The sequence below is a fragment of the Pan paniscus genome, chromosome 10, assembly GCF_029289425.2.
Source record: "Pan paniscus chromosome 10, NHGRI_mPanPan1-v2.0_pri, whole genome shotgun sequence".
NCBI lineage: Eukaryota > Metazoa > Chordata > Mammalia > Primates > Hominidae > Pan > Pan paniscus.
The window spans coordinates 101,387,442-101,503,996 of record NC_073259.2 but is presented as its reverse complement, the minus strand read 5'-3'; the positions used below and the strand labels follow the sequence as shown (position 1 = coordinate 101,503,996).

Sequence of the window (116,555 nt, the reverse complement as noted above, 5' to 3'; positions counted from 1 at the left end):
TTAGCCAGGTGTGATGGCATATGCCTCTAGTCCCACCTACTCAGGAGGCTGACGTGGGAGGATCACTTGAGCCCAGAAGGTTGAGGCTGCAGTGAGTCATGGTTGCGCCACTGCACTCCAGCTTGGGTGACATAGCAAGACCCTGTCTCAAAAAAAAAAAAAGAGAAAAAAAAGAGAGAGAGAGAGAAATCCTTACAATATAGCTTTCATCTTTTTTTCTGAGATGGGATCTTGTTGTTTTGTCCAGCCTGGACTCAAACTCCTGGGCTCAAGCGATTCTCCTTCCTCAGCCTCTCAAGATGATATTTTTCATTTTAAAGTTAATTCATTATTAGGTGCTTTCCTGCAACTCCTAGATTTTTAATTTATTCTAATTCATTTACTTATCCAATAAATATTTATTGAGGACCTATTATATGTACCAGACACCAGAGCAGCAGTTTGTCTTCACAGATTATATCATCAGAGGGTGACAGATACTAAATATATACTGATGGGATTAATTACTGTATGACAGTTTCTCAGAGGAAAGGGATGTCATGGAGCACATACCAGGAACATCTGACTAGTGTGCTCAGGACAGGAAAGGCTTTCCTGAGGAAGCGAATTTAAGCAGAAACGTGAAGGAAGAGTAGAAGTTAGGTAGAGGAAGAGGGCCGGAGGGAACAGCCGGTGTGAAGGCGCTAAAATAGGAAGTAGTATGATTCTTTTAAGAAACAAAAGAGGCCGGGCGCGGTGGCTCACGCCTGTAATCCCAGCACTTTGGGAGGCCGAGGCGGGCGGATCACGAGGTCAGGAGATCGAGACCATCCTGGCTAACACGGTGAAACCCCGTCTCTACTAAAAATACAAAATTAGCTGGGCATGGTGGTGGGTGCCTGTAATCCCAGCTACTCGGGAGGCTGAGGCAGGAGAATGGCGTGAACCCGGGAGGCGGAGCTTGCAGTGAGCCGAGATCGCGCCACTGCACTCCAGCCTGGGCGACAGAGCGAGACTCTGTCTCAAAAAAAAAAAAAAAAAAAAAAAAAAAGAAACAAAAGAGACAGTGTAGTAGCTCAGCCTATAATCCCAGCAACTGGTGGTAGGGCTGGGGGCGTGGTGAGGCAGGAGGATCACTTGAGGCCAGGAGTTCGAGACCAGCCTGGGAAGCATAGCAAGACCCTGTCTCTAAATAAATAAATAAATGAGGCCTGTGTGACTAGAATATAGGGTGCTAGCAAAAGCAATGAGGCTGATGGAAAAGGCAGATTTATTTTAATGTTATTCCTGACAGCCAAAAACTGGCTGGTTCAAGTGCAGCAGTGTTTACAACTCATTGATCATAACCAGTTACAGATTTCTTTGTTCCTTCTCCACTCCCGCTGCTTCACTTGACTGGCCTAAAAAAAAAATTAACAAATAAAGCTTTCTAGGAGACCACATTATTTCAAACTTAACCAAAAATCAAGACCCTGTTTTTCTAGTAAGCACTAACTGTTCTCTTTAAGAAGTGTTTGCTTTGCCTTGTTAAGATAAATGTTATACCTTAAATCATAGGAATAAATGTCCCCACCAGAAACTGAGAAATCTATAGCAGAAACTGCAAGCTATCCCCTAACAGATGTTTCTTCTCTTTCTCTGTATTAACAGAACCCCTAATTCAGGGGTATATGGTTACTCACAATTATACAATTCACACTTTTTTTTTTTTTTTTTTTACAAAAAACTAGCCTGGCACGGTGGCATGTGCCTGTAATCCCAGCTACTCAGGAGGCTGAGGCACGAGAACCACCTGAACCTGCGAGGCAGACATTGCAGTGAGCCAAGATTGTGCCACTGCACTCCAGCCCAGATGACAGACCGAGAGCCTGTCTCAAAAAAAAAAAAAAAAAAAAATTTACATTTTTCAGCTTCCCTTGCAATCCTAGGTGTGGTCATGTGACTTCCTTAAAGCCAACTGGTATGCACCCTCTTTGCTCCCTACTTCATCCTTCCTCTTGGCATGTGGATTTAATGATCATTATTGTAGAATCCCAGGATGGCCTTGACCTTGGAATGATGGAGCAGTCAGCTGGAAAGAGTCTGGATTTTTGATGGCTTTGTAGACAAGGTTCCTGAGACTTCCTACTACAGATTTTTACAAAAGAGAGAAGTAGACTTTTATCTTGTTTAATCTGCTGTTATAGTAATTGCAGTTTTTGCCATTTACAGTAATGGCAAAAGTTAGTGCAAAAGTAATTGCACCAATTTTTGCCAGACACCAGAGCAGCAGTCTTCACAGATTATATAGTCAGAGCGTGACAGATATTAAATATATAATGATGGGATTAATTATTTTATGACAATTATGTTGAGTGTCTCAGAGGAAAGGGATGTCATGGAGCACATATCAGGAACATCTGACTAGTGTACTCAGGACAGGAGAGGCTTTCCTGAGGAAGTGAATTGAATTTGCCATATAATCTGTGAAGACAAACTGCTGCTCTGTTAGTAAAAGACAAAGTATTAGGCTGCTGTGCAACAACCTAATACTTTGTCTTTTACTAACAGTGGAAACTAATCCTATCTGAAATGACAAAATCAAAATAATTCAAATCAGAAATAATTCAAGAAAAATATCTATAAAGGATTAGTATTGATAAAAATATAAGGTCCTCTATTCTACTGAGTACAATACAGATCACGAGTTATAAACTGCTTTTCCTTCAAAAGTTTTCTTATGACCATTCAAAATGAATTTTACACTTAATATCTTCTCTATCCTTAACATCTTAAAGGGCTCCCCATGTGTAGGACCATCTTATTTCTTTTTTTAAATAGAAATTTATTTATTTATTTATTTATTTATTTATTTATTTATTTATTTATTTTCATTTTCGAGACAGGGTCCTGTGCTGTCACCCAGGCTGGAATGCATTGGTGTGATCTCAGCTTGCTGCAACCTCTGCTTCCCATGCCTAAGCAATCCTCCCGCCTCAGCCTCCCTAGTGACTGGGACTACAGGCACAAACCACTACCCCCGGCTAATTTTTTGTTATTTTTTGTAAAGACAGTTTCGTCATGTTGCCCAGGCTGGTCTCGAACTTCTGGCCTCAAGTGATCCACCCACCTCAGCCTCTCAAAGTGCTTGGATTACAGGCATGAGTCACTGTGCCTAGCCAGGACCATCTTAATTATTTCTTTATAGCTCCTGGAGGTCCAGCATAATGTTAGGTAGGCAGTAGAGTGTAGAGGTTAAGAAATGGAGTCTGAGAATCTAGCTGCCTAAATTTGAATCTCCCCTTGCTTCTTAACTATGTTATTTGGGGTAATTTAACTACTTAATATTTTTGAGTCTCAGTTTATCCTTTGTAAAAGTAAGATAATATGTTTTCTGGCTGGGTGCGGTGGCTCACACCTGTAATCTATAGAATTGTTGAGTGGAATAAATAACAGAAAGTGAGCAAAAAGCTTAGCAAAGTACCTCGCAGGTAGTAAGCACTCAATCAATGCTAACCATAATCATATCTTATAGATGCTTAACAAAATCTTGTCTAATAATTATTTGTGAAAATCTATACCAAGGAGATGACTTATTTCTTAGGCATTAAGAAAAGAAATAAAAGCCGTCCCTTTTGACTACCAGGAATAATCTAATAAATGTAACTAAAAATGAAAAAATAAATCTGGTCTAAAATGAACAATAATGGCCAGGCGCAGTGGCTCATGCCTGTAATTTCAGCACTTTGGGAGGCTGAGGTGGGTGGATCACCTGAGATCAGGAGTTCGAGACCAGCCTGGCCAACATGGCAAAATCCCATCTCTACTAAAAATACAAAAATTAGCTGGGTGTGGTGGCACGCACCTGTAGTCCCAGCTACTTGGGAGGCTGAAGCAGAAGAATCGCTTGAATCCAGGAAGTGGAGGTTGCAATGAGCCAAGATCATGCCACTGCACTCCAGCCTGGGCAATAGAGGGAGACTCTGTCTAAACAAAAATAAAAACAAAAAGGTTGGTATATCTGTTAGGGTCCCAGAAGAGAACAGATGACTTACTCAAATCGGGATGGTTTCAGGAGGGTTTGTTTACAGAAAGTATCTTCACAGAAGTGTGAGTTGTATGTAGGGAATCACAGAATCACAGGTAGTAGTAGTAATAGTAGTAGCAGTAGTAGTAGTAGAAGAAGAATTTGGGCTTAGTAAAACTGGCTGTTCCTTCATGCCCCTCCAGGCCTGAAGGTACAAAGAGAGGGAGCAGTTATCAGAGCCCAGAAAAAGAGAGTCCTGCAGCAGCTACCTTGAGAGGGGAAGTAACCTTCAACTGAAGGGCATAGCCAGCCTGAGGTGACCTTGAAGGAGTAACCCAGAGTAATAATTACCCTGACCTCTCCATTCTTCCCACCTCCCATGGGTTAAGGGCCCAGTCTCATAAGACACAAGACTGCCCTCTACCACTGCAGATGTCAATCTGTGATGTAGACATGCCTGTATGTGTGTGTGTGTGTGTGTGTGTGTGTGTATGGTGTGTGTGTATACTGGAAAATAGCACTGTAGGTGGATCTGGTTTATTTCATTACAGATATATATATGTGTGTATATTTGTCTGTGTGTGTATATGTGTGTACACATCATATATATGGTATGTACATATATACACATCATATATTACTATATATGTGATTTGTGTGCATGTATTCTATATGTAAGTCCTTAGAATGTATTATATTCACCTTGTGGCCTATTAGTTTATCTTTGTAATTCTAATTTTTTTCTTACATGGGGTCTCACTCTGTCACCCAGGCTGGAGGGCAGTAGTACTATCACGGCTCACTGCAGCCTTGACATCCTGGACTCAAGTGATCCCCCCACCTCAGCCTCCCAAGTAGCTGGAACTACAGGTGTGCCACCATGCCCAGCTATTTTTTTTTTAATGTGGAGATGGGGGGGTCTCACCATGTTGCTCAGGCTTGTCTCAAACTCCTGGGCTCAAGCCATCCTCCCACCTTATTCTCCTCAAATGCTGAAAGTACAGGTATGAGCCACCGTGCCTGACCTATGATTCTAATTTTTAAAGACTTCTTATTACAGAAAATTTCAAACATATAAAAAATTAGGAAGAATAGTACAATAAACCACTAGGTACCTCTCATTCAGCTTCAACAATGATAACTCATGGCCAATTTTATTTCATCTGTACTCCCACCTTGTACCTTCTCCTATATTATTTTGAAGCGAATCACACGTAGCCTGTAATTTCATCTATAACTATCTCAGTAAGAAACACTAATAGGTAAGAACTCCTTTCTTCTAACGTAACCATATGTCATTATACAATTTTTAAAAATTGACAAGGATTATTTAACATTCTCGAATATCCAGTGAATATACAGCTTTCCAGATGGTTCATAAATGTCATATTTTAAATTTGCTTTGCTTGTTTGAATCAGAATCCAAATTAGATGCATGCATTTTAACTGTTTGAGATCACTTTTAAGTTTCTTTAATTTACACGTTCCTCCTCAATTCCTCTCTCTCTCTCTTTTTTTTTTCCTTGCATTTATTTGTCAAATAAACCGGGTTGTTTGCCCTGAAAAGATTCTCACAGTCTGGACTTTGCTGAGTGCATCCTTGGGGCAAACTTTAACATGTTCCCAGGTCCTTTGTGTCTTCTGTAATTTGTGATCCCAATTTTTAAAAAAAATGATTTCCTTAGAAATCATTATATTAAAAAGGACAATTGCACTCATACGTTTATCACAGCACTAGTCACAATAGCAAAGTCATGAAACCAACCTAAGTGCCCATCAACAGTTGGCTGCATAAAGAAAATGTGAGATAGATAGATAGATAGATAGATAGATAGATAGATAGATAGACAGACAGACAGACAGATAGATATCTCATGGAACACTATGCAGCCATAAAAAAGAATGAAATCATGTCCTTTGCAGCAACGTGGATAGGGCTGGAGGCTATTATTCTAAGTGATCTAATTCAGAAACAGGAAATCAAATACCATGTGCTCTCACTTAGAAGTGGTAGCTTGACAATGGCATACATGGACATAAAGATGGAAATAATAGACACCCAAAGGGAGGAAGTTTGCAGGGGGACTAGGGTTGAAAAATTACCTATCAGGTACGATGTTCACTATTTGGATAAGGGATACACTAGAACCCCAATCCATCCCCACCAGTGTGAAATACAGTCATGTAGCAGGCATACACATGTACTCCTTGAATCTAAAACTAAATTAAATTTTAAATAAATTTTAAAAATTTATCTTTAGGTAGCCAATTTAGACTTATAAGTCTATGTTGGAGGGTGTAAAAAATTGTATTAGGTTTGGAAGCACTATTAGAGTATTTCACAGGTGAGTTGCCATATTTAGATTTTTTTAATTTATGAGAATTATTTTAGTACTTGAGAATATTTATCAGTCAGAAAATTGAAGGGCTGGAAAAGAAAATCATATACGCTAGATTTATGAATGCAATTTAAAATGTTTAAATGGCCAGGCATGGTGACTCATGCCTATAATCCCAGCACATTGGGAGGCTGACACAGGAGGATCACTTGATCCCAGGAGTTCATGACCAGCCTAGGCAACATGATGAGACCCTGTCTTAGAAAAAAGAAAAAAAATTAATATTTAAATGTATTTAACTTACTCAAGTATTATTTTAGCTGCTAGTCTACAAATAGAATAATAAGAACTATTGCAGTCATCAAAAAGAATGAGTTCATGTCCTTTGCAGGTACATAGATGAAGCTGGAAGCCATCATTCTCAGCAAACTAACACAGGAACAGAAAACCAAACACCTCATGTTCTCACTCATAAGTGGGAGCTGGACATTGAGAACACATGGACACAGAGAGGGGAACATCACACACCAGGGCCTGTCGGGGGTGGGGGGCAAGGGGAGGGAGAGCATTAGGAAAAATACCTAATGCATGTGGGGTTTAAAACCCAGATGACCAGTTGATAGGTGCCGCAAACCACCATGGCACATGTATTCCTATGTAACAAACCTGCGCGTTCTACACATATATACCAGAACTTAAATTAAAAAAAAAAAAAAGAATAATAAGAACTATAAATCAAACTTGAAGACTTGAGGAAAAACTATACTTTACTGTTACTTCAATCAATTTAATGTTAATTTTTTAAAAATCTGTAAATGACCAGGCATGGTGGCTCACGCCTGTAATCCCAGCACTTTGGGAGGCCGAGGCAGGCAGATCACCTGAGGTCAAAAGTTCAAGACCAACCTGGCCAACATGGTGAAACCCCATCTCTACTAAAAATATAAAAATTAGAGCAGGCACAGTGGCTCATGCCTATAATCCCAGCACTTTGGGAGGCCAAGGGAGGTGGATCATTTGAGGTTGGGAGTTCCAGACCAGCCTGGCCAATATGGTGAAACCCCATCTCTACTAAAAAATACAAAAATCAGCCTGGCATGGTGGCAGGTGCCTGTAATCCCAGCTACTCAGGAGGCTGAGGCAGGAGAATCGTTTCAAACTGGGAACCTGGGAGGCGGAGGTTGCAGTGAGCCGAGACTGTGCCACTGCACTCCAGCCTGGGTGACAGAGTGAGACCCCCATCTCAAAAAAAAAATTATGTGAATAATCTTGTGCCTCAAAGACAACAAAATACATCAACTCAAAGTTGTTTTTGCCCTCATCTCTCAAAAATCACATCCAAACAACAATGAGAACAAAAATGGAAGCCGACAGAAACTGGAATACCTGACTTGGTAGAGCAAAGTCAAGCATGCAAGTTGCACCAAGGCTCAGGAATTGGTGGCATCAAGTATTTAGGAAGGCAGGAGGGATGAGGGGGCTGAAAAGTGATGGAATATTTGAAAATCAGCATGAAGCACAATTAGACCTCAGACTCCCATATCTAACAGCCTACCCCAGTTGGAAATGGAAATACAAATCCCAAAGATTCTGGATTTAGGAAAGTTATACCTAGAAGAGGGCAGAGGAGAAGAGCCCAATGGAAAACTGGGGAGGTGGCTGGGATGGTGGTTCATGCCTGTAATACCAACACTTTGGAGGTCCAAGCGAGAGGATTGTTTGAGGCCAGGAGTTAGATACTAGCCTGGGTAGCATAGCGAGGTGCCATCTGTACAAAAAAGAAAAAGAAAAATTAGCCGGCTGTGGTGGTGCATCTGTAGTCCCAGCTACTCAGGAGGCTGAAGCTGAGGTTGCAGGATTGCTTAAGCCCAGGAGTTTGAGGGTTCAATGAGCTATGATCTTACCACTGCATTCCAGCCTGGGTGACAGAGCAAGACCCTGTCTCCAAACAAAGGAAAAAAAGAAAAAAGAAAACTTGGGAGGAGGAATGCCAGGTCTGTTTTTTGAGCCTGGTCTGCAGCCTTTCCTGTGATCGTGTGAACCACCCCATGTCCTCCCAGTGAATTCCTTTTCTGTTTAAGTCAGCCTGAGTCAGTTTCCATGCCTGTAACCAAGAACCCTGACTAACATAATATTTTGCACTTACTCGGTGACAATTCTATTATGTTTCCATTCCCCGTAAGCCCATAAGGGTAGTTTTTTTTCCTGCAACCTCTGCCTCCCGGGTTCAAGCGATTCTCGTGCCTCAGCCTCCTGAGTAGCTGGGATTACAGGGACGTGGCCAGCTCGTTTTTGTATTTTAAGTAGAGATGGGGTTTCACTGTGTTGGCCAGACTGGTCTTGAACTCCTGACTTAAAGTAATTCACCCGTCTCGGCCTCCCAAAGTGCTGGGATTACAGGCGTGAGCCACCGTGCCTGGCCCCATAAGAGTAGTTCTTCATCTGATTTTGCTCATAATTTTACTTGCAGAGTCTACTGTAGTGTCTGGCACTTAGTGGGCACTAACCAAATAAATGTTTTGGTTTTTGTTTTGTTTTTGTTTTGTTTTTTTGAGACAGAGTCTCGCTCTGTCACCTAAGCCAGAGTGCAATGGCGTGATCTCAGCTTACTGCAACCTCCCCCTCCTGGAGTCAAGCAATTCTCCTGTCAGCCTCCTGAGTGGCTGGGATTACAGGTGCCTGCCACCACACCTGACTAATTTTTGTATTTTTGGTAGAAATGGGGTTTCACTATGTTGGTCAGGCTGGTCTCGAACTCCTGAACTTAGGTGATCCACCTGCCTCGGCCTCCCAAAGTGCTGGGGTTACAGGTGTGAGCCACCGAGCCTGGGATAAATGTTGGATGGATGAAGAAGCCTTCTCTGTGTCTTCTATATACTCCTCATTGCATCTTCTATATCTCAGTTTAACAACTTGTCACATCAAATTGTATTAGTTTTTAATGTCTGTTTCCCCTATTAGAATGTAAGCTCAAGCCAGGTGCGGTGGCTCATGCCTGTAATCCCAGCACTTTGCGAGGCTGAGGCGGGTGGATCACCTGAGGTCAGGAGTTTCAGACCAGCCTGACCAACATGGTGCAACCCCATCTCTACTAAAAATACAAAATTAGCCAGGTGTGGTGGCGCATGCCTATAATCCCAGCTACTTGGGAGGCTAAGGCAGGAGAATTGCTTGAGCCTGGGAGGCGGAGGTTGCAGTGAGCCGCGATCGCACTATCGCACTCCAGCCTGGGCAACAAGGGCAAAACTCCATCTCAAAAAAAAAAAAAAAAATGCAAATTCAAGATCAGAGATCCTACCTTGTTCATTAAAAAAAAATTTACTTCCTAGACCAGGCATGGTGGCTTATGCCTGTGAACCCAGCACTTTGGGAGGCCAAGGCCAGAGGATCGCTTGAGCTTAGGAGTTCGAGACCAGCCTGGGCAACATAGTAAGACCCCATCTCCATCTTTAAAAAAAAAAAAATTAAAAAAAAATTTAGTTCCTAAACCAGGTGTGGTGGCTGGTGGCTCAAAAAAAAATACAAAAATTAGCCAGTCATGGTGGTATGTGCCTATGGTTTCAGCTATTCAGGAGGCTGAGATGGGAGGATAGCTTGAACCCAAGAAGTCAGGGTTGCACTGAACCATGATGACACCACTGCCCTCCAGCCTGGGCAGCAGAGTAAGACCCTGTCTCAAAAAAAAAAAAAAGTTCCTATAGATGGTCTAGTATAATACATCATAGGCAGAGAATGAGTGAAGGCAGGAAGGAGGGAATGTGTGCAGCCATTATGTTACTGCTGAACACATAACAAAGAAGAATATGGTGTTCCCTGCCTTAAAGGGGTGCACAATATGGTGAAGGAGACAGGTAAACAGATTATTACAAGTGACCGTTGTTAGAACATGATGAACAAGGTGTTTTGGAGAACATGGAGAAAACTTCACTGTAGAAAGTAAAAAGTTTCCTCTTCAAAGTTTCCCTTCTTGTTAAAGAATAAATCATAAGTGTTAGAAATAATAATTTCTTTTAAAGACTAACTTCCTTTAAGCCTCCTTGCTTTGTGCAAATAACTCTCTGTTAAGCCCTATCCTATGTAGCTGTTAGACATGCTCACAGGCACATAGTACTTTCTATGTCCTTGTACTTTAACCAAGATATTTGTGCTGGACGTGCTCACAGGCATGTCCCAGCTCGCAGCCTATGCCCCTTCCTTATTTGGGAATATTATTACTTTTCTAAGTCCTTTGGTAAGCAACTTCCTCTTTTCCTCTGTTCTCCATTGCTTTTACCTATTTTTAAAAGTTTTTAAGCTGTTACCAATCGGGTGCAGTTTAGACTGTGAGGTCTGCCTCCAGCCAATGGAGACAGGACACAGTAGCAAGGACAAGCTGCGTAAGGAATAAAAATTGCTTCCCTCCTTTGTTCAGATGTGCTATCACCATTGTTCCATCTGCGAGGAGCACCCTTTCTGCAGAAAGTAAAATTGCCTTGTTGAGAGAACTTTTTGTCTGAATACTAATTTTTCCTCGTGGTACCAAGGAACAAGCATTCTGTTTTTAAATAAACATTTTACATATAACATTCATGGAGGAGGGCAAGAAACCATCAGGCAGATGGGGTGGAGAACCACTTGTGAAAAGGCAACCAGATGTGAAAATTATGGTGTTAGAGGGAGTGCAAGTATGGCCCATTATAGGACATTCAAAACAATGAAGAGATTGCCAAGGATGTGATCTGGGGTTGCTTTCAGGGAGTTGTCATAGAAAGTAAGCAGTCGGGGCCTGGCGTGGTGGCTCATGCCTATAATTCCAGCACTTTGGGTGGCGGAGGCGGGAGGATCACTTAAGGCCAGGAGTTCAAGACCAGGTGAGGCAACATGTTCTCTATTAACAACATGTTGCCTAGCCTGGTCTTGAACACATAACATCTTTCTTATGCTTCTGCTTACTTTTTGTTGTTGTTGTTAATAGGGATGTTACAACAGCATCTCTATTAACAACAACAACAACAAGAAGTAAGCAGAAGCATAAGAAAAAGTTGGGGCCGGGCGCAGTGGCTCACGCCTGTAATCCCAGCATTTTGGGAGGCTGAGACGGGCGGATCACGAGGTTAGGAGGTCGAGACCATGCTGGCTAACATGGTGAAACCCCATCTCTACTAAAAATACAAAAAATTAGCCAGGCATGGTGGCGGGCGCCTACAGTCCCAGCTACTCGGGAGGCTGAGGCAGGAGAATGGCGTGACCCCGGGAGGCAGAGCTTGCAGTGAGCTGAGATTGCGCCACTGCACTCCAGCCTGGGAGACAGAGCGAGACTCCTTCTCAAAAAAAAAAAAAAAAAAAAAGAAAAAGTCAAGTGGTTTTGTGATTTTGTGATTACAAGAGGAATAAGTTTTCTGATTGGTGAATTTCATACTAATGAACTCAGTCTGCTCAGCCTTTTATCTTTCCCTCCTCCCATTTTTTCTCTCTCCTATTTTTTTTTTTTTTTTTGTCCCTGCCTCTGGCCTCATGCATTCCCATTTGCTGTCTTGGGTTAAGGAGCTTGCAGTTGTCTAGCTGTGCTAAGTGACTATGTAGCTATAATTGCAATTATGGGGCTAATGGGGGAACATTAGTAAGCCCAACTGACTGCTGATTTAGAGCTATATTCTCCAATCAGATTTATTGATAATGAAAGCAATATTTTAATTTCTGTCTGTTGTGTTTTTCAACTGGTCATAATTTCAGGAGTGGAACGCCAGGTATGGTGGCTCACGCCTGTAATCCCAGCACTTTGGGAGGCCAAGGTGGGCAGATCACGAGGTCAGGAAGTCAAGACCATCTTGGCCAACATGGTGAAACCCCGTCTCTACTGAAAATACAAAAATTAGCTGGGCGTGGTGGTGCACGCCTGTAGTCCCAGCTACTCGGGAGGCTGAGGCAGGAGAATTGCTTGAACTGGGGAGGCGGAGGGTGCAGTGAGCTGAGATCGCACCAAAGCACTCCAGCCTGGGCCACAGAGCAAGACTGTCTCAAAAGAAAAAAAAAAATTCAGGAGTGGAAAGAGGTGAACAATGCTGAACACCCAAAACCCAACAACCTGGAATACTGAACACCTGGGGCCAACTTAAACTTGAACAATCTGAAATATCTCACACTTGGACCAAAAGAATTTGAACAGGCAGCAGGAAAGATATAGGTATTGGGTCAGAAGAGTTTAGAAAAGCAGGAGTAAGTAAATTATAAGTCAAGGTTCCTGTTGCAACTGTTTTGCTTTTCTTGAAAAGATCACATTATATGACATTGACTCTCAAGCTTTAGACCCTTCAGTGGCCCCTAGGGAGCTTGTTAAAAACACAGAGACATGAGGACTATGACTTGAACTCAGAAGACCTTGGGCAGGGCCCCTTCACTGGTATGTTCAACTAGTCTCTGAGGTGAGCAAGCAGTCTAAAGTTTGAAAACATCTGTTCCAGGGTATATCGGATCCCAAATCAATGCACTCAGAAGAAAAATAACAATTTCAAAAACATTTCTAATCATACTAGAAGCAGATGAATTTTTTTTTTTTTTTTGTGCAGATAGCAAGTGACATAATAGAGAAACATGGGAGAAATCAATCAGACTTGAGACAGACAGGTGATGGTGAAGGAGGAAGAAAGGTGATGGGAGTGAATTAAAAAGAAACTTGGGTGGGGCACACCAGGTGGGAGGAAGTGGGAGAACAGTTTAGGCTGGGTAGGGGCTGAGTATGCAATCACTGGCAGAGTTACGAAGTGACTGAAGCCCAGGGACGTGGAAAGCAAATAGTTCTCCTGGGAACCTGAAAGGGTGGCACACAGGCGGAGAAGTGAGCCCTGCTTTGCAGAGTTCCTGTTCCAGCCAGGCTTCTGGCCAAACGTCTTGAGTCACCAACCTCTGGAATCCTGTTTCCACTGGGAACTGGCCCAGACAAAGGAGACGAATATACGTGTGGAACACCCTCCTCCATCCACTTTTATTTATTTATTTATTTATTTATTTGAGACAGAGTCTTGCTCTGTCACCTAGGCTGGAATGCAATGGCGCAATCTCGGCTCACTGCAACCTCCACCTCCTGGGTTCAAGCGATTCTCCTGCCTCAGCCTCCCAAGTAGCTGGGATTACAGGCACGTACTACTACGCCCAGCTAATTTTTTTTTTTTTTTGTATTTTTAGTAGAGATGGGGTTTCACCATGTTGACCAGGCTGGTCTCGAACTCCTGACCTCAAGTGATCCGCCCACCTCGGCCTCCAAAGTGCTGGGATTACAGGCATGAGCCACCCCACCCGGCTCCATTTACTTTTATAGGAACATTGCAGAATCAATGATGGATCCTACAAAATCACTCTAGTGGTGCATGCACTTAAAGGTACTTAAAGCTGTCGCTAGGTGAGATAACATTCACAAACACTTTGTAAAGCATAAAACACTAAACAAAGCAAAGCTGTATTACTCTGATTCTCCTGGGTCTCATGTTTCCCAGGGTCTTCCATGTGAGACAGCACTCCTTAGGGACTGCCTATGACCCTGGAAGATCCCACTCAGGTCCTTCTTACAGGCTGGTCTTGTGCTGGTTAAGAGTTTGTAAGTGCTCAATGTCTTATGATGAAGGCATGAATATAAGCCACCATGCAATTTTTCTTCCTTTTTTAAAATCAGTGAGCAGTCTTTTCTTCCCACACCCCTACCCCACCCACTGCCTGTTTGAGTCAGTGTTCATGAACCTTCCTCTCACAGATTCTTCTGTCTTGATCACCCACGAAACAGTTTCCCTACGCTGCAAGAAACAATAAGGGAACTTGCAAACAAATACTTCTGCCTGATGACAATTGTATATGAATTGAAATAGGACCTCTGTTAAAGGTGACTGATATACCATTTTCCAAACTGAACTACTCTATTCTTTTTCTGCAAAGCATTAGTTTGTAGAAAAACTCTGTTGCTCTCCAGAAGGTCAAGTTGAAAGGTTTAGAGATTGACGTAAACATCCTGTGCTTTCTGTAAGTGTTCACTTACGGATCATGAATCTATGGCAACCATTCTCAAACAGGTGTTTATATTCAGCCTGCACCGATTGATTTATTCCCTTGACAAGTATTTTTTGAGAGCATATATGTAGCAGTCCCTGCACTTGGGCCCAAGATACAGTGGTAACCAAGACAGAGAAGATCCCTGACTCTGAGAAGATCAGGCACATATGTCCTAAGTTATTGTCTATAGGGTAAATAGTACTTAGGTCTCTGCCATTACGAGACCAAAGTAGAAAACCTGGAATATTTGGGGGTGGGTAATGAGGAAGCAGCAAGGGGCAGTAAAATATTGTTTGGGGGAGTTGGGACTCCTCTAATGCCTCCAACATAGCATTCATTCTTATTTGCTTGTGCCCTGTAAGATAATGCAAAGGCACTTGCACTTTGAGTCCCAGAAGGAGCAGAGACTGGAAAAAAACAAGAAGAGTGCGGCCTGACAAAGAACCAAAAAAAGACTAATTAGCTAAGAGTTCTGGTCTGGGCGTGGTGGCTCATGTCTGTAATCTCAGCATTTTGGGAGGCTGAGGTGGGTGGATCACCTGAGGTCATGAGTTCGAGACCAGCCTGACCAACATGGCGAAATCCCGTCTATACTAAAAAATACAAAAATTAGCCGAGTGTGGTGATGTGTGCCTCTAGTCCCAGCTACTCAGAAGGCTGAGGCAGAAGAATTGCTTGAACCCGAGAGGCGGAGGTTGCAGTGAGCTGTGATCGCACCACTGCACTCCAGCCTGGGCAACAAAGCGAGAGACTCTGTCTCAAAAAAGAAAAAAACAGAAAAAAAGAAAGAAAAAAGAGTTCTGGGCCAGGCATGGTGGCTCACACCTGTAAGTCCAGCATTTTGGGAGGCAGAGGCAGGAGAATTTCTCGAGGCCAGGAGCTTGAGACCAGCCTGCACAACATAGCCAGACCCAGTCTCTACAAAAAAATTAAAAATTACCCAGGCATGGTGGAGGCTGAGTGGGGAGGAGTTGGAAACTACATTGAATTATGATTGCGCCACTGCACTTCAGTCTGGGGCAACAGAGCAAGACCCTGTCTCTTAAAAAAAAAAAAAGAGTTATGGCTAGCACTGCTCAGCTTAGTGAAGCTATCTGGCCACTGTCATCATTTATTCAGTACCATGGACCTGGACCAGCATCTTTTTGCTGAGTTTTGAGTGTATTATATAATTCCTGATCAGCACTGTTAGAGCTTTGAATACCTCTTGAGCAGTCTATTGAAATTAGTGAACTGAATACATATTTCACATTTTGAATAGGTAAAACATTCACGTGGTTCGTAATTCAAAAAGTATAAGAGTACACAGTAAAAAGCCTCCCTTTTACATTTGTTCTCTAGCTGCTCAATATCCCACCTCTGAAGGAATCCAGTTAGTTTGTTAAAAAAATGTTTTGTGGGTACATAGTAGGTATATATATTTATGAGGTACATGATCAGTTTTTTAGATATCCTATTTTATCCATATTTTATGGGTATAGTAAATAGGATTTTAAAAAATAAGTTTTGGCCAGGAATGGTGGCTCACACTTGTAATCCAGCACTTCAGGAGGCTGAGGTGGGAGGGGTCGCTTAAGCCCAGGAGTTCGAGACCATCCTAGGCAACATGGTGAAACCCTGTTTCTAAAAAATTTAAAAATTAGCCGGGCATGGTGGTGTGCATCTGTAGTCCCAGCTTCTCAGGAGGCTGAGGCCCACTTGAGCCCAGGAGGTTGAGGCTGAGGCTGCAGTAAGCCATGTTTGTACCACTGCACTCCAGACTGGGCAACAAGTGAGACCTTGCCTCAAAACATTTTATTTTATTTTATTTATTTTTTGAGACCTAGTTTAGCTCTTGTTGTCCAGGCTGGAGTGCAATGGTGCCATCTCGGCTAACTGCAAACTCTGCCTCCCGGGTTTAAGTGATTCTCCTGTCTCAGTCTCCCAAGTAGCTGAGATTACAGGCATGCACCACCACACCCAGCTAATTTTGTATTTTTAGTAGAGACAGGGTTTCACCGTGCTGGTCAGGCTGGTCTCGAACTCCTGACCTCGAGTGATCCACCTGCCTCAGCCTCCCAAAGTGCTGGAATTATAGGGGTGAGCTACTGTGCGTGGCCAAACAAAATTATTTTATTGTTTATATTGAAGGTATACAACATGATGTTATGGAATATGTCGTATCAATAGTAAATAGGTTACTATTGTGAAACAAATTAACATATCCATCGTCTCACATAGTTACCTATGTTTTTGTGACAACAGTAGCTAAAATCTACTTATTTAGCATGAATCTCATACATAGCGTAAACTTATTACCTATAGCTCTCATATACATTAGCACTCTAGGCTTGTTCTCATGTACATTAGCTCTCTAGACTTGTCCTAAATATCTGCTACTTTGTACCCTCTGATCTACATCTCTGATTCTCCATCACTCCACCCCACAACCTGCTCAGGGTAACCACTGTTTTGTTGTCTATCTCTGTATTAGATATACTAAATAGGATTCTTAACTAGCCCTCTAATTTGAGAACTGTATCTCAGCCCTGTGACAACCTGTTCTAGAGTATATCCTGTTCCACAGGATTTATATGAATCGGAAGTTCAGATTTTCGTTTCCAGATGAGTTTAGTGCGAGCTGTCCTCAAGAGGGGAAAAAAACAGAAAAAACAATTTGGAGAGACAGGAAAAATGTATATGTTAAAGTGTTAATACTCTCAGAGAATTTTATGCCATCAGACCAATCTCTACCAAACAAGGTTATACTATCAAGTTTTAAAAATCTGGTTTCCTAAAGAAAACTACATATGGTTCTATCAAATTACAAAAAATAAGTGATTGCTAAGTGCTGTGTACTGTTCTAAGTACCTTATACAAATTACATCATTTAAACTTCCCAACAACCACATGAAGGTAAGTATATTTAATAGGTGAAGAAAACAAAGGACAGAGAAATTAAGCAAAGTGTGTTTTCAAACCCAGACTGGGAGCTCCAGAGCTCTCACTCTTAACCTAAATGATACTTATTGTCTGTTCTGATAGAAAATAGACAAAAGGAGGCCAGGTGGAGTGGCTCACACCTGTAATCCCAGAATTTTGGAAGGCTGAGGCAGGCGGATCACTTGAGGCCAGGAATTGAAGACCAGCTTAGCCAACATGGTGAAACTCCATCTCTACTAAAAATACAAAAATTAGCAGGGGGCGGTGGCACACGCCTGTAATCTCAGCTACTCTGGAGGCTGAGGCAGAAGAACTGCTTGAATCTCAGAGGGAGAGGTTGCAGTGAGCTGAGATCATGTCACTGCACTCCAGCCTGGGTGACAGTGAGAGACTCTGTCTCAAAAACATAAAAAAAAAAAAAAGCACCTGGCACCTCTTTTTGTTTTGCTTATTGTTTTTTTTTGTTCTCGTTTGTTCAGAATTTTTTGTCTTCAAGTGTTAGTATCCATCAAAATTACCCCTGATGTTTAAATGCAGATTCCCAGGTCTCAGCACTGACCTAGAGAATTAGAATCCCTGGGGGAAGGGCTCGAGCTGCAGGAATGCTTTTTTAAAAACAAAAAACAAAAAACAGAAAACAGTGCCCTAGATGATTCCAAGGCGGGTGGCTGATAAGCATACTCTGACAAATATTGTACATGTGGCAGTTTCTTTCCGAAAATTGGCCACAACCATACTTTCCATTACATATATGCTGCTAGTTCCTAGAGTCTTGCAGCTCCCCTTTCAAGAGGTGGTGTCCATGTTCCCTGCCCTTGAGACAGTGTGGGTTTTGTGGCTGATTGACTGATGGATTATGGTTATTGTGATGCCATGTGACTTCCACGAGGCCATGTGATTTCCACGGCTGGGTCAAAAAAGGCGATTTAGTGTCCATTTCAGCTTGCTAGAACACTTACTCTTGGAGCCCAGCCACCATGCAATGGGGAAGCCCAAGATGCCCCAGGGAGAGGCCCACTTGGAGTGAAACTAACAGCCAGCACCAACTTGCCCGCCTTGTGAACCATCATGGAAGCCAATCTTCTGGTTGCACAGGCTGATGCAGCACAAGCAGAGTGTGCCTTCCTGCCAAGCCCTGCCCAGACTGCAGACCTACACACTCCCAACACAATACCACTCTGCCTTTCTGCCTACCAGCATGAATTATCCTGGGTCCTCTATAAAATATTCTGAAAAGTATCTTTGTCCAGTTTCATTTACTTTTGCAGATTCTTCTAGTCACAGAACCACCTATTGCAGACTTCTGGTTATTTGAAATTCTCATTATTACCTCTGAACCTTGGCTTCTCATCTAAAACGTTCTGTTAATAATAGAGACTACTTCATCTGTTTCATAATTGAATGATGTATTAAATTTATTAACCATTTAGCATCGTGCCAGCACAAAATATTTCTTATTGTTCTTAGTAGGTTTCTTGTATTCAGAGTTCTTTAGTGCACTATTTTTTCTCTCTCATAGCTCAATGCCATTTCACAGGCCATTTCCTATGCTTGGCATACTCTTCCCTACAAGGTCAGGTAGGTTCTTACTCATCATTTAGGACTTCACTTATTTAAGAAGGCTTCCCTGAGTTCTCAAGCAGTTAATGCCTCTCTGCTAAAATAGCACCTTGGAGGAACCTGTATTACAGACAGCCCTTAACACATTGGATTGTAACTAATTGTTTACTGGTCTCTCTTCTCCATTGGAATCTAAGTTCCTGGAAGGCATGGTCAGTCTTGTCTTCATTTATTCACCATCTACTGTCTGTTAGTGTGCTAGGAAACACTGTGGTTAAGTAGTTAAGGGCCAGGTCTTGGCGGATCTGCCTGGGGACAAAACAGCTCCTTGGAAAAGATTAACTATCTAAGCCTCATTTGTAAAATGGAAACAACACCTCCTCACGATTGCTGTGAAGATGAACTAAAGTGCTTGCAAACAGTCCATCACACAGCAAACCATCCGTCATCAGGATAAAATGCTTCCCCAAGAATTCAATTTTCGGGCACCCCCACTCTAATTCTCTCATAGGACCTCGCACTCTATAGGTAATCTCTGGTTTACGGATTACTCTGGGTTCTTTAAACCTCTCCTTGGTCATTCGTCCTGTTAACAATTCTGAGTCTCAACCTTTAGGTCTAGGCGTTCAGAACCATTCTTCCCGCCTCCAACTCGCTCCAAACCCTTTTCCTTCAGCCTACCCTGGGCCTAGGGGTGTGTCAGAGGTCCAATTTATACAATTTAAACATCAAAACTCCCCCAACAGCGTGTGAATAACTGGAGAGACCCCCAGTCAGAGCTTTGCCACCGAGTTTCGGTCTTGCCCTCCCTTTGAGGAAGGAGCAAGACGATGAGCCCCACCTCAGTAGTTCACTGCAGAGCCAGCAGGGAACGCGCGCAATGCAGGCTGAACTGAAAGAACGAACGCGTGAATGAATGAATGGGATACGTCGTAGGCCAGGCCTCTGTTACGTCGTCCACCGGCGCGGGCGTGGCCACGGTTAAGAGAGACGCGCGCGCGGTCGGGCGCGGGCCGTGCCGTACCACCGTCGCGGGCAGGCTCGGCCACGAGCGCCAGAGCCCCGCGCCTCCCCTCGCGGCCTCTCCCAAGTCCCTGCCCCGCCGCAGAGCGTCACTTCCGCCATCCCCGGCCGCGGTTGGGGCGGGGCGCACGGGGGAGGGGGCCAGGTCGGAGGGAAGCCCGCCCGTGCCCGAGCCCGCGCCTGAACAGGGACTACATTTCCCGAGGGGCCTCGGCGGCGGCTGCGGCGACGGGCGCGGCAACGTCCCCCGGAAGTGGAGCCCGGGACTTCCACTCGTGCGTGAGGCGAGAGGAGCCGGAGACGAGACCAGAGGCCGAACTCGGGTTCTGACAAGATGGCCGGGCTGCCCCGCAGGATCATCAAGGTAACCGCCCAGGCCGGCCTCCAGCTCTTCGCTCTGCTCTCGTCGGCTCAGCTGGGCAGGCAGCGCGGCCTCTCGCCTCCTTCGGCCCGCGGCCCGCTCTGGGAGGCCCGAGGCGGCGCGGAGAGGGGTTGGCCGCGGCGGCGAGGGAAGTCGGGTGCTGAGGAGGGGGCGCCGGGGAGACTTCCGGCCGCGGCGGGGCAGCCGGACAGCGGGGACCCGGGGCTTCCAGGCGGCTGCCCGGCGGGCTAGGGAGTGCTGTCCCACGCCCCGGCGGAGGGTGGGGCGGCAAGGCTGCGGGTCTCTGGGCTTGGGCGCGGGCCTCCATAGCTTCTGAGACCACCCCCCGCCGGAGGCCGCGGGCGCGCGGGAATCGCGGCGGGGCTCGGGCTCCTGGTGGGGATTGTGCCCGACAAGGTCCCTCGGCAGCCGAGCCCCTCTTCTCCGCCCCGACGGGGTCGCGGAGGTGCGGCAACCGCGGGTGCAGAATGAATGAACCGGGAGGGTCAGGCCGGGCGGGGCCCTGCGCCCCGGGAAGTGGCTGTGGGAGGCCCGCGCGTCCTGCCGCGGTCAGCACATGCTCGCCCCTGGTTGCCGCGGCTGCCTGGGTCCCGGGACGTGGGGGCCCCGCGCCCCGCTGCCCTTGCTTCCGCGATCTCTCTCTTCTGAATACGTTTCCGCTCGTTTATCTCTGCGAAGTGATTTTACTCTGGTTGGCAAACTCAGAGCTGTTCCGAGGAAATAGTTTTAACACAAGGCTGGGGGAGGGCCGCAGTTATGGGGGATTCTCTTTCTCTCTCCTCTTTTCTCTCTCTCCTCTCCTCTCTTTTTCGTAGATATGAGGCCTCGCTATAGTGCCCAGGCGGATTCCAAAACTCCTGGCTTCAGAGCTCTTCCTACCTTGGCCTCTGTGGGGGATCTCGTGAAATCTTTTGCCCCTCAATTTTGTGCGTTTTAATTATTAATTGGCTGTTTATGAATACTGTGTTTTGACAAGTATATATGGAACCATGACATTTTCGATTCTTTGATTTTGTAAAGTCTTAAGGAAATACCGACAAGTCTTCAGACGTGAGATATTCCTTGTCATCACAACAACTAAACCTTAAATTTTTGTGTCGGTTTTTATGAAGGAAATTAGTTGCACATTTATGTGACTAAATGCGCCAGTTAAAGTGACTCAATTGCAGCATCATTTTGCTTGATATAACCTGGTGAACGTGTATGTTAATCTTGTTCATTCTTGTGAAATCTATGGGGAGATGCATACTAAGTGGAAAACCTGTTAGGCTTCGAGGATGATGTACTGTATACTGCTTCATCCAATTGCATTTAAATATATCTGAGATGAGGGAGATGTCACTGACCTAAGGGTGCTGATGTAGAGAAATAAGACGTTTTTGTATGGTAGAAATTCTTAGAAATGAGAGAAGTAGAACAGATTGTCAGGGAGCACTGGAGTCTAACAATGTGAATCTTCATAGTACGAAATTTGTTGTGTGTGGATTTATCTAGGATTCCGTCCAAGGAGTTTTAATTGTCATATGTATTGGCAGGTCCTTACAACGTGGTTTTAGTTATAATGCAGTCACATGGTCCCCAAAGATCATGTTTATTGAGGCCCCAGTTGAAAAATGAATAGGGAGTGATAGAGCCATACATCAAATATCCTTGTTTTCGTTGTTACTTAGGTTATTGACCAAGTACATAATGCAAGTTGACATTCATGATGATTCTCTGAAATACATAGTGAACTAAACATTTAACACGCATTTTTCTATTTTTGATTATGAAGATATGCCCGGTAATATGAAAGTCTTGGATGAAAAAATAAATTCTGTGGAACCTTGTTTATAAATTTACAGAAATGGTTTAAGGCAATAAGTTGAAGTCCTCATGATTCAATTCATTTGGCACACAGTAATTTAATTTACACTGGGCATTTACATTTTGCTGTTCAAACTAAGACAGTAGTAACTCATACTGTGATATATAATCTTAATTTTACGGTATCTTGTTGACGACATCTATCTAATGAATGGCACCTTGATTTGGGTTTTATCTTATTAGTTTAATGTCATTTATAGCTTAAAAGGATGGTTTTCTCTAATCCTTAAACAGAAGACTAAAAGACTAGATTTTTAAAAGTGTCCATGCTTGTGTTATGTAGGTTGTTCCATAATCAGTGACAATGCTTTAAAAAAAAATCAGAATTTATTTTTAAAAGTTGCCTCTTTTCTGTCAATCACTATACAAACTTCTGTGTGGTGGATGGGGGTAACGGTATTGTCCTGAGGCAATAGGGACATGACTTTGTTGATTGGACTGTTAATTTGTTTTATTTCTGGGTGATCTTTGACTTTCTTCTTTTCTTTTTGTTTTCTTTTCTTGAGACTCGTCTCACTCCGCTTCCAGGCTGCAGTGCAGTGGCAGGATCATGGCTTACCACAGCCTTGATCTCCTGGTCTTAGATGATCCTCCCACTTAAGCCTCTTGAATAGCTGGGACTGCAAGGTGCATGCCACCACACCCAGCTAATTTTTGTAGGGACTGGGTTTCGCCATGTTGCCCAGGCTGGTCTCAAACTCTTGACCTCACACAGTCCACCCATTTCAGCCTCCCACAGTGCTGGGATCACAGGCATGAGCCACTGTGCCCCGCCTGACCTTTGACTTTGAAAGGATGAAATTTAGTGTTGATATAACATCAGTGTTAGCATTCTCATCTAATGAAAATGTTAAAATAAGGTGGCTTGATTTGCATGACTGTTAATATGATGCTTTCTAACTTACAATGATCACTATTTACATTTGTAGATTTCTTAACCATTTGATTCTTACAGACATTTTTGTGAACTAGACAATATATTTTGCAGTCTAGAAACTGACTTAAATGACTTTCCTAAGGTAAAGCTGGTAAGAGGCAGAATTTGGATCTTGATTAGTGTAACATTCCCCTGTCTCTTGTTACTGTAAAATGACTAACTACAAATACAAGATGATTTTCTGGACTACTATTCACCCAGTTGCTATCTCATTTAGATTCCTGTATCTAATCCAGTAGCAAATTCTGTAGGTTCTGCTTTCAATATATGTACTAAATCAGACACTTTCCCCCCTGTCTTTCAAACCTCTGTTCACTTCCATCATTTACTGCCTGGCCTCCTGTATTAGCCTACTTTGGAGCAGCAGCTAGTGTTATCTTCTTAAAATATAGACCATGTTACCCCCCTGCTAAAAACTGTAGAGGTTCTCCATCACACTTACGTTAGAATCTTGCCTTTTCCCCCCCTTAGCTATAAGGCCCTACATTCATCTGGGATGCCTACTTCTGAGCGCATCTGCACTTCTCTCTTTGGGTCACTCCACTGTAGCCACACTGTTGCTTTGCTGTACCCTGAACAATAAGTGGTTGAGCTTATTCCAGTCACAGGACTTTCCTCCAGTTTGTTGCATTGCTTGCTTTGTCCAGTTGTTCCGTTCTTAGCTCATATGTCATACCCTCTACCTAACCTGTCCCGTATAAACCAGTTTCCCTTTTTCCTCCCCCACAATTTTATCCTCCTATCTCCCTTTCTTCTGTATAAGTGCTTATTACTGTTCGAAGTTATGTTATTTACTGTTTATTTCTCTCTATTCCCCATTAAACCTTCATGAAGTTAGGGACTCTTGGATATCCCGGGCATTGCTCATTCGTGCCTAGACCAATCCTCGGCACATAGTAGGTACTGAAATATTAATAGACTAACTGAATAGATGAGCCTTAATCTCAATGAGCAATAATTTGACATTGTTACTCCTTGGTATATTCTGTCTGAACCAATGTCTGAGCTAAAAGTTAAAGCTAGTCTCGTTTTCCACCCATAAGCTCACTTAAAAAGGACATCAATCTTCTGCATTATTTCTTTTTTGTGTGCCTACTCTGCTTATGTATCTTTTTTTATTAACTAGGAAATGCACACATAGAGCACATTTGAAAGGCTCTGAAGGATACATAGAGAATCCCTCATCTGTCCTTCAGCATTCCAGTTCCCCTGCTTAGAAAACCACTGTTTTTGTTTGTTTGTTTGTTTGTTGAGACGGAGTCTCCCCCTGTTGCCCAGGCTGGAGTGCAGTGGTGCAATTTTGGCTCACTGCAAACTCCACCTCCCAGATTCAAGTGATTCTCCTGCCTCAGTCTCTTAAGTAGCTGAGACTGCAGGCACGTGCCACCACACCTGGCTAATTTTTAGTAGAGATGGGGTTTCACCATGTTGGCCATGCTGGTCTCAAACTCCTCTTCTCAAGTGATCCACCTGCCTCAGCCTCCCAAAGTGCTAGGATTACAGGTGTGAGCCACTGCACCCGACTTCAACCACTATTTTTATTGTGTATCCTTACAAGAAGACCAGAGCAACTTTCTGCTATAAGTTAGGCGTCTTCTCCTTCTCATGCAAATACCTTGATTCCCTTCTCTTCCCCTCTAACCACCTATGTATCTTCAAGTTGACTTTTTTTTTTTTTTTTTAAAGAGACAGACTGCTGCTTTGTTACCCAGGCTGGAGTGCAGTGGCTTTTCACAGGCGTGATCATAGTACACTATATACATACAGCCTCAGATTCCTAATATCAGGTGATCTCTACCTTCAGCCTCCAGTATCTGGGATTACAGGCATGCATCATAGTGTTCCGCTTTGGCTCTTTTTTTTTCTCAAAGGGCTGTTTAATGGAACCTTATGGTTAGACTTTATTTTATTTTTTCAAATATTGGAAATGTAATACTTTTTCAGTAGAGATGGGGTCTTGCCATGTTGCCTAGGCTGTTCTCGAGCTCCTAGGCTAGGCTCAAGTGATTCTTCCACCTCGGCCTCCCAAAGTGCTAGGGTTAACAGGCATGAACCACCGTGCCTGGCCTAGACTTTATTGTAACTAATTGCTTATTCATAACTTTCAGAATGTTTCCTAAATTGTGCTATATAAAAAATGCTGTAACGAAGTTTTGTATGTATGGCATTTTGCACAAGTGTGAGTGATATTGAGTCTTAGTAGTTCTGTTTTAAGCTAGAATCTTTAGTTTCGTTTTTCTGCCTTATCTTCTGGACCAAAGCTCTTTTAGCCAATAAAAGTGACTGAAGCTGGGCATGGTGGTTCACACCTGTAATAACAGCTCTTTGGGAGACTGAGGCCCAAGGATTGCTTGAAGCCAGGAGTTGAGACCAGCCTGAGGAACATAGTGAGATCTCCATCTCCACCAAAAAAAAAGTGAGCAGTTAAAGCTTAAAGTCATAAAGGTTAAGAGGTACCTAAAATGTCTCTCAAATGAGAGGTTCTGCATAATCCTGTCATAAAGAAGAATAACTTTCGGGAACCGATAAGTGAGATCTATAGTTATGGCCTTGGTCAAAACCAAATCTGTTTCAGCTTTACATGTTACATTGATACAGTGACTGACATTCCTTTAATGGTCTTTTCAGAATTAATCATGAGGGCTGAGCACTGTGGCTCATGCGTATAATCTCAGTACTTTGGGAGGCTGAGGCGGGAGGATCCCTTGAGCCCAAGGTTTCAAGACTGGGCTGTACAACATAATGAGACCTTGTCTCTACAAAAAAAATAAAATGAAAATTAGCCAGGTGTTGTGGCACACATCTGTAGTCCCAGCTACTCAGGAGACAGGTGGGAGGATTGGTTTGGCCCAGGAAGTTGAGGCTGCAGTGAGCCTAGATCGCGCCACTGCACTCCAGCCTGGGCGACAGAGTGAAACCCTGTCTCAAAATAGTAATAATGATAATAATGAAAATGATAAAATACAGTCTTGGGAAAAAGTAGTTAACTTACCCTAAGGGTTGACTTATTTGATTAAAACCTAGTGAGTCAACCTTCTGGAATTAGAATTTTACCAGTCTTTCGCAGAATTTACTTTATGTCTCCCTTCCCCACTGGTCCCTTGTCTATGGTGCTGAAAAATTTACTTAAAAAAATACATTTAATTAATTTTTTGAGACAGGGTCTCTGTCACCCAGGCTGAAGTGCAGTGGAAAAATTTACTCTTCTATTTGGTGTGATTTAGCCTCAAATTCTTAAAAATCAGATACAGTCTGATTTTACATTGAGACTTGAGTTTACTTTTTTAATAGGATTTTTTGAAGTACACACATTATTTTTTCCTATTACTGTTTAAAAGCCACTCATTTGATAGGTATTCTAGTGCATAAGGTATTTTTTTTTTGTAAGAAAAGTGATTTAGAAAACTCACCTTTTATTTATTTGAGACGGGAGTCTTGCTTTGTTGCCCAGCCTGGAGTGCAATGGCACAATCTCGGCTTACTGCAACCTCTGCCTCCCAGGTTCAAGCAGTTCTCCTGCCTCAGCCACTGGAGTAGCTTTACTCTCTGCCTTGGACATTTTTTTTTTTCTTTTTTTGAGATGAAGTTTTGCTTTTGTTGCCCAGGCTGGAGTGCAATGGCGTGATCTCGGCTCACTGCAACCTCTGCCCCCTGGGTTCAAGCGATTCTCCTGCCTCAGCCTCCCTGGTAGCTGGGACTACAGGTGTATGCCACCACGCCCAGCTGATTTTTGTATTTTTAGTAGAGGCAGGGTTTCACCATGTTGGTCAGGCTGGTCTCGAACTCCTGACCTTTGGTGATCTGCCCACCTCGGCCTCCCAAAGTGCTGGAACTACAGGTGTGAGTCACCGCGCCTGTCCTACCTGTTGTTTTAAGCTCTGAAAATACTTGTCTGATAATGTTTTTTTCCAACTAAAAAAAGGCATGGAAAAGTTACCATGATGTTTCAGAAATATATGTACCTCCAGGTGGGGGCAGGGAAACTTAGCCAGGTATGGTGGTTCATGCAGTAATCCTAACAGAAGACTGAGGCAGGAAGATCCCTTGAATCCAGGAGGCCGAGGCTGCAGTGAGCTATTAGTGGCACCACTGCACCCCAGCCTGGGTAATAGAGGCAAGACCCTGTCTCTTAAGTAAATAAATAAATAAATAAAAACTCATTATGATGAAGACAGATTTGTTATAAGTTGTAATTAAAATCACTTTTGGAATTTAAAAAAAAACTTGTAAAAAATTTGACCAGGAACAGTGGTTCTTTAGTTCTTTCAGTTGTCTCACTTAAGAATTTTCTGACCTCTTCCTAGGAAAAAAAGCTATTTTTTTTAACGTATGACTTCTGGGGATTCAGATTCTTGCCAAGTTTATTTGTGGATTCCCTAGGTCTCCATGTGCTCCATGTTAAGAATCCCTGGACTGCTTTTGATAGTGATTAAACTTTAAGGCTCTAAAGATACTGTTTTAATATACTATCTAATGTTTTGATTATGAAATGTGAGCATAACTGAAAGTTAAAAATAGCAGTCAGTTCAGTATTCTTTTTTAAGCTCCTCTGTGTCAAGCAGTTCCTTTAGTCCAGATTGATCAACTCCTGCACAAGTGAAATTAAGTTGTGTCAAATTATCAAGTACTTTAGTATTCACTGTGCTAAATGACTGTGACTGGAAATGTTATGCATTTGCTTTGCTGAAGTTTGGAATTTTTTCCACACGTGTTAATGACCACTCTTAAAACCAGAGTTTTTTTTGTTGAGACGGAGTCTCGCTCTGTCGCCAGGCTGGAGTGCAGTGGCACGAACTCGGCTTACTGCAATCTCCACCTCCCAGGTTTAGGCGATTCTCCTGCCTCAGCCTCCCGAGTAGCTGGAATTACAGGCACGCGCCACCACACCCAGCTATTTTTTTTTTTATTTTTAGTAGAGACGGGTTTCACCATGTTGGCCAGGATGGCTTCAATCTCCTGACCTCGTGATCCACCCACCTCGGCCTCCTAAAGTGCTGGGACTACGGGAGTGAGCCACCAGAGTTTTACACATTAGAGAACATCTGTTCTATCCTTTTCTTTCTCTGGTGAGGAATTTGTAGGCCAAAGAAGTTGGATGACCAGATTCCTGATGTACAATTCGGTTCTTCTTCTTTTTTCCCTATACCTTATAGGATAGTTTACCTGTGTAAATTGATTTAAGAAGAAAATATGCTACAGATTCAAGTTGTATGGATTCTGAACACACATTATATTTTCTGTTATAATGAACTATGGATGCATATGTGCTATAGAAATAAATACTAGAAACAAGGAAATGAGGACAGCAGCATCCAGCAGGGGCTTTTGACATCACAATTATAGTAATCATAGTTCTGATTTAGGTGCCAAATTCGTATCTTATACAGTGCTGCTTTCTAAAAACAAAATAAATCTGAGAGGCATAGTATATGTAATAATATTATATCAAGAAAAAGAATTCTTATGTGCGTATGCGAAAAACGAGTTGGACTGTTGTTTCATTATAGAGTTGAAATTTTCTTTGCAAATGTAATATATGAAGGAATCAATGTGGATATACCAATTAGGCAATGAAATAATAGGGAATCTTTTAACTTCAGCTAAAATCTTAGCAGCTTTTAAAATTTCTTCCCAAGTGAAGTGACTGATGGCCCTAGGGTCTTCTGTGGCAGAAACATGACTGTGTGGTTGGAAGAACTGGATAATTGGTTAAGAGCCCTCAGAATCAACAGAAATACTTCATTATTATTCGTTCTTTCAAGGGCTACATGACACCATTGGGGGCATGTTATATTTTTTAAAAATCCTAGCCGGGCGCGGTGGCTCACGCCTGTAATCCCAGCACTTTGGGAGGCCGAGGCAGGAGGATCACACGGTCAGGAGATCGAGACCATCCTGGCTAACACGGTGAAACCCCGTCTCTACTAAAAATACAAAAAAATTAGCTGGGCGTGGTGGTGGGCGCCTGTAGTCCCAGCTAGTCGGGAGGCTGAGGCAGGAGAATGGCGTGAACCCAGGAGCGGCAGAGCTTGCAGTGAGCGGAGATCACCCCACTGCACTCCAGCCTGGGCAACAGAGCAAGACTCCGTCTCAAAAAAAAAAAAAATCCTGGATGAAGCTATTCTAAAATTTCTTGAGTACTTAGGCACAGACATTTTTGGTTTTGAATTGGCCAGTAACTGAGATGCTTCTGAATAATTAGGATTCTACTGTAATTTAAAGTAATTTTAGATACTGGTTTCAGAATCTAAGGTTGACATATTTTGCATTAAAACAATTGGCTATGTTGTCTTTAGATTTTCAAATTTTTTTTTAGTTTTCAATACCTTCACATTATGTCTCTGTCAGTTTGGTTAATTTTGGGCAAATGAATTTATATTTTGAAAGTCTTTACAGTTCTAGGGATTGAAGGCATTGTAGTTAAGGAAACACTAGAAAGAACTAACAAATTTATATCATGAAACCGTTGGTGATTTTTTTATTGCTCTGTAACTTTCTTAAGATTACTTTATAGCTTATACTCAGAATGTTAGTAAGTAGCTGTTTTTTGTGTGTGTGTGTGTGTGACTCTTAAAGACAACTAGATTACCATCTTACTATGAGGCAGGGACAAAGTGGTTTTAGTAACATAGGCTGATCCCAAGGCCAAATTTCAGTTTTCTGTAACCTTGTGATTTGTATGTCTCTTTATTATCCATTCATGAGATTTTTTTTCAGTTCAATTAATTATACATTCATTGAATGCATAATATGCATTTACCAGTAAGCCAGGTGAACAGGAAAGGCATCCCTGTGTAATGGAAAACACAGTCATGAAACAAGAAATTTCTGTGGCCCAGGCTGGAATGCAGTGACGCGATCTTGGCTCACTGCAACCTCCGCCTCCCGGGTTCAAGCAATTCTCCTGCCTCAGCCTCCTGAGTAGCTGGGATTACAGGTGCACGCCACCACACCCGGCTAATTTTGGTATTTTTAGTAGAGACAGGGTTTCACCATGTTGGTCAGGCTGGTCTCAAACTCCTGACCTCGTGATCTGCCCACCTCAGCCTCCCAGAGTGCTGGGATTACAGGCAGGAGCCACCGCGCCCAGCCGAGGAAGTGTTTTTAAACTTGAAGAGTAAGAGTTTGCCGGGCCAAGAGAAGGAGGGAGTGTGAGTGAGTTTTTGGCACATGGGGCAGCAGATATGAAAGCTGGAAGGAGAGACAGAAAGCATGGCATCATCTAGAAATATAGTATGTGATGGATAATAGAATCAGGGTCTCATCAAAAATAATTATTACTGTTTAATGACTGTGTTCAAAGAGTTGGCATCAAGAATTGTTAGGCAAACAAAGTGTTTCTAATTATGAAATTCATATTTAGTCTGTGAACTATTCACCAGCATGCAGTGTGGCAGCTGTTCCTGAAGTGAGGTTGGTCATATAGTTTTTATTATGTAAAAATAGACATCTTTCATTGGCATTGTGTACCAGGCACTGTTCTAAGCATGTTACGTGCATTAATTTACTTAATTCTAATTGCAGTTTTATGATGTGTGGATATTAGTATCATTCCTATTTTATAGCTATGGGAACCTGCACAGAGGGATTTATTAGTTTGTAGAGCTATGATTTGAACCCAGGTGGTCTGATTCTGTAGACTGTGGGTACTGAAGAACATATCTATTCCTAGATAATAACTGGCAGTGCATGTATTTTTATACTGTATCATTTGGACATCTGAAGTGGAAACATGTTTAAGAACAGGATCTAAGTGCTTAGCTTACTTGTTTTGGGTTGTGTTTTGTTTGGTTGGTTGGCTTTTTTTGAGACGGAGTTTTGCTCTTGTTGCCCAGGCTGGGAGTGCAGTGGCACGATCTCGGCTCACTGCAATCTCCGCCTCCCAGGTTCAAGCAATTCTCCTGCCTCAGCCTTCCGAGTAGCTGGGATTACAGGTGCCCGCCACCACACCCGGCTAATTTTTGTATTTTTAGTAGAGACGGGGTTTCACCATGTTGGCCAGGCTGGTCTCGAACTCCTGACCTTGTGATTCGCCCGCCTTGGCCTCCCAAAGTGCTGGGATTACAGGCATGAGCCACTGCGCCTGGCCGTGTTGTTTTTTTAAGATAGGGTCTCACTGTGTTGCCCAGGCATGATCATGGCTCACTGCAGCCTCAGCGTCCCGAGTAGCTGGGATCACAGGCATGCACTACCATCCCCAACTAATTTAAAAAATTTTTTTATATATATATAAAATATATATTATGTACAATATAAAATATATATACATATATAATATATGTTACATAGAGACAGGGTCTCCCTATGTTGCTCAGGCTGGTTTTGAACTCCTGGGCTCAAGTGATCCTCCTGTCTCAGCCTCCCACAGTGTTGGGATTACAGGCATGAGCCACTGAGCCTGCCGCTTTTCTTGGTTTTTTTTTAATCAGAAGTCTGTTTATTGTAATTTAATTAGAGGCTTTCTTACAAACATGAGACCCTGTTTAGTAACATAGTTCACCTTAAGATGGAATGCCTCTGGTCTGGATAGCATATTCTTTTCCTCCCCCTCCCCACCCAGCCAGTCCTGGATTTGAGGAATTTTGTGGTTCTGGTGAGAAGGGACTCTTTGCTGCTCTTTCTTACCAGCAAAATATACAGTCTTGAATCACTTAACGATGGAGTTACTTTCTGAGAAATGCACCATAGGCAATTTCATCATTGTGTGAACATCATAGAGTATATTTATACAAACCTAGATAGTGTAGCATGCTACACACCTAGGCTATGTTGTATAGTCTGTTGATCCTAGGCTACAAACCTGTTTAGTATGTTACTGTACTTAATACTGTAGGCAGTTGTAATGCAGTGGTAAGTATGTGTGTATCAAAATAGGAAAGGTACAGTAAAAATCTAGTATAAAAGATAAAAAATGGCATACCTGTATAGGGCACTTACCATGAAGGAAGCTTGCAGGACTGGAAGTTGCCCTGGGTGAGTGGTGAGTGGATTTGAAGGGCTAGGACATTACTGTGCACTACGATAGACTTTATAAGCATTGTACACTTAGGCTACACCAAAAAATTATTTTTTAAAATGTTTCTTCAATAATAAGCCTTGGCTTACTGTAACTTTTATATTTTATAAGTTTATATTTTTAAACTTTTGATTTTTTTGTATTAACATTTAGCTTAAAACACACATCATACAGCTGTGCAAAAATATATTTTCTTTATATTCTATAAGCTTTTTTCTCTGTTACAATCTTTTTTAAAAAAACTTTTTTGTGAAAAACTAAGACATACACACACATATTAGGCCTATTCAGGATCATCAGTATCACTGTCTTCCAGCTCCTCTTGTCCTACTCGAAGGTCTTCAGGGGCAGTAACACACATGGAGCTGTCATCTCCTATGACAACAATGCCTTCTGGAATACCTCCTGAAGGACCTGCCTGAACCTGTTTTACAGTCAACTTTTTTTTTTTAACAAGCAGAAGGAATACACTCTAAAATAATCAATGAAAGTATAGTATAGTAAATACTAGGCAATAGGAATTTTTCAGTTCCATTATAATGTTGTGGGACCACTGTCTTTTGTGCAGTTGATCATTGACTGAAACTCATACAGCGCATGACTGTATTTAAAGTACCACTGAATCAGACTAATTTTAAACAAGAATTTTTTTTCTCAGTAAGCCTAAAAATATGTTAAGAGTTATCTTGCATTCATTTATATATCAAGTTGAGTTTTGTGTTTTCTTTTTCTTTTTTTCTTTTTTTTTTTCTTTTTTTTTTTTTTGAGACAGAGTCTCCCTCTGTCGCCCAGGCTGGAGTGCAATGGCATGATCTTGGCTCACTGCAACCTCCGCCTCCTGGGTTCAAGCAGCTCTACTTCCTCAGCCTCCTGAGTAGCTGGGACTACAGGCGTGCACCACCACGCCCAGCTAATTTTGGTATTTTTAGTAGAGACGGGGTTTCACCATGTTGGTCAGGCTGGTCTTGAACTCCTGACCTCGTGATCCGCCTGCCTCAGCCTCCGAAAGTGCTGGGATTACAGGCATGAGCCACCGCGCCTAGCCTACACTTTTTCAAATAAAGCACACTGTCCAGGACCCTGTCTTTATTGTTGTGGTTCAGGTAAGGGTTAAACTAAAAGTGCTGCAAGTTCTGTTCAGGGGCCAGCACTGACTGTGATTAGAGAAGTACTTGGCCAGACCTTGCCTATTTCTTCTCCTAGTTTAATTGGCAGGGCTGCTGATGTATTGGCAAGGATGCCAAGACAAGAATCTATGGGCTATTTTCTCTGAACACTTGTTTCTAGTCTGAGTACTTAGTTCATGGTTATACATTGGAATTATCTGGGGAAGTTTGTAAATTTAACATTGCCAGCACAACATATTTTTGTTGTTTTAAGAGCTGCTTATGATTTTAGTGTACACTTTGCAGAAACACTGGTCATATGTGTTCTTGGCTTCAATGCAAAGATGGGTAGAATGGGAGACAAAAGTAAAATCATACAGCTAGCACTGCTTTGTATATTGAATACAAAGGCATCAATGGGAACACCAAAGAAGTGACAGACTGGCCTGGAAAACCCTCAAGGTTGGTTTAGGGAAAGGTTTTTAGAGGATGATATTTGAGCTGAATTTTGAAGCATAAGTAGAAAAGGGGGAGTAGAATGTCGACATACCAGACCCAGGAGATATTTGAACTAAGACTGTGTAACTTGAATCAGCATGTCTATGCTTGGATCACAGATACTTAGCTTCAAAAGTAATCTTTTAACTTGAAGTTTCTTTTCTTCAGAAGTTGTAGTCCATGAATATATATTCATTACTAAAATTTCTGTTGGCTGGGTGCAGTGGCTCATGTCTGTGATCTCAGCACTTTGGGAGGCTGAAGCAAGTAGGTTGCTTGAGCCCAAGAATTCGAGAACAGCCTGGGCAACATGAAGAAGCCCCATGTCTACAAAAAAATACAAAAATTAGCCAGTTGTGGTGGCACATGTCTGTAGTCCCAGCTACTAGTTGGGAGGGTGAAATGGGAAGATCACTTGAGCCTGGGAGGTTGAGGCGGCAGTGAGCCAAGATTGTGTCACTATACTCTAGCCTGGGCGACAGAGCAAGATCCTATCTCAAAAAACTGAAAACTCTGTTAACATGCTGTGAATATGTTATATACTAAATAGTCAAGTAATAGATATTTGTTTTCCCTTCACTTACTTTTACTATTCCAATCTCTAATTCATCGGTAAGATTCCAAAATCTCACTGAATATTGAAGGAAAACTCAAATGCTTCATTTATTTTTTTGAGGGATAATTCTCATACCATAAAATTCACCCACTCAAAGTGTACAGTTTAGTGGTTTTTTCATATATTCACAAAGTAGTACAACATCATCACTTGTTAATTCCAGAAGATTTTTGTCACCCCAAAAAGAAAAACCCTGTGCTTATTAGCAGTCACTCTACCTTCAACCCCAGGCAACCATTTATCTGCTTTCCAATTCTATGGATTTTCCTATTGTACACACTTCATATAAATGGAATTATACAATATGTGGCCTTTTCTTTCTGGCTTCTTTCATTTAGCATGTTTTCAAGGTTCATGTATATTGTAGCATGTATTAGTACTTCATTCCTTTGTAAATATTTTAGCTGAAGTGTTTTCTAAATAAAACCTTTTAAAAAGTGATAGTGCTGAAGGGAAGCAAGGTAGAATTTTTAGGAGATAGGTAATCTGTATTGGCTCTCATAAAACTAGTCACATGTGAAGCCTGCATTGCTTTAGAACAGGGGTTTCCAACCTTTTGGCTTCCCTGGGCCACATTGGAATAAGAATTGTCTCGTGGCTGGGCACGGTGGCTCACGCCTGTAATCCCAGCCCTTTGGGAGGCCGAGGCAGGCCGATCCCTTGAGGTCAGGAGCTCGAGACCAGCCTGGCCAACATGGTGAAACCCTGTCTCTACTAAAAATACAAAAATTAGTTGGGTGTGGTGGCACACGCCTGTAATCCCAGCTACTTGGGAGGCTGAGGTGGGAGAATTGCTTCAACCTGGGAAGCAGAGACTGCAGTGAGCCGAGGTCGTGCCACTGCACTCCAGTCTGGGCGACAAAAGAAAAAAAAAAAAAGAATTGTCTTAGGCCACACATAAAATACACTAACACTAATGATAGCCGATGAGCTTAAAAAAAAAAATCTGCTGATGCACCCATGAGAGGGGAGACAGCACTGTCCTCTCTCGCAGTTTTCCCTTAACACCCCCTTATCTGCAGACTTAAACTAGGAGCCCCTGGCAGAGTCCTACCTCCAGAATCACAAAAGTGTAGAAGGAAAGTGAGAGACATTGATTGACTTTATATCTGACTTACTAGTTTCCTAAGGCAGAGATTTTTTTAGAAAACTGCCTGGCCTGGCCCAGCCCAGGATAGATAGGGATGGGTAAGAAGCCCTTGAGATGTGGCAGTATGTGGCTTGACTTCAGACTTGTCGGATTAGGGGTTTTATAGGGTTTTTTGCTCTTGTTTTGATTAAGCTTGTTTGACTTGCAGGGTGTCTCCTACCTGTGTTCCAGCCACCCGATTTCCTTCCTCAAGAAAACTGTTTACTTATACTATTCAAATTAGTTATTCTCAGGGCTATTTTTATGACTTTGTAGCTTTTTTTTTTTTTTTGGATGCAGTTTCACATAATACATTGCTGGCTCGTGTTGCTAGCAAGAACTGATTCCAGCATTTATGTTCTTTGAATGTATTGTCGCATTCTTTCGGAGACTCAAGCTGTCCACATGAATTAGATGAATTTGACCCAGTATTATTGTCCATCGTACTCTATTGTAATACATCAGCCCTAGTGTGTAAGTCTGTGCTTATTTCAGTTACATTAAAATCTGAGTTGTCTGGATCATTTCCTCCTCTGGCTTAGTAGTGCAGGACGAGATAATCTGAAATCACAGAAGAGTAAAAAATCTGCTGAGTTATTTACTCCAGCTGGATCTCTTAAGACTGTTCAAATTTCAGACCTAATTGATAATCTGTGAAATATTAAATTCTCTAACCAAGCTGTTTCATTTCAGATTCTTCCCAAAACCTTGAGGTAGGGGGAAGAATCATCTTTAATATGTCAACTTGTGATTATTGAGGCAATGATCACTTTTTTAAATTGAGGAAAATGCTTATTAGATTGTTGAAGCTGCCTAGAGGGGCAAAAGAAGTGATAAGGCTGGTATCTCTGGTGCTTCGTAATTGGTCCATTTAAGTGTATGACCTGTAGGAATAGTGTCAAAGCTAAGGCTTTTGGACAGACGTGTGAAATAGTTTGTAAAGATTCGGTTTGGAGTCTTGCAAGTCTTTTTTTCTGCATACTCCTGCTCTTTGCAGTCACTGCTTGGCTAGGCCTACTATTTTTGGAAGTTCTTGAATTTCCTTTTAACCCAGTCAGTGGTTTTCCTTACTCTGTGGGGTTGGTCTCAGGTAGTTCTGCAGTTGATCTGTTCGTTAACCAGTAAGAAATGCAAGACACACTGGTGTCCAGCATTGGGTCTGCAAATGTTAGACACAGGCCTTGATCTCTAGGAACTAGTTTAGTTGGAGAGACAGTAAGGTAGCAAAGTGTGTAAGGGATGGCTTACAGAAGGTTCATTCCTACTGTAGTCTTTTGCTGACCTCTTAATTGACAATTGACTTTCAAGATGGTAGAAATGCTGCTTTTCATGACTAAAATAATGTTTTATGGCTCAGAGAGCCTTACTTCCTAATTCTCTAGAGCAAAACACTGATTTAGGGAATATGAAATGTATGTTTATGTATGGCAGGAACAAAGAATCTGAGGCCAGACTCTTGAGTTTGATTTCTAGCTCTGCCAAATATTAGCTTGGGCAACCTCATTTGACCTCTCTGCTTCTTTATCTGCTTAATATACTAATCTAGCTCTATGGTAATTGGAAGGATTAGAGTGTAAAGAACAGACCCTAACATAATACTGAGCCTTATATAGTGTTGGTTATTACTGTTTTCTGACTTTGCAAAGATGCTGCTTCACCATAAACATAAAAAGATTGAATGTCTTCCTAGTGTGTGGGAAAATGGTTTGCTCATTTGTTTCATAAATGAAACAAAGTTCATTTATGTATTTGTTTCACAAAATAGATAACATTAAATATAACTCTGAAGTGAGGCATAGATTTTGTGAAAGCACAATGAATGTTCATTTACTGACAGTGGATAGCAAAATGGGATGTTTTGGGTAAATAACATTTTGATTTAATTAAAATTGTCATATGTGTAATCCATTTTCCATGGGTTAGGTAATAAAGTTGATCTTTGCAACTGCTAAATTGAAGTTTTATTTTTTAATCCAAAGTATTTCACTATATAACTTCAAGAGGCGCCATTTATGCAGACTGTCATATGAATGGTCCTCTCCTGAAGCTGTGCGGTATGGTTAGCCCTGAGAGAGGATGCTTACTGGGTGGGAGACAACCCTCCAATATCTGCATGCCTTCATGTTTCCTAATTTATCTCAGAGTTAGTATGCAGAGTGTGAAAGACTGTTTTAATTTTTCTTTCCTGATGGTTTGGATTTTATACAAAATTGTGTTACTGGTACAATTGGATTGAGAGTGCAAATCTGAGCGAAATGTAACTTGTTTTTTTGTTTGCTTCGCTGAAAAGTTCAACTGCTCTGCTTCCATCTGTTCTTGTCTTGCCTTACCTATTATGGAGTCCTCAGGCATTAAATTTTGTTGTGATTGCTGCATTTGAAACCAGAAAGAACCTGAAGAAAAAGGGTCGAGTAAGTAAATACATGGTAGCTATACTAGTATAGTCACTAGCTTGTAGGCCAGGAAAAGTACCTGTTTATGCCATATGGTTTTTAAAGAATATTGATTTGTCTGTAAATCAACCAGCCTTGAGGAAAGTGGCTGCAGTGACACAGGAGTGAAAAAATGTAAACATATTAAACTGTTTTTAAGGGCTTTTGTCTTTATCAGAACAACAACAAAAAAAAACATTCTAGAATGTTAATTGGATTTTGGTTATTAGGAGAATGGCTAATTTTATTTAGATTAATTTTATGTATTTCTTTAATGAGCAAGTGAAAAAAACTTGGGAAAAAAGCAGGTGCCCTTAGCAACAAATTTTCTCTTTATTTAGATATTGAACGTTGGCATAAATACCAGGATTACAGTTCATAATATCCTTCTCCTTCAGCAGGGAAGACTAAAACAGTAATTATAGGCCTAAAGAATGTTATTACAAAAGGGGACCTTCCAGTAGAAAGAAGCATATAGCAATAAGATTCAACTCATTCTAATAATAATAAAGTGTTCAGACAATTTTGGTGCTATAGAGAACCTTTTAAATGTTCAAGGGACATTTTAGAAGGCTGGAGAGGTAAATGATTTGTCTGTGGTCACATATCACATTGGTACAATTAAAATTGGAATTAAATTCAGATGTGCTAACTCTTGAGCCTCTTCCCCCTCCCCACGCTAGGTACACCAGGCTGCTTAGTTGAATTTAACTGTCTAATGTGAAATTAGCTCCTCCTTTAAAAGGTTTTAAGTAGAAGTTCTTTGATAAAGAGATTGGTTGACTTGTATGCTCTCCTCTTTTGACTTCATTTAATCCCAAAGAGATATTTAGCTTCTTAACGTATTTACCAGCCCCCAACCCCCTCCTGCCTTGGTCTGCTAACTCTTAACCTTTTCTTCACTTCCTTTCCTATTGAGTTTAGACTTTATTTTAGTAACCAACAGAAGCCAGCTTTGGCTAGTTTAAGCAGAAATGATATTAAGAGTTATTAGTTACCTCACACATTCTTCAGGAGGGCCAAAGAAAAGAGGGAGCCAGGAACAAACTTCAGAATCACATCACGATGATTTCAGTGCTCACACTGTGTGCAACACATTCTACAGTGTGTGCGGTGTGATTATTGATGTCAAGCGCAGAATGTTACCACTAGAACTCTGCTGCTATCTTAGTGGTAACTACTGCAGTTCTCTACAGAATGGGTTATTTCTTTGTTTGTGATGCGCAAGAAGTGCTGGATACATACTACCAACCTCATTTTGCCCTAAATGCTTCCAGGCAGTCCTTTTGTGTGACCACGGGTAAGTTTTTCTTTTTCTACAAGTTACTTAAAATTTTTACAATTTTCTTATCTCCCAGCTCCAACATTATACTAAAGAGTGGGAGCTAAAGGAACATATGAATGAGTGGGGGAATTTTTAACATTGTTTAATAGTTAACGTAGACAAATGACTAAAATTACACATAAGGGCCTGAAATGAATTACCAACTTGAAAAAAAAAGTAAAATTTTATGAAAGAACCCACAATCGACATCATTTTTTACATAAAAGCTGGATCAAAGAAAAAAACCAAGTTCACTGGTTTTTGCTAATAAATCTTATGATTTTAGTGTTCACCACATAAAACAGGCTTTTAAAAAGTTTCCCTAATTTTAATTCAAGATGAATACAGAAGAACATTTCCTACCTCACCTACTAAGTTATATACCCACTCCCAGAACCTAAAATATGCAATAGGTTTGTTAATAGTGCCTTGAGGACCATGGCACACAGCAGTCCCAATGAACTGTGTTACTAAGCTAGGTCCTTTCTTTTCATTCAGCATTCTGAGACATCTCTGTCAAATCATTCCTGAGATACAGAGTTCATTAAGATAGACAGCTACATTATTTAAATCACTAAAGTCTTATTTTTATTTTTTGAGCTGGTGCTAAAAGTTCAGGCAATGAAGTGTTATGTCATTCATCAAATCAGGAACCATAGAAAATGGAGATGCTTGACTGCCATGAGTCTACTAATTATAGTGCTGAATATTCAAAGGACATTTTTACCACCAAGAACTTCATGAGTTTTTAATGAAGGAATAGTTGACACCATCTTTAGCTGTGATGCCAATATTTGGAAATCTTTGAAAAAACAAAGAGGGAAAAAAGATGGAGACGAGGTTTTTAATCTTTCCAGAAAACTTTAAAAATGTCTTTAGAAATAAACAAGAACATAACAGCCCTGTAATCTGGTTCTGCTCTTCATATATTAATAGTATCCTAACTCACACCTCCTGTACCTTAAGACCTTGACTACTCACAATGAAATAAACTGCTGGATGCCAAGAAGTTTTACTCTTCCTTCCAGTTATTTAATACCACAATGCCATGAACAAAATAGCAATGAGTAAACATTTGTAAGTAAATTTGTATTTCAGAGTCACGAAACATTTTAGAGCATGTTGATTTCATGCACTATCAAAGATAGGCAAAATGGTTTACCATCTGATAATTCCAAGTCAAAATAGTATATACCAATTTTTCAATCAAATAAAGCAGTTTTTTCCCTATTTTTATCTTAATAAGACTATACTTTTCTGGTTACCAGTTCAAAAAGAAAAAAAAATTTATGACATTATGGCTTAAATTTACCTTTTTCATGAAGCACCACTTCACGATTATGAAGGGTTGAAAATAGCCCTTTTAACTACCGTGCTGTTTACTGTCCCTGCCAAACATTAGACATTTACTGCTTATGTAGTTAATTGTCTTTATTGTATACCATCAAGATTAGGAAACATGGGCCGGGCCCGGCAGATCACGAGGTCAGGAGATCGAGACCATCCTGGCTAACACGGTGAAACTCCGTCTCTACTAAAAATACAAAAAATTAGCTGGGCGAGGTGGTGGGTGCCTGTAGTCCCAGCTACTCTGGAGGCTGAGGCAGGAGAATGGTGTGAACCCGGGAGGTGGAGCTTGCAGTGAGCCGAGATTGTATCACTGCACTCCAGCCTGGGTGACAGAGTGAGAATTCGCACCCCCCCCCAAAAGAAAAAGATTAAGAAACACACCCTGAAACCAGACTGAATAGAGCCCAACAGCTTGGATTTGAATCTTCGCTCTGTCATTCACTAGCTTTGGTTGATTACTCTTTGTTTCTCAGTTGTAAAATGAGTATGAGGATTAAATGAGCTAATACATATGTAGCACTTAAGTCAGTATTTGGCATAGTTTGTTCTTAACTGTTACCCGAGATTTTCTTTTATTGATTCTCTGTATATCTGGGAGCAGTGCTTGATAATTGCATGTGGTCCCTGCTTTTATGGGGCTTACAGACTGGTGGGGAGGAAAATATACACAGACTATAATACAACCTGATGTGTTTAGTGGGCAGAAGAATTGGGGAGGCAAGATAGACAAGAAATAAAGGAATTCAGCTTAACAGTTTTTCTTCTTGGTGGGACAATTTGTTAGTAGGATTATTCTGATTTTTGTCCATTGTCATTGTCAGTGATTGGAATAATCTTAAATGCTGTTCCTGAGATGGAATTTACCAATGAACACAGCAGATACAGTATTCCTCATCAGCTCTGGGTGGTACCTAAGCATTGCAGATGTTCGTTCACCGAGCAAGCATTTATTTAGAATTTACCACCATTTACTAGCTGGGGTTCCTCTCTTCAAATAGTTTAGGGTCTGAGAAGTAAACCACCAGTTATTGTGCGTAGTTACAGTAAGTGGAGAGGTGGTAATGAACAGGAAACTGGAAGTACAAGGGAGAAACTTTTAGACCAATTCAGACCTGAGATACATTCTGATGTATCTCAGATTATATATACTTTGCCTTTCAGAAGTCCCTCCAGCTCCCAAGTCTCCATTCCTTTTCACTGAGCTTCACAGAAATATTGATCTGGTCTAGGTTTGAGGGAAAAAATTAGGATGTAGAGATTTCTAGCCCAAGTCATCTGGCCCCATCTGTTCATTATTACTTCAAGTGGAATAGAGAGTACTTACCTATTTGTTACCTATCAACCCATAAATAAAGCTTTTCCCAAAAAAGGAATGCTCTGGTCTAAAGTACTCTGAGATTTAGTCTTTGGTACGCAGAATCTTAGAAATAGATTTTTCTTCCGTTTTTCCTTCTCTGAATCTGCCACCTAAGAAATTGTGAGATTTAAATTTGTGGGAGTAGAAGGGAAAAGAAAGAACAAGGGAGGGGTGTGTCTTGAGAATCATTATTCTCCATTTGACTTTAGGATAGGCATTTTCAGGAAATTCTCATGGACCCAGTTAGCTTATCTGGGGGAGTCTAAGTGGTTAGGAGCAAGATAGGCACGAGAGGTGAAAGCAGAAAGGGAATACAAAATTGTCTTAGCTTTGCTTGGTTTGCTTTTATTAGTTTTCTTCAGCTATTTTCATTTTATTTACTGTTGGAATCTATAGGTCTTTTTCAAGGACGTGTTTAGGTGGGTGCTAACTTTGGTTTGGTTTTACCAAAGCAAGGAGTGATCATATAATGTAAGTTTAAAAAGCTTAGCAAACTTGGGTACAGTAACTTTTAAGAGCATCAGTTTTTTCATTTGCGAAGGAAAGGTGGTGAAATAAGTAGATGATGTCTTATGTCCACTAGGGGGTAGTGTGTACTGTAAAAATTAAAATAGTTCCTCAGTGAACTGTACTTCATCATGCAGTTAGCTTGTTTGAATTAATTTTTGTTTATTTAATGTGTTTTGAAATTGCCATAAATTTTTTTCAAACACAATCTTGTGACTGTAGCAAACAGCAACTCTTGTTACATGCATTCCTGTTATTAGTGATGTCAAATGTTCTGACATTACTTTTTTTTTTTTTGAGACGGAGTTTCACTCTTGTTGCCCAGGCTGAAGTGCAGTGGCACGATCTCGGCTCACTGCAACCTCCGTCTCCCAGGTCAAGTGATTCTCCTGCCTCAGCCTCCCGAGTAGCTGGGATTACAGGCATGCAGCACGAGGCCCGGCTAATTTTATATTTTTAGTAGAGACAGGGTTTCTCCATGTTGGTCTCGAACTCCTGACCTCAGGTGATCTGCCCGCCTCGGCCTCCCAAAGTGCTGGGATTATAGGCATGAGCCACCACGCCCGGCCTGACATTACTTTTTGTATAGAATTTTTTGAGGGGAAAATAGTGATGCTTTAAAGTTTCTGTACAAAATTTTACCTATTATATGAAATAAATTAAATTATTCATAATGACTAGGCAGTAACATTATAACATGATTGTCTTGTGTTTCACTCTCCAGACTAATTTGGGAGCCACTAATCATTCCATGTGGCTGTTAAGTAGTTGAAATATGAATAGTTTAAATTAACATGTGCTACAAGTGTAATTTGCACAGTGGGCATTGAAGGCTATGATAAAAGATAAAATACATCATTAATTTCATACTGATTTCATGTTGAAATAATATTTTGAATACATTTTTAGATAAAATATATTAAAATTAATTTTACTTGTTTCTTTTTACTTTTTTATTTGGCTACTAGAAAATTTTAAAATACTTATGTGGCTTGTATTATATTTCTGTTGGACAGCAGTGCTGTGGAGAAAAGTACTCATCAGCCATTTTTATCTTAGTGTATCTCTAGGTGGCCTTATGATTTGTAAGGAAGTAGTGTAGTGGGGAGCTTGAGCAAAACTTTGGTTCTATTTCTACTCCCAGCTAGAAAATAGGCAGTCAGTTTTACTATAATGAGACATTATATGTTCCTAAGAATGTTATGTTATACAAAATCATGTAGTAAAATTCACAGGGCTTACAGATAAAATGAAGCAAGGGGTATGCACTTGAAAATGTCCATTGATGATAATTAACTTTTTGTTTTGTTTTGTTTTGTTTTTAAGAGACAAGGTCTCACTATCGCCCAGGCTGGGGTGCAGTGGTATGATCACAGCTAACTGTAACCTTGAACTCCTGGGCTCAGGCAGTACTCCCACCTCAACCTCCCAAGTACGCTAGGACTATAGTCATATGCCAGCATGCCCAGCTAATTTTTTTAGTTTTTTGGTTTGGAGAGATGGGGTCTTGCTATGTTGCCCAGGCTGGTGGTAACATTTTTTAAATGCTCACTTATGGGGCCAAGTGTGGTGGCTCACGTCTGTCATCCCATTGCTTTGGGAGGCCAGGGCGGGAAGATTGCTTGAGGCAGGAGACCAGCCTGGGCAACATAGAGAAACCCATCTCTACAAAAATGTGATAAATAAAAATGCCCACTTATATATATAGAGGGTGAACTTGCAGATTCTCATAAGTAATTTACAGTTGTGTACATAATGAAGAATTGACTTGCTTTATTAGTGATCCCAAAAAAGGAGCCCGTTTGTTTTATCTTACAAATTTTTCATAATTTTTTTCTTTATTTAAATTTTTTTTCTATAACACACAACTTTGTCCAGAACCCTGTTTGTTAATATTTTAGAATCGCTTAAAGATGTAGTGACAGGTTGGAGTTTACAGAGTAGGTATCATTGAAGCATCACTCAGTTTTTTAACACTTATTTTTCAGTAATGAAATTGGCAGTTATTGAGTTATCAGACAGCTCTTGTTTGAGATGAGCTAAAAGATCTACAGTTAATATTACTGGTCATATATTGCAATTTTGTGTTTCAAAGAATATTCTAAAAAACCTAATCACTGTAGACAGGATGCACTGGGATATAGATAGTTACTAACTGGACCAACTTTTCTCACACACAAATTAGCACTCTTTCTAAGAATACTGTTTATTACCCCAAAATTTTACTGTACATACTTCAATCATTGCCTTGCAGAAGAGCATCTAAGACCTGGCATTGCTTCGTACTGAGCACAAATTATTTTTCAACTTAAAAATAAGAGTCCTGGTTAATAGAGATAGGTTGACAGAATGTCAGTTGTTATAATTTACTAACTACAGTATAGTTTACTGTAGTGTGAGTCTAGGGTTTGCTCTTCAAGTCCCAGTAGATCTATTGATAATTAGATCAATTTGATGTGATATTTGATTCCTTTTAAAAATATTTGTAGCATTAACTATTGTATGCGTTCTATAAGATGAGATTCCTTCCTTTAGACTTAATTTTGTCGACATTTAAATCCATACCCTATTCCTTTACCAACTTCCCTGTCTATTTTAGTAACTAATTTCCTGAACATAGTCTACAGTGCTTTCTATTATGCATGGCCCTAAACTCACTTCTGTTTGGGATTCAATCCTTGGACTGCTTTTAAACATAATAGAATCACAAAATGCATTTAAGGGTTATTCTGTTTTTCTGTAAACAACTATGGCCTTCCTATGTGATTTCATTTGTCAACCTTTTTTTTTTTTTTTGGTAGTGATGGGGTCTCACTATGCTTGCCCAGCTTGGTCTGGAACTCCTAGCCTCAAGTGATTCCCCTGCCTGCCTCAGCTTCCCAAAGTGCAGAGATTACAGGTGTGAACCATGGCATCCCACCTGCAATGTAAATTACTTGTGCCAAAAGATAGATAAGGCCGGGCGTGGTGCCTCACGCTAACAATCCTAGGACTTTGGGAGGCTGAGGCGGGCAGATCACTTTAAGTCAGGAGTTCGAGACCTGCCTGGCTAACATGGTGAAACCCTGTCTCTGCTAAAAGTACAAAAATTAGCCAGGTGCTCACTTGGACCCAGGAGGCAGAGGTTGCAGTGAGCCGAGATCGTGCCACTGCACTGCAGCCTGGGCAAGAGAGCGAGACTTGTCTCAAAAAAAAAAAAAAGATAAGTGAAACAGTAGGAATTTTAGCCCTTTACTTCTTCACTTAAAGAAATCATACTGTACTCTGTCTTTCCACCAAAGAATAGTGTAAAACCAGAAGGTATTTTAGTTAGTCATGTGTTGAATAGTGGCCGGAAAGATTTTATTTCCTAGCCAGTTTTTGCCTTTTTAGGAAAAAAGTTGACATCAGTTTCTGTGGTTGAGACTTTTTCAGATGCTGCCATTTCAGACTTGTTTCATTTAGTTTGGATTTTATTCCTTTTTTCCCCTCCCACAGTTTATGCTGTGGGTTTGTTAGGGACACCAACACAGTTTAGTGAAATAATTATGCATGTTTTTGTGTCAGTCCATTAGAACTTGAGAGCAGCATATATTATAAGGACTATTTCAAAATGTTTTCTACACACGAAAGCTTATTTTAGAATGTGTTCCAATTAAATCTAGGCTTGATCAGGTCACAGGATGTGCTTAATATGTACATTCTTTACAAAGAATATCTGATTTTGAGGGTGAACTGAAGATGAGAAAGTAAATGCCATAGCTATCTCTGCCACTGTGTATTGAGAGTGATTTTGAAGCTATTTTGGGATACGCTTTTGGAGGCCTTTCTGTAGCTTTTTATAGTAGATACAGAGCTGCTACTACTTTGTGTAACTGGTGAGTGGTGGATTGGGACTCTTGGGCCCTGGCTTTCTTTTTTTTCCAGTCACCCAATTTATGGCTTTCTAAAAACATGAAGACCTGGGGTAAAATTAAAGGATGGAGGTGAGGAGAGCCCAGAATTCAAGGAATTTTACCATCCAGTTATTTTCTCATTTTTCTACTCCTGCTATTCATCCCTAATATCTTAACTTTTTTCCTAAAAAATGAAGACCAGCCTCTTTTGTTCTGGTCACATGTTAAAGGACTTCCCAAGGTCAGAGGCTTCATTATTGCCTCTTGAGCTTTTTAATACTCTAAAAGTGTTTTAGTTTGAACCTAAAGAACATGTCAGTTTCTCACTTGCTCTTACATCGCCAGATCAAAACAAAAAACTAGTCTTAAAATACCAGAGACATTACCTAAAATGGCCATGGGTTTAATTAACACATTTTGGGGAAGCATTTGATTTGTATTTACATCTTATGACTATTTCAGTATATTACTGTGCTGAGAAAGAAGTTATTTGTTGTTGTTGTTGTTTTTAACGCATGCCCTATAGCTTGTGGAATGAAACAGTTTATGATGTATTTTTTTTTTAGGTGAAGGCAGTGTAAATAAAATGTTCTCATTTATTGTTTTTCATACCTAAAAGCTTATTTAAATATGAACATTTTTCTGGTTAAAAATAAATATGAGTAGAAGTTAGACTATTTTTCCCCATACCTGAGTGGCTCCTTTTGTTTTCCTTCCATAATGTGCACATCCTGCCTTGAAAATAACCCTGCCTTAATGATGTTAACGATGAAATTCTGATCGTTTATTTCCCTCTTTTCATAACATCAAATAGATTCAGAATTCAGTAAATATTAATTGAATATCTATTGTGCCAGGCAGTGTTCCAAATGCTGAGGATATAGCAGTCCATAAAATAGACTCAAATCCATCCTCTCATGGAGCTTAAATTCTGAACAAAATAAGTAGAAATGAGATTTGTTAGTAGTGCTGTGGAGATAAAGCCAGGGAGTGGGGATAGGGAGTGTGCAGGGTAGGGTTGAATGGGGTTTGCAATTTCAGTTATGATGGCTTCACTGAGAAAACATGAAGATCTTAGGAGCTGAGGGAGCAAGCCATATGGATATCTTGGGGAAGAAGAGGAAGTGCAAAGCCCTTGAGGTGAGCGGATGCCTGGCACGTTGAAGAACTACAAGGAAGCTAATTTTTGTCTGGAACAGAGAAGGTTAGGGGATGGAGAGAGAATAGCTGAAGATAAGTCAGAGAGGTAGGTGGAGTGAGGGCATCATATAGAGCGTCTTTTGGGGGCCCATTACAAGGACTATGACTTTTTTTTTTTTTTTTTTTTTGAGACAGAGTTTCGCTTTTTTGCCTAGGCTGGAGTGCAATGGCATGATCTGGGCTCACCGCAACCTCCACCTCCCGGGTTCAAGCGATTCTCCTGCCTCAGCCTCCCAAGTAGCTGGGATTACAGGCATGTGCCACCATGCCTGGCTAATTTTATATTTTTAGTAGAGGTGGGATTTCTCCATGTTGATCAGGCTGGTCTCGAACTCCTGACCTGAGCCGATCCACCCGCCTCGGCCTCCCAAATTGCTGGGATTATAGGTGTGAGCCACCATGCCCAGACTTTTTTTGAGATGGAGTCTCGCCCTGTCACCCAGGCTGGAGTGCAATGGCACGATCTCAGCTCACTGCAACCTCCGCCTCCTGGCTTCAAATGATTCTCCTGCCTCGGCCTCCCCAGTAGCTGGGATTACAGGCACGTGCCACCATGCCCGGCTGATTTTGTATTTTTAGTAGAGATGGGATTTCTCCATGTTGATCAGGCTGGTCTCGAACTCCTGACTTGAGGCGATCCACCCGCCTCAGCCTCCCAAAGTGCTGGGATTACAGGCATGAGCCACCGCACCCGGCTCAGGACTATGACTTTTAAAGGGTCTGTGGATAATAGACCTGTGAGGAAGGTAGTGAGGTCAGAGGCAGGAAGAACAGGTTAGGAGGCTGTTGTAGTATGCCAGGTCAGAGCTGATGGTTGCTTGGATCAGAGGTGTAGCAGTGGAATGGTGAGAAACAGTCCAATCATGAGTAGAATTTGAAGTATTAAAAAAACCAATTTGCCAATCAGGCTAGGTGTGTGTGGCATATGAAGGAAAAGGTGGATCATTTGGAAAGATGGGTTTGCCAGTAACTGACGTGGGGAAGACTTTATGAGAGGAGCAAAGGTTGGGGATAGGGAGGTCATGTTAAGTTTGGGATGCTTATTAGACATTCAAGAGCGTATATCAAGCAGGTAGTTATAGAGGCAAGAGGCACGATGAGGGGAGAGTTCTGGGCTAGATATGAATTAGGGGAGGCTTCAGCTTATAGAGTGTATTTAGTATTTAAATTCATTGCATTACATGAGATCACTGTGGAAATGTATAAACAGAGAGGAAGCCCTAGAATAGAGCCCCAGTGCACTTCAGTGTTGCGATGTTGGGAGATGGAAGAAACCAACAAGGAAACTAAAGGAAGCTGCTGCCAGACAAGGAGGAAGAGAGCCATGAGAATGTTTATAGGAAGTTAGATAAAGCTTTGCAAAGAGGGAGGAGACCAGCTGGATAAGATGTCGCATTTAGGTAAGATAAAGATTAAGCACTGGACATTTGATTTAACCTTGTGGAAATCATTGGTGACCTTAACAAACAAGTTAGCGATAACTACAGCTTGATTGGAGGGTATGTTCAAGACAGAAGAGGAGGAGAGAAATTGGAGACAAGCAAAGTAGAGGTTCCTCTTCAAAGACTTTCCTCCCCATCTAATTAGGAATAAATAGTAACTTCTCTTAGAAGCAAAATTTATTCGAAGACCTGTGCAAACATTCTTAAATATTTGCTAGCCATAATAAAGAAATCAATATACTTTATATTCTTAGCTCCCACAATTTAGCCTAAGTATTTGCCCTGGCATGCTTATACTGGTCCAAGCAAGCATTAGGTCATAGCCTGTTCCTCTTCCTTATTTAAAAGTGTTTTTACCTTTCTCAGCATTCCACAAGTTACTTCCTCCTTCCTTTGTTCCCCTCTACCTTTACCTCTTTTAAAAAGTTCTAAGTTGCTAGCCAATCAGGACAAATACAGAATGTGAGGTCCCGTTCCAGCCAGTGGAAACCGGACACAGCAGTAGGGTGGACGCGTCAGGTTATAAATGACCCTGTCTCCTTTGTTCAGTATACTCTTGTGGCAAAACTCCTGGCGAGTGTACCCTTTCTGCAGGGAGTAAAAATGGCTTTACTAAATAAATTAAATTTATGTTCAAGAGCTATTTCTTTATGGCACCAAAGAACAAACATTTCAAACAGAGATCTAGTGCTCAAGACCAATTGGCCCCAGCCAAGAGTACGTGACATTTCATCTATACAGGAGAAAAGCCAGAGTGTATGGGCGCAGATGCAGGGAAATGTCCAAATGCTACAGTGGGAACTGATGGAAGTATCTAACTTGTCATGATATAGGAAGCAGGACATCAGCCACAAGTGAGGATGGGGATGGAGATGCTGGAGGTTTGAAGAGAGAAGAGAAAGAATAATAATACAATTATTTAGGGGAGAGGGAGAATGATGAAAAAGAGAACTAATGGTATGATTGTTGGGAGTATTAAGGGTTCCTCTGAAGTTAATTGTCAGTTTTAGAGTAATCAGCATTGTTAAATATATTTCTTTAGTCCTGTTCAGGTACCTGGGCCTCTTCTTATCTCCTTTCTTTAGTCCATTACATTTTTCAGAGGGGAGGTTTTCAGTGGGTTTAAAAACTAATTTTTGGCCGAGTGTGTTGGCCCATACCTGTAATCTCAGCACTTTGGGAAGCCAAGGCAAGCAAATCACTTGAGGCCAGGAGTTCAAGACCAGCCTGGCCAACAGGGTGATACCGTCTCTACTAAAAATACAAAAATTAGCTAGGTGTGGTGGTGCACACCTGTAATCCCAGCTACTCAGGAGGCCGAGTTGGGAGGATCACCTGGGCCCAGGGAGGTCGAGGCTGCAGTGAGCCAAGATCTTGCCACTGCACTCCAGCGTGAGTGACAGAGTGAGACCTTGTCTCAAAAACAAACAAACCAAAAAAAAAAACCACCAAAAAAGCTAATTTTACTTTTTAAATAGCTTGGTTTTGGTTGAGTTTAGAGCAAGTTGCCTTACTTATGTAATCCTAGTGTTACTTTATTTCACTTGAGTAAAAAATCAGTTTTATTAAGCTAATTTTATTAACATATTTGTAGACATTTGTAGCCAAAATGTATGATAACATCATTGGTATTCGCTTGCAGTTTCATTCAGCTGGTTGTAATTATTTAAATGGTATTTTTTTGAATTTTGCATTTTATAAGCTAAATAAATCCTGTTGGGAGATTGGAGATGTTCTATTATGCGTAGTTCTAAGAGATGAACTTTCTAATTTTACTTTTGGTGTCTACCAAAATGACATTTGTTTCACAAATGTGTTTGTTTTTCTGTCATAGGAAACCCAGCGTTTGCTGGCAGAACCAGTTCCTGGCATCAAAGCCGAACCAGATGAGAGCAACGCCCGTTATTTTCATGTGGTCATTGCTGGCCCTCAGGATTCCCCCTTTGAGGGAGGGACTTTTAAACTTGAACTATTCCTTCCAGAAGAATACCCAATGGCAGCCCCTAAAGTACGTTTCATGACCAAAATTTATCATCCTAATGTAGACAAGTTGGGAAGAATATGTTTAGATATTTTGAAAGGTAAGTGTTATCTTTATCAGCGTATGCTATTATTAAGCTTTCTCCTTTTTCTCTTAAGCATTCCATGTTTAGAATGTAAACATTATACAAAGATCAGAGAGGTCTGTGGGAGGGAAGTGAAGCAGTTCTGGGCCTGTTTTTTTCATGCTTTATCATACTGGGCCTGTTGCCTTCATAGATAAGTGGTCCCCAGCACTGCAGATCCGCACAGTTCTGCTATCGATCCAGGCCTTGTTAAGTGCTCCCAATCCAGATGATCCATTAGCAAATGATGTAGCGGAGCAGTGGAAGACCAACGAAGCCCAAGCCATAGAAACAGGTATCTAATATTCATTCTCCTTCACACCACTTCCACTTTTACAAATTTGTATTACCACTTAAACTTTTCTAAAGCTCTTGGCAAGGAAAAGAAATAGAAAAAAGTATAATAAGTGAGATCCTGCTTATAGTATGTAAATACCTCTTAACAAAATGGCCTGTTATGGGACCCCCCCAAATTTAAAGACAACCTGTAATTGAAAGATCTTGGAGTCTCTTGTAACTACACCTGGTTTAACAAATACTGAGTGCGTACCATTTATCTAGTTATATGTAAAGAATACTGGAAAACTTGAACTGTTTTTGTAACCCATTTGATTAAAGTATTCAGCTGTTTATGGCTACGGAATTTGGAGTCAAGAAGCTTCTGCTACAAATTTTAAGAAAATTAGTGGGGAGAATTGTGTATCTAGAAATGGACAACTTGATTCATCCTCTTGAATTTTCTAGAACTTCTTAATTTTATTGTAGTGTTTTGGTAATTGGACATTTACAAAATCTTTCAGCCGTGATCCAATTTATAGAAAAAGGCGTGAATTTAAGAGATTACAGCATGACATTTCCATAATTAATAGTGGTTGTTTGCCATTTATAGTTTGGAAAGTAACATATTGAACTAAGTAAAATAATAATCGTATGTTTGTTTCTGTCTACAGCTAGAGCATGGACTAGGCTATATGCCATGAATAATATTTAAATTGATCCGATCATCAAGTGTGCATCACTTCTCCTGTTCTGCCAAGACTTCTTCCTTTTTGTTTGCATTTAATGGACACAGTCTTAGAAACATTACAGAATAAAAAAGCCCAGACATCTTCAGTCCTTTGGTGATTAAATGCACATTAGCAAATCTATGTCTTGTCCTGATTCACTGTCATAAAGCATGAGCAGAGGCTAGAAGTATCATCTGGATTGTTGTGAAACGTTTAAAAGCAGTGGCCCCTCCCTGCTTTTATTCATTTCCCCCATCCTGGTTTAAGTATAAAGCACTGTGAATGAAGGTAGTTGTCAGGTTAGCTGCAGGGGTGTGGGTGTTTTTATTTTATTTTATTTTATTTTTGAGGGGGGGAGGTAGTTTAATTTTATGGGCTCCTTTCCCCCTTTTTTGGTGATCTAATTGCATTGGTTAAAAGCAGCTAACCAGGTCTTTAGAATATGCTCTAGCCAAGTCTAACTTTATTTAGACGCTGTAGATGGACAAGCTTGATTGTTGGAACCAAAATGGGAACATTAAACAAACATCACAGCCCTCACTAATATTGCTGTCAAGTGTAGATTCCCCCCTTCAAAAAAAGCTTGTGACCATTTTGTATGGCTTGTCTGGAAACTTCTGTAAATCTTATGTTTTAGTAAAATATTTTTTGTTATTCTACTTTGCCTTTGTACAGTTTATTTTACTGTGTTTATTTCATTTTCCCAATTTGACAATCGTATTTTAAAATTGAAACTGATGGAACATTCTTTCTTGGTCTTCACCATCTGACAAATTGAATGGCAAGAGGTGGATTTTGCCAGTTTCTTTTCACTGATGCAGATTTGTGTTAAGATAGTACTGAATGGAGTATTTATAAACTGGCCCTGAGCATGCATAAAGCATCAGTATCTGACCTTTTTTTAACCTTCTAGGAATTTGAAATAAATGTGTTTGTGTTGTCTGATTAGATGATCATTGGTGTCTTGCCACAATGTTTAAAAATTACTGTACAGGAAAGTCACAGCAAAGATAGCAGTTGTGACTGACATGTAGGACTTTCACAGTTGTGCCACATTTTTGCCTAAAATTTGGGTTATGACATTTTTCTTGGTTCTTGTCTGAAAATTTCATCTGTAACCTTTCATGTGTGTTAAGAAACACTGATCTGATAATCATTTGGGATTTGCTGAGGCATTTGTGAGTCTTCCTTATAAACCTGATGAGCAGATCTCAAGTATCCAGCTTGCGTGTCATCAGAAAGGTTTATCCCTTTGAGAGTATCAAGTCCTCAATTAATGATTCTTGCTTTCATCCCTCCAGTATTTGCTGTGGGAGCTCGTTTTATTCTTTAATTTGGAATTCAGTAATTTTTCTTCTTTATTGACAGAATTCCTCCCCTCACAAAACTGTTCTTTCCCACCTCTCTCCATATCTAATTCCTGATTCTTGTTATTTTTAAGTCATAAATGTCGCCAGTCATAAATACATAAATGTTAACCTTCGGGTTGCAACCTTGTCTCTTGCAGTTTAAGGTAATGGATATTGTAGCCCATTTGAATTTTCTTCACTCTTATTCTCGTAATTCTGGAGTTTCTTCAGATTGTGGTGTATTTTATTGTGCTCCTATGTAAGATGAAGAATTAACTATTAAAATTACATTTTCAACATACAAAGGCTTTTGATGACTGGTAACTGGTATCCTTCCAAATAAATGCATTGCTTGGTAACAAATGTTAGCTTAATTCAGAATAAAATAGTTAACAACCCTAATATTGTAAAATTTGAAAACTGATAACAGCAGCTGTCATTTATAACAATTCTTGGGCTGTTTAAAGGGTACATTTGACTATAGCTAAGGAAATCGAATCTCACTTTAAAAATGAACCACACAAAACTTCAAGAAACGAAATAGAGATCAACATTTACTGCCCGTAATATTGCTCATGGTTATAGCTAGTATCACATAGTGATTTACAAACCATGAAATTCCAGATTTAAATCTGTTGCACTACAAAAATATGCCTAAATGATATCTGCTAAATTTGTGAGTTATAGAAGTACAGAAATAAGTCATTTTCATTTCAAATGCAGTGAATTTCTAATTTCATGGTATCATATTTTTTTCCTTTGCAGTTTTGGTAAGACTCCCCCATTACTTTGCTAAGACTTGCCTTCTCAACCAGTGGGATGAAACGAGTACCAGTGTGTTGACTGAGCCTTCTTAGGACTTAAGGGGCTCTGGGAGAGGCCAAGGCAGCAGTTGAAAACTGCAGCTTCACCTGGCCTTTGGGCCTGTTTTCCCTGGCCCACACAGTGTGGCTGGTTAAAACATTCTGAATTTGATGCCAACATTTTTAAAAATTGAGAGATTTGCATGAAAATCCAGAATTCTGGTAACTTTTGAATGATCTGAAGATCTGGCAACAGTAGACCTGACCCACCTTTGTGCACGGGACTTACTGAGAGGATCTGAGTAGCAAACACCCTAAGAGTATGTCATTGTCTTCTCACCAGTTACTCTCCAGTTGGCTAGAGTCCCCTCCGAGCACACCTGCTAGTCCTTCCCCCTTGTAAGCCTTTGACTTTGTAATCCCTGGGCTAAGGGAAACAAATTATTCAACAAAAGTGTTTCATGTTTGCCCACTAGTTGTTGGGGATGATTAGGTGGTGAGTGAATGGCATGGAGCTTTCCTTTGGGGGCCATATACTCTAATGGGGAAGGGGGACAGACAAATAGTTGTAACTCTGTCATGGAAAAGAGAAGTAACTTGGACAGACTTTTGGATTCAGGCCAGATGAACATCTCCAGGCAGAGGGAACAGCAGCATCTGCAAAGTCCTGGGAGAGAAGAAAAGAATCTGAACATTAAGTGGCTTCCTGAAAATCGACTGCCCAGTCCGGGCACAGTGGCTCATGCCTGTAATCCCAGCACTTTAGGAGGCCAAGGCAGGAGGATCACTTGAGTCCAGGAGTTTGTGACCAGCCTGGCTAACATAGTGGGACCCAGTCTCTATTTAAAAGAAAATTGCCCGTTAAGAGGCTTTTCTAAAATCTTGAGGTGTTGATAGGAGCTTTATGTTTTTTGACTTGATTGTTGTAGTCTACTTCGCTGCGATTTGCTTCTGCTCTAGTTATCCTTCGTCCTCTCAAAGGCTGTCTAGCAAGATCTTAGGTCTAAAGTAAAGTCATCTCTTGGTATTTGTCGGGAACTGGTTCTAGGACTTCCTTTGGATATCCAAATTCGCAGATGCTCAAGTCTCTGGAATAAAATGATGTTGTATATGCATACAATCTACACAAATCCTCCCGCTTATGTTAATATTTAGATTACTTATAATACCTATTATAATGTAAGTGCTATGTAAATAGTTACACTATTGTTTAAGGAATAATGACAAAAATATACATGTTGACTACAGACACAATGTTTTTTGGAATATTTTGTCTGGTTGTTTGAATCCATGGAAGTGGAACCCATGGATATGGAGGGCCAACTATATAGAACCTTACTCTAGACCAAGAATGTACTTGTAAAACAATTTCAAAGAAGCACTTAAAAATAAGATTAAATACAAACCAACAGATAAAAGTCACAGGTGCTATGGTTGTTTTATGGAGAATGGGGAAGGAAATCTGTCCTAAAAGACATTATAAACACAGTGACCTAAGTGGAACTAAATTGGATCGTGGAAATGATAGGAATAGCCCTCATTTTTCTGTTGAATGGTTCAGGAACCTTTTTTTTTTTTTTTTTTTTTTTTGGCTGCTCTAGCCACTTTTTTTTTTTTCCGAGGCAGTCTAGCTCTGTAGTTTAGGCTGGAGTGCTGTGGCATGATCTCGGCTCACTGCAGGTTCTGCCTCCCGCGTTCAAGTGATTCTCCTGCCTCAGCCTCCTGAGTAGCTGGGACTACAGACACCTGCCACCACGCCTGGCTAATTTTTTGTATATTTAGTAGAGACGGGGTTTCACCATGTTGGGCCAGGATGGTCTCCATCTCCTGACCTCGTGATCTGCCCGCCTCGGCCTCCCAGAGTGCTGGGATTACAGGCGTGAGCCACCGCGCCCGGCCCTGCCACATCTTTTTTGTTAGTTGCAGTAGCAATACAACCTTATCTAGAAAAGCTGGCCAAAAAAGAAAATACCATGATAATAGGGTACCTAATTTATTGCTTTATTTAAGAAAAATGTAATATTTCATTTGAATAAGTACTTTTGGGCTGGGATGATATTTCATTTAGCTACTTGGCATGCCACCCATCTTAGGGAATTATATGAGGGTTTATACTTTAAATAACATAAAAAGCAAAACATGCTGAATGTAATAATTTGAGAGAAGTGTAAATAATAAAAATCTGTAATCTACCACCTGGACTAGTAATATATTGTTTGTTTTCTTAACTATACACTCACCCCTGCACTCATCTCCATTTTATCATGGAAATCAGGTATATTCCAAGAGTTGGCTTTATGGTACTGAGTAACTTGCCATTAGCTGCCATGCTGGGAGCTGGACTGAAATTTTTCCTGTTGTGTGGAATCCAATATTAAGAGTTCGGGTCTCCCCGGCCCTCTCCCAGTTTCATCTTGTCAACCCTTGAGCTGATCTCGTTTCATGTGTCTTGTATGGCCCTGCTGGGTGGCACTGGTAAGTGTATGAACATAGACTTGATACCAAGCTCTGTCTCTACTACTGAATTGATCACATGATTTTTCTTTCTCAGTTTTATTTTTAAAGACTCCTGATCCATCTTACCATATGACTGCTTTTGAAATAGTTCCATGATGTAGATTAGTAAATATCGATAGTTCTTAAGTTTTATTATAACCTAGTAAAAGTTTACAAAGTCTCCTGGCTTAAGGTCAGGAGTAGATATCAGATCTGGCAAAAGCAGCTTAGATGTGATAGGTTGATTGCACTAGATTGAACTTGGTGCTGTTTCTCTTAGGTTTTAACAGGACACATTAGGACTGAGCAACCAAGTAGGTCCAAGTTATTACAATTCATGTTGTTTTTTTCTCCTAAAACAGTAAATATTTCGGCCTTTGTGGACCATAGGTCTGTCTCAACTACTGAATTCTGCCATTGTAGTGAGAAAGCACCCACAGACGATTTGTAAACAAATGGGCATAGTATTTAAAAAAAAAAAAAAACCCTAAAACATTAAAAAAAATTTAAACTTGTTGGTCGTACAAACAGGCAGTGGGGTGGGGTTTGGCCTGTAGGTTGTAGTTCTCTGCCCTGCTCATGTCTATTTCCCAAAACATTTTTTAAACCATACAGGCGTTTAAAAACAAAATCTACAATCTGTACAACCTCATTTTAAGTGACTAAGCTTTTTCAGTGTATGCCAATACGTGCATAAAACAGGTAGTTCTGTCTAGTAGTGTTCTTGCCTTTTTCAATCACTATTGAAAGGACTCCCTGTGGCAGCACATAGCTCTTTGGTAACCACAAAGTATCCAGTAAATAGATTGCCATGACTTAATCACATTTGAATATTAAATTGGTACCAGTTTCATAAATCCTACAACACACATATTTGACCATAGCTTGGTTGTGCAACTTGTCCATTTGTTGACTAGACTCCCAGAAGTGGAAGTGTTGGGTGAAAGGGTATGTATGCAGCTGTGATAAATACTACTCAGTAGCTCTCCGACAGGCTGTATCAGTTTCCACACTCAGATCCTTACGCAAATGTCATTTCTAATGACTGTAATATTACACTATATGGATATATTGCAAGTTAACCATTACAAATCCTTTGCTGCTGAGCATTTTATTTTAATGGCTTTCCACTCTAGTGCCTTGTCTTGGTATATAAGTCTTTGTCCACATTCCCGTAGATAAGTTGAAATCCTAGTATATTTACTTCGTCAATAGGCATGTTTCTTAAGGTTGATAAATAATGATGGCCAAGTGAAAGTACTTCACTAACTTAAGGAATGAATTTGAGGAAAAGTTGAGAAAAGCAGGAAAATTTACTTCCATTGTCTGATACTGATTAGCATCAGGAGAGTGGCAGTCTACATATTGGGAGATGTTTGTCAAATGTTACAAAAATGCATTAAGAGTAATACCGGGTTATCAGAATTTGCTGAAATCGTATCAAGGTGAAAGAATTAGAGAATAGTTCCCTGGCTAGAAGACGTGGAACCTTTGAGTGTTTAGGTCTTTGCTATAATGTCTTGCTTGCTAAGATAGGCCTTAATGGCCCTCTCATCGTACTGCTAGAATTTAGCCAGTGGCACCAGTCAGGAAGGTATTAAAGTAGCACCAGCGATAGATTGCTTTTCATCCTGACTTTTGTCCTAGAGCTCCATAAAATGTGCATTTGGTGGGGGAAATCACATCTACAAATAAAATTGTATTGCTTTTGAAGATGGTATAAGTCTATAGATAAAAAAGCTGTAAAACCTTGAAAAATACTGAAGGATGTAAAAACACCAAGATAGGCCAGGTGCGGTGGTTCACGCCCATAATCCCAGCACTTAGGGAGGCCGAGGCAGGCGGATCACGAGGTCAGGAGTTTGAGACCAGCCTGGCCAATATGGTGAAACCCCGTCTCTACTAAAAATACAAAAAAATTAGCCGGGCCTGGTGGCAGGCGCCTGTGATCCCAGCTACTCGGGAGGATGAGGCAGGAGAATCGCTTGAACCTGGGAGGCGGAGGTTACAGTAAGCTGAGATTGCACCACTGCACTCCAGCCTGGGCGACAGTGTGAGACGCTGTCTCAAAAAAACAAACAAAAAAGCCAAAACTACACCAAGATAAATCACTTATCTCTACCCCACTACAATATAAGCTCTTTGAGATTAGAAAATTGTTTTGTGCTCTTATCACAAATACTAGGCATAAAGAAGATGCTTGTTATTGAACAGCAAATGCTTAAAAAGACCTGCAGGCCAGACGAGGTGGCTCATGCCAATCATCCTAGCACTTTGAGAAAGCTGAGGCTGGAGGATTGCTTAAACCTAGGAGTTTGAGACCAGCCTGGGCAACACAGCAAGACCCCATCTCTACCAAAAAAAAAAACTAAAGAGTCCTGTAGAGAATTCTTATACTCCAATGTGAAGACAACATTGGAAAGGGCCAAGTTTCTCATCCCCTCCAACTAATAAATCCCTAATAAAAAATGAAATGACACTTGAACAGGACTTAAGGATTCTACAGTTGGTCTTCGGCAGCAGTATGTTTTAGGAAATATAATGGCGGTGGGGGGGGGGAGGTGCCTTAGCCAGTTATGCTTTTAAATGGAATTGCAATAAAAAAAGTGATACTAGTGCAGAAAGTATCTGTATTAGAATTCTAGAGTAAGTCAAGAGCTCACATTCATTAAAATAATGACACAACTCCATGGGGGTGGGGAGAACAGCAGTAAAGCAACCACATACTATACTATTAGACTGGCAACATGGAGACTGAAAATATCCATGAGGAGAATACTGACATCTTAGTGGTAAGCATTTCCTTTTAACCCAGTAATTCCAGTAGTAAGGATCATACAAATGTACCGCTAGGAAGAGGTAACGTATATGATCATCAATGGGAGAACAGTAAAGGTGTTACTGTGGAATTCCCGACAGGCTTTCACTTGGAGGGGGAATATTTGAACACAGTTTAAACAACCCATGGTGAGCACACAATGCACTATGCACTGAAAGGTATACGTTTCCGCTGGGTGTTTATACATTTCAAAGTTAAAAGCATACACCTTACCCAAAGTTTCAGAAATCTGGTTTGCAAATCTGAGTTCATGTGTGTGTGTGTTTTTTTTTAAAGCCATGATCATTTTTTCCATTTTTATTTGATGTTTCCAAATATAAAAAAGTCAGGATTCTTACATCAATTATCTCAAATGAGACCATGCAAAGCAATTCAGTGTATACAACAATCATTTTTCCCCTTCAGTTCTGCTGCTTTATACAACAGTGTGATTGACAGAAAATTGGATGGCATGTGCCTGGTTGGAAAATGTCATCTGTTTATAAAATAACATCATGCAGCACAGTTTCTACTTCGTCTGCAAGTCAATTCACAAAAACTACTTATTTTCTGTTTTTTATTTGGGAGGCACATGGAACTGAAAAATTTAGCTGCCCAATTTTATTCAACTACCCCACCAAAAAAAAAAAAAAAAAAAATCACAAATGACAGTCCCAACACTCTGCAAATTTTGGAGGGTTGAGATAGTAGACACTATTTGTTATACTCAGTAGAGTTAACTATTTAACAGAAATAAATCTCCCTAGGGCCTTTCCTCTCATTCTGCTAGACTGGGTTCCAGGAGAATCGTGAAGAACCCCTCATGTAAAATTTGAAGTGTGAAAACTGTATTGTTGCATTATGCAGATTTTTGCTAGTTGCATAGACTAAAGACGTTTTGCTAAATGGCACTGAAAATCCTTACCGAGTGTCACTATTCAGTCCAAGTGTTTCTGACCAAAGAAAATTATACAACAATATTTATAGGCTAACTTTAAAGAGATGGTTGACATTAATACTGTACATATTTTACATGTCAAATACATAGTCCAAGAGTTTATAAAATAAATTCATGCATCATTACCTTATTACCTCTAAGAATATCATGTACAAGATAGGCACTCCCCCACCCCCCAGTACTTATGACAGCATTTCAGGTGGAAGCAGTCTTATATACAAAAACAATCCAGTTTCTCTGCTATGTTAAGTATATAATTTAAGGAAATTTCAGAGATTACTGACCAAAAAAATCTTAGTCCATTGAAGATAGAAAGTGTCAATTTGTGGGATTTAAAATGTTTCCTTTATAAAAGAACACCCAGAATATGTAACCTCTGTACAAAGAAAAAAATATAAAAATTCTGGATGATCATGTTTGATCACACTACGTACTTGAAATGTTGCTGGTTAAAAGTTTTTCTGCTTTACTCATTCCTTTGACAGCATTAATTTGTGAACATTTATATTCAGTTCAGCTGTATTTATGGCACAAGATCTCATTTTCAAAATGGCACTAATTTTCCTTAAGTGTAACAGCACTCTATTTTTAGCAGTAATTATATTTTTAAAGGTTAATTTGTAGAACAAATGTTTTAACTATACTTTTTTCTACTCTATACTCCCCAGTTACAATATTTACAAAGGGCTGAAGTCTATATAAAAAAATGATCTTTGGCTGGGCATGGTGGCTCATGCCTGTAATCCCAGCACTTTGCGAGGTCGAGGCGGGCGGATCACGAGGTTAGGAGTTTGAGACCAGCCTGACCAACATGAAGAAACCCTGTCTCTACTAAAAATACAAAATTAGCCAGGCATGGAGGCAGGCGCCTGTAATCCCAACTACTCGGGAGGCTGAGGCAGGAGAATCGCTTGAACCCGGGAGGCGGAGGTTGCGGTGAGTTGAGATTGTGCCATTGCACTCCAGCCTGGGTGACAAAGCGAGTCTCAAAAAAAAAAAAAAAAAAATCTTTTACTTTCCCCCATCCCTCATTTTAGTCAAACTTCTCCCACCTCATTTCTGCCCTGGTTGGGGAAGTGCAAGAGTTTCAGATAAGGTACCTATGTGTTTTAGATGGGATTCTTGATTTTAAGTGAGTATAAAGTAAAAGATTTAATTCTTAGTTCAGGTATGTTCCAGTGCCTCGAAAGTTAGTTATGTGACAAATAGTACCTGTTGACAACCTAGAAAAGATGAGACATTCTAAGGTGCCCTAACAATCTTCAGTCTCTAACAGCTGAACAGGAAGGCCATTTCACTCAACTGTGATGCGATCATCACTGACTGGCATTTAGAATTAGATTTCAAGACTCCACTCCTGTGGGGGCCACTAAATAACTGAATACATTTTAAGAGCAATCTACACTGAGGGAAATAACGGTTCTAAGGTATTCTGCATAGAAAGAGTATCGATAATGGGAACTGGCAACTGAGCATGCTAAATCAAATTCCATGAATACAGTTTTGATAAGATGTCTTTACTACATGCATTTTGCTAATATTTCCCTAAAATATTCACCAACTCTACAGAGTTATACTTTGTGTTAAGGTACTATTGAGTTATAAGGGAAATAGCCATATCAGGTAGCTAGTGACATAATACCAGTTGTGAAAATTCAGACAAATGAGTCGACAAATCCCCAAAAATGGCAAATTAAGCCCTGTGACAAAATAAGTTATTGGATCATACAGAAATAGCCCAAATCTGGAAATTTTGAATTAAAATTGTAATTCTGTAAAACAAGTTTTGGGGTGAACGGATTTCTTTAATACCAATAATTTTTTAATTCCCACCACAGATGGATTTGCTGAATATACTAATGCTGTGAATGAGAAAACAATTTTGGGGGAGGTATACCCACAAGTAATCTGATGACAAAATAAACCACAGACTGATGTCAAATGGACAAAAAACTGAAAATATGCTGTGAGAAATAGACAACCAAAATAATATAGGGGGTTGTGGGGTGTGGCACAGTTAAGGCATCTAAACAAAAATTCCACATGGCTTTGGCTTATTAAAATATTTTACACTATTTTTTTAAAAAAAGATTTGAAAGCATCTGAAAAACATGCAAATTGTTTGAAAACCTTGCATGGCAAATTCAGACAGTTTGCAAGCGTCAATCAGATGTTTGACGAGGAAACGAAAGAAGCCTCTCCCCATGAGACTGCACATGGTGGGAGAGGCCTACCCAGTTCTCTCTATCTTACACTAGATGGCAACCCAGAGGTCTGTGCAGCGGTTACAAACAAGGCATTATTATCTGGAAGGGAAGGGACTGTAGAATTTCCATTGGCTGGGGAACAACCCAGCTTTAGCTTTTCCAGATACTCTGCATGTACAGGTTTATGACACTGGAGAACTTTGATAGCATCTTCTACTTTGAACCACTCTCTCTTCCTTCCTAGAGAAAAGAATGACATTGGTTACAAGACAGTCCATTTTAAAAAGTAAGCCATATAAGTAATGTCCCCTTACTCCCCAATAAATGACTTAGACAACAATATGTTGGGGAAGAATTAAGATGAATATGCATCTCTACATTTGAATTATCTTCCCTGCTCTAAATGAAAAGTGACCAAAAAAAAAAAAAAAAAAACTAAGATGGAAACTGGACACAGGAATATAAGCATATATTTAAGAGTATTCAGATAACAAAAGGGAACTTACCAATATTAACAGAATCTTCCCAATCTTCTAATATTTCAGTGACTGTTAGAACATAAACATATGTTCTGTGCTTTCGGTCTTGGTTCTGCTTGAATATAAAAAGAAATGCATTTTAATCTACAGGAGCTAGCCATGGACACATTTTCCAAGGGAAAAAAATTAGTCTGGCATACTGCTGATTAGCATAGCATATTTCCCAGCACAGGCAAGTATATTCAGTTGTACAGTCCAACACAAAAGTGACTTTATATAAGACAAAACATTTAGAAGTTAAACAGAAGACTAGAACTAGAGCTTCATCATTACTGGTGGTGAAATTGGCTCTCAATACTACTTTTTTTGTAGAAGTCTGGAGATGTTGCCCAGGCTGGTCCACTCCTGCCCTCAAGGGAACCTCCTGCTTTGGCCTTCCCAAAAACTGAGCTTACAAGTATGAGGACCCAGCCTCCAGTACTAAACTTTTAACACCTATTTCTATATATCTGATGTTATTTTCTTTTTTTTTTTTTTTTTTTTTCAGACAGGGAGTCTCGCTTTGTCGCCCAGGAGTACAGTGGCGTGATCTCAGCTCCCCACAATCTCTGCCTCCCAGGTTCAAGTGATTCTCCTGCCTCAGCCTCCCGGGTAGCTGGAATTACAGGTGTGCGCCACCACGCCTGGCTAATTTTTGTATTTTTAGTACAGATGGGGTTTCACCATGTTGGTCAGGATGGTCTTAAACCCTGACCTCATGATCCACCCGCCTTGGCCTCCCAAAGTGCTGGGATTACAGGTGTGAGCCACCTTACCTGGCCTATCTGATGTTATTTTCATAAAGAAAATCTTAAGAGTTGAATGGAATCTTATTAAAATAATAGACTTGCATTCCCATAGTTTTTATCCTATCCCCTCTTCCCTGGGGCTAATCCTGACAACCTTTCAATGACATGGAAAACTGCTTCCTTTAGGACCTTTGTAAGAGCAAACAGCACCAGTTCCTTTAAGCACTCCTCTTGCAGGCCTATCAAGGTGCACATAAAGAATAGCCCATGGCCTGGAGCAGAAGCTCACGTCTGTAATCCCAGTACTTTGGGAGGCCAAGGTGGGCAGATCACTTGAGGTCAGGAGTTCGAGCCCAGCCTGTCCAACATGGTGAAACCCCGTCTCTACTAAAAATACGAAAATATTAGCCGGGCGTGGTTGTATGCCTGTAATTCAGCTACTTGGGAGGCTGAAGTGAAGGATCGCTTGAGCCCAGGAGGCGGACGTGGCAATGAGCCCAGATCATGCCACTGCACTAAAGCCTGGATGACAGAATGATACCCCATCTAAAAAAAAAAACCATAAATTAAATAAAACAGGCAACTGAGCTTGTTTCTGGGTTAAAATTTAAACAAGTTGGCCTTCCTTCATCCTGATTAAAGTTAGCCTTCTTTGCCATAGTCCACGACTTTAGATAACTGTCCTGATTTTGGCCACAACCAACCTGAATAATCTACTCAAAACAGTGGGTTTTTACAGCTGAGAAGGATTATCTTTTTACACCTGAGAAGGAATAAAAACAACAATAAATTAGAGGCAACTGTCACTTAACACATCATTCATTATTTTTAAGAATCAGTTGTTTTATTTCTATGTCTCACAAATCAATACATTTATTATGCTATATTCACAAATTCATAAAAATCACTGGGATGAATGGGCAGGGCAATCCAATTTTCCCTTATATTTTCTAAGGGGAAAGGTATTTTTTGATTGACATGTGCTGTTAAACAGTATTTGTAAAGCACTTAATACTGTTACCTTCCCATATTATTTAAGCTTTATTTATAATGTGAGACATTTTCTTCAAACACCTTGTCAGCATATTGACAAATGTGTTATTTGTAAAAACCTCAGTATGTTTTTCAGTTTAACCAGGAGATGGTGCTATTGAACTGGGTGAAGCAACTGCTGAATTCTGGAAAAGACTGAATTCTACTTGAACGACTTTTCTCTTTTTTTTTTTTTTTGAGATGGAGTGTCGCTCTGCAACCTCCACCTCCCGGGTTCAAGCCATTCTGCCTCAGCCTCCCAAGTAGCTGGGACTACAGGCGTGCGTCACCACGCCCGGTTAATTTTTATATTTTTAGTAGAGACAGGGTTTCACCATATTGGCCAAGCTGGTCTTGAATTCCTGACCTCGTGATCCTCCTGCCTTGGCCAACCCAAAGTTCTGGGATTACAGGCATGAGCCACCACGCCCGGCCAACTTTACTCTTAATTACTGTATTCCGGTAAAAGTCATCATCAATTCTACCAAGTGCTACAAAATCAGGATTTTTTCTGAATTCCTAAGGCTTAAAAATAAAATTTATATGGTTCTACTATAAAAGGCTGTACTAACCTATAAACAGCACCCTGAAAAAAGGAAAGTGACCATGTTTCTGGTATACTGTGTATCTAGGTCTGAATCTTGGATGAAGATACATCTGGACCTCCTTTCTCCCTGGCTTCCAGAGAGTGCCTATCACATTCAAATTCCCTCCCTGAAAATTCTATTCTGCCTTCAGTAATAAGAGAATATATGAAAGAGAATTCTATTCTTTTAGCATCTGTTCTATGTACCTGAGATTTATATCTTCGTACAATCCTTTAAGTCACTAGGTATATCATCTAATATTATTTGCTAAGGGCAATGGGGACATTTCCAGATAAAATACATGAGACCTAAGCTCTTAGGTCATACTAAAAATATTGTACCTCCTAAAAGATCTATACCCTAAACAGTCTACAGTGGATTAAGATAAACATTTCAGTATCAGCTCCACTGTATTGTCAAACAGAAGTAATCACTACCATAATAATGCTGTATAAAAGTGATGGCAGCCGGGCACGGTGGCTCACGCTTGTAATCCCAGCACTTTGGGAGGCCGAGGTGGGCAGATCACTAGGTCAAGAGATGGAGACCATCCTGGCCAACATGGTGAAACCCCATCTCTATTAAAAATACAAAACTTCGCTGGGCGTGGTGGCGCGTGCCTGTAGTCCCAGCTACTTGGGAGGATGAGGCAGGAGAATTGCTTGAATCCGGGAGGCAGAGGTTGTAGTGAGCCAAGATTGCACCACTGCACTCCAGCCTGGCGACAGAGCGAGACTCTGTCTTAAAAAAAATTAATTAAAAATAAATAAAATAAATAAAAGTGGTGGCATATGAAAAAGTGGCTTTTACTTCCCTCCCTACCTAATCCTGGACTGACTGCCTACTGCTAGTCTGAGAGAAATGTCTGGTTCAGGCTGCTGCCACATTATTTGGTTGGTTAGGAAGAAATCATTAATTCTATTATCAGCAAAGTGAAGATTACTTTTTAACTCACCTCAAATATGCCCAGAAGTCTGCCTAGTTTTCCTTTGACTCCAGCCTATTAAAAAAAAGATGAAATATAAAATGTTTACCTTTTTATAACAAAATGTATATAAATACAAGTTACACTCTGGCTATTTACTTAAATCTAATTAAATACAATACCCCTCCCCATACCAACTCACTATCTTCCTGCTTCTGTGAAGTTTTTATTGTCATTTACTTCATAAGCGGCAAGGACTGATCAAAAATTAGTATTTCTGGCTGGGCGCTGTGGCTCACGCCTGTATTCCCAGCACTTTGGGAGGCCGAGGCAGAAGGATCACTTGAGGTCAGGAGTTCGAGACCAGCCTGGCCAACATGGTGAAACCCTGTCCCTACTAAAAATACAAAAATTAAGGCCAGGTGTAGTGGCTCACGCCTGTAATCCCAGCACTTTGGGAGGCTGAGGCTGGCAGATCACCTGAGGTCAGGGGTTCGAGACCAGTCTGGCCAACATGGTGAAACCCTGTCTCTACTAAAAATACAAAAACTAGCCAGACGCGGTGGCACGTGCCTGTAATCCCAGCTACTCGGGAGGCTGAAGCTGGAGAATCACTTGAACCTGGGAGGCGGAGGTGGCAGTGAGCCAAGATCGCTCCACTGTACTCCAGGCCTGGCAACAGAGCGAGACTCCATCTCAAAAAAAAAAAAAAAATTAAAATTAAAAATAAAGTTGCATCAGGCAAAAAGCACTCCTGGACCCGTCTCGCTGTCTTAGTGTTATGTAGCAAAGGGCCTTGTTTTTACTCCGAAACAGAATTTGTGTGAAAGAACATCTCACCTCCTCATAAACTTCCCTCACGGCAGCACCGCCAGGTTCCTCCTCGGGTTCCATTCCTCCTCCTGGGACAATCCACTGGTCTGGGTACCGGCTGCTACTCACCAGCAGCACCTGTAAGGTGAACCGTAACTGTATACTTCCAGCCTGAGAAGCACTTCGTATATAAACAACATTCTCAAACCTCTGCAAGGTTGTAACTCTATTCTAGATTAATCTATTTTAAAATTTAATTAAAATTAGGGGGTACGCATTACACCACAAAAATGCAATTGACAACCTTTGCTAAACACCATCTTTCTGAAATCAGAATTAACATTAACATGGTCACACTACCAAATCACCTGTATCTAATAAAATAATTTAAATTACCAGATTCAACTGGTAAAACTCTCAAATTATTGGATAATAACAAAGGATAAAAACAGAAACTTGGCCGGGCGCGGTGGCTCATGCCTGTAATCCCAGCACTCTGGGAGGCCGAGGCGGGTGGATCAAAAGGTCAGGAGATCGAGATCATCCTGGCTAACACGGTGAAACCCCCAAACCCCGTCTCTACTAAAAAAATTAGCCAGGCGTGGTGGCGGGCGCCTATAGTCCCAGCTACTTGGGAGGCTGAAGCAGAAGAATCGCTTGAACCCAGGAGGTGGAGGTTGCAGTGAACCAAGATCGTGCCACCGTACTCCAGCATGGGTGACAGAGACTCCATCTCAAAAAAACAAAAAACAGAAACTTGGCTTATTAGCCAGAGTTGTATGCACTGAGGTCTATGGTCACATAAGTTTATTTAGTTATGGAATATTCCAAATTTAAGGAAATGACCATAGGTAGGTTACCTTGTTTCCTCACCTAAAAAATAAGAATACTAAGAAGATAACAGATGTGTGAGAAAGAAATAGGGAAATGCACATAAAGCCGATTCTTGATACAGAGTGCTTGTTATTGTTATGATTAGGTGGCAAGAAGCATCCTTCATATTTTAAACCTGCATACATGGGCAAAAGTCACTTCATTCTTCTAACAGGCAGCTATCATTTATGATCTAGAACAGGACTGGCAGTCTGCAGTTCACCACCTGTACAGTCTGTGAGCCAGAAGTATTTTTACATTTTAAAATTATGTGAAATTCAAATTTCAGTGTCCACAGATGGAATTATTAGAATCGAGTCACTTACTCATTTTTACATATTGTCTATGGTTGTTTTAATGATGCAACAGCAGAGTCAAAGCAGCTGTGACAGAGACTGTGTGGCCCTCAAAACTTAAAATGTTTGTCTGGCCCTTAATTTGGAAAAGTCTATGGACCCCTTACCAAGAATAGCATTAAGATTGAAATGTGGCCGGGCATGGTGGCTCACATCTATAATCCCAGCACTTCAGGAGGCCGAGGTGGGCGATCACCTGAGGTCAGGAGTTCCAGACCAGCCTGGACAAAACATGGTGAAACCCCATCTTTACTAAAAATACAAAAATTAGCCAAGCGTGGTGGTGCATGCCTGTAATCCCAGCTAATCGGGAGACTGAGGCATGAGAATCACTTGAACCTGGGAGGCGGAGGTTGCAGTGAGCAGTGAGCAGAGATTGCACCACTGCACTCCAGCCTGGGCAACAGAGCAAGACTCCATCTCGGAAAAAAAAAAAAAAGACTGAAATCTACAAATTGTTACAAAAATACCCTATATTACCTTAGACAAGTATCCTAGATTTTATTTAACAGGTAACAGGTATTACATACCCATCTTTTAAATGAATATCTGGCCGGGTGCAGTGGCTCATGCCTGTAATCCTAGCACTTTGGGAGGCTGAGGTGGGCAGATCACCTGAGGTCAGGAGTTCAAGACCAGCCTGGCCAACATGGTGAAACCCCATCTCTACTAAAATTACAAAAAATTAGCCGGGCGTGGTGGAAGGCACCTGTAATCCCAGCTACTTAGGAGGCTGTGGCAGGAGAATCACTTGAACCTGGGAGGCGGAGGTTGCAGTGAGCCGAGATCATGCCACTACACTCCAGCCTGGGCAACAGAGCTAGATTCTGTCTCAAAAAAAGGAAAAAAAAAAAAGGAATATTTGTGGGCTAGCTTAGGTTGAACTTCACTTAAGTTAAAATCAACTCGAGGTGAGCGTGGTGGCTGACGCCTATAATCCCAGCACTTTGGGAGGCTGAAGTGGGTGGACATCTGAGGTCAGGGGTTCAAGACCAGCCTGGCCAACATGGTGAAACCTCATCTCTACTAAAAATACAAAAATTAGCTGGGTGTGGTAGCACATTCCTGTAGTCCCAGCTACTCAGGAGGCTGAGGCACAAGAATTGTTTGAATTCAGGAAGCGAAGGTTGCAGTGAGCCGAGACTGCACCACTGCACTTCAGCCTGGGCAACAGAGTGAGACTCTGTCTCAAAAAAATAAAAAATAAAAATAAATAAGTCAATTTGAACAAAAGTGTCCACAAAATTATCTTAGTATACTACCTTCAAGTAAATTTAAACAGTTCTCCCTCGAAAACACATAGGGTTTATCACGAAGTTTAATCCCCAGTGTGGATAGAGATGATGATGATAACTAAGACAGGGTCTCACTTGGACATCCACGTTGGAGTGCAGTGACACAACCTCTGCTGACTGCAGCCTTCACTTCCCGGGCTCAAGTGATCCTCTCACTCCAGCTTCCCGAGCAGTTGGGAGTACAGGCACCCACCACCAGGCCTGGCTAATTTTTGTACTTTTTTTTTTTTTGAAATGGAGTCTCGTCCTATCATCCAGGCTGGAGGGCAGTGGCATGGTCTTGGCTCACAGCAACCTCTGCCTCCTGGGTTCAAGTGATTCTCCCACCTCAGCCTCCAAAGTAGCTGGGATCACAGGCACCTGCCACCACGACCAGCTAATTTTTGTATTTTGAGTAGAGACGGGGTTTCGCCATGTTGGCCAGACTGATCTCAAACTCCTGACTTCAAGTGATCTGCCTGCCTTGGCCTCCCAAAGTGCTGGGATTACAGGAGTAAGCCACCATGCCCAGTCTGATTTTTGTATTATTTTGTAGAGCTGGGGTCTTGCCATGTTGCCTAGACAGGTCTCAAAACCATGGGCTCAAGTGATCTTCTCACCTTGGCCTCCCAACTGGGATTACAGGCAAGAGCCATGACTGATTTCTTTTTCTTTTAAATGCATGCCAGCACTTCTATCTGCCCTGCTCCCTCCCTGCTGCCAGGAGCTGCTGGCCTTTAAGAGGTCACAGCCAGCACAGGAGTCCTCTCTCATTTGACTAAGTTACCAGGAACTTTTCCAAACTGGAAAGTTTCAAGCTGACAATTCAGCAACTCCCACCTTTCTCTCAAGCCCCCAAAATGCTGAGTTAAAAGAGAATATCTATTTAGGCATAGAACCCCCTCTTAGAAAAGCAGCATTCCAGGCCAGGCATGGTGGCTCACACCTGTAATCCCATCCCAGCACTTTGGGAGGCCAAGGCGGGCAGGTTTGAGAACAGCCTGGGCAACACGGCAAAACTCCCTCTACAAAAAAATACAGAAATCAGCCATGCATGGTGACATGTGCCCTAATACCAGCTACTCAGGAGGCTGTGGTGGAAAGGATCACCTGAGCCCAGGAGGTCGAGGCTACAGTGAGCTGTGATCATGCCACTGCACTCCAGCCTGGGCGACGGAATGAGACTGTCTCAAAAAAAAGGGGGGGGGGGGGTTATTACATTATCAAATTATACCCAGATGAGACTTTATAGAAAATTAGAAAAAGAAAATTAAAAATCCAAAAGTGCATGCAAGGGTCTCTAAGTTCAAATTCTACTTTAAACAGAGAAACTACAAATCAGATTTCAAAACCTTTGTATTTTATTCAAAATTGGAGGCTTACAGAGGATCTATGGCAACCAAAGGCACTGGCCCTCTATCAAGACTGGCAAGTGAATGTTAGTTTTTAAGTTAAATAAAAATGTTAAGAGTTTGTCTCGCATCACTGGAAAAGTAAACAGCAACTACTGGTCCGGACTGCAGAGTTACAGGCCTCTTTTTCTGGTCACTAGGTATGGGTTAGGAATAAACTGGTTTCTATTGCCTAGATGAAATTCTTGTTACACAATTCTATGCTCTCTAAGCAACTTCCTGGATTACGTTAATAATGGGACATAACGCAGGTGGCTAGCCGCCTGAAAAGTACATCATCACTTAGTAAATAGTAAATAGGGAATTCAAAATCATCCATATTCAAAATGTTGCAGTCCTGAATAAATGAAATGCAAAGTCTCATGTATCTAGGTCATTGACTATGATGTTTCCATAGAACTGTTTCCAGTTCTCCAAGACAGAGCTAAATTACAGGAGATTAATAATGTTGAAAAACCATTAGTATAAGATGTGTCTGCTTTTCTGAAGAAACATTTTATGCTTCAGATTTTTTTTTTTTTGAGACAGAATCTCGCTCTGTCATTCAGACTTGAGTCTAGTGGTGCCATCTCGGCTCACTGCAACCTCCGCCTCCTTGGTTCAAGCAATTCCCTCCCTCAGCCTCCCGAGTAGCTGGGATTACAGGCTCCCACCACCACGCCCAGCTCATTTTGGTACTTTTAGTAGAGATGGGGTTTCACCATCTTGGCCAGGCTGGTCTTGAACTCCTGACCTCGTGATCCACCTGCCTCAGCCTCCCAAAGTGCTGGGGTTACAGGTGTCAGCCACCGTGCCCGGTCTATGCTTCAGATTTAAAACCAATCCTGCATCTACAAGACATCAGCATGACTAAACTTTTCTTCCAAAAATGAGTAATATGGAACCCTTGTGTCTCAACATCTCTCTTTCATAAATTACTTTTTAGAAAGCCTCATGAAAATAGTATATAAATTTGATAAGTGATTTGGCACAATCCAGTAATTTATGATATAAGAATCTCGGCTCACTGCAACCTCCGCCTCCCCGGTTCAAGCGATTCTCCTGCCTCAGCCTCCCAAGTAGCTGGGATTACAGACATGCGCCACCACGCCCAGCTAATTTTGTATTTTTAGTAGAGACGGGGTTTCTCCATGCTGGTCAGGCTGTCTTGAACTCCAGACCTCAGGTGATCTGCCCGCCTCAGCCTCTCAAACTGCTGGGATTACAGGCATGAGCCACCACACCCAGCCAAATGTATCTTTCAAAAAAAAAGCCGATAAATTTAAATGAGTAATTATCTATGGTCCAGAAATGATTCACATCTAAACTACTAGCTTAAGGCAGATTTGCTAATATCCAGCTTTTGGTGATGGTAGTTTTGAAATCCAGCATGTTTCATTAAGCACTTGTCTACTCATCTAAATTGACAAACCTGCAGATAGAATTGGGCTCCTCTGGGCCCTTGATCTGCCAATTAATTCCAGTCTGTCCTAAACTCTGCTACTTTTGAAGCTTTCATGCTTTTGAGGGTCTACAGCTAACACAGTCACCACTAGCATCATATGGCTAAATTTAAGATTAAATAAAATTTAAAATGCAATTCCTTAGTCCAGTCATATTTCAAGTGCTCATCTCAAGGGTCACATATTGGACAGCTACAGCCAATTAATGGTATATCCTTTACAGAACAGGTAAAATATGTAACTGTTAGTTATTTATCCACTTAAATTTTCATGCAAAACCTTACCACTTTAAAACGCTTTTCGAAAGAAAATCAGCATCATGAAAATGGGCTAGCAGGAAAGAAGCATCATGCACATGGTATCCAAACTAAATCCATTCACTTTTGTCTTTACAATCTTCAGCCTCTAGAAGGATAGAGAACAGACTGACTCCTGTCAAAAAGTGACAATTCAGCACAAGTTCTCCACCTTAAAGAGAAGCACTGTGGAGAAAGAAGTTGCTGATTTTGTTCCTTATCTACTAATTGTGTGATACTCAACAAGAATTGTATGTGATGAAAAGATACTGAATATACATCTTTCCCTCAAAGAGCTTATATTCTTGGAGGTGGGGCTGGAATAAAGTCACATAGAATGCTCAATATTTTGTGTCTAAAAACTGCAAGAACACATACATCTATATAAATCTATATCATTATAAATTGTGGACAAACGATTTAGCCTAATCCAGTAACTTATCATCCAAGAGTCCCTTGACATCTCAGGAAGAATAAATTTGGTCAGACCAATAACTTCAAATTATCTTTCCATAAAATGATCGCTTTAAATGAGTACTTAATATCTGTGATATAGAAATGACTGGCCATCTAAACAACTAGCTTATGAAAAGAGGTCTCACACAGATGTCATGGTGACAGATTTGAAAGTCTGTCTGTTTCATTAAGTACTTGTCTACTCATCTTGAATAGTTCATTTGGGTGTTCAAATGAGGGCAAGGCCACATCTGGGGGGGGGGGTGGTGGCGAGAAGGCAGTGACTAAGAGTGAGCAAGAACTGAGGGATACACTCCAGATAAGAGAATAGACTGGATGATGGCGTATGTCTGCCAGGGTGGAGAAATATGAACAGCATTAGCAGAGAGAAGGACAATTAAAACAGTCCCCTGCCTGCCCCCAACCCCACTAACAGTGAAAAGTTTTTTAACTTAAGGCCAACTAGTGTGATAGCTAGGCCATCCTGTGATCACCTGGGGTCTGTCATGCACTTGGAAGCGGTCCCCAGCACTAGATCTAGACCAGTACAGATGAAAAAAAGTTGGTATCACATTGGAGCATGTTTATATTTTAATTAGGCAGACAACAGAGGACACTCACAACTTTTTAGGCAAGGGGTTGAGATTAAGATGAAAACATAACTCAGTGTTTCCTAAGAACCGCCACACCTGCTCTATTGTTCAGTGCTATATGACCATTTCTGTTTCCAGAAAAACATTTCACCAAGTTAAAAAGCCTGAGATTATAAAAGAGAAACTGGGGATGGTGGTGAGGAGTTGCACCGTAGTGGAGTATTGTCACTCCAGAACTATCAGGAACTCAAGAATTACAGCTTTTCTGTTGAATTCACTTGGAATCTGTTGAAGATGAAAATCATCAATGTAGATTTTTCTGGACTACATTTTTATGGAACTACTAAAGCAATTCAGCTTGAAAAAACATGTTTTGTAAAGAGCATGCAAATAAAACAGTCTAGCCGGGTGCAGTGGCTCATACCTGTAATCCCAGCACTTTGGGAGGCCGAGGCAAGAGGATCACTTGAGGTCAGGAGTTCGAGACCAGCCTGGCCAACATGGTGAAACCTCATCTCTACCAAAAACATAAAAAGTAGCTGGGCATGGTGGTGCACGCCTGTAATCCCAGCTACTCGGGAGGCTGAGGCAGGAGAATCACTTGAATCCAGGAGGCAGTTTGCAGTGAGCTGAGATAGCGCAACTGCATTCCAGCCTGGGCAACACAGTGAGACTGTCTCAAAAATAATAATAAAAAAAATCAGAGTTCATTCAGTATTGTTTTCCAGAGGCCAAAATTAATAAGAAGGTGTACTTTCATTATCAAAGATTTAGCTATGTTCTTCCAGTTAAGAGTTTTCCAACCTAGACAAAAGATTTGACATATCTGCTAATACAAATTTTAAGTGTTCCACAAAAATTTGAGAATGATGAAAATATCTAGTATAGTCAATAATGGAAATTTTGTTTCTTACATAAATTTTGGAGATACTAGTTCTGAACAGTCCATGTTTTTACTAGTTATATACTCACATTTTTCAGCTTCATTATATCTTTTCTACTAAAACTCTGTGGGAAAACTCAACTATTAATAGCTTTTTTTTTTTTTTTTGAAACAGGGTCTCACTCTGTCACCCAGGTTGGAGTGCAATGGCGTGATCTCGGCTCACTGCAACCTTTGCCTCCTGGGTTCAAGCAATTCTCGTGCGTAAGCCTCCTGAGTAGCTGGGATTACAGGTACACACCACCATGCTCGGCTCATTTTTTTTTGTATTTTTAGTGGAGACTGAGTTTCACCATGTTGGCCAGGCTGGTTTTGAACTCCTGACCTCAAATGATCCACCCACCTCGGCCTCCCAAAGTGCTGAGATTACAGGTGTGAGCCACTGTGCCCAGCCTGAACTATTAATATCTTCTATAGGCCAGGCACAATGGCTCACACCTGTAATCCCGGTGCTTTGGGAAGCCAAGGCAGGCGGACTGAGTCTAGGAGCTCAAGACCAGCCTAGGCAACATAGGAAGACCCTGTCTCTACAAAAAACTCAATAAATTAGCCAGGCATGGTGGCATGTACCTGTAGTCCAAGCTACTCGGGGGGCTGAGGTGGGAGAATCATCTGAGCCTGGGAAGTCAAGGCTGCAGTGAGCCATGATTGTGCCGCTGCACTCCAGCCTGGGTAACAGAAGGGAGATTCTGTCTCAAAAAGAAAAAAAAAATTATGTATATATATATATATATTTTTTAAAAGATTTACTATATATATATAAAATCTATACATGCAGAAATCTAAAATCAAATTTCAGCACAATTTATTGTAAGGTTTTTTTTTTTTTTGGCTTGTTTTGGGGGCGCCATTTGCTGAATCACAGCAACATAACCATAATGGTTGCTTTTCTTGCAATAATATTGATTTCAAATAATAGGCAGCTGCTCCTAAGCCCCTCCTACAAAAGTGGAAGAATCTCAATCTCTAGAACCCTATTACAATGCATTATTCTTCAACACTCACTCTAAACGCACACAACAGCCATCTACACATTTCTATCACACCCCCAAATCTACTAGTATAGTTAGCATGCTAATTAATGCTCTAAAGATGGGTTATAAAAGCTCATTCTACAAAGACACACCAACAGTTGACAGAGCCACACATGGTCATTCATAGGTCTGAAATTCCCTTCTCTTGAGTAGACTAGATTTTCTGTATCCATCAAGATGCTGGTCTGTTACATTAGCGATGACAGAGATGAAGGAAGATGCATTCAACCTTCCAGATAAATCAGAGCTGTGACCATATGAAAGATTTACGAAAAGGAGGCTACTCATTCTACCAGGTTGCAGAGCCAGAACTGGAGCACACTCAGACCCCAAAGCCAACGCTATTAGTGTGGTGAAAAGTGAAGACATCTCTTCCTACTCTATTCAACCTATCTTCGCATAAGCATTCTTCCTACTACACTACTAAATCTTACTCCCTCTTCCCATGTATTAGATAATTACCAGAAAAAAACACCACTCACCTGGCACTGTTGAAGAGTTATTTTGTCTTTTCCTAGATACCTAAGGTTTTAAGCATTTGGAGAGAAGCATTTATCACTACTTTAAGAATAGTGTATTGGCCGGCCATGGTGGCTCACGCCTGTAATCCCAGCACTTTGGGAGGCCGAGGTCAGGAGTAAGAGACCAGCTTGGCCAACATGGTGACTAAAAATACAAAACTTAACTAAAATTTAAATACAAAATTCAACTAAAAATACAAAAATTAGCCAGGCGTGATGGCATGCGCCTGTAATCCCAGCTACTTGGAAGGCTGAGGCAGGAGAATGGCTTGAACCTGGGAGGCTGAGGTTGCAGTGAGCTGAGGTCACGCCACTGCACTCCAGCCTGGGTGACACAGTGAGACTCTTAAAAAAAAAAAAAGAATAGTGTATTGACAGTAGTCAACAGGAAACCAACCCTAAATCTTATTGGATAAAAGTCTGTGAATTAGAATGATCTATTGCAAGCCTGCTCAATCTGTGGCCCGTGGACTGCATGCAGCCCAAGATGGTTTTGAATGCAGACAAACACAAATTTGTAAACTTTCTTAAAATATTATAAAATATTTTTGCAATTATTACTTTTTTAGCTTACCAGCTATCATTAATGTTAGTGTATTTTATGTGTGGCCCAAGACAATTCTTCCAATGAGGCCCAGTGAAGCTATAAGATAGGACACCCCAGGCCAGGCACGGTGGCTCACGCCTGTAATCCCAGCACTTTGGGAGGCTGAGGTGGGCAGATCACGAGGTCCGGAGATCAAGACCATCCTGGCCAACATAGTGAAACACCGTCTCTACTAAAAATACAAAAAATTAGCTGGGCGTGGTAGCACATGCCTGTAGTCTCAGCTACTCGGCAGGCTGAGGCAGGAGAATCGCTTGAATCCAGGAGGCAGAGTTTGCAGTGAGCTGAGATTGCACCACTGCACTCCAGCCTGGTGACAGAGCGAGAAAAAAAAAAAAGCTTGGGCACCCCTGATCTATTTTATAGAATCTATACCCTTTATCACCTGACAGGTCCTCCTCGCTGGTGATGTATAAGAGGGTGCTGTTCAAGGGCTATGTAATGCATTTATGCCTTCAGAGGCTGTAGGTCCCTGGGCCTCGAATTCCCATTTGTGTTTCAGCTTTTACCCTTAAAGATGCAATTGTCATGGCTTGGCTCTAGGAACTCCAACCACTATAGATACCACTTCTGTTCCCAGGAAGGGGAGCGGAGGAGCCATCCAGAGAACCTCAAGTGACCCCTAAGAATGAAGAGGTTTATTATGAAAATTGTAGCTATTCAGAAACTGTTTGTTGTTGTTGCTGTTTCTGAGATGCTGTCTCGCTCTGTCGCCCAGGCTGGAGTGCAGTGGCGCAATCTCAGCTCACTGAAAGCCCCGCCTCCTGGGTTCAAGGGATTCTCCTACCTCAGCCTCCGGAGTAGCCAGCACTACAGGCACACACCACCACGCCTGGCTAATTATTGTATTTTTAGTAGAGACGAGGTTTTGCCATGTTGCCCAGGCTGGTCTTGAACCCCTGACCTCAGGTGATCCACCCACCTTGGCCTCCCAAAGGGCTGGGATTACAGGCGTGAGCCACTGCACCTGGCCTACTCAGAAACTGTTTCGAGGTTGCTGTTCTTTCTTTCCAAATTATCATAAATCAGGGTATCATGAATGGTTGAAACTACATGTTAACCTAATTCTACTACACTTAACCAAAATTTAGCCAAAATTAGGCCAGCCGTGTTATTAGAAACACCCACTATGCACATAGACATTTTAAAAGAACATAGGTTATGAAAATGGTTTGATACATGCTAAACAGCTACCTACTATTAAGAAAATTAGTACTTCTTTTTGGACCACAGAGGCAGAGTAGACCAGAAATAACAGTTCTTTCTTCTAAACTATGTTTAGCTCTAACTTATATGGGATTGGTAGATAAGTATTATCAATAATGTGGTAAGTCAGGTTGACCATGGATTTTTTACCTAGCAGGTCAATGTTTTAAAGTGACGGGGTATAAGCTTTTTTTCAATTAGAGAAAGGCTTGAGCTATACCAAGACCCTAAGAAAAAAAAAAAAGAAAACAATCCAATGCAAATTCTACGTTAATGCCTGGTTTAATGACGGGAAACCTTCTGGGAGAGCTGGAGGCACAGATGAAGAAGTTGGTGACACTTCCCTGTGTTTAAAAAAGGCTTCCAAGCCGGGCGCGGTGGCTCATGCCTGTAATCCCAGCACTTTGGGAGGCTGAGGCGGGTAAATCACGAGGTCAGGAGATCAAGACCATCCTGGCTAACACAGTGAAACCCCTTCTCTACTAAAAATACAAAAAATTAGCCAGGTATGGTGGCGGCCGCCAGTAGTCCCAGCTACTTGAGAATGGCGTGAACCTGGAAGGCGGAGCTTGCAGTGAGCTGACATCGCGCCACTGCACTCCAGCCTGGAGGACAGAGCGAGACTCTGTCTCCAAAAAAAAAAAAAAAAAAAGGCTACCTTTGGATAGTACTTATTTTTGATGAAAGTGGTCTCCATTTGAAAGAAATACCTTCAAGGACTTAACTCTGAAGAACTATGAGCCCCAGAGTATGTGTGAAAAGGGTGGACTGACTGTTGATTCTAAGTATAAAAATGCTAGTTGAGATTTAACTCTAGTAATATTTTGAATTAGTATTGTTGCTCATCGGAGCTCTGGTTTTAGGTTTTCAGACTCGACCTTTCCCACCGAAGCTTTACTGCATGATTTTGTGCAGCTCAAGATTTTTCAGGAATACATATTCAGCATTATAGCAGACCATCTGTAGAAGACAGCCCCTGGCTCATAGAGCTTAAAAGCTAATTAGGGCAGCAAGTCCTATGGAAGAGTAGTGGTTTTTTTTGTTGTTGTTGTTGTTTTTGCAGGCAGGGTCTTGCTCTGTTGCCCAGGCTGGAGTGCAATGGCATGATCTCGGCTCACTGCAGCCTCTGCCTCCCAGATTCAAGGGATTCTCATGCCTCAGCCTCCTGAGTAGCTGGGATTACAGGCACATGCCACCACGCCCGGCTGCTTTTTGTATTTTGTATTTTTAGTAGAGACAGGGTTTCACCATGTTGGCCAGGCTGGTCTCAAACACTTGACTTCAGGTGATCCACCCACCTCCGCCTCCCAAAGTGCTGGGATGACAGGTGTGAGCCACCCGCCTGGCCTGTAGTGGTTAGTCCTTCAGACTGATTTGTTAATGCCTCTCTTGCAACTATGTCTGGATTTCACCCAGGATCAAGTCATTCTACTTCTCCCCTTAGCAGTCTAAACCTATTTTGCTGCCAGATCACTCTCAAGCTTGAACACATCTAATATCTAAATGTTCTTTGTTCAAAACTAAGTTCAAAACAAAACTTTGTTCTTGCGCAGCAACTTCTCAACCTTACATTTGAAGTGTTGCAAATTTTTCAACTATTACTGATTCTATGCTATCCCTAAGCTGCAGCCAAATCTATCACAGCCCCAAGTCTTGCTCTATTTGGGACGCCTGGTCCCTCCTCTCCCAGTCACCCACATCCAACTCCAAATGACTCACATTGGATCTGAACCTCAGAATACCCGACCGCACTTTTCCCTTACTTTATTTCCCTTTCCATTGATCCCTTGTCCAACCTTTCCCTACAGAATGTTTCTTAGGAGCTAAGACCTCATCTCTTCATCCCCTTTTAAACTATCATATATGCAAATACATTTAACAGAATCCATTTCTGATTACCTATTTGTAAAAGCATTGTCATCTTTCACTGTACAAGCACAGTACCCAGCTACTCTACAGGGCAATTAGCTGTGGGCCTGTCTAGAAGCCCAGCTGCCAAAACTGAGGGTGCTTCCCCACAGAAATAACTAGCTGGGGAGGTAGGTCAAATAAACAAAACATTTAGAAACAAAGGACCAGAGCTCAAAAGGATCTGCCAGCTTCTGTGACCTTGGGATAGGTTACTTCTGCTACCTAATTTCTTCCTAAACAAATACTAATACTTATTTACCCTACAGAACAGAAAAAGGTAAAATGGAAAATATTTAATATATAAAGCCACCTTAAAAGAATAACTCTGCTCTTAGAACAACCTTCTTTCCTAGAACAATCTGTTTTAAAGTAGAAACTTACTGAGAACTTCAGTACAGGAACAGCCAGATGGGAGCGCCACGTGGCTTTTTTGGGGTCAAATTGCAATTACTCTTTTACTTCCATTTGTACTCTATATAAACATTTCATCCTCAAACAAAACATACATTTAAATCTTCTAACCAGGATCTAGGTGTTTTTCATCCAGTAGAGGGAAACATTTCTCACCTATTAACTAGAGAGGTGGGCTCAAGCTGGTTTTCTAGACTGTCCTGGGAAGTCTGGCAATGCAATTTCAACAGAGTGAAGGCAAATTCATAGAGAAACAATAGAATCTCCAGGAAAGCTAACAGTTTATTCTGTAATCATCATGTAATAGATAGAGCCTCAACTACACACAATCACAGAAATGAAAATTCTGAAGAGCTAAACCAGATGTTAAAATTGGCTGTGCATTTCACTTAAGGAGAATTCTAGAGTCTTCCCTCAGATCATATCCTCTAACAATATGACTCACTCTCTTCGATTCTCAACCTACAGGTTATCAGATTTACAAAGTTTTATACAATGGATTTTTCTAATACATTCTCCAAAACTTGCTCCCTACTTCACCTTACCTAATGACACTGGTCTCTTGACTCAACTAGAGGCTATGAATTTAGTATTTATTTCAGTAGAAATAATATCCAAGCATAAAAATAATCATTTATTTTTATTGCTAAAGTAATTCCTAAAGCTTCTATCAGTCTTTGCTTTACCATAAGCACAATATAGATCATCATTTCAATTTCCATCACTCATATTTTCCCCTAGAGTCTAGCATTTTTACAAAGCCTGAATTCCAAGTTCACATTATGGCAACACTTCAGTCACCACTTTCAGAAAGGCTTCCAAACTTAGCCTCACAAAAATCTCACTCATTCAACAAGCAGAGCCCAACATCAGGAGTAAGGACTGGACCCTGAATCCTGAGTCTACCACTTCCTAATTGTGTCATTTGGGAAGGTACTTATGCTCTGCAACTGTCTCCTCACCTATAAAATGGGAGTAACTTCACTACCTCCCAGTGTTAAAAGGATTAAATGTATAACAAGTTTTCTTCTGGCAGCGCCTGGCACATTGTAAGCACTCAATTAAGAATATCATTACACAATATTGAGGAAACCAGACAAGATCCTTGATCTATCTTGATCCCTTTTGGCTATCATTTCTTTTATATTTAAAGTTTACTACTTTGCCTCAACATGGCCCCTTTCCGCTAAGGCTTTATCTTTTTTACAGAACACACTTAATGCTTGTTGACTTGTTCATTTTGTAAAAGTTAATAACCTTTCCCTCTGCAGTTTCTAGCTCTCCTAAGCAGACCCATCTCAAAGGCTGGGGCCGTATTTCTCTGCACACTCGTTTGGGATTCAAGTCTGATACGTAAAGGTTATGAGTGAGCACAGAACAACCCATTTAAAGGGCTTGGTTTCTTTTCAAAAAAAATGAAGGCAAAACAAGGGTCTGAAGGGCAAATTTCGAGAACTTTTCGTTAACATAACAAGAACTAAGCCGCTGAGTGTATTCTGTGTCATACTCATCACAACTACAGGGACTAGCAGTAAGGAAGCCATTAAATTCCCATCTCCAGCCTTAGCCTAGTATTTTATACACGGTTGGTTATGAAAGCAGAACTCAGAATGTTAATTTTTTTCACCTATGTAATTTATCTTAAGAGTGGCAATACCAAAAGGCTACTATTGCCCTAAGCAAACTTCAACAGTTAGCCATTTTAAATAAATACGACTGAATTAAGTAAAAATCGCTCTCCAGGGAAACCCCAAGGGTCTCATTCTCAGCCCAATGCAGATGGGTAAATTATCCAAGAACGACTGCTCTTAGAACGAGAAAGGCTACTCCTTTCCAGATGTCAAGCCAGACAGCAAAGAACCCTTTACACATAAGCTGAGAGCTGGAGATTACTGTCTGAAAATGGCAGCTTTGCCCATCTCTAGTCCATCGTCTCCCTTTTGGCATTATTCCACATTTTTCACTAACCATTTTTCTGCAGTCAGAAAACTTTAAGAAGGGAAGGCCGTTTTAAAAATGAGGCATAATTATGCCAACAGCTTGCGGGTTCATGGACCCACAAGAATTACCAAGACTACACTCAATTCCAAGCACGAGGACTGTCTGTTACTCCACAAACATGCTTAGATCGAATCCGAGACCGCAAACGGCTGTAACATGGAAGGAAAATATGTAAAAGAGGCACAAGGGCTCTGCTGCAACACTCACGCCATTTCCACCCTCCTCTCGCTGAGCACTCGAGGTTTATCCGGCTTTCAACTCAATTCGCACGTTAAGATGGTGACTCCCGCTAGGCGAGACTTACACGGCCCGGGACCTTCCCGGGGACCAGGAGCCTTCTCGAGTGCCCAGATGGAGAAACTGGGGCTGGGCGAGCCCCCTTTGTCTCATCTATCAGCCCAGAGAAAGGAAGGAAGAAGTGAGGGAGGAAAGGAGTGAGGGAGGAAAGGAGGGAGGGAGGAAGGGGGCTAATCCCTCCCAGCCCCGCAGCCTGCGCAGGGGCGGGGAGCGAGGGGAAGCACCCGGGCCCTAGACCCCGGCGCCCCGGAGGGCAGCGTGCGGCGCCGGGCGCCCTACCTCGTCCTCCTGCTCGCTCCGGAAGCACAGGCACGCCGCCCGCTTCTTGAAGCCCTCGCGGTCGTAGGTCCGCGTCTGGTTGGGCTTGAACTTCATCATAGAGGCGGGCTCCTGCTGCTGCTGCTGCTCCGGCCGCCGCCGTGGGGGCCCGGCCGCCGCCACCCCGCCGGGGAGTAGGGGCGAGGGCGAGTCGGGCGCAGGGGCGCCCGGGAGCGCTAGTCGGTGCGGGAGGTGCGGCGAGGCCGGTCAGTCCCGGGGCCGGCGGCCGCTCCGACGCGGGCGGGACGGGACGCTAGCGCGGGTCACTGGAACCAGGGTGCCGAGATGAAAGCTCCGCCTCTGCCCAGTTGTCCGCCGCTCTCCATGGAGCCCGACTCCCGCTCGCCTCCGCTCCCTCCGGCCGTAGCCGCCAGGGGAAGGGCGGCTAGAGGCGCGCGCCACGCGGAGACAGTTGCGAAGACCCGCTCCCACTGAGCAGCAGCACCGCGGCGACCGCGCGCCGCCCCCTCTGCTCTGTTTAAGTGAAGCCCACACGCGCCCCGCCTCCCCCGCGCGCCACTGCGCCTGCGTGCAGAGACCGTTGCAATGGGGTGGGTGGGTAGGTGCGGCGGGGGAGGTAGGGGCGGGACCTCGGCCGCCTGGTGGGCGGGGCCGCGCGCACTCCCGGGCTGGAGTTCGGCGAGGCCTTGGGACTGGCGCTGGAGCCCAGCGTGGGATGACCGTGCCCCGAAAACGTGCCAGTGAATGGAAAGAAGCCAAGGTCCCCTCCCTCCCTGCTTATACCCTCAACTTTGCCAATGAGGACCCTAAATACCAGCTGCACTACAGGGGATGTAACTACATACACCGTCACCAAAGTTGCAGCCTGGCCAAGAAATGCCAGGGGACGTCGCGGCGATTGCAGACTCCGCGGTGACTGTGTAGATACGTCCAGAGTTCGCCCGTGTAGCGCGGGGAGAGGCGAGAGTGAAGGCCTAGAAAAGTTAAGACGTTAAGTGTTTTTTTTTTTTTTCTTTGTTTTCACAAATGGGGGGTAGGCAAATTTCCTTTTTTTTTTTTTTGTATTTAAATTTTTAATCTTTGGTTGGGGATGGCTTGTATTTTTTAAAGAGTCAACTCTAGCTTAAACATTTCTTTGAAGCTGTCTATAACATCCCCCACTTTGTGCCACCTTCCGGAAAGTATTAATACTGGCAATGGCTAATAGTTGCGAAATGGTTTTCATGTGGATCTCATGCTAAGTAACAGCACAGCTGGATGCTGGGGGCCCAGCACTAAAATATAATGGGATTTCTGCTATCTGGGAGCTTACAGTACCTTGGGGACTTGGAACAAACAACCTCTACACTTCAGAGTGTTAGAAGGGCTAAGATAGGAGCCAGGAGGCCTGATCTTGAGGTAGCTCGAGAAACCCAAACTCAGGCCATTCTGCCCTTCCACAGAGGCCCAGGTTGCTTGGGTCCTGACTTGGTTGGTTGGTTTTTCACCCCTTGAGGGCCTATTGTGTGTCAGGCACTGGCATCTAACAAAACCAGTCAGCCCCTGCCTCTCCAGGAGCGTAGGCACCTGAGAGCAAACCGTGAAATATTAAATGATCACACGTGTACACGTAAAACTACAAATGTAATGGGCTCTAAGGTTTCAGACAAAGATTTGACCAGATCTGCAGTCAGAAAAAGGTTATTGGGGCAGCAAGGCAGGAGCTGAGGGCTGAAGGAGGAGGAGCTAAATTGACCAAGAGCTTTCAAGGCAAAGGGAACTGGGATTTCTGCAGAGCCCAAAGTGGGAGGGAGTGAGGAGAGTTCTCAGAAATGAAAGAAAAGGCCAGTGTGGCTGCAGAGCGGAGGGAAGCTGGTTCCGCCTCTGGCAGAGGGGCCTGTGAGGCCTGACTGAGAGGCTGGGGACGACTGGAGAGCTCAGAGCAGGCACTGGTCTTACTAGTCTCCAACCTCCTTTAGATTTGGGACTGCTGCATCTAACTCATCTTGTTACTTCCAGAGCCCAGAAGATGTAAGTTTGTGGAATGGGTTAGTGTTGAATAAATAATTTAAGGAATGAGGCTTCACCACAATTAGAAATCTTATCAAGACTGCGCAGAGATGTTTTCCAAGCCATTGATTTCTTATTGAAGGCACTTGAAATTTAACTATGTCCAGGATTTACAAACACAGGCAGAAAACATCTAGCTGGGGAGTCTGCTATGGCTAGTATGTGATTATTATTTTTGGATAATTGGTTCACATCAATAAAGTTATTAATCCTAGCTTGGTTGCACAGGCTAGAGTGCAATGGCGCTGTTTCAGCTCACTGCAGCCTCCATCTCCCAGGCTCAAGGGATTCTCCTGCCTCAGCCTCCTGAGTACCTGTAACCACCACAGTTGCATGCTACCATGTCTGGTTAATTTGTGGATTTTTTAGTAGAGATGGAGTTTCACCATGTTGCCCAGGCTGGTCTCGAACTCCTGAGCTCAGGCGATCTGCCCACCTCAGCCGCCCAACGTGCTGGGATTACAGGCGTGAGCCACTGCACCGTCCTCACTGTGGTCTTTTTTATTTTTATTTGTTTTATTGTGGTCTTTTTAAATGACAAAGAGATTCCATTTCCTTTGTTTAAAACCCTTCAAAGTTCTGGTTTCTAGTTGTTGCTCAATAAATACTAGTTGGCTGAATATTTGTTCACTCAAGTCTTTCCCATTTATTAATTACATGAGGGAAGTCATGAATCAGAATTAACTGAGAAAAAAAAAGGGAAGATGCTTAGAACCAAATCACGGAAGGGAGGAAAAACAGCAGCACCAAGGCAGTGAGTGTGAGCTACTTACTTCAGCTTCTTGGCCACTGGACTTAGTTTAAAAATCTTGGCTTCAGGTCTCACATGTACCAATTGCACCCTTTCTCTCTCTCTCTCTCTCTATATATATATGTATGTTATATATATTAGTTATATATATATATATATATATAACTAATTACTACTATTTATATTTGCTTCACCTCTGAGCCTTGTCTTTTCTCACCTCTTGAGTATAATATGATTTATGGTATCTTGCACAAGGCTTAACTAACATACCAGAGTGAGTCTGAAAGTGCTTTGAAACTGTAAAACATTTAGAGACACGTAAGATGTTATTAACAAGGAAATTTCCATTGGAGATCTCTCCTCCCTCTCTTCCTTTTCCTCAAAGCGTGGAAGAGTAATTGGGAGGGCTATGGATTTTAACACTGTGGGGGAAAGGATCTTAGATTCTGCAATGAATTAAACTGAAGAATGCTTTCATAATATAAATAACCACCTCTCTCCCATACTTATTTATTTGGTTGGTTTTTACAATTATTGGGGAGAGATCTAACAGAAAAAGAAAACTTGTCTGACTAAAATGAGAGAATAGGCTGGGCATGGTGGCTCATGCCTGTAATCTCAGCAATTTGGGAGGCCGAGGCAGGTGGATCACCCCAGGTCAGGAGTTCGAGACCAGCCTGGCCAACATGGTGAAACCCCATCTCTACTAAAAATACAAAAATCAGCTGGGCGTGGGGGCGTGTGCCTGTAATCCCAGGTACTGAGGAGGCTGAAGCAGGAGAATCGCTTGAACCAGGAGCCGGAGGTTGCAGTGAGCTGAGATTGCACCACTGCACTCTAACCTGGGCCACAGAGAGAGACTCCATCTCTAAATAAATAAATAAATAAATAAATAAAAGAATAGCAAAAGGCCAAATTACAATGCTAGGTGTTCATTTTCCTATGTCAGTTCCTCAGTATCAGGGTGCACTGCCCCAGCTCAGAGCTCCCTGCTTAGTATTTAACACATAATATGCATCTGAAACACGCTTAGGCACTTTTCAAAGTTTAGATCATATCTAGCCAGATCACGCTTGAGATAGACACAGGCTTGTTTTTCCTCCTCAGGTCCAGTAAAGACTGGGCTACACCGGCTGGTTCACTTGGGGATCAGAGTCCAATTTCAGATTAATCTTTGTTTAGTTCACTTACCACAATATTGTCTTACCCAGAACTTACTATATATGGAGTTATTTCTTATGCTATTTTCATCTATTTCTAACTTTCAGAAAAGGAAACAGTTTAACATTGGCTGAATAGGATACTTTTCTCCCCCAAGGTGTTTTAACAATGTAGCAGGGTAGCTTGGAGGGGGCAGGATCCTCAGCAATGCAGGTTACTTGTTGCTTTCTCTTGTAACTGACTCAGAATGCTACCATACAGTAAGTTCCTTTTCAAGATTAAACTGTGACAATGACAAAAGTCTCTTCCTATATCTTCCTAATGATCATAATGGCTATTCTTTATTGAGTGTTAGCCAGTGCTGGGTGCTTTGCATGATCTCATTTGACTGATCCCAGCATCAGCCTTATGAGGCAGCTATTTATTGTCCCCATTTACAGACTAAGAAACGGAGCCTTCTTTCTATGTTGCCCAAGTTTTTACCTCCTGCATTGTAATATTACTGTGAGCTTGTCCTGTTGCTTCTATTACATGGTAATTATTAGTTTGTTTGTGTTAGGTACTAACCCAGGAGTTTCTTTAATTTTTAAATGAAAAGGGAACTTTGTTTTTTAAGTGGGGGATCCAGAAGATAAGCTCGTAAGGTCAGAAATGGAAGTAGAAGCCTTAATTACAATTTCATTTAATCTAAAGTGATTTTTTTCTTTTACAAAAGAATGGAGTAAGCAAACTGAAAATTAAAAAGCCTTAAATTAAAAAGCTTTAGGATTAAAAATTCAAAAAAGGACTAATCAATCTGACCAGCATTTGCAAAACTTTAAAAGCAGACCTTTTGGTCCGACTGTTTATAAACTTATCTTACATTGAAATAAAGAAATGATTTTCAGATTTGCAACTTATTACCTATTTTCTCAATTCCCATTTACTGCAGAGCATTTGTTTTACAAGCATCATGTTTATATGCAGCTCTCTGTGGCTAATGAATATGTTTACTGGAAGTACATTTTTTCTTTCCTTCTTTATCATTCAGGGAAAGGTATATGCCAAGTAGTTATCTCCTCGCAAAGGCATGACTTGACATTTTCATAGACTTCTTCAGGCCAGCATTTTGAACTCTTGCATCATCTGGAAATGGTTGTTTTTGCTACATAACAATTTTTTTATTTGAGGGCAAAGGCTAAAAAAGGACAATGTTGCCCATAAGAGACATGTTAATTATCACAATAAATTGACATTGGTTTTTTGGAGGTTTGTTTGTTTGTTTGTTTGTTTGAGACGGAGTTTCACTCTTGTTGCCCAGGCTGGAGTGCAATGGTACGATCTCAGCTCTCTGCAACCTCCAGCTCCTGGGTTCAAGCGATTCTCCTGCCTCAGCCTCCTGAGTAGCTGGGATTACAGGTGCCCACCACCATGCCTGGCTAATTTATTTTTTATTTTTTTTAGTAGAGATGGGGGTTTCACCATGTTGGCCAGGCTGGTCTCGAACTCCTGACCTCAGGTGGTCCACCCACCTCGGCCTCCCAAAGTGTTGAGATTACAAGCGTGAGCCACTACACCCTGCCCTTGTGTGTTTGTTTTTGAGACAGGGTCTCACTCTGTTGCCCAGGCTGGATGGAGCAATAGTCTTGATCATGCCTCACTGCAACCTTTGCCTCCCAGGCTCAAGCAATCCTTCCATCTCAGCCTCCAGGTAGCTGGGACTACAGGCATGCACCAGCCTGCCTGGCTAATTTTTGTATTTTTGGTAGAGATGGGGTTTCGCCATGTTGCCCAAGCTGGTCTCAAACTCCTGGGCTCTAGTGGTCCTCCTGCCTCAGGCTCCCAAAGTTCTGGGATTACAGGTGTGAGCCACTATGCCCACCTGGGACCTTGTTTTGATGCAGATTCAAACACACCTTTTTTTTTTGAGACAGAGTCTCACTGTGTTACCCAGGCTGGAGTGCAATGGCATGATCTCAGCTCACCGCAACCTCTGCCTCCCAGGTTCAAGCGATTCTCCTGCCTCAGCCTCCCAAAGTGCTGGGATTACAGGTGTGAGCCACCACACCCAGCCCCAAACAACAAACTTTCAAACAATTTTTTAATATGACTAATTTTTCCCAATAGGCAAGCAAAGATTTTTAAGAGGACATTTATAAGGACAATTAGGGAATGTGAACACTGAATATGTGATGATATTAAGCATCTATTGTTGCTTTTGGGGCAGTGTGATGATGTTCAAAAAAGGAGTCCTTATCTTTTAAGCATATGTACAAAAATATTTGCAGCTGCAGTACTATGATGGAGAAAAATCTAGGTTGTTGGGGGCAAGGAAAATGAGTATAGGAGTGTGAAGGAAGCTAGATTGGCAATTAGTTGATTATTGTCATAGTTGAGATATGGTTGCATTCTTTTTTTTTTTTTTTTTGCATTTTTTGAAATTTTCTATAAGTGTTTAAAATATTAAGTTGTAAGCCATTAGGAAAATTGGGGAGAGGAAGAATGTTTTGTAGACATGGACATGAATCCCCACACTGCTAGAATACAAGTTGTGTTACACTTGTTATAGTAGAGCCTGGAATGGCTGTTTAGAAACGTATTTGATCAGAAATAGAAAAGAACAATATAACTTCATTAGTTTGGTTCTGGATATCTGAGTTGACCTCTTTCTCCTTTCTATCTAAAAGATGAAAGGACAGCCAGGCGCAGTGGTTCACGCCTGTAATCCCAGCACTCTGGGAGGCAGAGGCGGATGGATCACCTGAGGTCAGGAGTTCCAGATCAACCTGGCCAACACGGTGAAACCCATCTCTACTAAAAATACAAAAATTAGCTGGGCCTGGTGGCGGGCGCCTGTAATCCCAGCTACTCGGGAGGCTGAGGCAGGGGAATTGCCTGAACCCAGGAGGTGGAGGTTGCAGTGAGCTGAGATCGTGCCACTGCACTCCAGCCTGGGTGACAGAGGGAGACTCCGTCTCAAAAAAACAAACAAACAACAACAACAAGAACAACAACAAAAACCCCCCAAAACTGAAAGGAACATCTTCACTGGCAGGTATAAAAAAAAAAATCCTAGATTATGTTACAGTCATTTTGTTGCTATGTTGGGCCTGGCCAACCTCAGGAAACAGAAACTCTTTGACCTTCTCCCTCCTTTCACCTGCTCCAAGGTAGGACTGTAATCTTTCTCCACCTTTCCGATTGTGATTCCTAAGACCCTCATTCCAGAGAGGGTTCCGCCCCATACCCTGGGGGAAGGAATGCTAACACTATGAAGATTCCGTAAACACACTGGGTTCAGAGAGCTTCCAGATAGCTGAACACAGGGAGGTTCTTAGAGGGTGGTGTACCCAGAGAGGGCACGGAAGCTCTGTGCTCCTTCCCTGGGCACTGCTCCCGGCATCTCTTTGTCTGTATCCTTTCTAATATCCTTCATAATAAACCAGTAAATGTAAGTGTTTCCCTGAATTCTGTGATCTGCCCCCAGCAAATTAATCGAACCCAAAGAGAGGGTCATGGAAACCCCAACTTGAAGCTGGTCAGTCAGAAGTTCCAGAGTCCTGACCTTGTGACTGGTGGGGGATGGGGTCCAGCCTTAGGGGCTGAGCCCTCAACTGTGGGATCTCACAGTATCTCTAGGTAGATAACCCCAGAATTGAATTCGAGGACACCCAGCTGGTATCTACTGCAGAATTGGTGGTGAGGAGAAGCCCCAATATTTGGTCACAGAAGTCTTCTGTATTTATGACTGTTGTGTCAGAGCAGAAGAAAAACACAATTTGAGGATTTTCTGAAACATATGTGCATTTTTTTTTTGTAGTTTTAAAAAATACTATCACCAGGCACAGTGGCTCACGCCTGTAATTCCAGCACTTTGGGAAGCCGAGGTGGGCGGATCACTTGAGGTCAGGAATTCGAGACCAGTCTGACCAACATGGTGAAACACCTTCTCTATTAAAAATACAAAAATTAGTCAGGGTGGTGGCAGACAACTATAGTCCCAGCTGCTCGGGAGGCTGAGGAATGAGAATTGCTTGAACCCGAGAAGTGGAGGTTGCAGTAAGCCAAGATCCAAGATCATACCACTGCACCCCAGCCTGGGTGACAGAGCAAGACTTGGTCTCAAAAAATAAAATAAAAAAAAAATAAAAAATGCTGTAGGTTACTACCAGCAGGAATCCCTCAAAAGGGGTCTCTGAGGGCTGGGCACAGTGGCTCACCCCTGTAACTCCAGCACTTGGGAGGCTAGGCAGGTGGAGTGTATTGTTTGAGCCCAGGAATTCAAGACCAGGTGGGACAACATGGTGAAACCCCATCCCTACAAAAAAATACAAAAAATTAGCTTGACATGGTGTCATGTGCCTATAGTCTCAGCTAATTGGGAGGCTGAGGCAGGAGGATCTCGAGCCTGGGAAGTCGAGGCTGCAGTGAGCTGTAATTGTGCCACTGCACTCCAGCCTGGGTGACAGAGTGTGACCCTGTCTCGAAAATAAATTAATTAATAAATGATGTTAAAAAACAGTTTTAGTCTGGGCACAGTGGCTCACACCTGTAATGCCAGCACTTTGGGAAGCTGATGGGGGAGGATCACTTGAACCCAGAAGTTTGAGACCAGCCTGGGCAACATGGCAAGATGCTTTTTCAGTAAAAATAAAATAAATAAATAAATAAGGGGCCTCTGAAAGATCATGAACCTCTTGAAATTGTCAGTGAAAAGATTCAAACACTGTAACATATTTGAAGAGGTTTATTCTGAGCCAAATATGAGTGACTAGGGCTTAAGACAGCCTCAAGAGGTCCTGAGAACAGGTGCCCAAGGTAGTTGGTTGCAGCTTGATGTTATACATTTTAGGGGGACAGATAATCTCTCCTGGATGAAGAAAAGATTTGGAAAGGAAAGGAGATTTTCTACAGAAGGTAGATTTTCCTCACAAGAGACAGCTTTGCAGGGCCATTCCAAAATATGTCAAAGAAATGTATTTTGGGGTAAAATACTTGGATTTCTTTAAGGCCTTGCTATTTGTCATGTGATGCTATACTACAGTCAGTATATACAGCCAGGTTGAGATTTGGTATCTTCTATCAGAAGAGTCTGTTTTGTCAGTCTCAAGATCTCTGTTTTAATGTTAATGCTGGTCAGTTGAATTCTAATGGGAGAAATTAAGAGAAACCTAGAAACCTAAGAGGTTTCCTCATACCTTAAAAACAATCTACAAGAGATTCAGGGAGTGATGGGCTCTTGCTTTTCTATTATTTACTTACTCTTATTCACTACTTTTTTTATTTTTCATTTTATGGCAGAAGGAGAAGGAGAAAGGGACAGAAGGAGAGAGGGAGAGAGGAAGGAGAGGGAGAGGGAAAGACAGGGAGAGAAGGAGAGAGGGAGAAAGGAAGAGAGGTAAGAGAGAGGGAGAGGCAAGGGAGAGAGGTAAGAAAAGGGAGGGAGGGTGAGGGAAGGCAAGAGAAGGTGGGAGTGAGCCAGAGAGAGAGAGAGAGCGCGCGCACACAGACTTACTCACTATATTGATAAAATTATATCCAAAGCTTCAAAATTTTTAGGGAATAAGCACAAAAAAACTATTCTTTTTCACATGATAGTAATGCTTGCAACCATATCATACAAATGTAGATTATTGTAGAGTCAAGATATTCCAAAAAATAGTAATATTAACATTCAATTTTACAGTTCAGAGAATAAGAGCAATTTATTTCAAAGATTGGATAAATTAGTGGGACTGGGTCTCCTGGAACATCAGATGAATGTTCATTTCAACACAAATATGATGGGAAACACTATGAAGGACATAACAGAAATAAAAGACAGTTATTAACCTCAAGACACTTGCTATCTTTTGGGGAAACAGGAAATAATATAAGGGAGTACGGCAGTATCAGGTGTAGTCTTGAACTGAGTATTGTCAAGTGTCAACTTGCAGCCACGTTCACAGGCTAGTTGAGGGTTCTTGGAAACTGCTCTTCGACAACAATAACACATGTGTGCACACACACATCCCAAGTGAAAGTAGCTTTTTTTTTTTTTTTTTTTTTTTGAGACCGGGTCTCGCTTTGTCACCAGGCTGAAGTGCAATGGCGCAATCTTGGCTCACTGCAACCTCTGTCTCCTGGGTTCAAGCGATTCTCCCGCCTCAGCCTCCCGAGTAGCAGGTGTGCGCCACCACGCCCAGCTAATTGTTGTGTTTTTAGTAGAGACGACGTTTCACCATATTGGCCAGGATGGTCTCAATCTCTTGACCTCATGATCCACCCGCCTCGGCCTCCCAAAGTGTTGGGATTATAGGCGTGAGCCACAGTGCCCAGCCAAAAGTAGCTTTTAATATGACTTTTCCTTTCTATCTTAAAAAGAAAATCAATAATACTTTCAAGTATGATATAGAGTGGACATGTCCTTTTTCTGTTGTATGTTCTCCAAGAGTCTTTTATATTATAGGTTTATAGAAAAGTCATATTATTTACAAAGGGAGACCTACATACAGAAATGCATTTTATATAAGGCTCAGCTTGAAAAAATTATCTATATAATTTTTTAAAATTTTTATTTATTTATTCATTTATTTATATTTTTTGAGATAGGGTCTCACTCTGTTGCCCAAGCTGGAGTACAGTAGTGTGATCACAGCTCACTGCAGTCTCAACCTCATGGGCTCTATCCATCCTCCCACCTAAGCCTCCCAAGTAACTGGGATTACAGACCCACACACCATCATGCCTGGCTAATTTTTGTATTTTTTGTAGAAACAGGGTTTTGTCATGTTGCCCAGGCTGGTATCAAACTCCTGGGCTCAAGCAGTCCTCCTGTCTTGGCCTCCCAAAGTGCTGGGATTACAGGTATGAGCCACCACATCCAGCCCTTTGTATTTTTAGTCATTTTTAAAGAAGCATTGTTCTGGTTGGGCGCGGTGGCTCACGCCTGTAATCCCAGCACTTTGGGAGGCCGAGGAGGGTGGATCACGAGGTCAGGAGATTGAGACCATCCTGGCTAACACGGTGAAACACGGTCTCTACTAAAAATACAAAAAATTAGTCGGGCGTGGTGGCGCATGCCTGTAGTCCCAGCTATTTGGGGCACTGAGGCAGGAGAATTTCTTGAACCCAGGAGGCTGCAGTGAGCCAACATCATGCCACTGGGTGACAGAGCAAGATTCTGTCTCAAAAAAAAAAAAAAAAGGCCAAGCGTGGTGGGTGACGCCTCTAATCCCAGCACTTTGGGAGGCTGAGGCGGGTGGATCACCTGAGGTCAGGATTTTGAGACCAGCCTGGCCAACGTGGCGAAACCCCGTATCTACTAAAAAAAATACAAAAATTACGTGGGTGTGGTGGCACGCGCCTGTAGTCCCAGCTACTTGGGAGGCTGAGGCAGAAGAATTGCTTGAACCCAGGAGGCGAAGTTTGCAGTGAGCCGAGATGGCGCCACTGCACTCCAGCCTGGGTGACAGAGTGAAACCCCATCTCAAAAAATAAAAATAAATAAAAAATAAAAAAGAGATACTGGCTTTTCCTAATTTTGTCATTTAAATCTCAACAGATTTTCAAATATGTTACTTTATGTAAATATTCATCTTAATTTTGCTTATATATACTTGGAAAATGAATGCTAAAGTCATCTTTTATTCCTACTTCTATGTAGGTTTTTTTTTTTTCCTTTTAAGAGACATGGTCTTGCCCTATCACCCAGGCTGGAGTGCGGTGGCTTGATCTCTGCTCACTGCAGCCTCAACCTCTCAGGCTCAAGCAATCCTCCTGCCTCAGCACCCTCCACCCCTAACCTCCAAAAGTCCAGCTAATTTTTGTGTTTTTTGTAAAGACGGGATTTTGCCGTGTTGCTCAGGCTGGTCTCAAACTCCTGAGCTCAGGCAATCTGCCTACCTTGGCCTCCCAAAGTGCTGGCATTACAGGTGTGAACCACCTCGCTTGGCCTATGTAGGTTAATTAGATAAGAAATTTTTTTAAATCACCTGGGCCTGGTGGTGGCGTGTACCTGTAATCCCAGCTACTCAGAAGGCTGAGGCACAAGAATTTCTTGAACCCAGGAGGCAGAGGTCACAGTGAGCTGAGATCACGCCACTGCACTCCAGCCTGGGTGACAGAGTGAGACTCTGTCTCAGATAAGATAAAATGAAATAAATTAAAAAATTAAAAAATCCAAATCTGGAAAAAACTTGGAGATACTTTAAGATAGACTACTTTGATATGTGCTTAAAGAAATACTCAGGGTTTATGGCAGGTTTGAAAAACTGAAGTATAAAACTTCCCTGAGATATCCAATAGCAGAGACACAACCCATGTCTCTACGGACTCTCTGCCAATGCCATCTGTCAAAGCCACGGTGACAGTTTAATGTGTCAGAGGAACACACCCTGGGCCAAAAAGATGAGACACCTGGGTTCTGGTGGCAATGCCTTCAGTCTCTTCATCGGTTTTCTTCTCTTTGAAGAAAATGGAAGTAGCAACATCTGGCCTACCCATCTCTCAGGGTGTTGTGAAGACACACTGTGATAAATAATGGGAAACATATTGGGCAAAACGTAGAATGAATCAAAATTTTTAGATAACTTTCTAAGAAAAGAATTGATTTAAATGAAAATCAAATGTAATATAATAATGCAGCATTCTATCTTCCCCAGATTGCTACAAAAGCTCAGAGACATGGGGCTTTAGGAAGACTATAAGTTCTACATCCCTTTAAAAGAATTCTCACAGCAGCGATTCCAGCCGTGTGAATTCTGTGAAATAACATCTGGCTGCCCACTCTATTGCTGGCAAAGTCTAAATAGCGTAGAAAAAGAGGAACGATTTGGTGAAAAGACACTTAGAGTAGGCAGGAGATTACCATTAGCAAATGGTTGTTTAAATTCTTTGTTTAAGCAAGTGTTCTACCTAGAATTTAAGGATTTGTGGTAAGCTTACCAGAATCCAGTCACCACCAAAGGCAATGATGGCAGAGGAACTCTGCCAGGCACCACGTTAAGAGCCTGAGTTCTTCACCTCACGACATTTGCCATGTTTTTTCTCTTACCCCCAACTTCATGTCTTTATACCACCTCTTGTATATTTATTCTCCTATTCAAGACTCCTTTCTTTCCTAAAGCCTTCCTAGAACAAGTCCAACCTTCACATCAGCATGTGTTTAAGAAATATATTATTCTTGGGAAAATTTCAGGGTATTTCCTGCTTTTGTCCATAATTCAGTGATATTGTACCTGTTTTTCTTGGCTGAAGGAAACCAATGACTAAAATACTTTTAAACTACTGCTGCCTATACCTTCTTTAAAGAGGTCTTATTTTCTCATTGCTGGTAGTGAGAGCTTTTAAAAGGTCGAAATCCATATTATTATTCCAAAATATGTTTAGTTAAAAACTAAATGCCTAGTAGTAGAAAAATGGTCATATAAGTAGGCCAGGCATGTTGGCTTACGCCTGTAATCCCAGCACTTTGGGAGGCCGAGGCAGGCGGATCACAAGGTCAGGAGATTGAGACCATCCTGGCTAACATGGTGAAACCCCGTCTCTACTAAAAATATAAAAAATTAGCCGGGCATGGTGGCGGGCGCCTGTGGTCCCAGCTACTCAGGAGGCTGAGGCAGGAGAATGGCATGAACCCGGGAGGTGGAGCTTGCAGTGAGCCAAGGTCATGCCACTGCACTCCAGCCTGGGCGACAGAGCAAGACTCTGTCTCAAAAAAAAAAAAAAAGAAAAAAAGAAAAAAGAAAAATGGTTATATAAATTACAATATATACACTTCAAGGAGTTCTATGTAGCTATAAATAACAATGCTTACATAGTTTCTAAAAGCAAGGCAAGAGCTTGTTACAAAGTTAGATTTCTAAGTATTAAAGGTTGTATCACCTGGAGCAACATGGCCAAACCCAAAACCCATCTCTAAAAAAACATACAAAAATTATGTGGGCATGGTGGCATATGCCTGTAGTCCCAGCTACTCTGGAGGCTGACGTGGGAGGATCCCTTGAACCCAGGAGGCAGTGAGCCTGATTGTGCCACTGCACTCCAGCCTGAGTGACAGAGTGAATGAGATTCTGTCTCAAAAAAAAAAAAAAAAAAAAAAGTTGTGAATACAATACAGTCCCAACTATATAAAGATCTTAATAGCAGAATTGACAAAATAGTTAATAATTTTTATTTTTGGGTTAACTATAGTTTTTTTTCCTTATGCTTTCCTGTATTTCTCAAAATCATGTCATGTGCATGTTCATTTGTATTAGAATATCGTCTGTGTGTGTGTGTGTGTTCAGCCAGACATTAAGTAAATTGCTTTCAGATTGGTTAATAAGAATAAAAACAGTCAGGTGTGGTGGCTCGCGCCAGTAATCCCAGCACTTTGGGAGGCCAAGGCAGGCAGATTATTTGAACTCAGGAGTTCGAAACCAGCCTGGGTAACATGGCAAAACCCCATCTCTTCAAAAAAAAGAAAAAAAATTAGCTGGGTGTTGTGGTGTGCACCTATAGTCCCAACTGCTTGGGAGGCTGAGGCTGGAGGACTGCTTGACCCTGGGAGGTCAGGGCTACAGTGTGCCATGATAACGCCACTACACTCTAGTCCGGGCAACTGAGCAAGACCCTGTCTCAAAAAAAAAAAAAAAAAAAAAGGAAAGAATAAAAACATGTAAAATCTCAATAATAATGATAAAAAATATATAATATTCTGTGAGGAACTGGTGTAGAACCAATGAGTTCACTCCAGACCACTCAAGTTTAAGTTAAACCAGAGCTCAGCCTATTAGTCTACAAAGTAGGAAGTGGTGAGGTGACTCTAGCTTTGTGGTTAACTTCATTTAACCTCAGCCACTATAGACATAGATCCCTTGAAAGCCCCCCACGATTGGCCCACCCCTTCATCCTTCACTATCTCTTCCCTTTCCCACTTCCTATTCTACTTCTACAGTTCCTTGATGGCCTAAATCAATGGACAGAAAGGGAGGGAAAAAAAATGAGGCAGGTCAAACTTAAAGGCGTAGGAAAGATTCTCTTTTCCTTACTTCTATCTCTGCAGGCAGGAGAGGTCTTTTGGACAAGTTCTGAGAAATAGAACTATTTCATGTGGCTGGGAACTCAACTACCTTAGCCAATGGAGCTTGTGACCCAGTTGTGGGAGTGGAGTTGAGTTCTCTTTTATTTCTTTAAGTGATTTTTAAAAATGCACTGGAGCATGTAACCATTTCTTTTTTCTTTCTTTTTTTTTTTGAACAACTAAAATTTTATGATAATGATTAATATCACCTCTAATATTTTGGGAACCTGATCAAGGCCTGAAGCAGTTTTTCTGGCCTAGGATTGTTGTACTATCACATTCAATACAGGTTTATTGGTGAAGGCTAGCTAGGGACACAGGGCACATTTGGAGGTCCTCATAAAATCTCTATTAGCTCCTAAAGGACACTCTGAATTTTTTTTTAAATGACATTTTGTGATGTAAACAATAATTTCTCAATCTTATTTAAAATGTTGGGGAGGAAAACTGTCTCTAGCCTTTGCCGTTTATTTTGTAACATACAATTTGTGCCATTATAAGACAGGCCCCCTAAGTACTACTTGCAGAGAAGGAAAATAAATATTTGCAAGCTTGGAAAGAACAACAATAACAGATGCATGTCCAGGGTATAACTCTTCCCGGGGCTCCACAAAGGCTGGCAGATGAGGTCTTGACATAAGTTTCTAGGCAAGATGGGGAAAGAAGGAGACAGACCCAAGCAGAAAAGATCACGTTCAAAGGCATCACTGTGTGAAAGAGAACCGTCAGGAAAATGCAGGCTGCTTAATTGAAAATAGGTGAAGACAAGGCTAGAGAAGCAGGCTTCAGCTACATCACAGGCTAAGGAATTTGACTCTATTGTAGACCAAGAGTATCAAAGTGACCTCAGAAAGTTTTCCCAGGCCAGTGCAGCTGTTTTAAAATAATTTTTGATTTGAATAACTTTAGGTAGGACAGATCTTCTCCAGGTCCATACAACTTCCTTCTTGGCCACATTAAACCCCATGGCTTCACACATTTGAGTGCCTGGTAGTGAAGGCATTTGAGATCTTCTCAAGAATATGCTGGGTAGATAATGGAGAACTGTGGAAAGACTGGCATAGGCCAGAGGCATGATCAGATTTGCAGTGTAGACAGATCATTCAGGCAGTGAGGTGGAAATTAGATTTTGTGACAGTTGGCAGCACAACAAGAAGGAAGGGCTAGTCAGAAAGATATTAGGATGATAGTGTCCTAACTAGGAACTGGAACTAATCATATGTGGAAGATGAAGAAGGAGGAGGTCTAAAGGGCTTGTAAGTTCTCGCTCTTGTAAAGGGGTCACTGGTTATTACACACCCAGCAGCCTGTGTTATACACTGGTTGTTATATGTCTTTGCAAAAGACATAGCAGGTTGGAGGCAAGGAAGGGATGTTGAGTTCAGTTCAGGGATGTTAGACCAGGTAATTGTGATGGCCCTGTGGGACGTTTTTGTCTAGCTATCCAGTAGACTAGAGATACAGATCCATGGACATATGTCTTCCTCTCTGCACCAGATCCAGGCCAGGTTGTTGGAGGTGAGTTTCTTTTGGCACTGTTCGTCCATTAGTTTCTTTGGCTATATCCCAAGAAAAAACTAGATTTCAGTTCTCACTTATTCCCACCTACTTCAGTTCTCAATTTGTATCCATCCTGCAGGAGTTTATTATTATTATTATTATTATTATTATTTTGAGATGGAGTCTCGCTCTGTCACCTAGGCTGGAGTGCAGTGGCACGATCTTGGCTCACTGCAACCTCTGCCTCCCGGGTTCAAACTATTCTTCCGCCTCAGCCTCCCGAGTAGCTGGGATTACAGGCCCACGCCACCATGACTGGCTAATTTTTGTATTTTTAGTAGAGATGGGGTTTTGCCATGTTGCCCAGGCTGGTCTCAAACTTCTGACCTCAAGTGATCCGCCCACCTTGGCCCCCCAAAGTGCTGGTATTACAGATGTGAGCCACCATGCTGGGCTGCATCCTGCAGGAGTTTAGAGAAGTGTAATGACGTTTCATCTGCTTTTTACTATTCCTCCTCTCTCCCATCCTTCAACCAACTGCCCATAGTTGTTTGCACTATTATTGTTAGGAGGTAATTGTGCCTGCATCGTTAACCACCCAGCAGCCTGTGCTGAGATCTGTGGGCTGCATGTGAACATGAGCTGCCATCAGCATGAGGTGGCAGACACCCAGTCTTGGCTGTGAGCACACCTGGCACAGAAGGCTTCTCTGTCACATGAAGACCAGCTGACTTATCTGTAATAAGCCTGCTGGAGGTGGTGGAGCTCAGACCAGGCTGCTTGTGGGTTTGGAACTAATGGCAAAACCATTCTTAGAAGCTTGGCAGGACACATGCAAAGAAACAGCTACTTCTCAGCCCATAAAGTATTTGCATTACCTTCAGGAATTTGAAGCTTTTTACTCTGGACCTGAGAGGGGTTTGGGCACCAGAAATAAAATCTACTTCAAGCATGCCTCTAAATGATAAAATTCTTGATTTAATTTTGGCATTTTGAGCTGTTTGAAAGAGTAAAACAAATGGCCGAAGTGCCTATGGTGAAAGACCTCCACAAGGGGTGGGACGCCATTGGTATCCTTCCAAGGAATTTCAAGCAAGTCGGTGATGCACTGGGTAATCTGCACAGTACCCTTTAATGCGGTGTTAGGAAATATTCAGATTAAGAGCAAGAGAGGCTCACTGAAACACATTTGGATACATTTGCATTTTGTGTTTAATTGTTATGATTAAATTATTACAACATTTGTTGAGACAAGTGGGGAAAAAAAAGAGTTTAAAAATGCCCATAATCCCACTACCTCTAAATCCTTTCTGCTATAGTTTAAATGTGTTCCCCAAAGTCCACGGGTTAGAAACTTGATGGTGATGGGGCCTAATGGAGGAATTTAGTCATGGGGGTGGATCCATCACAAACAGATTAAAGCCATTATTACATTATTGCATGAGTGGGTCCCTTATAAAAGGATGAGTTTGGTCTCCTCTTGCTGTCTTGCTCATTCTCCCTCTCTCTCCCCACACCCCTTCTCTCTCTATCACTTTTCTGCCATGTGATGCCTTTTGCTGTGTTATGATGCAGCAAGAAGGTCTTTGCCAGATACTGGCAGAACTGTGAGCCAATACATTTCTGTTTATTGTAAATTACCCATTCTGTGATATTCTGTTATAGTAGCACAGAATGGACTAAGACAGTCTCCAAATCCTTTTCTGTCTGTACAAATAGAAACTGTTGTTTTTATTATAAACTTAAGATCATGTTGTACATTTGAGGATTTTGTTTCTTATTAAAATTGAGGTATCACTCACATGAAATGAAATGTATAGATGCTAACTGACCATTTTGATGAATTCTGACAAATGTCCACCTACTCCGTACTTCCCACCCCTCCACAAGCCATATGGCAAGAATATCATCTTAGAGCATTTCCGTCACTCCAGAAAGTTCCTTTACTTCTTTCCAAATCAGCCTCTGCTCTACCCAGTTTCCCTGCACCATTGTTTAGATTTCTATCACTGCAGATTGGCTTTGCCTGATCTTGACCTTCATATAAATAGAAACATACAGTTACATAGAGTTTTGTAATCTGTTTTTTAAATCTAGTAACCTATGTGAACAATTCCCATTTCAATAATATTTATCCACAGCATCACTTTCAATGGAAAAATAATACTGCTTTTGATGCATGCACTGTACCACATTTGTTTATTTAACCAGTTCCTATTGATGGAAATTCTGATTTCCTTTATTCTCTCCCTCCCCCTCTAACCTTCCTTCCTTCCATCTTATTACAAATAACCCTGTTATTAATATCATTATAGGTAAGCCTTTGCACATAAAGCTTAATTGCTTTTGTAGTTTACATTCGTAGAAGTGAAATTGCTATGTCCAAAAAATGCACTTTTTTTTTTTCTTTGAGATGGAATTTCACTCTGTCACCCAGGCTGGAGTGCAGTGATCTCGGCTCATTGCAACCTCCATTTCCTGGGTTCAAGCGATTCTCCTGCCTCAGCCTCCAGAGTAGCTGAGATTACAGGCACGTGCCACCACACCTGGCTAAGGCTAATTTTTGTATTTTCAGTAGAGACAGGGTTTCACCTTGTTGGCCAGGCTGGTCTCGAACTCCTGACCTCAGGTGATCTATCCACCTCAGCCTCCCAAAGTGCTGGGATTACAGGTGTGAGCCACTGCACCCAGCCAAAAATGCACTTTTTAAGGGATTTTGCCAAATGGCCTCTAGAAAGACTGCCTTAGTTTATTTCTTAATATTATCAAAACACCATATAAGCTTGTTTTCTCACACCATGACCAACATTGCGAATTGGGGTGGGGTAGGGGGAGTCTTTGATCTCAGTCAATTTCATTGTTTATAACATGGTATCTCATTTTAATCAGTATCACTCAGGTTATTAATGAAGTTGAACATTTTTTCTTCTGAGGAAAATTTTATTTTCTCATTTTACAGTGGAAAAAATGGTCTTTTATTTAAAAAAAACAAACTTACCAAATGATCAATAAACTGTTCATGGAAAAAAACTGATCCTATTAAGGATAGGAGGATAAAAAATAAACAGTGTAAAAAACCACAAGCTGAACTTTCTGTCTCTGTTATTTTTAGCCAATGGCCTTATTGTATAATCTTGATTTTTGAATAGTGTTTGTTTTTTAGGCAATGCTTTTATTTTCAATTACTTCTAGAAAGGTTTTGCTTTTGCTTTAGGGGAAAAGTAAATTCAGTTTTGGATGACCAGGTTTTTAAATAAAAATGCATCCACTGAGGACATCTTTAAAATAAACATACCTTTGATATTTTAAGAAAGATTAAAGGAGAGCTGAATAGCCAGTGTCCAAGCAGCCACTTGCTTTTGGCCTTGTAGTCCAGCAACAAAGTTACTAAGTAAGGTTTGAAAACATTCCAGTCTTTTGTGTCAAATCCTTGGCTAGGCTGATACCATCTTCCTAGTACATGGTCATTTAATTTCAAACTGTAGTTATCATCAACAACATGTATACATACAATGAGGTCTATATTGTGTAACTTTTTTTTTTTTTTTTAAGATGGAATCTCTGTCGCCCAGGCTGGAGTGCAGTGGCGCCATCTTGGCTCACTGCAAGCTCTGCCTCCCGGGTTCACCCCATTCTCCTGCCTCAGCCTCCCAAGTAGCTGGGACTACAGGCACCCGCCACCACGCCCGGCTAATTTTTTGTATTTTTAGTAGAGATGGGGTTTCACCGTGTTAGCCAGGATAGTCTCGATCTCCTGGCCTCATGATCCGCCTGCCTCGGCCTCCCAAAGTGCTGGGATTACAGGCATGAGCCACCGCGCCTGGCCATTGTGTAACATTTTTAAGAGAATCGTTGGTGTTTTAGTTGTAGCTCAGTTGAACTTGAGATAGCTCAGTTCCTTATTTGTAGAATTGTGGGCATTGATTAAATACCTCAAAGGTCCCTTTGAGACCTAAAACTCTTAAGATTTAAAAATTTATCATTGTTCTAGTAAATGTTAGTAATATGTTTATTATAATAGAAGTTAGTAAAAAGGAGAGAGCACTTTGATGAGTTCTTCTTTCGAATGTCCATAGAGCCATTTAGAGATTCCATAAGCATGTAGGCCATAGGGTAGAATTCAGGTTCAGGAGTTATAGACAGTTCAGGGTCTGAAACCCAGCTTCACTACTTACTGTGTGGCCTTTAGCTAGTTATTTAACCTTTCAGTTTCTGTTTGCTCATTTGTAAAGTGGAGATTTGCAAACACTGTCTATTTTGTAGGGTTATTGTAAAAAATTAATGTAAAGCACTGAAATAATTGCCTGAAACATAGGAAATACCCAATATGTAGTAGCTGCTATTATTGTTGTTATCAACAACACAATCAGGAATATATAGAATCAGTCCGGGCATGGTGGCTCACACCTGTAATCCCAGCACTTTGGGAGGCCGAGGCAGGCAGATCACTTGAGGTCAGGAGTTTGAGACCAGCCTGGCCAATATGTTGAAACCCTGTCTTTACTAAAAATACAAAAATTAGCCAGGCATGGTGGTGCGCGCATGTAATCCCAGCTACTCAGGAGGCTGAGGCAGGAGAATTGCTTGAACCTGGCAGGCGGAGGTTGCAGGGAGCCAAGATTGCACCACTGCAGCCTGGGCGACAGAGCAAGACTCCATCTCAAAAAAAAAAAAAAAAAAAAAAAAAAAGGAATATATAGAATCAAACAGAAGCAGCCATCACTTTATTATTCATTAACCTATTCTAATTTATATTTGAAACTTTTACAGTGGTTATTTAGATTATCAAATATACAACAAATCTGATTTTCTCATCCCATCTGGAAGGATGTATTAACAGAGAACTTTGTCTTCTCCCTGCAGATTCTTGCTTCTAACTAAACTGCCCTCTCAAGTTGGTGAGGTTTTTTGTTTTGTTTTGTTTTTAAGAAACAGGTGTTGCTCTATTGCCCAGGCTGGAATAAAATGGCACCATCATAAATCATTGCAGCCTCAAACGCCTGTGCTGAAACAATCCTCCTGCCTCAGCCTCGCAAATAGTTAGATTTCAGGTGTGCACCAGCATGCCCAGCTATTTTTATTTTTATTTTTAGAGATGGGTCTTGCCATGTTGTCCAGGCTGGTCTTAAACTCCTAGCCTCAGGTGATCCTCCTGCCTTGGCCTCATAAAATGCTGGGATTACAGGTGTGAGCCACTATGGCCAGCCCAAGTAGGTGGTCCTTAAAACTACTTACACACTGATGATCCAGCCAGTCTGGAGCCCCTTGTGGCCTGAATGCACCCACTTCTTAGACCACACTCTTTCTGAGTCCCTTCCACAATGACAATGGAGATCACCACTTTGCAAGTCTCCAGAGGGGATGCAATTGCTCCTTTTTTTTTTTTTTTGAGACGGAGTCTTGCACTGTCCCCCAGGCTGGAGTGCAGTGGCTTGATCTCGGCTCACTGCAAGCTCCGCCTCCTGGGTTCATGCCATTCTCCTGCCTCAGCCTCCGAGTAGCTGGGACAACAGGCGCCCACCACCACGTCCAGCTAATTTTTCGTATTTTTAGTAGAAATGGGGTTTCACCGTGTTAGCCAGGATGGTCTCGATCTCCTGACTTCGTGATCTGCCCACCTCGGCCTCCCAAAGTGCTGGGATTACAGGCGTGAGCCACCGCGCCCGGCCGCAATTGCTCTTACTACTTATTCGTGGAGAGACCTGTATGAACCACTTGTATGTGGCCCTGACAGTCCTCTGCATTCCTTCCAAGAATCCCTCTCTGACCATATGTGCCTCAACATGGAACATCCCCTCTTATATGGGACCTTGCCGATTGTCATCTCCTGCCCTCCCTTCACTCTTCCTTAGGAGCAATAGCACGTGTGCATTATGGTTGGTTATGTATGGGTCTGTCTTCCTTGCTGGCCCTAGGTGAGGAGCTTAGTAAAAGTGTACTCAGTGGATACATGAATGCATGAACAAGACAATTCTCAACCTTAATAGTGATGTTCTGCCAGACGCGGTGGCTCACGCCTGTAATCCCAGCATTTTATGAGGCCAAGGCAGGAGGATGAGTTCAGATAGGCACTAAAAATCTGCCTCAATAGTGATACACATTATTTGTGATTCTAACTTTGCAACGCAACTCGTACTCTGAGAATAGCAACTTCCAGCTTCACCTGGAGTAAACATGAAAGAAAGGCTCAGTAGAATTCCTGGATGCCTTACAGAGGAACCATTACTTTTTTTTTTTTTTTTTTTTTTTGAGACTGAGTTTCGCTCTTGTTAGCCAGGCTGGAGTGCAATGGGCAATCTTGGTTCACCGAAACCTCCACCTCCCTAGTTCAAGCGATTCTCCTGCCTCAGCCTCCCAAGGAGCTGGGATTACAGGCATTCACCACCATGCCCAGCTAATTTTGTATATTTAGTAGAGACAGGGTTTCTCCATGTTGGCTAGGCTGGTCTCGAACTCCTGACCTCAGGAGATCTGCACACCTCAGTCTCCCAAAGTGCTGGGATTACAGGCGTGAGCCACTGCGCCCGGCCTAGGAGCCATTACTTTAAAATGAAACATCAAATATACGTTTAAATGAAAGAGGGGGAGGCTGGGCACAGTCCAGGTGGCTCACGCCTGTAATTCCAGCACTTTGGGAGGCCCAGGAAGGTGGGTCGCTTGAGCTCACAAATTCGAGACGAGCCTAGGTGACACGATGAAACCCCATCTGTACGAAAAATACAAAAATCAGAAGGGCATAGTGGTGCGTGTCGGTAGTCCTAGCTACTCAGGAGGCTGAGGTGGGAGGATGGCTTGAGCCTAGGGGGTTGAGGTTGCAGCGAGTTGAGACGGGGCACCACTGCTCTCCAGCCTGGGCAATAGAGCCAGACCTTGTCTCAAAAATAAAATAGAATAAAATAAAAGACATAAAAATAATAATAATAAAAACATTGGGGGAGTGTATTCAAAGTGCAACTTGAATCTATGCTCCAGGGTTGGGGTGGGGGGTGGGTGGGAAGGCACAGGGCAAGGTTGTAACATCTTTCCAATCATTTAATGTAGAAATCATCCCAGATTTTTGCTAGTATCTGCTAGTAAGACATATATTACTAGTACATGTATGTGTGTGTATGCATATATGTAGTATATTTATAGTATATACATATATTACCTGTATATGTATGTTTGTTTATCCACAAACACATATATACTAGTAATATGCAGTATACATTATATAGTAATATAATGTATACACACAGATATACTAGTAATATATGTATATACTATATATACACACTATATATAATATATATACTAGTAATATATTTATATACATGTATTTTAAATTCAGACAACCTCTCTTGGTATTATTCTCCTAGACATGTGTTATTCACAGAAATGTGTTACAGTATCTGTTTTTTGTCTTTTGGAGCTAAATTTTATCTCTTATTTGCTTATTTTCAGACAGGGTCTTGCTCTGTCACCCAGGCTGGAGTGCAACGGCATGATCATTCCTCACTTCGTCCTTAATCTCCTGGGGTCAAGCGATCCTCTCCCCTCAGCGCCCTGAGTACCTGAAACTACAGGTGCATGCCACTGTGCCCAACTAATATGAAATATTTTTACTTGTAGAAATGGAGTCTTGCTATGTTGCCCAGGCTGGTCTTGAACTCCTGGCCTCAAATGATCCTTCCACCTTGGCCCCCCAAAGTGCTGAGATTACAGATATAAGCCACTGCACCCAGCTGTGGAGCCAAATTTTAATTGTTTATGAGTTGTATTTTAAATATAAGAGATTGCTATTTTAAGAAATGAAAAGAAGAATTTTAGTGTTTTATTTTATTTTATTTTATTTATTTATTTATTTATTTTGAGACAGTGTCTCACCCTGTCATCCAGGCTGGAGTGCAGTGATGTGATCACAACTCACTGTAGCCTTGACCTCTTGAGAGGTCTCGCCCAGGAGTTCAAGACTAGCCTAGGCAATATAGTGAGACTCTGTCTCTACAAAAATTAGAAAAAATTAGCCAGGTGTGGTGGCTTGAGCCTGTGGTTCCATCCACTCTGTGGAAGGATTACCTGGGCTTGGGAGGTTGAGGTTGCAGTGAGCCATGATTGCACCTCTGCACTCCAGCCTCAGCAACAGTGCAAGACCCTCTTTCAAAATAAATCAATAAATACATAAAATAAGTCAATAAATTACCCAATCTGTGATGTTCTCTTATAGCAGCAAGAAAAACAAAGACAATCTGGTAGATGTATGATTTAGTATTTTTAGGTTTACACCTGTATAATATAGTAGATTTTTTTTCTTGTTCTAAAATAATATATTAGTAGTAGTTAAGTAAATGCAAAAAGATGCCATAGTTTCCATTTTTCCTGCTTTGGAATGGTCACAGTAGGCTCAGTGAAATATTTCTAGATAGACATAAACACCTTATTGAGTCTTTCTTAATATTGTCTAAGTTTTTAAGTTTTTTGACAGAAAGATCAAGACAAAAGCAAGATTATTATTTAGTTTGCATTTATGGGGAGAGGTAATTTCTTGTTCTAAAGGAGTTAATAACTGGGTTTAGTGGTATGAGGCTCTAAGCAAAAGCATTTTTAAAATCAGAAATAGCCTGATGGGAGAACAATGCACATCATTAGATGCAATTGCTGCATAAATGGTCTTTTTGTTTTAGAGAGTACAGTTTATAGTAATTGAAAAAAAAAAACCCATGTGTCATTTTCACTGTTTGCTCCATTTGTTTGCTTTCTATGTAACTGAATTTCACACAAAGGAAAGAATAAAAACTATTTTCAGGTGCACCACTGTATCTTCTACAGAGTCTTGAATTAATTTAGAGCCTAGTTCTCGTTAAGTGTTCTCCAGTGGGTATATTTTAGTATTTTTTTTTAAATGAGATTCAAGGAAGGAGAATGACATCTCTTTTGAAACCAACCTCTGATTTGATTGAATGTTACATCCTTTAAAATGGCAAAAATTGGCTTTCAATCACATTTTGGGTTTATTTCTAGCCAGTTGCCAAAGCAAGCCTTATTGAAATTAGGAGACATAATTATATTTCACATTTCCTAGGGCTGTTTTTTCAAAACCATAAAAACACAGATATATTGCAGTCTGCCACACAAACTTATACAAGCAACATATGTGGTGCAGTTTTCAGTCTTGCTGCATTTTCTTATGTCATTTGGTCAGTGTTTGGTTGTTTTTTATTTGTGTGAAATGAATTTGGGGAAAAGTCAGTGTGTCCTCATTTTGAAGCAGCAAACCTTTGATGCTGCATCAATTTGTGAATGGTGCATGGAGGTGGAGTGTGGGAGTAAATGGGTACTATAAAGATTTAGCTAGGCCAGGCACAGTGGCTCACGCCTGTAATCCCAGCGCTTTGGGAGGCTGAGGCGAGCGGATTGGTTGAGGTCAAGAGTGTGAGACCAGCCTGGTCAACATGGTGAAACCCTGTCTCTACTAAAAATACAAAAGTTAGCTGGGCCTGGTGGCATGTACCTGTAATCCCAGCTACTCAGGAGGCTGAGGCACAAGGATCACTTGAATCTGGGAGGTGGAGTTTGCAATGAGCTGAGATCATGCCACCATACTCCTGCCTGGGCAACAAGAGTGAGACTCCATCTCAAAAAAAAAAAAAAAAAAAAAAGACTTAGCTAAAGTAACATTCAAAGGATCTAGGGGAAAAACAAGGAAAATACTTGGCATGGAGTTTAACCATAAACCCATAGATATGGGGAACAGAACTATTTGCTTTTAAGCTTAATTGGTTGTTTTATTTTTATTTTTTTGACTGTCAACTTATTTATTTTTATTATTATTTAAAAATGTTTAATTTTTATGGGTACGTAGTAGATATATGTATTTATGGGGTACATGAGATTTTGTTTGTTTTGTTTTGTTTTTCAGACGGAGTCTCGCTCTGTTGCCCAGGCTAGAGTGCAGTGGCACAATCTCAGCTCACTGCAGCCTCCACCTCCCGGGTTCAAGTGATTCCCCTGCCTCAGCCTCCTGAGTAGCTGGAATTACAGGTGTGTGCCACCACATGCACCTCACACCCACCTCATTTTTGTATTCTTAGTAGAAACGGGGTTTCACCAGGCTGGTCTCAAACTCCCAACCTCAAGTGATCTGCCCACCTCGGCCTCCCAAAGTGCCAGGATTGCAGGCGTGAGCCACCGCACCTGGCCAAGTGTACGTGAGATATTTTGATACAGACATACAAAATCCAGTAATCACATTAGAGTAAATGGGGTATCCATCACCTCAAGCATTTATCATTTCTTTCTTTCTTTTTTTTTGAGATGGAGTCTCTCTGTGTCGCCCAGGCTGAAGTGCAGTGGTGTGATCTCAGTTCACTGCAACTTCTGCCTCCCGGGTTCAAGCAATTCTTCTACCTCAGCCTCCCACGTAGCTGGGACTACAGGCACATGCCACCACGCCTGGCTAATTTTTGTATTTTTCGTAGAGACGGGGTTTCACCATATTGGCCAGGCTGGTCTCAAACTCCTGACTTCATGATCCACCCATCTTGGCCTCCCAAAGTGCTGGGATTACAGGCTTGAGCCACCGCACCTGGTCTATGGGTTCCCTTTTTTTTCTATATCTTTGCCAGTGTTCATTATTGCCTGTGTTTTGGATAAAAACCATTTTAACTGGGTTGGTTGTTTTAATTTTTGCAATTTGGGGGCTACTACCTAAAAGCAACCAAGAGAAAAAGAAATACTTAAAAGGCGTTTTCTGATCATAGATCTCTGAGTCTCATTATATTAGCTTTTAATGATCAGAAAGTGATTCTGTGAAGATTCAAACTCATGTCAGCCATTGGGAAGAAGGGTCTAGTGTAGTTACATGAGCAAGGTGGATTAGAGGAAAAGGAAACAGTATTTCTTGGGGAAAATGGACTTAAAAAGGTGTAAATTACAGAGAAGTGTGTACATTTGTTCATTCATTCATTCATTCATTCAACAACTATTGGGCATCTACTCTGTGCCAGGCACATTGCTTAATGCTGGACTGTGATAAGTCTACAAGAATGTGAGTGTCAACGGAATATATCTTAGTATATGACTACATATTTTACAGATCCCATTTCATTCCATTTTAATATGAATGTACTATGCACAAAATTTAGTTTGATTTGGATGCAATTAGGAATCACCATTATTTTATTCAATAGGGCAAATATGTATGAGCTTATAATTTTGGTTTATAAAAAGAACAATATATTTAGCTTTTATTTCAAGAGTACTATGTGTGATGATTGTAAAATGCAAATCTAATTTCCCATTCAAGGGGTATACATCTTATAATTCCAAAATTGGGTATTCTTATAAGAAAACTGGTCCTGCTAGGCACGGTGGCTCACGCCTGTAATCTCAGCACTTTGGGAGGCTGAGGCGGGTGGATCACCTGAGGTCAGGAGTTCGTGACCAGCCTGGCCAAGATGGTGAAACCTCATCTCTACTAAAAATACAAAAAAATTAGCCAGGCATGGTGGTGGGTGCCAGTAATCTCAGCTACTCATGAGGCTGAGGCAGAGAATTGCTTGAACCCAGGAGGTAGAGGTTGCAGTGAGCCAAGATCGCGCCACTGCACTCCAGCCTGGGCGACAGAGTGAGACTCCGTCTCAAAAAAAGAAAAAAGAAAAAAGAAAACTGGTTCTAAGAAAGAAAAATCTCTCTCAGAAGAGCTAATGAATGAGTAAATGGGGATTTAATATCATCCAACCTAGACATTAAGATTCAGACTTTAAAAATAGCCTCACAGGCCCAGCACAATGGCTCATGCCTGTAATCCCAGCATTTTGGGAGGCCATGTCAGGCAGATCTCTTGAGTCCAGGAGTTCAAGTCCAACTTAGGAAACGTAGGGAAACTCCATCTCTTAAAAAAAAAAAAGAAGCCTCATAGCTGTTATTGAGATCATTTTACTCTGGAGTATTGTATTCAACAGTCTTAGTATAAATGACTACAATGTACATATAGTGTTTCCACTGACTGCATTTTATTTTGTGTGGATTTTATTAGTAGAACTTGTGTTGGCTCATTGGAATCTGTGGAAAATACGAAAACTGTAGCAGCACAACTGACTTTACTGACTTTTTTTGGTAAAATGAATATTCCAAGATCCTGGTATATAACTTTATGTGTGCTTGTAACTAATATGGCCTTGCTAGATGTATAACTAGTAAAAGAAAGAAAAGTGACTGCTAGTCTTCTAAAATAATAATTCTTAAGATTCCTCCCTGATGGTCTAGTGGCTAGGAACCCCCTCCCCCAACAAAAAAAAAAAAGGCTGGGCATGGTGGCTCACACCTGTAATTCCCAGCACTTTGGGAAGCTGAGGCAAGAGAATCACTTGAGCCCAGGAATTTGAGATTTTCAGGATTACAGAGAGATGATCACACCACTGTATTCCAGCCTAGGTGGCAGAGCAAGACTCATCTCAACCAAAAAAACAAAAAAAACAAACAACAACAACAAAAAAAAACAGTAAAAAGTAGGGTCTTCTTTCTTTTCCACACTACCCCCATCCCATTTAAATTGTTGACTATTGGCTATAAAGTAAAAAAAAAAAAAAAAAACAGGTTGTAATTTAAATAAATAAATAAGTTGTTGACTAGAAGCCAACTCTTTAAGAAAAGAAGAAATCAGTGGAATAATTTATCCCTATAAATTCCTTGGTTGTCCAGAACTAGACATCGCCGATTTCAAAAAAAGAGATGAGCAAGCCAAGGCTGCTGGGACCTGCTGAGGGCTATGGAGTGAATTGGGAGCCTGGCCTGGAATGGAAGATTTCTTTCTTTCTTTTTTTTTTTTCTTGAGTGTCATTCTTGTTGCCCAGATTGGAGTGCAATGGCGCGATCTCTGCTCACTGCAACCTCTGCCTCCTGGGTTCAAGGGATTCTCCTGCCTCAGCCTCCCAAGTAGCTGGGATTATAGGCACTCGCCACCACGCCCGGGTAATTTTTTATAATTTTAGTAGAGACGGGGTTTCACCATGTTGGCCAGGCTGGTCTTGAATTCCTGACCTCAGGTGATCCACCTGCCTCAGTCTCCCAAAATGCTGGGATTACAGGTGTGAACCACCTTGCCTGGCCAGAAGATTTCTTATAATTCAGGTGTCTTCCAAGATGCTTGTTAAAGATGGCTCGTATCATATTTTCTTTTCTTGTTCGGTAGAAGCATTATATTTTCTTCAAAAAAATTTTTTTTAAATATTTATTTTATTTTATTTTTGAGACAGAGTCTTGCCCTGTTGCCTAGGCTGGAGTGCAGTGGTGCGATGCAACCTCTGCCTCCTGGGTTCAAGCGATTCTACTGCCTCAGCCACCTGAGTAGCTGGGATTACAGGTGCCCACCATCATGCCCAGCTAAGTTTTGTATTTTTAGTAGAGATAGGGTTTCACCATGCTGGCCAGGCTGGTCTCGAATTCCTGACCTCAGGTGATCCACCCGCCTCGGTCTCCCAAAATGCTGGGATTACAGGTGTGAACCACCTTGCCTGGCTGGAAGATTTCTTGTAATTCAGGTGTCTTCCAAGATGCTTGTTAAAGATGGCTCGTATCATGTTTTCTTTTCTTGTTCGGTAGAAGCATTATATTTTCTTTAAAAAAATTTTTTTTAAATATTTATTTATTTTATTTTTGAGACAGGGTCTTGCTGTGTTGCCCAGGCTGGAGTGCAGTGGTGCGATGCAACCTCTGCCTCCTGGGTTCAAGCGATTCTCCTGCCTCAGCCACCTGAGTAGCTGGGATTACAGGTGCCCACCATCATGCCCAGCTAAGTTTTGTATTTTTAGTAGAGATAGGGTTTCACCATGTTGGCCAGGCTGGTCGCGAACTCCTGACCTTAAGTGATCTGTCCACCTCAGCCTCCCAAAGTGCTGGGATTACAGGAGTGAGCCACTTTGCCCAATCTATTTTTTTTATTTTTTGAGACAGGGTCTTGCTATGTTGCCCAGGCTGGTGTCTTTTTTTTTTTTTTTTGAGATGGAGTTTTGCTCTTTTTGCCCAGGCAGGAGTGCAATGGCACGATCTCAGCTCCCTGCAACCTCCGCCTCCCAGGTTCAAGTGATTCTCCTGCCTCAGCCTCCTGAGTAGCTGGGATTACAGGCACGCCCACCACACCTGGCTAATTTTGTATTTTTAGTAGAGACGGGGTTTCACCATGTTGGCCAGGCTGGTCTCGAACTCCTGACCTTAGGTGATCCACCAGCCTCAGCCTCCCAAGGTGCTGGGATTACAGGAGTGAGCCACCGCACCTGGCTGAAGCATTCTGTTTTCTCCTTAACTTTTTTTTTTTTTTTTTTTTTTTGGTAGAGACAGGGTCTCTCTATCTTGCCCAGGCTGGTCTCAAACTGCTGGCCACAAGCGATCCTCCTGCCTCAGCCTCCCAAAGTACCAGGATAACAGGTGTGAGCCACTACACCTGACCTCTCCTTAACTTTTAAAAATAGTAAAATATTGGCCAGGCACGGTGGCTCACGCCTGTAATCCCAGCACTTTGGGAGGCCGAGGTGGGCGGATCACCTGAGGTCAGGAGTTCAAGACCAGCCTGACTAACATGGAGAAACCCTCTCTCTACTAAAAATACAAAGTTAGCTGGTCGTGGTGGCATATGCCTGTAATCCCAGCTACTCAGGAGGCTGAGGCAGGAGAATCGCTTGAACCTGTGAGGCAGAGGTTGCAGCGAGCCGAGATCATGCCATTGCACTCCAGCCTGGGCAACAAGAGCGGAACTCCATCTCAAAAAAAAAAAAAAAAAAAAAAGATAAAATATCAGCTGTGTATGGTGGCTTATGCCTGTAATCCCAGCACCACTTTGGGAGGCTGAGGCGGGTGGATCACCTGAGGTCAGGAGTTCCAGACCAGCCTGGCCAACATGGTGAAGCCCCCATCTCTATTTATAATTTTTAAAAATATATATATAAAAGAAAAAATACAAATGATAAAATAGGGCCTAGGATGGTAGTGTGGCACACTGGTCAAGAGTAAATTAGTGGGCCAGGTGTGGTGGCTCACACCTGTAATTCCAGCACTTTGGGAAGCTGAGGCATGTGGATCACTTGAGGTCAGGAGTTCGAGACCAGCCTGGCCAACATGGTGAAGCTCCAGTTCTACAAAAAATACAAAAAATTAGCCGGGTGTGGTGGTGTCCACCTGTAGTTTCAGCTACTTGGGAGATGAGAACCCCTTGAGTCCAGAGGCGAAGGTTGCAGCCAGCCGAGATCACACCACTGCACTCCAGCCTGGGTGACAGAGCCAGACCCTGTCTCAAAACGAACAGACAAACAAACAAACAAACAAAAGAGTAAGACTTCTGGAGTCAGCCAGTCTGGGTTTTTGTTCTGGTTCCACCTGTGTAAACTTTGAGCAGATTATTTAACTTGCATAAGTCTCAGTTTCCTTATCTTTGAAATGGACATTATAACAATACTCCCTTATCACTAAGAATGGCTGTGATGATGAAATGAGATAACAGCACAGGGCAAGGCACATAGTAAGCTCTCATCAAGTGGTAGTTTAATTTTATTATTATTATATACTTGTTAAATATATGCCTGATGGCTGGGCGCCATGGCTCATGCCTGTAATCCCAGCACTTTGGGAGGCCAAGGCGGGTGGATCACCTGAGGTCAGGAGTTCAAGACCAGCCTGACCAACATAGTGAAACCCTGTCTCTACTAAAAATACAAACATTAGCCGGGCGTGGTGGCTGGCGCCTGTAATCCCAGCTACTCGGGAGGCTGAGGCAGAAGAATCTCTTGAACCTGAAAGGGGGAGGTAGCAGTTAGCCAAGATCGTGCCATTATACTCCAGTGTGGGCAAAAAGAGTGAAACTCTGTCTTTAAAATATATATATATGTATATATATATATACACACACATATATATACACACATATATGTATATATATGTGTGTATATATATGCCTGACAACTAGGAAATTCCTTGGAAAACTTTGCAAGAAGTAATGCAATAGCAATATTAAATAAATAATGCAATAGGAATATTCATTCATTTACCCAAACTATTTGTTTTTAAACTAGAAATGATTGCAAATTGCTCAATCAATAGTTTGGGCAGTTCATGTGGCTTTCCTGAGCATTCTGTCCCCTTTCAGGTCTTGCTTCGAGTTAATTAGATTCTTTGCTCTTCCACAAATGAGTTGGCACGTGGGTGCTTGGGAATTTCATTTTCACTTCAACTGCTTTTAGGGACTCCTCTATCACAGTAAAAGTAGGAATGCCAAGTTTCTTGTCCAAAGAATAGGTTTTAACTCCACTTTTATTTTTTTCCAGTGTCTTACAGAAAAATATTTCTTTTTTTGTCTATTATTTGCAATGTGCAAAGCCAGTAACTGACCTTATGATCCTGTTCTTTCATTCACCGTTTACAAACACTACTGTCTATAGTCTATGATTAGTTTTTTAAAAATTAAAAACATTTAACTACTAATTAGTAAAAACTATACATGTAAGGGTGTTGGAAAATATGACTAAGTCATCCTCAAATACAGTGAACAAAAAATATGCTTACTATTCCAAGGAGAACTGAGAAAAATATGTATAGCATAAAAAATGTCTCTCATTACCACGTGTAGTGGCACGGCCTCTAGTCCCTGCTACGTGGGGGGCTGACACTAGAGGATCTCTTGAGCCCTGGAGTTTGAGGCTGCAGTGAGCTAGGATTGTACCACTGCACTCCACCCTGGATGACAGAATGAGACCCCATCTCTAAAAAAAAAAATTTTAAGTTTCTCTCAAAGCTAAATGTAATAATAGAAGTCATTTATTTTGACATTATCTTCTGCCTAAATTTTGTTATTAAAGTATTTTTTTTTCTATGAAATATTGATTATTATAGAAAGTACTGGCTTTTAAAAACTGTTTTGATTTGGGAAAAGTTAAAATAAACAA

General features: G+C 41.5%; 2 protein-coding genes across 5 annotated transcripts; one reads left to right on the top strand and one right to left on the bottom strand.

Annotated features, from left to right (window-relative positions):
• Positions 1–17,649: 17,649 nt before the first annotated feature.
• Positions 17,650–53,648, top strand: UBE2N (ubiquitin conjugating enzyme E2 N). 2 transcript variants are annotated; one of them, XM_034934228.3, is made up of 4 exons: positions 17,650–20,209; positions 50,717–50,963; positions 51,142–51,282; positions 51,938–53,648. In XM_034934228.3, the coding sequence occupies exons 1-4, from the start codon at positions 20,180–20,182 to the stop codon at positions 51,976–51,978; spliced, it is 459 nt and encodes a 152-aa protein (XP_034790119.1). In that variant the 5' UTR covers positions 17,650–20,179; the 3' UTR covers positions 51,979–53,648. The 2 variants fall into 2 exon arrangements, with proteins under 2 accessions (XP_034790119.1, XP_063449258.1); XM_063593188.1 differs by having other exon boundaries at positions 50,717–53,648.
• Positions 53,649–59,763: 6,115 nt separating this feature from the next.
• Positions 59,764–83,732, bottom strand: NUDT4 (nudix hydrolase 4). 3 transcript variants are annotated; one of them, XM_008969982.4, is made up of 5 exons: positions 83,162–83,732; positions 67,277–67,387; positions 66,467–66,511; positions 63,132–63,219; positions 59,764–62,865 (listed from the first exon to the last, which is right to left on the bottom strand). In XM_008969982.4, exons 1-5 carry the CDS (start codon positions 83,258–83,260, stop codon positions 62,663–62,665), a joined length of 546 nt encoding a protein of 181 aa, XP_008968230.2. In that variant the 5' UTR covers positions 83,261–83,732; the 3' UTR covers positions 59,764–62,662. The 3 variants fall into 3 exon arrangements, with proteins under 3 accessions (XP_008968230.2, XP_014202743.2, XP_003816921.1); XM_014347257.4 differs by having other exon boundaries at positions 63,132–63,216; positions 83,162–83,718; XM_003816873.5 differs by lacking the exon at positions 83,162–83,732 and adding an exon at positions 82,793–82,987.
• Positions 83,733–116,555: the final 32,823 nt, after the last annotated feature.

Bases quoted from the DNA above. Each gene is read 5' to 3' on its own strand.
- UBE2N (XM_063593188.1), top strand. From the start codon at position 19,743: ATGGGATACGTCGTAGGCCAGGCCTCTGTTACGTCGTCCACCGGCGCG. The intron at 20,210-50,716 runs GTAACCGCCCAG...TTTCTGTCATAG, and splicing joins TGCCCCGCAGGATCATCAAG to GAAACCCAGCGTTTGCTGGC.
- NUDT4 (XM_008969982.4), bottom strand. From the start codon at position 83,260: ATGATGAAGTTCAAGCCCAACCAGACGCGGACCTACGACCGCGAGGGC. The intron at 67,388-83,161 runs GTAGGGCGCCCG...TTCACCTTACAG, and splicing joins GGAGCGAGCAGGAGGACGAG to GTGCTGCTGGTGAGTAGCAG. The intron at 66,512-67,276 runs GTGAGATGTTCT...TTTTTTTAATAG, and splicing joins TGAGGGAAGTTTATGAGGAG to GCTGGAGTCAAAGGAAAACT.